The 121,896-nt window shown below is 44.8% G+C and overlaps 2 protein-coding genes across 2 annotated transcripts; one reads left to right on the forward strand and one right to left on the reverse strand.

Moving 5' to 3' along the window:
- The first annotated feature begins 890 nt into the window (after nt 1-890).
- Nucleotides 891-4,424, forward strand: LOC127571301 (toll-like receptor 7). The gene is made up of 3 exons (XM_052017573.1): nt 891-905; nt 1,516-1,623; nt 2,721-4,424. Exons 1-3 carry the CDS (start codon nt 891-893, stop codon nt 4,422-4,424), a joined length of 1,827 nt encoding a protein of 608 aa, XP_051873533.1.
- A 14,341-nt stretch (nt 4,425-18,765) lies between these two features.
- LOC127571710 (ETS domain-containing protein Elk-1-like) lies at nt 18,766-102,510 on the reverse strand. The gene is made up of 5 exons (XM_052018328.1): nt 102,319-102,510; nt 36,554-36,764; nt 31,116-31,841; nt 20,971-21,072; nt 18,766-19,134 (listed from the first exon to the last, which is right to left on the reverse strand). The coding sequence occupies exons 2-5, from the start codon at nt 36,755-36,757 to the stop codon at nt 19,036-19,038; spliced, it is 1,131 nt and encodes a 376-aa protein (XP_051874288.1). The 5' UTR covers nt 36,758-36,764; nt 102,319-102,510; the 3' UTR covers nt 18,766-19,035.
- Nucleotides 102,511-121,896: the final 19,386 nt, after the last annotated feature.

The following is a 121,896-nucleotide window of genomic DNA, read 5'->3' on the forward strand; positions in this document are numbered from 1 at the left end:
ACTCATTTGTTGTTTCTAAATTAGATGGGGGAGGGTGGGGAAAGAGGTTCTTTAAATGATGGTCAGTTACATAGACCTTCTCTCTAGTTTTATAAATGGCTTCTCCATCACTCAGGGTTTCACTGAAAGCTGGTGAACTGAGGATCCTCAAGGTATTGTGTGGAATGTCAGGTTACAGGTAACAGCAACGATAGTTCTGGACTTTCTTCCAGAATTTGAAAAGCAGTAGAAAACTCCACCGATTATCTTCACAGGCACTTTTGATGCCCCTTGCACTGATCAGTGACCTACTTTGTTGGTTGAGAGACCAATACTGGCCAAGACATCAGGGCCTAATTGAAGGACAGCACCTCAAACAACACAGCACTCCTACAGTACTTCACTGAAGAGCCAGACTAGATTATATATCCTAATTCAAAGGCTGAAGTGCCACACCTAATGTGCAGAAACACGCAGAGACTGAATAGGCTGGGATATTTTTCCCTTGGAGTGTAGCGGGCTGAGGGGTGACCTTATAGACGTTTATAAAATCATGAGGGGCATAGATAACTGAATGGTCACAATCTTTTTTCCCCAGGCTACAGGAGTCTAAAACTAGAGGGCATAGGTTTAAGGTGAGAGGGGAAAGATTTAAAGGAATATGATGGGCAATTTTTTCACATAGAGGGTGGGGTGGGTATGTGGAACGAGCTGCCAAAGGAAGTGGGAGCAGTGGCTATAATTACAATGTTTAAAAGACATTTGGACAGATACTTGGAAGGTTTAGAGGGATATGGGTTAACCATAGGGAAGTGGGACTCATTCAAGTAGCCAACTGGATGGCACGGACACATTGGGCCAAAGGGCCTGTTTCCATGCTGTCTAACTCTATGACTCTAAGCTAAAGAGAAATGGTGATTCACAAGGTAAAGAATAAATCATAGAATTGCTGCAGTATGGAAGGAGCTCATTCAGTTCGTCGAGGTCTCATACATTCTGTGCAAGGATGATCCAGTCACCCCCATCCCCCAGCTCTTTCTCCACAGCCTTTTCATTCTTCGCCCTCAAATATCTATCCAATTCCCTTTCGAAAGCCAAAAATGAATCTGAATCAACCATCCTCTTAGACGACGAATATCAAATAAGGCATACTCATTGAGTGATAAAATTCTTTTGCGAATCAACTTTAAGTTGTGTCCTCAGGTATCCACCTTTATTTACTTTGTTTTAAAGCTTTGATGTTTCTGATGAAGTATGATAATACTTTCATTTTTCTTTGTAATAGGCTGTTGGAAGAAATGCATGGGAGGAGCTATCCTTTTGCTGGTCCTTTTCAATCACTATCTTGCCTGGTGTCATTTTCCAGCCTTCCTACCTTGTGATGGAAGCAGGACATCCAAACAGATTGACTGCAGCAACAGGCGTTTAACCTCGGTGCCAATAATCAAGTCAGAAAATGTCATCACTCTACTACTGAATAGGAATTTGCTACAAGAAGTCGATGACCAAACTTTCTCTGGTGTCCCAAACCTCCAGGAGATTGACCTGAGTATGAATTGCTGCCCAGGGAAGCTTCGCTTACCTGGTCAGCAATGCAAGTTGACCATCAAGTCCAGAACCTTCCTCCATCTTCACAAGTTAAAAGTAGTTAACCTAACTGGAAATAGTTTAACTAGTATCCCACTGCTGCCGGCAAACCTTATCAGGTTGGATCTGACACTCAACAACATCATCAATTTGCAATTTACCAATGTCTCCAATCTGGTTAATCTAGAATTTCTCAGCTTTAGTAAGAACTGCTTTTACCAAAATCCATGCAATGCATCGTTTACCTTTGATGAGGACACCTTTATGAACATGCCACATCTGCAGTCATTGGACCTGAGTTTCAATAGCATAACAGTTGTGCCTAGGGGACTCCCGGGATCCTTGACAAAACTGATCCTGTCCGAGAATAAAATTCCGCAAATTTCTTCGGAGGATTTAAAAATCTCACTAATTTGGAATACCTTTCCCTGGCATGGAACTGCCAACGGTGTGATCATGCTGCCCAGCCCTGCTTCCCTTGTAAAGACAACAAACCCATGAGTTGTCTGCGGAAGCCTTCCTCCCTCTGAACAAACTGAAGCAGCTGGTGCTCAGGGGGTAACTCTATTAAGAACTTGAGTGACACCTTATTCAGACACTGGGAGGTTTAACCTCCTTAGATCTATCCGATAACTTTCTTGCCCGTGCAATTCAAAATGCCACATTTTTTGCCAATCTGACCAATCTACAAGATCTCAACTTAATGTACAACTATGAACGATTTTAAAACTTTTGAACGCCTTGTCCTGCCCCCTTCTTTAGCAAACCTGACATCTTTGAGAAAGTTTCAGATAGATGGATATTTCTTTCACACCTTGGATAAAAGTGGCATCCACTCATTGCTCAGAATTCCCAGCATCAGCTCTGTGAACTTCCGGATGAATTTCATAAAGAAGATTGACCTCAAGCTCTTTGCAAATATGAAGTCCTTGAAATATATTGGGCCTTTCGGAAAACAAGGTGTCATTTTCACTGCAAAATTCCTGCCCACATCAGGTGAAAATGGCAGAATCAATAAAGACCTTGTTCACACCAGCGATCAAGAGTACCGGATCCCTGGAAGAAGAGGTGACTATTATCAAAGCAAAGAAAGAATCGAAGCAAGAGGAGCATCTTCCTTCTTTTCCTTTAAGAGGTGCTCTTCTTTTGGGAAGGTCTTTGACTTGTCATTCAATAATATAGCAGATATAAAACCAGAAAATTTTGAAGGACTGGAAAACATCCAGTGCCTATTATTGTCTTGCAATTACATGACACAGGCATTGGATGGCAAACAATTCAACAGACTGAAAAGCCTGAAGTATTTGGACCTTGCTCACAATAGAATAGATTTCTATTTTAGGGAGGCATTTTCTGAGATCCCAACACTCGAAGTTTTAGATCTCAGTTACAATAGTTACACTTTTCAAATGAAAGGGATGGGCCATCGTTTCGAGTTCATCAACAACATGCCCTCTATTAGATGCTTAAGTCTAGCAAATAATCAAATAGCAAAACGGGTCTCCAGTGAACTCCACAGTAACACTTTGAATGTGTTGAACTTTAGTGGAAACTTGTTGAGTGTGATGTGGGAGAGTGGGACAAATAAATACTGGAATTTTTTCCGCAACCTTCACAACTTAACAGTCCTGGATATCTCGAGGAATATGTTGAAGACAGTACCTCCAGAAGCAATGGTTCGATTTCCACCAAGTCTGACAGAACTTTACATTAACAACAATCAAATTGACTTTTTCAATTGGGATAACCTAACGGAACTGATAAACCTTCAAATTCTAGACTTAAGTCAAAATTTACTTTGTGGTTTGCCCTCAAACCATGTTACTTTCCCGAAACATTCTCCAAGCTCATCTTGCAAAACAATAAAATATCCCATCCTTCCCAGTGAGTTTTTCTCCAAGGCCAAATCAATACGTTATCTTGACTTAAGTAAGAATTATATCAAAAAATTATATGCAAATAGTTTTCCCTCTGAACTTCTGCAAAGGTTAGATGTGCTGGCTCTTGGCAACAATCCTTTTAGCTGCACCTGTGATGCTGACTGGCTTAATCATTTCATCAAAGACACCAATATTTCACTGGTACATCTCACCACCAGTTGGAAGTGTGAGTTTCCAGAATCACAACAAGGCCAGAGCATTCTTTTGATAGATCCCCTGTCCTGTCAGAAAATCCATGGGAGTATAGGCTTTATTGTGTCTTTTCTGATAACTGTAATCTTCACAGCCCTGCCAATACTGAATAAACTATTTGGTTGGGATCTTTGGTACACTTTCCATATTTGTGCTGCCAAGTTAAAAGGCAGAACGATTATTCCCTCGGAAAATCTACAATATGATGCGTTTATAGTCTTCGACACCAGTCACAAAGCTGTGGCTGACTGGGTCTATCATGAGCTCGTAGTGAACCTTGAGAAAAAAGGACAGCATAATTTCAACCTCTGCCTTGAGGAGAGAGATTGGATTCCTGGGAAGTCGTCAATAGAGAACTTGTACGATGCCATCTACCAAAGTAGGAAAACGATCTTCATACTGACAAACACTTGCTTTGTGAGCGGACAGTTGAGGCAGGCCTTCTTCATCGCACACCAGCGGCTACTAGATGACAAGGTGGATGTCATAGTCTTGGTCCTTTTGGATCAGTCTTTGCGAAAGTCAAAGTATCTTCAGTTACGTAAGAGACTGTGCAAAGCCTCTGTCTTAAGTTGGCCCCACAATCCTCACGCAGAACGCTACTTCTGGCTTAAGATGCAGAAAGTATTGACTAGAGACAACCATTTGCAATATGATCCAAATTTCAGTGAGAGTTTTTTACCTTTTGAATACAACTTACAAGCATCTTGTGGCAGAAAACATTAACTAAAGAACAAGGGCAAATTACCCGAGTAATTCCAAATTATTCTTAAATTATACCCAGGTTAATAAATCCTCACCAAGCATAGGATAAATCAATACCACTCCCTGTACACTCAGCATGGCAACAAAATAATTCATTTTCCTGTCAACTCATCTTGCCCACATTCTTCTATTTGTTTGATCACGAGATGTTGACATTGCTTGAAATGCAGGAATTTAAGGTAAGATAAGATAAGATATCTTTACTAATCACGTGTGCATCGAAACACACAGTGAGTTGCATCTTTTGTATAGTGTGTTCTGGGGGCAGCCCGCAAGTGTCGCCACGCTTCTGGTGCCAACATAGCATGCCCACAACTTCCTAACCCGTACGTCTTTGGAATGTAGGAGGAAACCGGAACACCCGGAGGAAACCGACGCAGACACAGGGAGAACGTACAAACTCCTTACATACAGTGGAGGGAATTGAACCTGGGTCGATGGCGCTGTAATAGGGTTATGCTTACCGCTACACTACTGTACCTTCAGTATGCCCAAATTGATGATTCCATTAACCGTGTCTGCATGGGTTTCCTCTGGGTGCTCCGGTTTCCTCCCACATTCCAAAGACATACGGGTTAGAAAGTTGTGGGCATGCTACGTTGGTGCCGGAAGCGTGGCGACACTCGCGGGCTGCTCCCAGCACACTATGCAAAAGATGCATTTCACTGTGTGTTTCAATGTACATGTGACTAATAAAGAAATTTTATCTAATCATTTGTGGGTCTGGAGTTATATTGGGGGGTGGGGGGGAGGCGGTGCCAAACCAGACCAGGCAAGGATGCTGCATTTCCTTTACTGAAGTCCATTAGTGAAACAATATGTAGTTTTTAAACAACGATCCAGCAGGACCAACATTCTTTTAATTTATTACTTGAATTTAAATTTTCCCAGCTTTCATTGTGGGATTTGAACTCATGACTTTGGATCTGTAGTCTGGAAGTCTGGCTGCTGGTCTAGTAACTTAACCACAATGCTAGGTTTCCCCTGCTTTAACACATAGCCCACTGCACATGGGCCAATGGTTCAACAATTCACTCTCTCTAAAGCCCCAGTGGCAACACAGAACAAGTTATGAAAATGAGAAAATGAATTTTGTTAGAAATATAATCACAGCAACAAAACCAGAAGAGAGAATATATTGAAGAATGGAAAGGAGATTGAGAGAGAAGGCACATTTGCAAGTATACTATTCAAAATGCATTAGTTTTAAAATGATTTTCATGTTAATTTTGAATTGTAAATTCAATATTAAATTTTTGAAGTTACTATTTGTGAATCAATTTGCAATGCTTCAGTTTCCTACAAATAGTCAGATCTCGACAATAAGGTCTTCTCACCTACACACTGGAGTTCTATTGACATGGAGGCAATGATGCTGTCAGTAACTCAAATTATAAAAACAATAGTCTTACCAAGGTACAGTGAAAAACTTGTCTTGCATACCAATCGTACAGATCAATTCATTACACAATGCAGTTACATTGGGTTAGTACAGAGTGCATTGAGGTAGTATGGATTGCATTGATATAGTACAGGTAAAAATAATAACAGTACAGAGTAAAGAGTCACAGCTAAAACTGCACTGTGTAATGAATTGACCTGTACGATTGGTATGCAAGACAAGTTTTTCACTGTACCTCGGTACAAGTGACAATAATAAACCAATACCAACATTAATTCCAACTCATTTCTTGAAACTATGACAGGAAGAATATCACCCACCCAACCCAGGCAGATACTTATCCAGGAGAGCTTTGGCTTACAGTAGCATAGCTAATGAAGTTGCTGCCCCAAAGCTCCAGGTTCAATCCCGACCTCTGGTGCCATCCTTGTGGAGTTTGCACATTCTCCCTGTGACAGCCAGGGTTTTCCCTGGGTGGTCCAGTTTCCTCACACATCCCAAAGACGTGTCATAGAAACATCGACTTGTAAAGCACAGAAAAAGGCCCTTCGGCCCATTATGTCCATGTCAACCTTTTTGCCCATCTACGCTAATCCTATTTACTCACATTAGGACCATATCCTCCTACACTTTGCCTAGTTAAGCGTCTGTTGAAATGTCGTGAGTGTATCTGATTCCTCCACCTCCTCTGGCAGTGTATTCCAGATGTCAACCCTTCCTTGTACAAGAAATTTATCCCCAAGATCCCCTTTCAAACTCCTTCCGCTCACCTTAAAACTACGGCCTCTTGTTTTGGATACTCCTACCACAGGAAAAAGATTTTTACTACCTACCCCATCTATGCCTCTCACAATCTTGGATTCTTCTATCAGGTCACCCCTCAGCCTCCCTCGCTCCATGGTAAACAAGCCCAGCCTATCCAATCTCTTCCCATAACTAACGTCCTCCAATCCAGGCAACATCCTGGTGAATCTCCTCTGCACTCTTTCCTACTCAATCACATCCTTCCTATAGTGCAGCTACCAGAACTGTACACAATACCTTACGTGCACCCACACCAGCATTTTGCAAAGCTGGAACATAATACCTTCATAAATCAGGGCACTGAGTACAGGAGTTGGGATGTTATGTTGAAGTTGTATAAGACATTGGTGAGGCCGAACTTGAAGTGTGCAATTCTGGTCACTTACCTACAGGAAAATTATCAATAAAGAAAAGTGCGGAGAAAATTTACACAGATGTTACCGGGACCTAAGTTATAGGGAAAGGTTGAATAGGTGAGGACTTCATTCCCTGGAGTGCAGGAGAATGAGGGGAGATCTTATAGAAGTATACAAAATTGAGGGGTATAGATAAGGTGAATGCATGCAAGCTTTTTCCCCTTAGGTTGGGTGAGACTAGAACTAGGGGTCATAGGTTTAAGGTGAAAGGTGAAATGTTTAAGGGGAACTTCTTCGCTCAGAGGGTGGTGCGAGTGTGGAACGAGCTGCCAGCGAAAGTGGTGGATGTGGGTTCAATTGTAACATTTAAGAGAAGTTTGGATAGGTGCATGGATGGGAGGGGTTTGGAGGGATATGGTCCAGGTGCAGGTCAATGGGACTAGGCAAAGAACCAGGCTGGCATGGACTAGATGGGCCAAAGGGCCTGTTTCTGTGCTGTAGTGCTCTAGGACTCTGTTACCAATGTAGCAGATAATGTCCTGACTAAATCAATGGCATTTAAATTTGAATAGCCCTCACCCCATTATCAATTCTATACCTTGGCTCCTTGAAGCCTACATGGAACAGACAAGGAGTAAGCATTCTCAAGTACTCTTCCCTGAGTAAATATATTTGATTAACTATTTCTCCATGCCCCTTAAAATGTATATACTTACAGCACAATCGCCACAGCAAAGGAGAGTCCACATTGATTTCATGGTAATTGTGGATTATTTTTAGTCAGATTGATTTTGGATTGCAAAATTAGTTTGCCTGCTTTGCAGAGTTCATATTCACTTGTTTTTATCCTTCTTCGCACATCACTGTTATCAGATACTGAATCAAGCAGAGATCTTAATGGACGAAAATAAAAATAAACTGCAGAGGAGGCTGTGGGGTGACTTGATAATGGTATATAAAATTATATGAGGCATAGATAGGCGGCCAGAATTTTTTTCCCTTGGTACAGGTACCAAAAAGCAAGAGGGGCATAGGGTTAAGGTGAGAGGAGAGAGTTTTAACAGAGATCTGAGGGGACAGTTTCCTTTCCTCACATGGAGCGTGGTTGATACTGGAACTCATTGCCAGAGGAGGTGATGAAATCAGAGTCACATTTAGACGGGTGCTTTAATAGGCAAGGCATAGAAGGATATGGTCCTAATGTAGGCCTATTGAATTAGTGTCAATGGGCAAAAAGGTCAGTATAGATGTGGTGGGCTGAAGGGCCCATTTCTGTGCTGTACAATTCTATGATACAGTTTATATTTAAGACACAGTGTAGCGACTCACCGTCCGGGCAAGCGAACCAGCTCAGCAGTCGGGTCGCACGGCGTCAGGGCGACGAGGCCCAAGATGGCGGCGGGCCTTCGTCTTCCCCGAGCAACGGGGAGAACCCGCGCACGGGAAGGACTTGATGACGTAGCATATACATCATTGCCGGTTGCATTGGGCGGGAACAGTCTCCCTTAAAAGGCCCGCGCAAGGCGGGAAAATAAACCAGTTCTTGTTTGGCAATCCTTCGACTAGTCTCTTGTTTTATTTCGCGGTAGCAACCGCTACAACAGTTAGATAGGTTTTTGTGTAGTAGGGGAATTAAGAGTTACCGGGAAAAGGCAGGTGAGTGGATCTGAGTCCATGGCCAGATCAGCTATGATCTCATTGAATGGCGGAGCAGGCTCGACGGGCCGGATGGCCTCCTCCTGCTCCCATCTCTTATGTTCTTATGACTCTATGTTGCAAGTCTGAAATAAAAGCAGAAAATTCTGGAAAGACTCAGCAAATCAGGCATCTGTGGAAAGAGAAACAAGAGTTAACACTTATGGAAAACTGGTTGGCGGATAGGAAACAAAGGGTAGGGGTGAATGGATGTTTCTCGGAATGGCAGGCCGTGACTAGTGGGGTGCCACAGGGCTCGGTGCTGGGACCTCAGCTGTTTATGATCTATGTTGATGATTTAGATGAAGGCATTGTGAATAACATTAGCAAGTTTGCTGATGATACAAAGTTGGGTGGCAGTGCGACATGTGTAGAGGAAGTTAGGAGAATTCAAGGTGATTTGGATAGGTTGGGTAAGTGGGCAGATACTTGGCAGATGAAGTTTAATGTGGATAAGTGTGAGGTTATCCACTTTGGGAGCAGGAACAGGAAGGCAGATTATTATCTGAATGGTGTGGAGTTAGGGAAGGGGGAAATACAAAGGGATCTAGGAGTCCTTGTTCATCAGTCACTGAAAGTGAATGAGCAAGTGCAGCAGGCAGTGATGAAGGCTAATGGAATGTTGGCCTGTATTACAAGGGGAATTGAGTACAAAAGCAAAGAGATTCTTTTGCATTTGTACAGGGCCCTGGTGAGACCACTCCTGGAGTATTGTGTACAGTTTTGGTCTCCAGGGTTAAGGAAGGATATCCTGGCTATAGAGGGCGTGCAGCGTAGGTTTACGAGGTTAATTCCGGGGATGTCGGGACTGTCTTATGCTGAGAGGTTGGAGAGACTAGGATTGTACACGCTGGAATTGAGAAGATTGAGAGGGGATCTGATTGAAACATACAGGATTATTAAGGGATTGGACAAGATAGAGACAGGAAATATGTTCCAGATGTTGGGGAAGTCCAGGACCAGGGGGCATGATTTAAGAATAAGGGCTAGGCCATTTAGGACAGAGGTGAGGAAAAACTTCTTCTCCCAGAGGGTTGTGAATTTGTGGAATGCACTGCCTCAGAGGGCAGTGGAGGCCAATTCTCCGGGCACTTTCAAGAAGGAACTAGATAGGTTTCTTATAGATAGGGGAATCAAGGGATATGGGGACAAGGCAGGAACAGGATATTGATTGTTGAGGATCAGCCATGAGCTCAACATGGCGGTGCAGACTCAAAGGGCCGAATGGTCTACTTTTGCTCCTATTGTCTATTGTCTATTATCTCTGACAGAGGTGAAAGTCAGAAGTGGTGTACCTAGGGGAGGCTGACTCAAGACCACCCACTAAAGGTCGTCAACCTGAAACATTAATCCTGTTTCTCTTTCCACAGGTGCTGCTTGACCTGCTGAGTATTTCCAACCATTCTGTATGTATATTAAAGAAATCTTAGGGCAGGTGGCAATTATAGCATGTTCCAAGGAGAAAGTCAAAGTCAAGTTTATTGTCATATGCACAAGCGCAATGAAAAACTTACTTGCAGCAGCATCACAAGCACATAGCATCAGATACACAACATTCACAAGAAAGACATAAACTAATCATCAATTATATGCAATTTTTACAAGAAGGAACACAATTAGAACAAAAAAAAACAAAGTCCATTATAACGCAAAGTGCTCATAGTGTTGCTATACTGAGGTAGTGATTAGGGTCGTGCAGGTTATTTCGAGAACTGACTAGTCGAAGAGAAACTTAGAGGCAGAAAGAGAGGGTGGAGTTTTAGAAAGAAAAACGCAAAGCTTGAGGTCTTGGCAGGTGAAAGCACAGGCAGCAATGCGGGAACAAAAGTGACCAATACCAAAAATGGATGGGTGCACAGTTACTAATGTGCAGCAGAAACTCTGTGGAAACTTAGCCATGTGGTTCTGTGTTTCCTTTTTTATGACATCGATGGTTAAAATCGTGGAGATTGAAAATCCTTCCAGCACAAGTCAATACTCAGCCCTCCCTACTGAAACCAGCACCAGAATAGAACCGTGAAAACAATAAGGTAGCAAAAAATACACTTTATTTTGGTTGTGAATAGAGGCCAAAGGCAAAACAAAATCACACTTCAAAAACAGACAACTAATTCGGAGGATTCTTCCCTCCAAGATACTGTATTCCTAACATATCAAACAAGTACAAGACATACAAGATTTCCTTTTTTAAAAAAATACAGTCAGATATGCAAATCAGTGCCTGATTTATATCTTGAAGCAATTAAACTGGTTCCAGAGGATCCATTAAACACCATGCATAAATTTAGTAGAAATTCTATGTTCTGTCAGGCAGGTCAAAGACAATATTTTCGAACAGACTGACCCTAAAACTATTCCAGGAATAGAATCTGCCTCAAAGCCCTTTGACATCCTTTTCAGAACATTCCAAATGCTTTGCAGCCGATGAAGTACTTTTGTAATGTAGGAAATGCAGTGGTGAATTTGCTTACATCAAAGCTTGCATAGAACAGCAATGCAATAATGGTTGTTAACGAATCAGATTGTGCTAACAGCTAGCCAGCAATGGCCCAGAGAAGGGCCAGGTAGCTGGAGTGCATTTGTCAGCACATTCTGAACTTCTGCACACTGCAGCAGGGAGGTACAGAATGTGCTGGAGGCTCGGTTGCGGCAAATCTGGTCTCCTGCAACCACTTGCCGGGCTCCACACAAGGGCCAGTTCAGTCACATACTGACCTGAGGGACTGTGTGGGAAGTATTTACACCAGCCCTAACTGATGCATCTAGCTGAGCTCCATTCATTTGAAAAGATAAGGGGACTGTTTCCTTTCACTTTATTTTTAATTATTTTTAATGTTTTTAGTTCATTTACATGAACATTAGAATTTTTAATGTTTCTCTATTTACATAGATGTTCCTTAACTGTATTCAAATGTTTTGATTATCAAGACATTAAAAACTGTAGAAAGAGCCTTCTTTGTTCCACGTTGTATCAGATGAGAGGTTAGATTGGCATCATGGTCAGCACAGACATGGTGGGCTGAATGGCCTGTCCCTGTGTTGTACTATGATCTATGATTGTGCAAGCTGTTAGAAGGCCCCCAGGACAGACTGGGGCAGGACTTTAGTTACCATCACCTCAGGTCAGGTCACAATCCACAGATGCCTCTGCCTTGAGGAACTACTGTGGGAGTGAGGCCAGTGGGACATTGGGAGCCACAAAGGTAAGTGCTATCGTAACCGACCCATGAGAGGCAAACACAAGACAGCCCAGCCCTGTGTGATCCAGCCCAGTGCCGTTCAGAAATAGTGATTGAGAGGTTAAATATTCACCAGGCCACCCAGGACATTCCACTGCCCCTTACCGAGGCACCTTGGGATTGCGGAGACCAGGAGAATAGACAGGGCTTCGATTTAACATCTCATTCATTAGGAAAAGCAAAGGTGCAGCCCTCCCAACGCACTGTGCTTGGAACACCAGCCTAGATTGTTGTAGCTGAGGGGAATGGGACTTGAACTTGGATCCTTCTTATCCACTGGTCCAAGACTGACTGCTTTTACTGTAGAACTACCACCTTTAAAGAACTTGTGTTCATCAGTTACACTGTTGCCCAGAGACTTAAACGTCTGTCAAAAAAATTGCCAACTCTTTTTATTAATGGACCAGCTAATCCACTTAAAACTAATGGGTTGATGCTCCTTCTAAATTGAAGGGTGCAGGAATTTGACCTGAAAGTGCCAATGGCCAACTCTTTGACTCTGCCTCGAGTAATTTCTAAAGTTCAGATTTCACTCCAAAGGTTGACAGAAAATCCCTTTATTCTCTGCATCTGACAGTCATTTTTTTTACATGGTAAATACTTATCCAACAATACGAGAGTATTGCCAAAGGAGTCACTGGTATATCCATCTAATGGCCTCCCCCAGCTTACTTCAGAGTACATTGTCACAATTAGACCAGACCCAAAGAACATAGAATTAGCATCTCCTCCGATGCCAAGTTACTTCTGCATTGAAGTGGAACTGACTGATGTGAGCAGGTGGGTAGTGTGTTGGCGCAGTGATACACATGGGCATCACAGAGAATACTAGACTCTCAAGGTCAATTAGTTCAGATACTACAATCCTTGTGGACACAAGGGCATGATGATATAGTTGACTATCCAAAGCAATCAATCTTATCAATTAAGTTACAACAGAACCCAGTGAGAACCTTGGGTCTAAGGTCACCAGTTCCTCCCAAGCACTCTACACTTCACACGTGCTTCATGTTACAGATTTACCATGTCCATGGAATGTCTGGATGTATCCACATGCACAACTCCTCACAGAGGAATTCCTGATCTCCTATTATGAGTGGAGGTGGTGACGCCTAGGGAGAAATGGAATGGACCAGACTCCATGCGGCACCCTCTCAGCGCCGGGTACTTGCATGGGTGGAACTCTGGGAACCAAGAAGTGACACGAGTACTAGCAAAGGGGAAACACAACAACAATCACAATAGCGACACAGTGTAGATCAAGAAGAAAAATACTCCAGTTTCTCCCCCAGTAGAGAGCACTGCAATGTGAGGCTCAAGAAGTGCCCATCTCATGGGAATGACCAGGAGTCAAACACCGGCATCAGAACATAGGACCAGGAGGAAACCGTTCATCCCCTCAAACCCATTCTACCATTCAGTTACATTATAACTAATCTAATCGTTTTTTTACGCAGGATGTTTACAGGATTCAACATTGCACAATTACAAAAATACATCTCATTGGCACTTAAAAAAAGTAAGCCACTGTAACAAGTCAGCATGTGTACAGGAATAAGTCAGGTGAACACAAATAATCAATTAACAAAGGTAGCAGCTTGTATTCTATTAGAATCTATTCATTCCATCTGATTACAGGAACATACACAACATTGTAAAAAATATATTTATAAAGGCTATTTTTTGTTAATAATATACATGTGTTATAAAAGATATATTTATATAGCAGAATAGTATCATAACTTTAGTCACCAATTTACAATGTATCAGATTTATTAGAGGAACATAAAGGAGGAGGCCATTCAGCCCCTGAAGCCAGTGCTATCATTCAGTTAAATCATGGCTGATCTCAAAATGGGAACCAACAGTGTTACAGAATGGTACACTTCCTATTTCAGAATGTTAGTTTCAATAACTACCAGGTCAGGAAGAGCACGACTCATTGAGGAAAGTTGCTTCAATTTTGTTTGAACAATATATTTCAGTCCTGTCTTCTGGGGGCAGTCTTGCACATACAACCACCCACAGTAAATGCTCCAAGTGAGATCCCAATGTAGTGAAAAAAAAATCAGGAGGTGAGATCATCTCAGTTAGAAGCATTCTGTAGTTTGAGAACTGGAGACTGGGTCTCAAGGTTCAAGTGAGTGAGCAGAGCACAGAGACAGTGCTATACTTGACATGCTCACTCACCTTTTGGGGATCTCTTTAAAAAAAAGTCAATAAATCTACTTCCTGGTTATTTAAAAAGAGATGGAGGGAGCTGGTGACTTATACACCAGTGTATTCCTCTAAGAAAAGTAACTTTGGTAGAATTCAGCCAAAACAGTACTTGATGTCTATACTCTCATCTTTCTTTACATTTTACTAAACTTTGCTTGAAGCAATGAGATTGTAAAGCAGAATTACTAATGGAATGACTTGAATCAATTTTCCTTTTACTATAATTGACTAAAAACCCATAGGGGAAATGCCAATGTATTTCAAACTCAACCATGGTATTTTCCTAAAGTTTATGTCCCCTGGCATTGAGGAGTGATTTGTGCACAGGTGCAACATATACTGAATTTTACCTCTGTCCTGCTTATTCTGGTGAGTAGTGAAGGCATTCACTGCCTGATGCGAAGGGCGAGGAGTTCTCCATCTATTTTCGGGCCAGTATCCCTCCCCTACACCCACTATCACCTTCACACACACACCATTCCCTCAATATATCAAACGAGAAAATAGGTTATTTTATCATTCAACTTCCAACTGCTTATGGGATCTTGCTAGTCTGTCTGCTAAGATAATTGCATTTCAGGGTAATTAATCCTGATTAACCTGGCCAAACCAGCAACAGCAAGAGTGCAGTTTGCCACCCTATTAGCACTGTTGCTCCAGATTCCATTACCTTCAAGGGATCTCCTTCCTGGGTGAGGTAATGGAGCATTTGGCAGGCCAATAGGGACTCCATGCTGTTCATGGGAGCTCAGAACAGAACATAGGGCAACTCGGGAACTGTGCCAGGTTCTGACCAGTCAAGAGAGTCCCCTTCTTAAAACAACACAGTTGGAATTATGTCTGTAAGGATCAGGAGGAGAAGTCTCCTTCCAGGTCCCACAAACATAAGGTCAACTTCCACAATTGTAACCACACAGCTGAGTGCACCACCCTGAATTTGTGCTGTCTGGGAACAGCCCTCTGACGTCAACACCTCCTGAGTTCCATCTTAATGAGACTCGGACCCAGTTTAGGCTTCTGCCTCTTCACTCCTTCCACGGGCAGGAGGTGCCTGCCTTCTGACCAGAGGTGACAGGATCTCCCACCACCTGATGCACCTTTGAGATATTCCAGTTTCCAGGATAAAGGCGCCATGTAAAAGCAAACATTTTGAGATACACTTTTCACAATAGGCAAGGAGAACCAGGAATTCACAGGAGCTGAAGGAAGAAATTCAGCCCCTTGAACCGATTCACTTGAACCATTCAACTCCTTGAACCATTGCAATGGTTCATGATGGTAGCAATGAGATCATGGCAGATCTGGACCTTAGCTCCATTGGCTTCATAGCTCTCAATTAACAAAAATCCAAGGTACTTAAATTTTAAGTTATTTGGCCCAATTTCTAGGATAACCCTTTTTTTATATAAAAAAAAGAGAATTATTTCCAAGTATTTCTTTTTCTGTTACCCTATCAGGACCTAAATATTCTGAACTTTGAAGCCATTAAAGCTTTCCTTACATAATTCCAAAGATTGCACCCTCATGTTCTGGATCACAAACAAACTAAACAAATGTCTTACCTTATTTGGAAGCTCTGGACCCTGCTCACAATGGAGTTCTGCTTCCCCTGGGTCTGCCTTCAAGTTAAAATGGCAGATCAGGCCCCAATGATGTCATCAGAGCCTGTTTTCCCAAAGGATTTCCACCATCAATAAAGCACAAGTCAGAAGTATAATGGAACACTGTTTACTTGCCTAGAAGGTTGAAAGCCAAGACTCAAGAAGCACAACACCAGTAAGGAAAAATCAGCTCATTTGACTGGTTCCTAATCCACCTAAAACCTTCATTCCCTCCACCACTAGGACACTGCAGCTGTAGTGTGGACCATTAACTAAATGCACTGCAGCAATTCACCTGGGCTACTTTCCCAAGCCAGCAACCTCTACCACCCAGATGGGCAAGGGTGCAAACTACTCAAGAATACCACCACCTGCAGTTTCCTCTCCAGATCGTACACCATTCTGACTTGGAAATATATCATTGCTCCTTCATTATTGCTGGGTCTAAGTCCTGGAGCTGCCTCCCCATAGTACTGCGGACACATCTACACCAGTAGGACTGCAATGGTTCATGACGGTAGCTTTGGGGACGGGCAACAAATGCTGGCCTTGTCATCCAATGTTAATTTTTTTAAAATATGGACCCTGTTGATTTACAGCAGGCATCCTGCTGAGCAGGTTAAAACTGGAATCAATACCGCTATGTTCAAGTTATTAATGTGTGCCTTGGGGATCAGCCTACTATAGTCTAAAAGGTGTAAGGTTAAATGAGTGCTTCACGAGGGCACAAGCAAAACATTGTGTAGACGAGATGATACTAAAAATTAATGGCAAAAAAACCCTAAAGGGCCATGTTATAAAATTATGAGACTTAAGTTACAGCTTTTAAGACAAGGACTTGAATCACTTAGGCATGGACGACTGAGGGCCAAGTGTTGGAAGATGGCATTAATACGGATGGGTGCCCACTGGTCTGTTTTCATGCTGTACGGTTCTATGACTCTCAGTCCATGGATAAAGAGCCAAGAGATGGGATTAGTCTGAATAGCTCTTTTAAGACAAGCACAATGGACAGAATTGTCTCCTGCAACATAAATTTCTATGATGCAGTGATTTAAAGTAAATAAATATTGGAAAAAAAAGACCTTTCCTCAAGTCTGAAGTCACCTGCCAGGCAATATAGTTGAATGAAAAACTCAGTATGCCATTGGATACCAAGCCAGGTAATTTCGATCGGCTCATTTAACCTTACCCGAGGCACAGGCTCAGTATAAAGGGACGTCCCTTTAGAACTGAGGAGGAATATCTGCAGCCAGAGGGTGGTGAATCTGTGGAATTCGTTGCCACAGAGGGCTGTGGAGACCGGGTCATTGGGTGTATTTAAGGCAGAGATCGATAGGTTCTTGACTGGAAAGGGGAGTTAAGGGTTATGGAGGAAAAGGCAGGAGAATGGGGTTGAAAAAAAAAATCAGCCATGATTGAATGGTGGAAATTCGATGGGCCAAATGGCCTAATTTTGCTCCTATATCAAATGCAATTTAAACTTTAGAGGGCTGATCCTAACCACTCAATAATAACTGGAACATACCTTCATTGATTCCAATTTTAACCTGTTCATTGAAGAGGTTCCAATGGCCTGAATTACTTTTCCTATCCCTGACTTTTCTTCCCGTTGTTATGTTGCTGGCTGTTTTTACAAAACCTCAGGCACCATTGGAGCCAACTCTGTGCTGTGGTGTGTGTTACTGCTGCCACTCACTGCTGGTAAACCACCATTATATAAATAGACACATCTTCCGCACACATTGTCTAACAATATTACTCACGCTTACTAACAAAGTCACGAAGCGTTAGAAAACTAATGCAGTCTAACTTTGACTCACAGAGCAGATGGAACACAGCAGGGGACCATTCACCCAGTCAGACCTGCACCTGTGTTGTCTCCAAGTACCTTGCTCACAAATTCATGCTTTTAATATTTCTTATTCACAACTTTTTTCTTAAATCACTCGCAAACATTCTTGGTCACCATGCAGTGGCCATTCCTAACATTTAAGAGCCATATACAGTATATGTCTGAATTCATGTATGGTCCAAAATGTGAACCTATTAACTCCAAAAGATATCAATTCCAAACAATTCTTTAGTATTGATTCCAAATAATTCTGCAGTGCTGGGAGTCGGGGTGTAGGTTTGGAGAAAACACAAATTTAAGGTAATCACGAAAAGAGCTAAAGAATGAGAACCCCCATATCTGAAGGAGATTGGCAAGCCATGACAGGGTTTTTACAACATTCCTGATGTCATCATGGCCATTGCTAATTTATTTAATGACTTTAAATTCACTAACTACCACATGCTCTCTGAGTGATATTCCAACAATAGGCTGAAGAGCCTCCTTGTGTGCCAAACTCATTCGATGATCCTGGTTTACCTCGAGACACCAGCTCCAGTGCATTGGTAGATTGTGGTTTACAGCCTTAAAAGCTCATGACCTGGTACTAAAAAGAAGATTTGCATTTCTATAGCACCTCATGCATTCCTTCTGGGATATCCTGAAGCCCATAACATCCAAAGAAGCACTTTTCAAACTGTAGCCCCTCATGTGATTATGGAACGAGGCAGCCAATTGGTGCACATCAAGCTCCCATAAACAGCAAAGTGAAGATCCCAGATAATATGATTTGAGGGGTAAATACCGGCTCAGCACAACAGGAAGAACTCCCCTGCTCTCCTTCCCTCTTAGCAAGCAAGTGGTGCTCAAGCTAACACCTAACCCAGCAGACAGCACTTCCAACAGTGCAGCACGCCCTCAGCACTGCCCTGCAGTGACAGACTGTTTTATTGTTCCTCTGGTCGCTGGAGCGGGACTTGAACCCACAAACTTCTACCTCAGAGTAGGGCTACTGTCAGTGAGGTGTCACAATTACACCGTGCGCACTCTAATAGTGCCTATCCATCCGTATTATTGGAGTGCCAACATTGGATTCAGGCAATTTTCCTCCTCACCCCTTCCCCACCCCACCCCCACCCCCATTGGTTTGAACCAGCAACACAAGGGTTCAGGCACACCGTATGAGCAATAGAAGTTTATGTCGAGAATGGCCCTTTTCTCCCTCTCCATCCCAGAGCTTTAACCTTCCTTGCTGACGGGAAGGGTAACTATCCTCTACATCAGTCCGGCCTGAAGAGGACGAAGGATTTGATTCTGTCTCTTCAATCCATTCTGACAACGCAACGACCTCGAGTCCCGTTTGACGAGAGAATATCAAGTCTGTCTGCTGCTCCATCAACTTCGAATTAAGCCAAGCTCTTTCAAGGTTTCTGAAGTGCCGGTGATGAGAGGACCGGTGTTGATAGTCCATCCATACTGGCAATGGGGATGTGTATCTGGGTATTCCCAGCTGAAGGAAACTGAAAGAGAGAAACCCAATCATTATGGAACAAGAGGAGGTCATTCAGTCCCTCAAGGCTGACCTGCAACCTAATCCCAAATTCTTCCACATCTTAGATAGAAACACATCTATCAATTTGAGATTTAAAATTATAAGCTTCCACCTATTATTATATTTAATGTCTGCTTTAACACATCAACTTTTTTTTCTCACTTCTCATGTTGTTACCACAATGGCTTTCAATTTGGATAAGTGTGAAGCATTGCTCCATCTTTGGAGAAGTCAGACTGGCGGAGGACTTATACAGTGAATGGTCAAACCCTGGGGAGTGTTATGGAACAGAGGAACCTAGGAGTACAAGTATATAGTTTGGTGAAAGCACTATCAAAGGCAGACAGGTTGGTGAAGGTGGTGTTTGGCACGATGGCCTTCATCAGTCAGGGCATTGAGATAAGGAGTTGGGATGTGATGTTGCAGTTGTACAAGACATCAGTGAGACTGCACTTGGGGTATTGTGTATGGTCTTGGTTGCCCTGTTATAGGAAAGACATCATTGAAATGGAAGGAGTGCAGAGAAGATTTACAAGAATGTTGCCAGGACTCGAGGGCCTGAATTATAGGGAGAGCTTGGGCAGACTAGGAATTTATTCCTTGGAATGTAGGGGATTGGGGGGGGGGGGGTGACCTTATAGAGGGTATAGATAGGATGAACAGGGAACGGGAACCAAAAACTAGAGGGCATAGGTTTAAGTTGAGAGGTGAAAGATTTAAAAGGGATCTGAGGGGCAACTTCTTCATGCAGAGGGTGGTGCGTATATGCATACAGGTACACGGATAGGAAAGGTTTAGAGGGATCTGGGCCAAGTGGGACTAGCTTGGGTGGACACCTTGGTTGGCACGGACGAGTTGGGCTGAAGGGCCTGTCTCCATGCTGAAATACTCTATGGCTCTATGACCCACAGGCACCAAGGAAGTGCCAGTACAAGACAGAGGCAGATATTTCACCCTGCTTTACCAGATTCTTACCCCAGGTTTCTTAACCCACAACCGCCTGAAGCAGATAAGTCAAAGTGTGTGCAATACATCATCAAACCCGTGAAGATGTGGATGTTCCAAATTTTATCCTACAAAAGTGTGAAAATTTCATACAATAGTTCAAACTTATGTGGGAAGAACTTCTTTTGATTTCCCAACTTTTATGGGAAGCAGAAAAAACCAAAGCAGAACCAGACTAGTCAGTCCCTCAAGTCTGCTCTACCACAAGGTCATGGCTGATCTTATCACTGCCTTCAACTCAACCTTCCCACTTAATTCCAATATCCCAGATTCCTCAGGTATCCAAAAACCTATCAGTTCCAGTTTTGGACACAACCCATGTTCCTCTGGTGTAAGAGAATTCCAAAATTTACAAATCTCTGAGTAAAGAAATTTCTCCAACTTAGCGCTAAATGGCCAACTGATTATCATGGGACTCTTTCCTCTGGATCCCTGCCCAAGAAAGTGTCTGCCTTCTTGGCATCTCAGCATCCACAGCTGAATTTGAAAAGACACCTGCACAGCTGCATGGATCGGGAAGTTTTAGAGGGATATGGGCCAAGCACAGGTAAATGGGACTAGCTCAGGTCGGCATGGATAAGTTGAGCTGAAGGGCCTGTTTCTATGCTGTATCTACATCTACCCTCTTGGTATCTCAGCCTCTCTGGATTTGTCTCTCAGTATCCGCTCTGTCAACCAAGGGGAATCAGCATGAACAGGATTAGGCACCATTTCTTTGACATTCCGCCAATCTTATGCTGGAGATCCTCCCAACATCCTGAGCAAACTCTCCCCCATTCAGTGCAGCAATGACTCTTACCTGAAATGAGAGTTTTGCCGGGCTCATGGGAGCTATCGGGCTAAGTGTGCTCCAAAAGTGAATGGCAGACGGCAGGGTATTTGGTGTCAGTATTATCGGAGTCTGCAGTAAAAGAAAAGGGGAGAGTAAGAATTTAGAGGACAATCACCATATTTTGGAACCTGTGTATTCATCAAACATTCCTGGCTTAGGTTTGAGCTAAGTCACAGAGATTTCAAAAAAAATTTCCGTCCCAACAAGATTCCTTAACACCAGGTTTGGGAGAAGGTCTTTGCCACATCGTTGCAACACTTACATCCCCCAAACCAGCCGCTCCCATGCAATTGCAGATTGACCATGTTAATTGGCAAGGCTCCAGTGGCCCAGATATCTCCTGGCGAAATATTTCCCTTCTGCAATTGGGAGGAAATCCGCTTTTACTGAATAACCCATCCAGAAAATTCCAGGCATTAATGATGGGAAACTATTTCTTAACTAGTGGCAAAAAATAACAAGTTTTAAAGATCCCCTGATGATCTTTAACTGTTTATTTGTGTACATTTTCATTAATATAGCTTTATCCCCACCTTGTGGCCAAAATAATAACTACAGTCAACTGCTTATTAAAGGACCCTGGCTGCATTGATTTTTACCCTGAAACAATTTAATAGAATCATGGTTTACAACAGGCAGTCCTTCATGTCACCATGTCTATGACATGTTGAACTATTCAATGGTTCTTATCTACATCTACCCTCTTGGTATCTCAGCCTCTCTGGATCTGTCTGTCAAGTATCTGCTCTGTCAACCAAGGGGAATCAGCATGAACAGGATTAGACACCATTTCTCTGATATTCCGCCAATCTTATGCTGGAGATCCTCCTAACATCTTGAGCAAACTCTCCCCCATTCAGTGCAGTGAAATGAGAGTTTTGCCGGGCTCATGGGAGCTATCGGGCTAAGTGTGCTCCAAAAGTGAAGTGATTGGGTGCAGAGGAGTTTTACTAGGATGCTGCCTGGATCAGAGGGCATGTGCTATCAAGAGAGGGTGGACCAACCTGGGCCCTTTTCTCTGAAGCGGCGGAGGCTGAAGGGTGATCTGCTAGAAGCAATATCTTCCAACAGACAAGCAATATCTTTTTCCCATTATTGAGCAATCCAATACCAGAGGGCATGCATTTAAGGTGAGGGGGGTAGGTTCAGAACAGACGCGAGGGGTACATTTTTTTACTCAGAGAATGGTGGATGCCTGGAATGCGTTGCCTGATAGAGTGGTGGAGGCAAATTCTTTGGGGGCTTTAAAGAGGGGCTTGGATGGGCACATGAATGAGAGGAAAATGGAGGGATATGGGTGTTCTGTAGGTAGGAGGGATTAGCTGTGTCAGCACAACATTGTGGGCCGAAGGGCCTGTTCTGTGCTGCACTGTGCTATGTTCTATGATTCCAGTTCCTCTTGTTATTTTTCCAAGGCCCTGTAATACTTTCTATTTGTTTATACATTCAGTCCTGTTTTAAGAGGTACTATTCAATGTGCTTCCACTGCATTCTAGGTCATACAAACTCATTTCTTCACCTTCACCCTGGTTCTTCTGATATTTTATTTTACTGCACCAGATTCATACCCCACGTTTCAACCAGAAGGGTCTGCGTACATACATGGTGTGTGCAATGCATTATCAAGCTCGCAGAGTTGTGGATGTTCCAAATTTTATCTTAAAAGGGTGAGACCCAACTCTGATTGGGTGGCTGTTTCATCGAGCACCTTCACTCCGTATGCCCGCAAGAGCAAGGATCTCCCGGTGGCCAGCCACTTCAATTCCACAACCCACTCCCATACTGACATGTCTATCCACGGTCTCCTCCACTGCCACGTTGAGGCCAGACGTAGGTTGGAGGAACAATACCTCCTATTCTGCCTTGGGAGTCTCCAACCTGACGGCCTCAACATCGATTTCTCCAACTTCTGGTAACCCGTCCCCTCTTCCCCCCCCTCCTTTCTTCCCTCATTCCTGTGGCCCCCCTCCCCCCTTCTCTTTCCCCTTCCCCACCCTCATGACCTGACCATTTATTCCCCACCTCCTTCCCTTTATTCCATGGTCCACTGCCCTCTCCTAACAGATACCTTCTTCTTCAGCCCTTTGCCTCTCCTACCTATCACCTCTCAGCTTCTTACATCTCCCCCCTCCCCCACCCTCCTACCTTTCCCCTCTCACCTGGACACACCTATCACCTGAACTCACCTACCACCTGCCTGCGTGTGCTCCTCCCCCTCCCCCCACCTTCTTATTTTGGCTTCTGCCCTCTTCCTTTCCAGTCCTGATGAAGGGTCTCAACCCGAAACATCAACCATTTATTTCCCTTCATAGATGCTGCCTGACCTGCTGAGTTCCTCCAGCATTTTGTGTGTGTTGCTCCAGATTCAGCATCTGCAGAAATTCTTGTGTGAAAATTTAGTGCAATAGTTCAAAATTGTGTGGGTAGAATTCCCACAGTAACTTCGATAGGAAGCATCAGGATTAGAAAAAGGACCAGACCATTCAGCCTTCGAGTCTGCTCAGAAAAATTCTCCCAGCTCAGGAGAAAGTCATTACCTCATCTCTTCATCTTCACCCTGGTTCTTTTGGCAAGTAACTTACAATCTGGATTCTCTGGTTAACCACCCTCTGGTTACCAACTCTACTCTGAGTGGAGACAGTTTCTCCTCATTTTTATTTAGTCATTCACAGGATGTAGACATTAAAGCAGTGGAGGTATACCACCATCGCTGCTCTGCAAATCCACTAAACAAACTAACATCAGTGTCCTCTGCCAAGCCAACATCTCCAGCATGGAGGCACCAATTACGCTCAGTCAGCTCCTGAAACAGACACCCTGTTCCGAGTTCTGTCATGAGGAGAGATTACCAGGCAGACAGAGGTAAAGATTCAAGGATGAAGATTCTTTGGAGAGAAGGAGGATTAAAGGTGACCTGATAGAGGTGTACAAGATGATAAGAGGCATAGATCAAGTGGACAGTCAGAGACTTTTTCCCAGGGTGATAATGGCTAACACGAGGAGGCATAATTTTAAGGTGATTGGAGGAAAGTATAAGGGGGTTATCAGAGGTACGTTTTTTACACAGGGTGGTGGGTGCGTGGAACACACTGCCGGCAGAGGTTGTGGGGGCAGATACATTAGGGACATTTAAGATACTCGTAGATAGCCACATGAATGATAGAGAAATGGAGGGCTATGTGGGAGGGAAGGGTCAGATAGATATTAGAGCAGGGTAAAATGTCGGCACAACATTGTGGGCCAAAGGGCCTGTACTGTAATGTTCTATGTTCTATGATGTATTTGAAACCTGCTTGAAAAACTGACTCCTGCAAGTCCCTGGCCCTTCACCACTCAAAATGGAGGATTATTTGGTAAAGGCTGCCACTTATCATCCATTACCTGAATTTAGGAGGCAGTAATGATGTCAGTTAGTCTGGAGGTCTATGTCGACCAGATTAGCTAAGAACATCAGATGTCCTTCTCTGAAGGACAGGAGTGAACTAATTGGGATTTTATAACAAAACAGTAGTTTCACAGTTATCGTCACTGAAACTAGATCTTTTTGTTTAAATTCCGGATCTATTTAACCATGAATTTGAATTCCTCAGTTTCTTTGATGGGATGAACTCATGTCTCTGGATCAAAGATCCAAAACTCTGGCTGCTAGTCCAATAATATGAAAAACTGACTCCAGTCTCTGGCCCTTCACCACAAGCCATTAGCACTTGCAACAACTTGAATAAGTTTCCATTTAACCATCTCTGCCTTAAGGAAAACAACACCAGCTTCTCCAGTGTCTCCACATGACTTCAGACCCTCTGCACCTCTCAAATGCCATGACCTCCTTGCAAACTGGGGATTGCATTCTAGCTGAGGTTAGCCTGTGATGGTATATATAAAGCCAAGAATCCTGTGTGGATCTCACCATCTTCTGTCACTTCTAAATGTGTGTGAACTCTAGGTCCTCAGTTTCTGTAACTCTTAAAATTATTGAGCACCTCTGGTGTACATTACTCAGTGTAAAATGGGTCATTCATTAACTGCAAATGTTGGTGAAGTCTAGGCCAATAGACTTTAGGGCACATTCTGTGGTGTGGATATTGTTGCAAAATGTAGGAAACACACCAACGAATTTGTCCACAGCATGTTGTCATAAACAGTGATGCATTAACAGCCTGAGCAGTATCAGTTGAAGAAATCCTCCTAGTCAGCTTCAAAAAGTAGTGCAGAGTGATCTGTTGCATTCATCTGAGGGAGCAGTCAGTGCAGCTCCCCTAGTAGTGCAGCATTCCCTCAGTAACTACACAAATAGTGTCATGAAGCAAGTGTTAAGGTGAAGACAAATGTCTGCGGGCAGCTAAATTTGAGGACTGATGGAATCAAAGGCTTTAGTGAACATATAGTGGTTGGTGCTGCTCCCTGCATTTCCCTTGGGAAGTGTTCCCCAGTGAGCAGCATGTCCAATGTGCCTTTAGATTGGTAAAATCCACACTGCAATTTATGGAGCAACTCTTCTAAAACTGGCACAGCTATTATAGAGCTACTGCTTCCCAGCCCCAGTGACCCGGGTTCGGTCCTGACCTCGGGCACTGTCTGTGCGGAGTTTGAACGTTCTCCCTGTGACTGCATGTGTTTCCCCCGGGTACTCCAGGTTCCTCCCACATCACAAAGGCAGGTAGGTTAATTTGCTGCTATAAATTGCCCCTAGTGCATAGTGAGTGGTAGAATCTGGTGGAGTTTATGGGAACGTGGGGAGAATAAAGTGGGATTAGTGTAAAATTAATATAAAGGGGTGTTTGACAGTCAGCATGGACTCAATGGACCAAAGAGTCTGTTCCAGATGAGGTAATGGATAGAATTGATGAGGATAATGTAGTAAATATGGTGTGTATGGACTTCTAGAATGTTTTTGGTAAGCTGTGATGCATCCAGTATGGCAACTGCTCTGCCCGGGACCGCAAGAAACTGCAAAGAGTTGTGGACACAGCCCAGTACATCACGGAAACCAGCCTCCCCTCAATGGACTCTGTCTATACCTCTTGCTGCCTTGGTGAAGCAGCCGGCATAATCAAAGACCCCACCCACCTGGGTCATTCTCTCATCTCCCCTCTCCCATCAGGCAGAAGATACAGGAGCCTGAGGGCACGTACCACCAGGCTCAAGGATAGCTTCTATCCCACTGTGATAAGACTATTGAACGGTTCCCTTATACGATGAGATGGACTCTTGACCTCACGATCTACCTTGTTATGACCTTGCACCTTATTGTCTACCTGCAACGCATTTCCCTGTAGCTGTGACACTTTACTCTGCATTCTGTTATTGTTTTTACCCTGTACTACCTCAAGGCACTGTGTAATGAATTGACCTGTACGATCGGTATGCAAGACAAGTTCTTCACTGTACCTCGGTACAAGTGACAATAATAAACCAATTCCAATACTGCATACCTGGCTTTTCATCAAAGTTGAAACACGTGGTATAAAAGGAACACTGACAGCATGGATACCAGGTCAGCCAAGGACAGTGGTGAATGGTTGTTTTTCAGACTGCTGGAAGGTAGGGGTGGCGCTTCCAGGGACTGACGTTAAGGCCATGTTTTTTTTTAAATCTATATTTATGACAACTCAATGTCTTGCACTGTACTGCTGCCACAAAACAACAAATTTCACGACATACGTCAGTGATAATAAACCTGATTCTGGTTCTGACTTGGAGGTGCAAGGCACAGTTTCTAAAATCGTGGATAACACAAAACTTGGGAGTGCTGTGAACTGCAGCACAATACAAACAGGCTGGTAGAATGGGGAGATACAAGGAAGGTGAAGTTTAATGCAGAGATATGTGAGGCGATGCATTTTTGTAGGAAGAATGAGGAGGTAATATAGAGTTATGGATACTGTCCTATCGGGGCAGAGGGATCGGGGAGTATCAGCGCACAAATCATTGAAAGTGGCAGGGCAAGTTGAGAAAGCAGTTAATAAGGCAAACACAATTCTGGGCTTCATTAACAGGGGCACAGAGTATAAAATAAGGGGAGCTGGACTGATCTTCATAAAACATTGGTCCTGCCTCAAATGGAATATTGTGTTCAATTCTGGTTGTCTCGTTATAAGTATGTGAAAGCATCAGACAGGATCCAGAGGGGATATACGAGAATGATTCCTGGGATATGGGACTACTTACTGGGATAGGGGTTAGAGGGGCTGGAAGTTTGAAGGTGCCTGGGAGATTTGTTAGAAGTATATAAAATGATTTGTGGTATCATAAAGAGATATCACCAAAGTGGTCTCCACAAAATCCTCCAAATCCACTGACAGGATATGTGAATCAATGTCAGTATCTTCTCCCTGGCTAACCTCCTGACTGTTGAGGTACTCAGTCAGCTACGTTGGGCAGGCCACGTCTTTTGCATGCCTGACACCAGACTCCTGAAGCATTCTGAGTTTTGTCACGGGACAAAGGGGAAGATCTAAGGATGTGCTTAAAACCTCCTTGAAAAATACAACATCCCAACCTGGGAATCTCTGACCCATGACCACTCAAAATGGAGAAGGAACATTTAACACAGGAGCTTCACAATGCATCAGGAAAGCCAAGCAGAGACAGCGCGCCAACACAGCCACCTGCCCTGCCCAGCGCCTCCTGCCCCAGGGGTAACAGGATCTGCAGTACTCACATTGGCTTCATCAGTCACCTCAGAGCCCTTGGAAGTGGAACGGAAAGAAGTCACCCTCAATGGAAAAGCACGCTGTGGTGTCAGGCTGGATTCTATCTCTGGGGTGGGATTTGAACCCAGACATGGGATCAAGAGAGTGCAACCTTTGAGAGAAGGCTAATGCAAAATATTCGACTAATACCTTGTAGATTAATTTAAGATCCAGTTATGTGGCAGGGTAAAGGGATTGTAACAACTTTTTACAGGATGGGAGAATGGGAATTGAATTGGGCAGTAAGTGCAAACTTTTAAAAATCCCTCATCTGTATTGTTCTGTGAGTTCAAGTTTAAGGTTATTGTTCTCATAGGCACACATACCCAGGGTGCAACTGCCATGAAAATTAGCTTTTTGCAGCAGCAGCACAGCACGTTACGAGGACAAACATAAGTTAACATTAAAATTAAATTAACGTAAATTATATGCAATTTATTGAATGGATTACTGATTGTGTCAGGTGTGCCTCAGGTATTAACCCTGCCTCTGGATTTAAAGGCAGGACCAACCGGAAACAACCATCAGGTTCTTGAACCAACCTGCACAACCCTAACCCTACCTCAGCAATGGAGCACTACGGACCACCTCTTGCACTGCCATGAGCTTGTTTATGATTGTGGGATTTCTTGCGCTAATGTCTTGCTTTGCACAGTCTTTTTTCTCTTCACTGTCTTGTATAATTTATGTCTTGTGTGTTGTCCGAGCCTACGTGCCTGTGATGCTTGCAAGGTTTTCATTGTACCTGTACCTCATGACAATAAACTCAACTTGAACACAGCAGACTGAGGGAGAGCTACACTGTTGCAGGACATTAAACAGAAGGCCCTTCAGATGGATACAAGAGATCAGGTGGGTCCTCCCTGGCATTCACATTTCAACCAATATATTGCTAAAAATTGACTCAGAGAGATACAGCAATGGAAACAGACCCTTCAGCTTTTCGAGTCCATGCCCACAATTAACCACGCATTTATACTAATAGAACATAGAACACTACAGCACAGTACAGGCCCTTTGGCCCACAATGTTGTGCCAACATTTTATCCTGCTCTAATATCTATCTAATCCTTCCCTCCCACATAGCCTTCCATTTCTTTATCATTCATGTGTCTAAGAGTCTCTTAAGTGTCCCTAATGTATCTGCCACCACAACCTCTGCCGTCAGTGCATTCCACGCACCCACCACTCTCTGTGTAAAAAAACTTACCCCTGACATCCCCCTTATACCTTCCTCCAATCACCTAAAAATTATGCCCCCTCCTGTTAGCCATTTTCACCTTGGGAAAAAGTCTCTGACTGTCCGCTCGATCTATGCCTCTTATCATCTTGTACACCTCTATCGTCACCTCTTATCATTAATAAATTTATGGGATTAATCCTACATTAATCCCATTAATTTATTCTCCACACGTTCCCATCAACTCCCCCCAGATTCTACCACTCACCTACACATTACAGTGGCCAATTAACCTACCAACCTGCGTGTCTTTGAGATGTGGGAGGAAACTGGAGCACCCGGAGGAAACCCATGCGGTCACAGGGAGAACTCCACACAGAGAGCACCAGAGGTCAGGATTGAACCTGGGTCTCAGGCGCAGTGAGACAGTGGCTCCACTGTGGAGTCCTTGATTTGGTCAGTAACACATTGCTGTCTGTGGGAGCTCATTGCCTGTAAAATGGAGTCACTACAAATATGTGTCAATGGCTGTAAAGTGTTTGGGGCATTGTGAGGCTATAATCTGTGCTATATATCTGCATCTCTCTTTATAGGATGCGGCAGCACAGTGGCACAGCTGCCTCACAGCTCCAGTGACCCAGGTTCAATCCTGACCCCGGTTCTGTCGGTGTGGAGTTTGCACATTCTCCCTGTGACTGTCTGGGTTTCCTCCCATATCCCAAAGGCATGCAGGTTGGTGGGTTAATTGGCCACTGTAAATTTCCCCTGGTGTGTGGGTGAGTGGTAGAATCCGTGCTGAGTTGATGAAGGAATACAAAATGGGATCAGAGGAGGATGAGTGTAAATGGGCGTCTGGTGGTTGGTACAGACTCGCTGGTCCAAAAGGATCTGTTTCCACATTGTATGACTTTATGAAATTATGATAATGCAATCAGAGTATAAAATATTGCAGATGCTGGAAACCTGAAACAAAAACAGGAAGTGCAGGAAATACTCAGCAGGTCAGGCAGCACTTGTGAGGAAGGAGAAACGGAATCCACATTTCAGAATGACCTTCCGCTTTAAAGATGCAGCGAGAGGAGGGAGGGGTGCAGAGTTCAAAGGGAAACGTCTGAGATTGGGTGGGAGCCCAGGGAGAAGACGCGAGGCAGAAGAGTGGTGATGGGGTAAGTAAGGATTCAGCCTGGTGTGAGTGCAGAATAATGATCTGACATCACCAGAAGGTAGAGGATGACTGTATGGCCAAGCACACCTCCAACGCCAGATACAAATTCACCGACAACACCACTGTTGTTGGACCAATCACAGGTGGCAATGAGTCCGCTTACCAGAGGTTCCGCAACAACAACCTCTCGCTCGACATCAGTTCAACTAAAGAGCTGATTGTTGCCTTCAGGAAGGGGAAGGAGGGCGAACATGCGCCAGTCTACATTAGGGGATTGACGGTGGAGAGAATCAGCAGCTTTAAATTCCTGGGCGTTAACATATCGGATGACCTGTCCTGGGCCCAGCACATGGATGCAATGACAAGGAAGGCGCGCCAGCATCTTTACTTTCTTAGGAGGTAGAGGAGGTTTGGCTTGTCACCAAACACTCTAACAAACTTCTACAGATCTACTGTTGAAGGTATCCTGACTGGTTTCATCATGGTCTGGTACAGCAATTTGAATGCGCAGAAACATAAGAAGATGAGAGGAGCAGTGGACTCTGCCCAATACATCACAGACACATCCCTCCCCACCATCGGTAGTATCTACAGGAGGCACTGCCTCAAAAAGGCAGCATCCATCAAAGATCCCCACCACCCGGGCCATGCCCTCTTCTCGCAGATACCATCAGGGTAGGAGGTACAGAAGCCTGAGGTCCCACACCACCAGGTTCTGGAACAGCTACTTCCCTTCAACCATTCGGTTCTTGAACCAACCAACACAACCCTAATCACTACAGTTTACCAACACTGTGACCACTTTGCACTAAAGTGGACTTTGTTCTAATTGTGTGTAATTTATGTTTAATTCATGTTTTTCTTGTGAATGCTGCTTATATGATGCTATGTGCCTGTGATGCTGCCGCAAGTAAGTTTTTCATTGCACTTTTGTGCTTACATGTGCTTGTGCATATGACAATAAACTTGACTTTGACTGAGGAGATCCTGGAAAGCTGAGGTAAAAGTGCTGGAAATGCTGATGATCTGAATCTGTGTGGTATTCAGGTTGTACCACCCAATACTACAAGCATACCTGAACGTGTTGGGTGATCAGTGTTGGCGTGACCGCACTAGAAGCAGGGAAGACCACCGTGTTCAGAAGACCAGGGTTACTTTTATCCGGAGGAGGGCTATTCTGGGCCGTGAGGAGTGTGGTAGGCAGCTCCAGGTCCTTTGGCTTCTTGGGCTTTGGTGGTTGAAGGTTACTGTTGTTTTCTAACTGTTCCTGATTGGGGCTCGGTGCCCGAGGTAACTCGTCGGCAGCTGGTATGGCATCCAGGATGATACAATCCAATTCATCCATCACCTCCATCTTCACTTTGAGGTCTCCCTGGTGGGAAATATCACTCGAGGTTTCCATTGGGGAGTCACCGTCGGCCTGAGCCTGTGGTTCCTCCTCTTCCTGCAGCTTTAGATCAGGTTCTCCCGCAAGATTCTCGAGCACCTGGGTTTTGCTCTCCTGCTCAGGCAGCTCCATGCTTTTGGGAGGGTTGTTGGCCTCCCTGGGTCGGTGGTTGCTGCTTTGCAGTGACTGGATGGTAAACGTGGAATAGAGCCCCGAGCGCATGTACTCGTTCCTCGATGAGATCCTGGTGGTGGCCTTCAGTTGCCGTTGTAAGGCAAGGCCCTTGTCCCTGGGCCTGCCGATCGCCCACTCGCTCTCACCACCATCGTACTTGTCCGATTCCATCGCCAGGCTGTCCGGCAACGACACAAACTTGTAGACAAACTTCTGCCCGTTGACTTTCTTGATGATGTTCTGCAAAACAAAAAGGTTTTGTCACGGAATAGAAGCAGAGTGCAGAGGTAAATGGATCCCGCACTTCACATCTTTATTTATGTGGGCAGGCACGGTAGAGTAGCAGTTAGCACAACGCTATTACAGCGCCAGCGACCCGGGCTCAATTCCGGCCACTGTCTGTAAGGGAGTTTGTATGTTCTCCCCTTGTCTGTGTGGGTTTCCTCTGGGTGCTCCGGTTTCCTCTCACATTCCAAAGACGTACAGGTTAGGAAGTTGTGGGCGTGCTATGTTGGCGCCAGAAGCATGGCAACACTTGCGGGCTGCCCCCAGCACAGTCTCAGTAATGCAAAAAGATGCATTTCACTGTGTGTTTTGATGTACACGTGACTAATAAATAAATATCTTATCTTATTTAGTATATAAAACACAGGAAAACAAGAAGAGGCAGCCTTGGGTTCTATGCTGCTATTCAACAACATCCATATGGCATAGAAAGAGGCCACTCAGCCCATCGAGTCTATGCCAGTTCTCAATGCAACCCCCATCAATCCCATTCCCCCATTCATTTCCTTTCTCATTCTCTCTCACACACCTATCCCCTGGTTCTCCTGCCACTCACCTACACTTGGGGCAACTTACAGCAGCCAATTAACCCACTGACCAGCAGGTCTTTGAGATATGGGAGAAACCGAAGCAATCAGTTCACAACTGACCTATCTCTCCAAACCTGCTTTTTCTCCTTCGTACCTTCAGTATTAACAAATATCTATTAAAACTGCCTGACGACTAATCATTGCTTTTTTTTAAAGCACAATTGCATGGCGTGAATTTTTCTAAAAACACTTAACATTTTTCTTCCCAGGTTCTCAAGCCCTGAAGTGGGACTGCTCAGTAAAGCAACCAACATAATCAAAGACCCCCACCCACCCCGGACATTCTCTCTTCTCCCCTCTCCCATCGGGTAGAAGATACAAAAGCCTGAAAGCACGTACCACCAGGCTCAAGGACAGCTTCTATCCCGCTGTTATTAGACTATTGAACGGTCCCCTAGTACGATAAGGTGGACTCTTAACCTCACAATCTACCTCATTATGACCTTGCACCTTATTGTCTATCTGCTCTGCACTTTCTCTGTAACTGTAACACTTTATTCTGCATTCTGTTATTGTTTTCCCTTGTACTACCTCAATGCACGGATGTAATGAAATCATCTGTATGAACTGTATGCAAGTTTTTCACTGTACACGTGACATAATAAACCAATTTACCAATACATGTCGACAGCCCTCTGCTCTCTCACTAGATGGCCCTCCTGACCTTTATGGGGCTATACAGTCTGACACAGCCACAACCAGTCTTGTCCTGTGTGTTCACCCATCTTTCCCTGAATTTCACACCAGCAGAGGTCACTGTTAAATGGCTAGGAGTAGTACCCTCTTCAACTATAATATTCTCCTGCTTAATAACCCTCACAGATATCCGGGCTTTTCCTGGTCTCTTGCACATCCTCAAACTGTCTTATGAGGATAGGTTGAGCGAGCTAGGGCTTTTCTCTTTGGAGAGGAGGAGGATGAGAGGTGACTTGATAGAGGTGTACAAGATGATAAGAGGCATAGATCGAATGGACAGTCAGAGACTTTTTCCCCAGGGCAACAATGGCTAACACGAGGGGACATAATTTTAAGGTGATTGGAGGAAGGTATAAGGGGGATGTCAGAGGTAAGTTTTTTTTTTACACAGAGAGTGGTGGGTGCGTGGAACGCACTGCCTGCAGAGGTTGTGGGGGCAGATACATTAGGGACATTTAACAGACTCTTAGACACATGAATGATAGAAAAATAGGGGGCTATGTGGGAGGGAAGGGTTAGATAGATCTTACAGCAGGATAAAATGTCAGCACAATATTGTGGGCCGAAGGGCCTGTACTGTGCTGTAGTGTTCTATGTTCTATGAATCACACAGCCATTAGCAGCTTATCATTTACTCCTGGAAGTGGAATTTGTTTATTGTTGTCACATGTACCAAGGTACAGTGAAAAACTTTGTTTTGCATGCCATCTATATAAATCATTTCAAAACATAAGTACCTCTTGGTAGTACAAGGGAAATACAATAACAGAATGTAGAGCATAGTGTTACAGTTACAGAGAAAGTGCAATAAAGGTCGACAAATAAGTTGCAAGGGCCATGACGAGGTAGACTGTGAGGTCAAGAGTTCATCTTTAACGTACAAGAGGTCCGTTCAAGAGTGTCATAACAGCAGGATGGAAGGTGTCCTTGAGCCTGGTGGTGTGTGTTTTCAGGCTTTTGTATGTTGCCTGAGGGGAGGGGAGAGAAGAGAGAATGTCCGGGGTGGGAGGGGTCTTTGATTACGTTGGATGCTTTTCCAAGGCAGCAAGAAGTGTAGACAGAGTCCACGGAGGGGAGGCTGGTTTCTGTGATGTGCTGAGCTGTGTCCGCAACTCTTCTGCAATTTCTTGTGGTCTTAGGCAGAGCAGTAGCCATACCAAGCAGTGATACATCTCTCTAACTTCCAATCACCCTTCACTTCTGTGCTTGCTGACCAGCATTGTGAAACAATCCATCAAATATAAAATCCTTGTTCCATGGTCTCCTCCCAATTCCCCCATCCCTGTAACTCCTCCAGCACTCCAAGATCCAAGATCCTGGCCTTCTTCCAATACTGCCCTCCAGAGCATCTTTGATATTAATTAATCCAACATAGGTGGCCGTGCCTTCAGCTGCTAAGACTCTTTCAGCTCCAGAATTCCCACTCACAGCCCCTCTCTCTCAAAATTTCTCTCCACATTTAAGGTGGTATCTCTTTGATCAAGTTATCTGCCCAGCAGCCAATATAATCAAGGACCTTTCCCACCCCAGTCATTCTCTCTTCTCCCCCCTCCCATCGGGCAGAAGAAACAAAAGTTTGAGAACACGTCCCACCAGACAGAAGGACAGCTTCTATTAAGCTGTTATAAGACTATTGAATGGATATCTTATACGATAAAGATGAACTCTTGATCTCTCGCTCTACCTCGTCATGGCCCTTGCACTTTATTTGTCTACCTGTGCTGTACTTTCTCTGTAACCGTAACCGTAACACTATTTTTCTGAATGTTGTTTTTTTCCCCTTTTGTTGTACCTGGATGTACATGTATGGAATGATCTGTCTGGATGGCATGCAAACAAAAGCTTTTCATTGTATCTCAGTACATGTGACAATAATAAAACAATTACCAAGGTATCTTGCATTGAAGGCACAGTATAATGGAAGTTGTTAAAGCTTTGTTCCTCCCACTCCTCTGCTTGCTACCCAAGGCACTCAGGAACCTTCTAAAATCAAAACCAGCTGCCTCAACCAAGATCAACCAATTCCCTACATCCACATTTCAGGACTCAAATCTTTGGATCTTCCTGTGCAGCCACACTCTACTTCAAGCTGGGTGGCACATCAGAGCAGAGGAGGAGTCCATGTCCCAGTACTGCAGATGGAGGGAAATGGGCAGTCGACGTTTCAGGTCGAGCCCCTTCATCTGGACTGAAAGAGTAGAGGGGAGATCGCCAGTGCAAAAAAGCAAAAGGAAGGGGTGGAGCAAGAGCTGGCAAGTGATAGGTGAGGAGGGGTAATAGGCAGACGGAGGAGGGAAGAGTGGGAATAGGGACAGAGGATGGGAGGTGAGAAGTGGAGGCAACAAAGGGCTGCAGATTACGAGGAAAATCCAGATGACGGGTCTCGACCCAAAAAATTGACTCTCCATTTCTCTCCACAGATGCTATCTGGCCCGCTGAGCTCCCCCAGCATCTTGTTTGTTGCTCAGTATCTATCCTGTCTTAGGATCTTACATAGTTCAACAATATTCCAGTGCTTGTTTACCCTCCCTCATACTCCCCTGGATTTAATTCAATTGCCCCTTTTCTGTAAACTCCACCCATCCATTGATACTTTTCTGCACCGGGGTTAAGGTTAGGTGATTTTGATTATAAAAGTGGACATATGAATTCAGAATGAAAATGTGACCACACAGCCAACTTCTGTATCATCTGCCAACTCAAGGACTTACAGATGGATAATAAATCCTTGCTAGCAATGCCTCTGTCAATATTGAGAAAATCTCATGCAAAATAAATGCACTGAACAATCATCTATCATTCTTTAATGCCTGCATTGGTTGTGTCTGGATTACGTTCTGGTATCCTTATTTGAGGAAAGATATACTAGCTTTGGAGGCAGTGCAGAGGAGGTTCACCAGGTTGATTCTGGAGATGAGAGGGTTAGCCTATGAGGAGAGATTGAGTCACCTGGGACTATACTCGCTGGAATTCCGAAGAATGAGAAGGGATCTTATAGAAACATATAAAATTATGAAAGGGATAAGATAGAGGCAGGAAGGTTGTTTCCACTGGTAGGTGAGACTAGAACTAGGGGACACTGCCTCAAGGTTCAGGGGAATAGATTTAGGATGGAGATGCTTTTCCCAGAGAGTAGTAAATCTGTGGAGTTCTCTGCCCAGGGAAGCAGTAGACGCTTCCTCATTAAATATATTTAAGACACAGATAGATTTTTGCATAGTAGGGGAATTAAGGGTTATGGGGAAAAGGCAGGTAGATGGATCTGAGTCCACTGCCAGGTCAGCCATGGTCTTATTGAATGGCGGAGCAGGCTCGACGAGCCAGATGACCTACTCCTGCTCCTATTTCTCATGTTCTTATGTATTTGCTGATTACCCTCACCTTGTCGTAGTAATACCTAAGAGCTCGGCTCAACTTGTCATAATTCATGTTGGTTTTATTCTTGCGCATGCCCCAAAGCCGCGCCACCTCTTCTGCATTCCGTAGCTTGAACTCCCCATCCTTGGACGTCCAGCAGATGAGATCATTCTTGTTCTCATCCAGGAGTTGCCGTAGGAACTGCCACAGAGTTATCGAGTTGTCCATCACTGAGCTGAAGGGAAAAACAATCAGTGATATCAATTTCCACGTGAAACATCAATAAGTCAACAATCATAACAAAAATTACATCTGCAAGCACCAAAACTTAATTCCAGTTGGTTACACTTGGATCAACCTTCATAATGAATTACTATGTCCACACATTTACAACAGAAATGGGCAGACATGGTAGTGTAGCGGTTAAAGCAATGCTATTACAGCGCCAGCGACCCGGGTTCAATTCCAGCCGCTGTCTGTAAGGAGTTTGTATGTTCTTCCCGTGTCTGCGTGGGTTTCCTCCGGGTGCTCCGGTTTCCTCCCACATTCCAAAGACATACGGGCTAGGAAGTTGTGGGCATGCTATGTTGGCGCCGGAAGCGTGGCGACACTTGCGGGCTGCCCCCAAAACACTCTATGCAAAAAAGATGCATTTATTTCACTGTGTGTTTTGATGTACATGTGACTAATAAAGATATCTTTTCTTTAAAAATCAGCTGTATAAACACGTCACATTCCTCCCAACTGACTTCAGAAAGAATATTGATTCAATTCTACTGCTCCTAGTAACATACCATCTGTAAAATTAACAAATTTGCCTTGAGATTCAGAATGTAATCCCTGGGACACCTCCACACTCAGTACTTGCCCCAACATAAAACAGTTAGCAAAATAACTCCAATACATTGGCCCAGTTCTTTCCCATTTTCAGATTTTACTTGGTTAGTTTCTACAAATTTAATAATAAACAGTGGCATTTTCTTCAGACTTTTGTGAAATAGGTTATGGAGGTAGATCAGACTTTGCAATAAAAGTCATTTCTTCAGAGATGAGGAGGGTCAGAGAGCTTGAAACCTTCATCCATGCCAACTTCTTATCATATGGACAATACCCAATTTGCCCATGACAACCCAATGCACTATTTAACTTGGTATTGTTGTAAGACTGTTGGAAGCAGAAATATTATGCTTGGTCTCTTCTGCTAAACATGCGATGTTATAGTTACGTTGCGTTGCACTCCACATCAAAATTTGCTTACACTGACATCAATAACTTTAGGGAACAGAATTCAATGCACAACCCTTACCATCTCCCAAATAACTGAGCTCAAAATTTTACTTCACATAGTTTTATTCCCGAAAACCTTTGTCAGTCATTTTGAAAATGAACATTGCAATAGGCTGTTGCCTGTTTATCAAAGACTTCCCAGCATCTATTTACTCCCTCATATTCTCCCTGTCTCCCGACACTCACAGGATGCAGGCAAGGCCAACAATTATTGCCCATCCTAATTGGCCTTGAGAAGGTAGTGATGAGCTGGCTTCTTGACCCCCTGAATTCTTTCTGGTGAAGGTGTTTCACAGTGCTTTTGTGTAGCAGTTAGCTTAATGCTATTACAGCATCAGCGACCCAGGTTCAATTCCGGCCACTGTCTGTAAGGAGTTTGTACGTTCTCCCAGTGACTGTGTGGGTTTCCTCCAGGTGCTCCGGTTTCCTCCCACATTCCAAAGATGTACGGGTTAGGAAGTTGTGGGCATGCTATGTTGGCACCAGAAGCGCGGCGACACTTGTGGGCTGCCCCCAGAACACTCTATGCAAAAGATGCATTTCACTGTGAGTTCCGATGTACACGTGACTCATAAAAGGTACATCTTATCTTATTTAGACCAAATGATGATGTTGGAACTGCGATGTGTTTTCAAGTCAGGACAGAATGTTGCAGAGGATGCAATATTTCCATCTGCCTGCTGCCTATAACTTTTTAGATGGTTAAGATTCTGGGATTGGGAAATCCACAGAGAAACCACAGCCACATTGCATCAGTAGTGGAAGGAGCTAATGCTTAAGGCATGATGAGATAAATAATAATTAATGACAGTGTTCATAATTCAAGAGACCATTTAGTCCAGAGACACACGAGACTGCAGATGCTGGAATCTGGAGCAACAAACAATCTGCTGGAGGAGCTCAGCAGATCGAACAGCATCTGTGGGGGACAAGGAACTGTTGACGTTTCAGGTCAAAACCCTGCATCAGATTGTTGGTTGCACCATTTAATCCAGGTCTGTCATTATTTACTCCGCAGGTAAACTATAATGCTTGCAGAAAACTTTTACCAAGGCAACAATGCTGTTCCCACGACAATGAGCTAAAAGCCTAACCTCCTTCATGTCATCATAAAGACATAAGAAACAGAAGCAATAATAGCCATTTGGTCCATCATGCCTACTCACCCATTCAATAAGATCATGGCTGGTCTCTTATCTCAGCACCACCCAACTGCACAAATTTCTCTTCATTCCCTTAATATCCAAAAATCTTTATCTCCATCTTGAATATACTCAGCGACTGAACTGCCACAACTCCCTTGGGTGGAAAACGTCAAAGATGGTGTTCAGTTCTGGTCGCCCCATTACAGGAAGGATGTGGAGGCTTCGGAGAGGGTGCAGAAGAGGTTTACCAGGATGCTGCCTGGATTAGAGGGCATGAGCTATAAGGAGCAGTTGGACAAACTTGGGTTGCTTTCTCTAGAGCGTCGGTGGCCGAGAGGAGACCTGATAGAAGTTTATAACATTATGAAAGGCATAGATAGGGTAGACAGTCAGACTCTTTTTCCCAGGGTAGAAATGTCAAATACTAGAGAGTATGCACTTAAGGTGAGGGGGGAAAGTTTAAATGAGATGGGCAGAGCAAGTTTTGTTTTTACACAGAGATTGGTAGGTGCCTGGAAAAGCTGCCAGGGGGAGTGGTGGAAGCAGATACAATAGTGACATTTAAGAGGCTGTTAGATAGACACATGAGTGTGCAGGGATTGGAGGGATATGGATCATGTGCAAGTTGAAGAGAATTAATTTAAATCGGCATCATGTTTGGCACAGACACCATGGGCCAAAGGGCCTGCTTCTGTGCTGTACTGTTCTATGTTCTAGTCACCACCCACTTCTCATCTCAGACATAAATCGCTGACCCCTTACTTTGAGACTGTAGCTCCTGGTTCTGGACACCAGAGGCAGAGGAAACAACAGCTCCATGCTTTCCCTGTTAAGTCCCATTAGAACTTCGTGCATCATAATGAGATTACCTTCCATTCATTGGTTGGTACTAAGCAGACACCTTGCACTTTGGACTGAACTGGGATGCTGCCTAATTCCTCAAAGTAGCCTCTTGGCTGAGTGAAGCTGTATAGCAGAGGTGCAAAGAATCAGCAAATAAAAAAAGATTGAATATCAGAGCAAATAATTGCTTCACAGTCATCCAGAGCACTATGGCAATGTGCGTCAACCAATCAATGGGTGACACCCTTGGCTCTGAGTCAGAAGATTGCAGATTCAACTCCCACTCCAGAGACTTTGAGCACTGGAACTTGTGAGGTAATGCTGCACTGTGCAGGTTCTGAATGACAGAGTCCTGACTGATCTCGCAAGTAAATAGTTAGCATCTGGAAATCCAACAAATATTATCTGGTTTTGAAATTAGTGTGGCACAGAGCATCAGAGACAAAGTTCTGGGCTGTCAGCCCTGTGCTGGATGGAGATGTCCAATTAGCCCCACAAACTCTTCCTTCTCAAGTATAAACTCTAGTGGGGGGGGGGGACAGTGGGGACACTTCAATGCAGTGCTGAGGGACAGCAGGTCCATCATGGGGAAGAGCTGAGGGAGTGTTGCACTGTCAGAGGAGAGTGGTGAGGGAGTGCTTTAATGTTGGAGGGGCACTGCTGATGGAGTAATGTAATGTCGGGGGGGGGAATGTTGAGGGAGCATTGCACTGGAAAAGGGACAACGCTGAGGGAGTCTTGCACTGTCAGAGGGGAGTGCAGAGGGAGCTTCGTGCCACGGGTGGGATGTGCTAAAGGTGGGGAGAATGGTGAGGGGCCAGTGCTGAGAAAGTAAAGAACTGTTAGGCAGTGCTGGCCGAGTGTCCTAATGTCAGAGGGACAGTGCACTGTACTGTGAGGGACGCAATGCTGAGGGAGTGCTGCAGTGTCAAGGGAACAGTGCACTATCAGAGAGGCAGACCATACCGTCCGAGGGGCAGTGACACAGATGCAGTTCACTGTTGAAGGGGTAGTGACAAGGGAGCACCACACAAGCAGAGGTTAGTACCAAGAAAAGGCCACACTATCGGAAGAGTATCACTGAGATCTTGCTGCACTGTCAGGGGGCAGTAACAAGGAGTCAATCCAGAATGCAGGTGAATGCAAAGTGTTGTCTCTCATTAAACCTCTCTGGGGTGTGTGTAAAAGATCTCTTGGTTCTACTCTGAAGAGCAGCAGAGCACTCCCTGGCCTGCGAGCCAATATTTATCCTTCACTCAGCATCTCTGAAACAGGTAGTCTAGTCATTACTATGTTGCCCTTGGTTGAAGCTTGTTGAGCAGGAAGTGGTCACTGTGTTTCCGACATTACAACACGAGGTACTTCACTGGATTTAAAGGACATTGGGACAGCCTGAAGTCATGAAGGAACCCAAAGAAATACAAGTCTTTCCCATCATTCAATTCCCCTTTGGTGCCAACCATTACAAGGGTAGTGTGTGCAGGGAAATAACTGCTGTTTCCCAGGGTTCTGCCACTGTATATCCTATTCCGTACAATGTCATCTTATACAGCGGGCAACTCTTAAACGCACAGAATCACCACAGAGCAGCGAAGGTCAGGGTCCAGTTCATGGATCAAGCAGAGCATAAAGGTGAGAGGGCCAGAGGGGGTGGAGGTTTGGGACAGGACATTGGTGGCAGGAGGCAGAGATCACAGCCTGGGACCTGGCTCCCTTTAACTTCAACTGACAGAGACCTCACATGTCTTGTGAAGATCTGCTTTTTCATGAGGAGTCTGGGCTCCTCCCCATGCATTAGCACACCCCACAACAGAGGACGCAGAAGGAAGATCCTGGACTTGGGGACGTCTACAGTAACTCCCAGTCTGGGTTTTGCAAATGGTTTTCTGAAGAAACAATATCACATGACGCATATGAACAAGGCACTATGTGATGGAATTTCTAGGCTACTTTTACCATTTTGATCAAATTTGTTAGCTAAACCTAGACTTCGTAGTTGGTGAGTTATTCAAAGGGCTGGGAGAAACATCACCCTTCTGATGACTCAATATTCCCATTTTTAAGAACATGTACAATGTCGTCATCAAGTGACAGGCTGGTTAAGGGAGAGTGAAGGCTTTCAAGGCACTTAAGCAACTACAAGATAGCTCAAGTCACCCTTTGAATGCCAAAGTTAATCAGAGATCAGTCTCATTGCGAAATGGGTAGTACTTGAGCAACCTCGCTTCTGAGTCAGAAGGTTGTGGATTTGAAACCTTTCCAGAGACTTGAGCAAAATAAAAAATCTACTTTCAGCAGAGTTCTGAAATGGTCTTCCAGGACCCATAATGAAGTATTTTTTATTAGTTTCATTTCCTGGGATGCATGTATCACTAAACAGGCCCCAGCATTTATTGCCCATCCATTACTGCCCTCAGTGGTGGGTCACCCTCTTCGATTGCTGGAGTCCTTCCGGTGAAGATATACCCACGGTGCTGTTGGGCAGGGAGTTCCAGGATTTGAACCCAGGTGTGGCGAAGGACCAGGAAAATATTCCCAAGTCAGGATAGTGTCCGACTTGAAGGAGAATCTGCTGGTGGCAGTGTTCCCACATCTTCTGCCCTTGTCCTCCTTGGTGGCAGGTGGTGCGGGAACAGCGGGTGTTGTTGGGAGCAGCCTGGAGTAACCTCAGTGCATTTTCTCAAAGGCAAACAGTGCCGTCTGAGCCACTGCTCCCCTGCACTCTGTCTGCCATGGCCACCTGGAGCTCCCAGTTGCCAGTCATTTTAATTCCCCTCCCCATTCCCACACCAACATGCCTGTCCTCTGCCTCCTCCACTGCCAGGGTGAGGCTCAACGCAAACTACGTAGCGGTTAGGTAATGCTATTACAGCACCAGTGACCCAGGTTCAATTCCCACCACTGTCTGTAAGGAGTTTGTACGTTCTCCCCGTGTGCCTGCGAGGGTTTCCTCCGGGTGCTCCAGTTTCCTCCCACATTCCAAAGACGTACGGGTTAGGAAGTTGTGGGCATGCTATGTTGGCGCTGGAAGTATGGCGACACTTACGGGCTGCCCCCAGCACATTCTCAGTAACGCAAAAAGATGCATTTTACTGTGCGTTTCGATGTACATGTGACTAATAAATAAATATCTTATCATATTCTGCCTGGGTAGTCTACAACCCAATGGCATGAGCATTAAATTCTACATTTTCAGGTAACCCTGCTCCCCCTCTGTCCCTTTTCTCTCTCTCCTGATCCACTCAGTTCCTTCTACACCCACCCCAGCCCCCCATCACCCTGTCTCTTTCCCCATCTCCACCCACTCTATCTGCCCATCACCCACACACTCCTCCCACTAGGAATCCTCCCTCACTGTTCCCATCTGCCCTCCCCACCTCCTTTATTTGGTTCCATGCTCCACCTTCCTCTCCTATTATCTGCAGCCCTTTGTTGCCTCCACCTACCACCTCCCAGCCCCCTGTCGCTATTCCCAATCTCCCCTCCTCCATCTGCCTATTACCAATGCTTACCTGGATCCACCTATCACTTGCCAGCTCTTGCTGCACCCATTCCTCTCTTCATCTTTTGACTGGCTATCTCCCCTCTATCTTTCAGTCCAGATGAAGGTTCCTGAGCCTCCACAGATACTGCCTGACCTGCCGAGTTCCTTTAGCAGTTTGCATTTTGCCCCACTACTCCCTCATCCTAACAAATGAAACACAAAGCCTCATAAATTTTCAAGCCAAGTCTTAACCCACTCCTCATTCCCCAGCCCGTTCTGTCTTCGTTGACTCAAAACATGGATAGGAAAGGTTTAGAGGGATATTGGTCAAACATGGGCAAATGGGACTAGCTTGGTGGGCACCGTGGTCGGCATGGACCAGTTGGGCCTAAGGTTCGATTTCCATATTGTATATCTCTATGACTCGATGAGATAAGATGTCTTTATCAGTCACATGTACATCAAAACACACAGTAAAATGCATCTTTTGTGTGCCACGCTTCCGGTGTCAACATAGCATGCCCACAACTTCCTAACCCGTATGTCTTTGGAATGTGGGAGGAAACTGGAGCACCCAGAGGAAACCCACGCAGACACAGGGAGAAGGAGTTTGTATGTTCTCCCAACGATCCCAGCCTTCCCACTGTTGCCCCAGTGGTTTGCCACAAGGAGGTACAAAACCCCTTGGCATGAGTGGAACTAAATTTCAAAACTAATGGGAAACCGTTCAACCTCCAATGAATACATTGCAGAACCAAGGTTCCCTGATCCTCAGTGGTTGAGCTGCTGTGTACATACAACAATTGCATTTGCAAGCACTTTAAGAGCCCGGACTCGAAGCCATCATGAACTCATTCACTGAGGACATGCAAGGAAGAGCCTTACACTCGACATCCGCAAGACAAAAATCTACCGGCCTGCCCCCATTGTACAACACTGTCCTTCGACAAGAAGGATCCATGGAGAGACCTTGGAAAATATGAACTTCCCATATCTCAGGAGTCATCTCTCAACAAAGATGATAACCCCCACCCCCTTCAATGCACCAGCACAGTCTTTGGTCGATCGAGGAAGAGGTGTTTACATAGAACCTAGAACAGTACAGCACAGGAACAGGACCTCCAGCCCACAATGTCTATGCCAAGCACGATGCCAAATTAAAACTCATTCTCTTCTGCCTGAACCTCACAAGCTACCCACTAAGGCACCTTCTGCCCAACTGTGGTAGAATCACATTAACTTCATCAGTCAGCTCAGAATCCACAAACCCAGAGTGGAGGCGAATCATCCTCAATCCCGAGGGGACTGCCTAACAAGAAAAAGTTTAGAGAGACACACACGAGACTGCAGACGCTGGAACCTAGAGCAACAAACAATCTACTGGAGGAACGCAGCGGGTCGAGCAGCAACTGTGGAAGGAGAGGAATTGTCGACGTTTCAGGTCGAGACCCTGCATCAGGACTGAGAGCGGAGAGGGGAGAAGGCCAGTGACAGGAATGTCAGTATTTTCCTCACGCAATTGTTCCTAGAATTTGATGGCCGGGAATATGACCGTTTGCTTCAGTAAATTGTTCCAGAGATGGAAGCCTTGCTTTCTCTCTTCCTCACTATTGATATTCAGATCAGTACCCTTAGTCAATCATTGTTTTCTTTCCCCTTGTCCTCTCTTGTTATGAAGGCACTGACTCTTGGGAGGGTTTGCTCCTGAGAACACTGGTATCTCAACCAGTCACTTGTTCTCCATATGATTAACTTAAGCAGCAAGGTCCACCTTTGGGAACACCAGTCTCGATCCCATCCAACGTCCATTCTGCAGCAACACTGAGGACAGCAGTCAGGAACGGGAACGGAACAGAGAGTCATAGAGTTGTACAGCACAGAAATGGGCCCTTCAGCCCATCGTGTCCATGTTGCCCTCTGACAGGAGGAGGCCATTCAGCCCAACCAACCTATTCAGATAGATTGTGGCGATCTGTACTGTAACACCATTTACTGACTTTTCTCCATGATCATTGAAATCCTAATCTAACAAAAATCATTTTTAAATTTTTCAACTGACCTCTCCTTCCTTAGCATCTTTTTATGGAAGATGTTCCTGGATTTCCATAAACCTTTGTGTGAAGCAGTGCTTTCTGATGTACCACTTGAACAGATCAGCTCTCCTCCTAAAGGTAAGACCCACCAGATCTGGACTCTCCCACCAGGTTATATAGTTTCACTCTATCTTGCCAATGCCTTTAATCATTCCAAGCACCACAAATGGATCACGCTTTTAACCTTCTATGTTCAAGTTGATATCTTCATAATTTAACTGTTTTAGCCCATATCATTCTGGCTGAATCATGCAATGTTCATAGAGTGATACAGCACGGAAACAGGACCTTTGGCCCGACTGGTCCATGACAACCAAGATGCCCCATCCAAGCTAGTCCCATTTGCCAGCATTTGGCCCATAACCTTCTAAACCTTTCCTATCCATGTACCTGTTTAACTGTCTTTTAAAAGTTGTTATTGTACCTGCCTCAACCACTCCCTCTGGCAGCTCACTCCCCATACATATCACCCTTTGTGTAAAAAAAGTTGCCTCCAAGCTCCTATTAAATCTTTCTGCTTTCACCTTAAGCCTATGCCCTCTAGTTCTCAATTCCCCAACCCTGGGAAAAAGGCTGAGTGCATTCACCCTATCTATGCCCCTCATGATTTTATACATCCCTATAAGATCACCTCTTATTAATTCACTTATATATTCTCTTATTAATTTCTGCTTCTTATCATGCCATGCCAATACTCAAATTCTTCATAAAATAAAATTATTTGGCCATTCTCACGCCACCTTTGAGGAAGTTTGCTGTATGCAAATTGGTTGCTACATTTCCCACGTTAAAGCAGAGATTATACCTCAAAAGTATTTTATTGGCCGCATAATGTGTTTGTAAGATTTGAAAGAGACATGAAGAATACCCTACAAATTCAAGTCTTTCCTTAATTCTCTCCCTCTTACCTTCTTACCACTCCCCCAACTAAACGGATAACCCAAGACTTGTAGTTCAGCAGGCAAATCTATCTTACCTCCTGTGACTGGGCCCAGAGCGGAGTGCGGCTCGAAGTCTGAAGCTCACTCTGCGCTGTCACAGGCAGTGCCCTTGTTTCACAAGCCAACAGGAGGTCCCCTGTGCCCCTACTAGACAAGGCAACACCAGAAATAAAAAAAAGCAAAAGGTCCCTGTCAAGTGGGCCCAAGCTCCAAGGCCCCTTTGCAAATACTGCAACGGCAAATGTGGACTGCTAATCTCTGAAGGTCTTGAAAAGGAGCAGAATGATTTCCTTTGCCCAGCTCTGCATCAACAGCCATCAGCTTGTGAATGACGCGCATAATTGCACAAAAGCAGCACAAATAAAGCTTTATTAACCGTTCCTACAGCAGGATGTCCTTGAAGTGAAGTGGCTTTTTACACCTTTATTCTGACCATGTTTAAAACACTGTGCCTTCAATAGCTGCTGCTTCAACTGTCCCTGAAAGGAAAATTTTGCCTTTTGTATATAGCTAAAATGGACCTCAGGTTTGTGGGTTCCTCGATATTTATTTCTGTGTTATTTCCGCAGTAAGCCTGCAGCAACAACACTCACTGTCTTGAGTGATGGTCACTGCGAATCAAGTGGTACATTTATACAAAAAGCTGTGTTCAGGTTGCACTATCTCACATTATGAGAGCTCCCTCTTTTTAGGACATTAATGATTTTATAATTGGACAAAGACCCTGAATTGCAATGCAGATTCTGTCCATCTCCTGATGTAGTGGACATGATCTCCACCGCCCGACAAATTCAAATGAAATCCGGGGAGCTGCAACGGCCATTCCACTTGCCTTTTCATGCTCACTTGGTCAGTTGGGAGGAACAGTAGAGTAGCTGCTCAAACGTGGCTGCCTGCAGGAAGTTGTCTCTGTCTCATGACAGCATGCAAGAGGTAATACCAACCGATGGGTGCACAACAGAGCCAATCCCATTTCAGGGTAATTTCAATCTTTTATCAATATTTCACACCAAAATACTCATCTCCAGCAAGTTTCCCACTGGATGGACACTGATCTACAGAAGTAATAGAACCATACAGCACCGAAACAGAACCTTCAGCCCTGTCCATCCATGCCAACCATCAAGTACTGTTCCTACACTGATCCAGTTCACCAGCACTTGGTCCATAGCATTGGTGATTCAAGTGTTCATCTAGATGTTTCTTAAATGTTGCAAGAGTCTCAATCACATCCAACATCCATTCTGTAGCAACACTTGAGGACAGCAATCAGGAGTGGGAGTCTCTGCCTCCACCACCCACTCAGACAGTACATTGGTAAATTGGTTTATTATTGTCACATGTACCGAGGTACAGTGAAAAACTTGTCTTGTATACAGTCCATACAGATCAATTCATCACATCAGTGCATTGAGGTAGTACAAGATAAAACAATAACCGAATGCAGAATAAAGTGTTACAGTTACAGAGAAAGTGCAGTGCAGGCAGACAGTAAAGCGCAAGGTCATAATGAGGTAGATTTACATCCCAATCCCATCCTCTGGATGAAAAAAATTCTCCCATATATCCCCTCTAAACCTTTCACTCTTCACCTTCACCCTCTGGAAAGCTGTTCAGCATATTTCACTACCATTCCAGAACCAGAGGTCACCCCCAACCTCTGCAGTCAAGCAGCAGTGTTTACATCCATTCAAAAGACAAGCTCCAATTCATAATTAACTCATCCACTGAAGCACGGAAAAGGATGGGCCTTACACTCAACATCTACAAAACAAAGTCTTCTACCAAACTGCCCTCACCCTTTGACATTAAAGATCCACAGTGAGACTCTGGAAAATGTGGACCTCTTTCTATATTGCAGAAACCACGAAATCTGTATTTCAAGAGCCGCAAGGTAATGTCGCAGTTCTATAAAACTCTGATTAGACCACACTTAGAGTATTGTGTTCAGTTCTGGTCGCCTCGTTATAGGAAGGATGTGGAAGCTTTAGAGAGGGTGCAGAGGAGATTTACCAGAATGCTGCCTGGATTGGAGAGCATGTCTTATGAGGATAGGTTGAGTGAGCTAAGGCTTTTCTCTTTGGAGAGGAGGAGGATGAGAGGTGACTTGATAGAGGTGTACAAGATGATAAGAGGCATAGATCAAATGGACAGTCAGAGACTTTCTCCCAGAGCAAAAATGGCTAACAGGAGGGGGCATAATTTTACAGTGATAGGAGGAAGGTATAAGGGGGATGTCAGGGGTAAGTTTTTTTTACACAGGGAGTGGTGGGTGCGTGGAACACACTGCTGGCAGAGGTTGTGGGGCCAGCTACATTAGGGACATTTAAGAGACTCTTAAATAGGCACATGAATGATAGAAAAATGGAGGGCTATGTGGGAGGGAAGGGTTAGATAGATCTTAGAGCAGGATAAAATGTTGGCACAACATCATGGGCCGAAGGGCCTGTACTGTGCTGTAGTGTTCTATGTTCTGTGTTCTAAACCAAGTAAAGGCAGGTACTGATGGTGAGATTCACCATTGTCTTCAATGCACCAGCAGAGTCTCTGGTAGCTGAAGAAAGGGCTGCTTAAAATAATGATCTCAGACCTGACAGAGAATACATGGTCTACCAAGCTGCAGCAACCCCTGCTCTCCTGTATGCTTCTGAGACCAAGACCACTAATACCAGACACCTCACAGTACTGGAAAGATACCACCAATGCTGCGCCTACAAAATCCTCCAAATTCACTGGACGGACAAGCAACCAAAAGTCAGTGTCCTTTCCCAGACCAACATCCCCCGCACTGAAGCCCTCGTTGCTCTTAACATTAACATTATTGGGCAGACCCCTTCATTTGCACATCCAACATCAGACTCCTAAAACAGACACTCTATTCCAAGCTCTGTCATGGGAAGAGATTACACGGCAAGGAGAGAAAAGCCTCCTGAGAAACCAAGTGGCTTCATTAACAGCTTCATCAACACCAATGACAACTCAACAACTTGTTCTGGTTCAGCCACATAGACACTATAGCCAAAAAAGCACACCAACGCCTCTACATCCTCAAAAAGCTAAGGAAATTTGGCATGAGCCTCACCAATTTTTATAGATGGAGCATAGAAAGCATCCTACCCAGATGAATCACAGCTTGATATGGCAGCTGCTCTGCCCAAGACTGCAGGAAATTGCAAAGAGTCGTGAACACAGCCCAGGCTATCACGAAAACCAACCTCCCCTCCACTGACCCTGTCTACGCTTCCCGCTGCCTCGGGAAAGCAGACAACATAACCAAAGGCCCCTCCCACCTCAGTCATTCTCTCTTCTCCTCCCTTCCATTGGGCAGAAGATTGAGAACACATACCACCAGGCTCAAGGACAGCTTCTATCCTGCTGTTAGAAGATTCTTGAATGGACATCTTACATGATAAAGATGATCTCTCAATCTACCTCGTCATGGCCCTTGCACCTTATTTGACTACCTGCACCGTACTTTCTCTGTAACTGTAACACCGTATTCTGCATCCTGTTACTGTTTTCCTTTTGTCCTACCTCAACGTACTTGTGTATGGAATGATCTTTCTGGATGGCATGCAAACAAAAGCTTTTCACTGCACCTTGGTACAAGTGACAATAATAAACCAATTGCCAGCTACCCTATCAGAAATATTTCCTTTGGCCTTCCCTCCTGTATCCTCTCTGCGACTTAACACCAACTTGTTTTCTCTCTTTCGCAGTTCTGATGAAACATTGATTCTGTTTCTCTTTCCACAGATGCTGCCTGACCTGTTGGGTGTTCCAGGTGTTTCAGGATTTATTTCAAATTTTCAGCATCTGCAGTTTTTGCTTTGACTTTCATTGGCTCCTGGGAATCCTTGGCCCATTACCACTCAAAGTGGGGAAGAGCATTCAGGATGGCACAGAGCACCTCAAGTCTAGGTGGAAGCCCTGTGTCAGCAGCTGTAGGTGTGCACCACCTCAAACTACGAACCATTCCCACTTTCTGCCCCACGTAGAACATTACAGCACAGTACAGGCCCTTCGGCCCACAGTGTAGTGCCGACATCCTTTCCTATCCATGTACCTGCCCAAATATCTTATAAACATTGTAATTGTATCCATCTCTATCACCTTCTCTGGCAGCTCGTTCCACATAGCCACCACCCTGTGTGAAAATCTTGCCCCTCAGGTCTCCTTTAAATATTTCCCCTCTCACCTTAAACCCATGCCCTTGAGTTTTAGACTCCCCTACCCTGGGAAAAAGACTGTAACCATCCATCTTATCCAAGCCCCTCATGATTTTATGTACCTCTCAAAGGTCACCTTTCAGCCTCCTACATGCTAAGGAAAACAGTCCCAGCCTATCCAGTCTCTCCTCACAACTCAAGCCCTCCAGTCCCCCAGCAACATCCTTGAAAACCTTTTCTGCACCCCCTCTAGCTTAATCACTTCCTTCCTATAGTATGGTGACCAGAACTACACATGATACTTCAGGTGCAGTCTCACCAACATCTGGTACAGCTGTAACATGGTGTCCTAGCTCTTGTACTCAATGCCCCAACTGATGAAGGCAAGTATGCTAATATGCCATGTTGCAGCAGAGTCTGCAAGTTCAACGTTAGCATCATCAGTCATCTGAGAGCTGGAGTTGGAAGCAAGTCAATCTCGATCGCAAGATATCAGCTAAATAGAAGTAGCAAATGATACCAGGAGATAAAGGATCATATGGGAATTGAAGGTGAGAGGAATGTTGGCTTGGGTTCCACTCTCTGCACAGTGTGGGGGAGTTTCTAAGTGAAGCAGTTAAATTGAAATGCCTCCAACAATGCTGACACTCCCACAAAGCTGCATCCAGAATAGAATCACACACCCATCTTCTGTTTCAAAAGGCACGACTTGTACACCTGGTGTTTCTTATTCATTTCACTCAGGGGATGCTGGCACTTGCTGCCCTAGATATAAGTGGCTTACTCAACCGCATCACTGTGGGCCTAGAGTCACGTAGAATAGACCATGTATGGGCAGTGGGCTTCCTTCCGTGATGGGAGCCTGACTGATTCTTGTTCAAAATGGATGGCTTCCTAACCATTATGCTGTTGTACCCCTGAGAAGCTGATTGCCCTAAGATCAGGGCCCATCCCAAGAACGTTCTCTGCACTTCAGCCAATCCACTATGTTTAACATCTTGCAATTAGCTCACACTGGGGGATGTCATGGTTATAACAACCCAGTAGGCCACTTAGCCCAAGTCCATGCCAGCTCCTGCTAGCATCACTACCCCCTCCCCTTTATTTCCCTGTACCCTAGTGATTTATTCTCTCTCATACTCAACCCCCTTTGATTCCTTTCACGATTAACCTACACTAAGGAGTAACTTGATTGACCAGCATGTTTTTGGGATGTGGGAGGCAACGAGAGCATCCTGTCACTGAGAGGTTGAGGCATTTCCACAGAGAGAGCACCTGTGGTCAGGATTGAACCCAGGTCCCAGGAACTGTGAGGCTGAGCCACTGTGTCGCCTTAGCATGGAAGAGTAATGGTTATTCACTGGACCAATATCAAAAGTTAACGCTTCTTGAGTGTGCAGGTTGAGGGTGTAGAAGTTGGAGTCAGAGAGTCATAGAGTCATACAGCATGGAAACAGGCCCTTCAGCCCAACTCGTCCATGACAACCATGGTGCCCACCAAGCTCCCACCATGGTCCCATTTGCCCACGTTTGGCTCATATCCCTCTAAACCTTGCCTATCCATGTACTTATCCAAATGTCTTGAAATGCTATTATTGTACCTGCCTCTACCACTTCCTCTGGCAGCTCATTCCATAAATGCACCACCCTCTGCATGAAGTTGCCCCTCAGGTCCCTTTTAAATCTCTCCCCTCCCACCTTAAACCTATGCCCTCTACTTTTTGATTCCCCAACCCTGGGAAAAGGACTGTGTGCATTCACCCTATCCATGCCGCTCATGATTTTATACACCTCTATAAGGTCACCCCTCAGTCTCCTATGCTCCAAGGAATAAAGTCCTATCCTGCTGAACCTCCCTCTAACTCAGGCCCTTGAGTCCTGGCAACGTTCTCGTGAATCTTTTCTGCACTCTTTCCAGATTAAAGGTGTCTTTCCTATGACAGGGTGACTAGAAGTTCTATGGCTTGGAGCCCTGTGTCTGGAACCATCTGCAGCTAGATGCCCCTGAAGGTTTGTACTTGCCCCTTGGTGTGGATCACCCTTTAGCCGCCCATCACTAAACTCAGGCCCAGTTATAACACCACAACATCACATTCTCCCCACAACCAATCACAGCCTCAATGACCCTCCACAGCAGATCATTGCAATCCCCACCCTCCTGATACACAAGGCCTGACCTGATCCTTGAGGTCTTTATTGCCCCCTCCCTGCCCCAACGATAGACTGACACCCTGATCCTCCTCCACCAGGACCCCGGGAATGAAAGGGTTAACATATGAGAAGCATTTGAGGGCTCTGGGCCTGTACTCGCTGGAGTTTAGAAGAATGAGGGGGGGATCTCATTGAAACCTACTGAATATTGAAAGGCCTGGATAGAGTGGACGTGGAGAGGATGTTTCCAGTCGTGGGAGAGTCTAGGACCAGAGGGCACAGCCTCAGAGTAAAAGGACATCCCTTTAGAACAGAGATGAGGAGGAATTTCTTTAGCCAGAGGGTGGTGAATCTGTGGAATTCATTGCCTCAGACAGCTGTGGAGGCCAACTCATTGGGTATATTTAAAGTGGAGGTTGATAGGTTCTCGATTAGTGAGGGCATCAAAGGTTATGGGGAGAAGGCAGGAGAATGGCGTTGAGAAGGAATAATAAATCAGCCATGATCGAATGGTGGAGCAGACTCGATGGGCCGAATGGTCTAATTCTGCTATGTCTTATGGTCTTATATCCCACCACTCTCACAACCCACCAGCCACAACCTGTGCAACCTGTGACCCACTGCTCCCTCATCACTCCCTCCTCCACTGCTGATATGCGATGGCCTTTGCTCATACTGCTTTAATGCCTCTTTCCTGCCACTGGAGAATTTCCAAGCCCCTGTATTCTTATACAGTTCCCCGTAAAAAATAAAGCCATGATTTATTCAAACCTACTTACAGTCCTGCTCCTGAGAGGCAGAGACCAGCTATTCTGCCTGAGCCCAACATGAGCTGACCAAGCACGGCAGATCAGGCCCATACTCTGCTAAAACATCCGCATTCAGCTCGTGCCGTGCCCAGCTGCTACACCACTTTACCCAGGTTGGGATGATTAGTTTAGTCCTGCCGCACGCGTCCCTCTGTTCTGGACCAATAGCACTGCAGGCTCTGCAAAGAGCATCTGTTTTCCTGCTCTCCTGCAAGTACCTCCAGGATGGGTCAGATCAGGAACGGAAAAAATTACAAATCCTTGGGCTTGGATCAGTTTCAAATTGGCCAAGGTTGGGGCAAGATTGAGTCTGGTTTTAATTTTACACCCAAGCAGACGTCTCCTGTGACCTGCCTTCTGATGTTCTACTATGTTAAAGTTCTGAGGTAAATACAACTCAATGGGATTAATTTTTATTATTTACTTATCCATGATAAGTGAATGTACAGTTGCTCTGTAGTCTGACTCCATGCACCTTCCTTTTCCCCCTGTCTCAATACCTTCCATTAACAAATGGCCACCAGCATCGGATTTGAAGGGATTAATTAACTCATAATCAATTGTTCGCAACGACCTCTCTTAACGAGAGGTAGCATAGATCTGTTGAAAGCAAATATTTTCTGCTGAGGTAACAGAGGAGGTTGAAGAAGATGGAGATACCCCTTCTCCCCACCCCTTTACCCCGGCTACCTCCCTTCTATTTTCCAATCCAGGTGAAGGGTCTCAACCCGAACCGTCAACTGTCCATTTCCCTCTATAGATACCGCCTGACCCGCTGAGTTCCTCCAGCATCTTGTGTGTTGATGAAGGTGATGTCTTTACATTTGCGTAGTAGGCATTTTACAAGAGACCCATGTAAAAGGCGGGTTAGTGCAGTCATGCCCAAAGGGTGAAGGGGTCAGTGGCAGCAGGGACACAAAATGCAAGGACGATTGTGGTGGTACACAATGGATTTTCAGATGGGAGACAGTGGTGTTCTCCGGGGTTAGTGCTGGGACAACTGATTCCCAATATACGTTCATGGCTCGCGTATGGATTAAGTTTCTAAATTTATAAACAACACCAAGCTTGGAGATGTGGTAAACATGGAGATGGATGGCTATAGACTGCAAGGGGACACAGAGAGGCCGGGAAAATGGGCAGAGATGACAGATGAAAAGTAATATAGAGCAGAATGAGGTGACGCATTCTGCCCCAAGAGGTACACTGTTTGAAGCTTTGGGCTTAGACCAGACCCCGCAACCTCTGCTGGGAAACCTCAGGAGAACCTTCAGCTGTGTAGCTGGTGCTGCCAAATCCTCACTCAATATACAATCGACTGCCCATTTCTCTCCGTAGATGCTGCCTGACGTGCTGAGTTCCTCCAGCGTTTTGTGTGTTGCTCCAGATTCCAGCATCTGCAGTCTCGTGTCTACAATGACACTAAACCCACAGGGCCTCCATCTTCCGCACTGCCTGTAATTAAACGAGGCCTCTATCTCCTGCGCATTCCTTAAACACAGGAGTACAGTGACTGCCTTGCAGCCCTAAAGGGGGAAATAGAGAGGGACAGGGATGAGTGAAGTGGGAGGGAGTGGAGGAGGACAAAACAAGGAGTGGTGCAAGGAAGGGAGGTGCAAGCGAGGAGGGAGGGGCAGGGAAGTGGCGTGGGTAAGGTCATGTGTGTTCATACGTGCAGCTAGAGTGCACATGTGTGCTAAGTCAGTGCTGCAGAGCCTGCTCTCCAATTCCTTGGAATCCCTTTCCATTAGACCAAGAGCTCACTCTGTCCACAAGGTACAGTAGCTGTTGTGCAACAGCCAAGCCATGTTAAAATAATTCTTCTGCAGATCTGCAGTGAATACATGGAATAAACCTGATAATAAACCCGATTCTGATCATCACCCCCGGAGACGAGGAGGGCAGGCACGGTAGTGTAGCAGTTAGAGCAACGCCATTGCAGCACCAGCGACCCGGGTTCAATTCTGGCCGCTGTCTGTAAGGAGTTTGTATGTTCTCCCCGTGTCTGCGTGGGTTTCCTCCGGGTGCTCCGGTTTCCTCCCACATTCCTAAGACGTATGGGTTAGGAAGTTGTGGGCATGCTATGTTGGCGCCTGACGCATGGCGACACTTGCAGGCTGCCCCCAGAATGCTCCATGCAAAAGATGTATTTCACTGTGTGTTTCGATGTATATGTGACTAATAAAGCTATCTTATCTTATCTACTTCAGCAGGACGTGAAGCAAGACAATCTGGAGTCATATACAGCACCAAAACAGGCCCTTCGGCCCATCTCATCCATGCTGACTGAGTTGCCTACCTGAGACACAGTTTTAAAGGGTGCACAAGAATGCAGCTACTGAATGGTAAATGGCTCCAGGTTTCTGGGCAAAAAGGAAAATTTGCTTTAGCAGTTCTGAAGGCTGCAATTGTTTGAAAGGTATTTGGATGAGAAGTTCAACCAGGCTGCGTGGATTTCTGTGGCCAGGTTCAGACAGTTCCATCACTTTGCCAGCTCATTCCCCGGCAAACCTTCGTTCATCTTGTGCCCTCCTTGACCAGAACTATCTCTCACCCAAAACCCATCAAAAAGGTTCCGATTTAACTTGTTGCCAGTTTACTCTCCAGGAGCAAATAATTCCAGGAATTCTGGAATAACAACTTCTACAACGCAAAGGGTAGATGGAATGTGGAACTCCTTACCACATGGGAGAGTTCAAGCAAACTGCTCAGCTGGTATTTCAGAGAAGGAGCTCAAGCACTTAAAGGAGAAAGGGACAGAAAGTTGGGGTTTGAGTGGATGAGACAGCAAGAGTTCTGACGAACGGTCATGAACCTGAAACTTCATCTCCATTTCTCTCTGACCTGTTGAGTCCTTCCAGCCAGTCATGCTTTTATTTTGGGTGAGAAGAAGCTCAGGTGGAGCACAATGGCTAGTACAGACCAGCAGAGCTGAATAGCCTCAACTGTAAATTCCATGAAACCTCAGCAGCCCTAAAACCACACCAGATGAGCAGAAGCAGGCAGAACAGAAAGCAGAAGACATTTGGCTGCATTTAGATGTTCTAAAGGTTTTGTACTAATAAAATATTACAAAATATTCCTTTAAAATAAATGAGTTTCAACACATTTTCTACCAGATCAGTGCATGAAAGTTTGAAAGCCCCAACTGGAGATGGCTCTTGCCTTAAAAGTCACATGAATCAGATTTTCCTGTCCTCCAGCATCTGTTCCACTCCCAGGTCATTGACATAGTGACTGATAATGCCAAGCCCCACAAGCATACCCAGAGAATTCTAATGCGGGTTAGCTCAGTGGCTCAAAACTTCTACATTAGCGGTGGATGAGGTTTCAATGATATTCTGTCAACAGACTGTAAGCAAAACACTGTGCCGTTGGGTTTTCAGGTATGCATTAGGCTAAGATCTGGAAATACCCTGTGAAAGTCCCCACCTCCTCCTCCTCAAGTCAACTGTTAACCTTTAGACTAGGCCAGGCCAAACTTGTAAGTTGTGATTCATTTGTACACTGTACATTTACCTCAAAAACAGTAAAATCTTGATGAACTTTGACCAACTCTCTGGCCGCTTTTCTCCCCACCTCAAGAGAGTCAAGCAATGGAGAAGTATCCCTTCTAGACTAAAAACTTTAACCTAAGATTGAAACACTTGTTATCAGAATGATAACGTCAGAAACACATCTCAGCCACATGTAATGAGCTATCATTAACCCAAACTCTGTGGTCAATGATAACTAGCCAGTATTCCATCGCCGCCATCTGACCACAACAGCCTTATCTCCACTAATGTGCCGCTGTCAGTTAAGGGAAAATACTATCTTGAGGTGAAGATTCAATCAGTAGCACGCTCCACTTTCAGACAGAAAGTTGCAAGACCAAGTCCAAGCAGAGGACGTCATAAAAACCTAGACTGATGTTTTGTGGCAGTAACACCTCAGACGAGATGGTAAATTGGGACCTTTCCTCAGATGGATATAAAATATCCCATAGCACTATTCTGAAGAGCAAAGGAGTCATTCCCATGGCTTGATATTTTTCTCCCTCAATGAATATCAATAAACAGATTATCTGGTTATTGTCACCCTGCTATCTGCCGGAGCTTTTGATAGTCCAAAATCTTTCAATTATCTAAGTGCAGCCCAATTTGCACACAGATTGGGAGTCTGGATTACAACAGTCTCTACACATCCAAAGGTGCGTTATGGCAAATTGAAAGGTTCAATGGAAGCCTTTTGTGACATACATTGCATTGGATATAAAAGAGTAGACATGGCTATAAAGTTGTTACAGCTTTAAGGTTGTTACTGCTTTAAGAAAGTGTTGGGAGGGAGGGACAGAGCAAACAGGAAACTGAGGACCAGTCAAATTAACATTTGCAGTGGGGAAAATGCTAGAGGCCGTTATAAAGGTTGAGATAACAGAACACACAGAAAATATCAAAAGGGTTACGCAAATCCTGGCAGGGAAACTGTGTCCGACAAATCTACCAGAGGATGTTGTTGGTGAGGTAGATAAGGGAAAGCAATGGACATGGTGCACTTGGACTTCCAGAAAGCTTTTGATAAAATCCTTAAAGTGCATGGAGTTGGGATTAACATATGAGCATGGATTGAAAATTGATTGACAGACAGAGAGTTGGAATAAATGGGCAGGCACAGTAGTGTAGCGGTTAGCGTAACGCTATTACAGCGCCAGCAACCCGGGTTCAATTCCGGCCACTGTCTGCAAGGAGTTTGTACGTTCTCCCCGTGTCTGCGTGGGTTTCCTCCGGGTGCTCCGGTTTCCTCCCACATTCCAAAAGATATACGGGTTAGGAAGTTGTGGGCATGCTGTGTTGGCACCGGAAGTGTGGCAACACTTGCGGGCTGCCCCCAGAACACTCTATGCAAAAAATGCATTTCACTGTGTGTTTTGATGTACATGCGACTAATAAAGATATCTTATCTTTTTCAGGGTGGCAGACAGTGACAAGTGGGGTACTGTAAAGGTCAGTGCTTGGGCCTCAGCTATTCATAATGTAATCAATGATGGAGGTAAATTGAGAGTGGTAGGTGCCTGGAACGGGCTGCCAGCGGTTGTAGTGGAAGCAGGTCCAGTAGTTGGGTTTATGAGGCTTTTAGATAAGAATATGGAGGGAATAGAGGGATATGGATCATGTGTAGGCAGAAGACATTTAGGTTAATTTGGCCATGTTTGGCACAGACATCATGGGCCGAAGGGCCTGTTCCTGTGCTGTACTGTTCTATGTTCTGTGATGTGGATGAGAAAACACATGCAAAATTTCAAAATCTGTCAACAACACTAAACCGGGTTTGATTGTGAACTGTGAGGAGGATGCAAAGAGGCTTTGATGCGATGTAGACAGAATGATTGAATGGGTGAATACAAAGCAGATGCAAAGTAATGTGGCTAAATGAGAAGTTTGGAAAAACAGAAAAAAATATTATTTAAATAGCAATAGGTTGGGAAAGGTTGATGTACAGAGGTTGAAAGTAAGTATGCAAATGCAGCAAGAGGTTAAGAAGACAATATTATATTGGCCTTCATTGCAAGGGGTTTTGAGTGCAGGAGCAAGGATGTCTTCCCACAGCAGGAGAGACCACACCTGAAGTATTGTGTGAGGTTTTGTCAGAAAAGATATACTTCCCACAGAGAAATGAAGGTTCTTCAGACAAATTCATGGAACAACAGGACTGCCATGCAAGAAAGATTAGAAACCTGCCCTCACTAGTATGGCAACAATGCACCCTAACCATTCACTGCATAAGCAGGATTTGTCTCCTGTCACTTTTGGTCCTTTTGCCAATCACCTTTATTTCATATCCTTTTGTCCTTTATCCTTCTGCCAGTATCTCTCCGCCTACTCTGAGTATATGCTTCACGATTTTAATCCTCTCACAACCTCTCTGTTTCAAGGTAAGTAGCCCTAACTTCCCCAGTCCATTCATGTGAATAAAGTCGCTCATCCCTGGAATCATTTCAAGAAATCTGTTCTGGGTCCTCTCTAAGGCCTTCCCATCTTTTCGAAAGTATGGCCTGCAAAACTGGGCACATCACTCTATTTGTGGCCAAACCAGTGTTTTATAAAGGTTCACCATGACTTCCTTGCTCTTGTATTTTATGCTTATTTGTTTCAAACCTGGGATACATTATCTTCTTTTTCTCCCCCAAGCACCCTCTACCATTCTTTTAATAGATTTCAGCATTTCCCCTACTCCTGATGTCAAGCTAGCCGATCCGTAATTCCCAGTTGTCTCTCTCCCTCCTTTTTTTGCTTCCTTCCAGTCTGTGAGAACTGTTCTAGATTCCATGGAATTTTGTTTGATGACAAACAGACCATCCACTACATCCACAGCCCTCTGTTTCAAAGTCTTGGGATGCAGGACATCACGTTGTGGGGATTCACAGACTTTCAATTCCATTAATGGGAGAAATTTGCATTTATGTAGGAGTAGGACAATATCTAAAGTGCAGGGAGATGGGTGTGTGACGGCGTTGTTGTTCTCAAGGAACTCTGTGCCAAAGAACTTTGCTACCACATCAGCTGACCGGTCTTCCTCCCAGATTTGTGCACAGGGTAGCTTTGCATTAATATAATTTGCATTGTCGACTGTAACACTACACCACAATGAGGTCACCCTTAACTCTTACCTTGCTAAAGTGAAGTTTTTACCTTTATAGCTTTGGAGCAGCCCTGCCTGAAAAACAGTACAAAAAGTTTGCAACAGCAGCCCTGTGACTGTAAACTGTTGTTGATGTACCCTTCAATGACTGTAGAGCACATCCATAATGATGTTCTATAATTCGAGGCCAACTGTTCATAAAAATTGCACACGACAAAGGCCCATTTAAAAAGTTGTGTGGGATATGTGTTCTCTGTGGATTCCATTTGCAGAATATGCAGGCATAACTACACCCGACACAATGAGCTGGAAACAAGATGTTTCCTCTTTATGCAAGGGGTCCTCACAACTCCCTCCCTAGACCTTCCTATGAAGGTTGTTCCAGCCCAGAGAGCAAAAGGGAGGGATTGTATCACCTGACAGAACCCTTTTAAAAATAGTATCAGCCTGAAAGCACCAATTGTTGTTCACAACCATCTGATATACACCAAAAAACCCAAGGGACTACTGGGTCAGTGGCAACATGGATAAGAAATCGTTTTTTTTTATTCCAAAATAAACTTTATTCCTCATAAAAAAACCAACTATATACAACAATAAAACAGTGCAAACCTTTACATTCGTGCACAGATCAATCATTAGAGTTACCTTTTCATTTATAAAAAACAGCACCGATGCCACACCGTGTGGCTCCCTGGGGTGCTACCCCAATCCCATATTTACAATATTTAAGGGGCTTCCTCACCTGACCCTGCCCCTCTGGATAAGAAATTGTCCAAGAACCAAAAACAGAGAGAAGGGGTAAACAGTTGTTTTTCAGACTGGAGCACAGCCATTGTCTCTCTTTTTAGTTGAGGTGGATATGCATGCGCAGGGTAAAATTTCAAACTGTGCAGATGACACAAAAGCTGGAGGTGTGGTAAGCAGTGGGGATAGTGCTGGACTGCCAGGGAACGTGGATTAGTACGATGAGGGGGCACCTCATTGAAACCCACTGAATATTGAAAGGCCTGGATAGAGTGGACGTAGAGAGGATGTTTCCAGTAGTGGGAGAGTCTAGGACCAAAGGGCACGGCATCAGAATAGGACGTCACTTTATAACAGAGATGAAGAAGAATTTCTTTAGCCAAAGGGTGGTGAATCTGTGGAATTCATTGCCACAGACGGCTGTGAAGCCCAAGTCATTGAGTGTACTTAAAACAGAGGTTGATAGGTTCTTGATTAGTGAGGGCGTTAAAGGTTACAAGAAGAAGGCAGGAGAATGGGGTTGAGAGGGAAAAATAAAATCAGCCATGATCGAGTGCTGGAGCAGACTCAATGGGCCGAATGGCCTAATTCTGCTCCTACGTCTTATGGTCTTAAGGTTAAGAGAATGGACAAACGAGTGGCAGGTGCAAATTAGTACAGGACATACAAGCCTGTAAACATTGGAATTAGGACAAGTATTGGCCACTCACCACTCAAGTCTACTCCGCCATGTAATAAGCTTGTGGCCAATCCAACTGTAACCTCAGGTCTGCAATTCCCGCCCACCTCTGTAACCTCTCACCCCCCTTATCAAGAATCTATCTCTGCCTTAAAATTATTTAAATTCTCTGCTTCCAATGCCCACTGAGGAAGAGTTCCAAAGATTCATGACCGTTTAAGAGAAAAGAAATTATCTCCTCTGTTTTAAATGGACGGCCCCTATTCTTAAATGATGACCCCTAGCTCTAGATTTTCCCACAACAGGAAACATCCTCTCCACGTCCACCCTGATAAGACCCTTCAGGATCTTATATATTTCAATCAAGTCCTCCTTTGCTCTTCTAACTCCAGCAGGTACTAACCTAGCTTGTCTGACCTTTCCTCATAAAGCAACCCACCCAATCCAGATATTAGTCCAGTAAATCTCTTCCAATGAACTAGCATACCTCCTTAAATAAGGGGGTCAATACTGCACACAATACTCCAGAAAAGTGATATATTTTGTCAAAAAGAATCAGGAGAGACACTAAAGATTAAATGATGCAGTTCTGAAAGGCAAGGAAGAACAGCAGGACCTGGATACATCTGTGTAAAAGTGGCAGGTCATCTTGAGAGAGCAATGAGTAATGCATATGGGATTCAGAAACAGAAGTATATAGTACAAAAGCAGACAGTTTATACTGAACCTTAATGAAACACTAGCTGGGTCACAACTGGAGTATTGCATCCAGTTCTGATCACCACATTGTAAGAAAGGCCTAGAGTCAGTGCAGCAATGGAGGACTCAATCACAGTTGTAGATTGGAGACCATAGGATTGTTCTCCTTCGAGCAATGGGATTGGGAGGAGATTTGATTAAAGTGCACAAGACTATGCCAAGTTTTGTAAAGGATAAATAGCGAGAAGCTGTTCCCATTGGCAGATGGTTCAAAGACCAGGCGAAACAGAAATAATGCGGTGGGCAAAGGAAGAATTAAAATGAGAGGAAGAACTTTTACCATACACACAGTAGCTATGATCTAGAACTTTCTGCTTGTAAAGGTGATGGAACCAGGGTTAATCAGGGTTTTCAGAAAGGAATTAGGCAAGTACTTGAGAAGAACTAATTTGCATCCCCTCCATGGACTCTACACTTCCCACTGCCTCGGGAAAGCAGCCAACATAATCAAAGACCTCACCCACCCCTGTCATTCTCTCATCTACCCCCTCCCATCGGGCAGAAGGTATAAAGGCTTGAGAACGAGTACTGCCAGCCTCAAGGACGGCTTCTCTCCTGCTGTTACAAGGTTTTTAAATTGACCTCTTATATGATAAAGATGAACTCTTGAACTCATAATCTACCTCGTCGTGACCCTTGCACCTTATTTGTCTACCTGCACTGCACCTTCTCCGTAACTGTAACACTATATTCTGCATTCTGCTTTCCTCTTTAGCTACCTCCATGTACTTATGTATGGAATGCTCTGTCTGGATGGCATGCAAACAAACGCTTTTCACTGTATCTCAGTGGATGTGACAATAATAAACCAATTACCTGAGTGAGCAAATGGGACTGGCTGGATTTCTCTACGAAGAGCTAGAATGTACACAACAGACCAAGTAACCTTCTCCTGCATAGTAACAATTCTTTGATTTAACGATTCCAAGAGCAAATGGGACAGATTTAATGGATCAGCCTGCCTTTTACAGTCTCTCTCTTTGTAAGTTTGATTCAGACTGGAAGAGGGAACATAAGCGGAGTCAAAAGGCGTAACAGAAAATAGGGAAGTATCATGCCAAGTCAAACCAGTGCTGGCATTGACCTACTGAGGATTAATGTGCAGTGCATCCTGGAACAAAAATATTACTTGCCAAGCACACATGTAAGAAGCCATCAATTAAAGCAGCCTTTGTTTCCAAGTCCCTCTGAGGAAATCAAAACGTTTTAAAGGTTTGTTTTTGAGAAATGTTTCGGTATGTTTGGCCCTGCTCTCTTCACATATTGACTTGCATGGTTTGTTCTCATCAGCGCCAACCACCATCCCACATACCCCATCCGCCACACACACACACACACACACACACACACACACACACACACACACACACACACACACACACACACACACACACACACACACACAGGCATGCCACTCAAGCCTACCGGCTGACGACAATCCAGGGAAGGATTTTGGTCCAGACGCAAAGTGCCCTTTTCTCAGCTGGCAGTAACCACACTAACTGAACCTCTGAGCACTGTGGTCTGAACCCCCTTGCAGATATCCCTCTTGTGCAGACTGCACACAGCAGGGGTATGCACCCTTGGTACAGATCTTAGTATAGACAGGTGCAGTGGACAATGCAGTCATGATGGGCCGAAGGGCCTGTTTCTGCACTGTAATTACTCTATGACTTTATGGCCCTGCAGCTGTGATGTTTATGTACTTTGACCCAGCAAGATTCAGTGCCCTGATTGCAGGAGGACTCTAATTTGAACAGCCCACTCAGAGTCTTGTCAGTGCTCACATGATGAAAGAAAGGGGCCTTCACCCTCCCTGTGCCCTTGTGGTGGAGGCATACAAATAAATCAGTAGCCTCCAATGAAACCAAGACCCCCATCTCTTCACAACTGCCAAAGGCAAACAGGTAAATGGAAGAAAAACTTCCCTGAGAAATGTTTCATCGAATTGTCCATTGTGTCTATGAGAAAGTTAACCAGTAATCCCTTTCCCCAAAGCAATTTTCTTCCTGCTTTAAGTACGTATACAACTCCATTGATGCTTTTTCTCCTTCCTGGACAGTACACCTCAAATAACTGCCACTCACCTGGTTAAAAAAATTCACCTCAATATTTCTTTTGCCAATTATCGGAAATCCGAGTTAACCGATCCTGTAGTTAAAACCTTTTCTCCTTCATTGTTCTGCGAAAAACCTGAATTTTTAGAATTTCTATTACATTCAGAATTAAGATTAAAAAAATGTATTTAAAATAAAATGGACCAATAGAATAACACCACATATGGGAGTCTTGCAAAGAGTTTACTGAGCAGAGACAGGCCATTTGATCCATTTGGACTGTAACAATGTCTATACCCCACTGTTATGGCGACTATGTCACTACAGACACTATAGTGGTATAGACACAATATCACCCACCCCTCTCCATTCCATCCACTTCACAATAACTTATTTCTTGCTGCCTGCTAAATCTACTATCCTGTTAAATGTGTCCATTTTCTTCACTCCCTGACATACAACTAGAGAATTCCACATTCTAACCACTCTCAGCATTTTCTTGAATTCCCATAGGAATTCATTGGGTATCCCAGACACGTTCACTGTTTAAACTATGGGCCGGAGATTCCGAGGTTCCACTGCCTGGGGACGCAGAAGCCACAGAATTCCATTGCTGACCCACATCACATCTGACAAACCCTGCAGTGGTAAGGAAGTCTCATACCTTCTGCCCTTGTAAGTACAGACTCAAAGCCTGAGGAAATCTCATCAGTGCTCACCTTCTTAGTTAGACAGTACATGCAGCAGCCTCCTCGGTCATTTATATGATAAAGTCTTGGTAGGGAGGGATGGGGTGGGAAATAAAGGCTTGGAGCCTGTATCAGGGGAAAAAAATTTTAGGAAATTCTGCTATAGACAATCAAGCAAAGCCAGAACAGAAATGAGTATATAAAGAGAGTCTTGGTAGCACAGAACAAGTCGGAGCCAAGGATGAATGTGAGTCCGATATACCGCAAATAAGAATAGAGTGACTTCATCACACCACAAAAGGTATGACGCCATCTCAAGCCAATATAAAGTATCAGTGTCATTGCTACATTCACAAGTTCAAACAATAACAACAATATGCCTCTGCGTAGTTGCTTGCAGGATAACATTGTTCAAGGTCCCTCACATAGACTGAACCACAATCCAGCAACACAGCAATGTGAAGAGCTGGCTGAGTACACAGTCCAGAATATGGGTGTTTTAATAACATGGAGGGAAATAGCAGAGGTACCGGGAGCAATGGGAGCAGGTACTCCAGAGAGTGGAAAAGCCCAGCGAAGAGATGGGAGGTTTGGATAGGAGACAAGTGTCAGTGCAAAGCAACACAGTAGCTGGTTTATGCAGTTGGAGGATGTCACTGAGGGTGAAGGAAGAGTGTGGAAGGAATCTGAAATCCGTTATTGAACCGCCAGTGTGGGGGAACACTGCAGGTCAGGAAGGATAGGTCAAGAAGGGGGAAAACAAAAGGCGATTTTATTTATTGGTTCATTGTTAACAAGGCTGCCGTTTATTGACCGTCCCCAATAGCCCTTTGACTTTGCAGCTTGCTGGGCTATTTCAGCCAACAAAATTGGTCGGTCTGGAGTCACATACCAGATAGAAAAGAACAGATCATAAGACCATAAGACAAAGGAGCAGAAGTTGGCCATTCAGCCCATCGAGTCTGCTCCACCATGCTATCATGAGTTGATCCATTCTCCCATTTAGCCCCACTCCCCCGCCTTCCCACCATAACCTTTGATGCCCTGGCTACTCAGATACCTATCAATCTCTGCCTTAAATACACCCAATGACTTTGCCTCCACAGCCGTCTGTGGCCACAAATTCCACAGATTCACCACTCTCTAGCTAAAGAAATTTCTCCGCATCTCTGATTTGAATGGGCACCCTTCAATCCTGAAGTCGTGCCCTCTTGTACTAGAGTCCCCTACCATGGGAGACAACTTTGCCACATCTACTCTGTCCAGGCCTTTTAACATTCAAAATGTTTCTATGAGGTTCCCCCTCATTCTTCTGAACTCCAAGGAGTACAGCCCAAGAGCCATCAAACGTTCCTCAGAGAACATGTCCTTCTCTGAAGGGCATCAGCAAACCACATGGGTTTTTAGGACAATCTGGTTGTAACACAGTTGCTGATACTAGATCTAATTCATTGCATGAAATCAAATTCCACATCTGCCATGGTATGATGTCTCTAGAATTTTGATCCAGGCTGCAGGAAACTAGTCCAGTAATTTTACCACTGTACCCTTAGCTCAAGCTTACTCAATCAGTAAATCAACAGGTAACCATGCAGTGCAAAGGAATAATCAAGCCATTTCTTATGTAGGGGTTTCAATGGAAGAGAAAATTTTTTAAAAGTAAGGCTTTCTTTCTGAACAACTTTGCAAAAGCTCGGGGTGTTTTGGAAAGGGCTGCTGTTGTATGAAGTAAAACAGGAGCAGGGGCAGATTATTGCAGGAACAGCAATTTACAGCCTTAAACCTAGTGAATTTGAAACCCAGTGTTCCTGTGGCACTGTGAGGCGAGTGGAGCTGCTGCCTCACAGCTCCAGTGACCCGGGTTCAATCCTGACGTTGGGTGCTCTCTGTGTCGAGTTTGCACATTCTCCCTATGACCATGTGGGTTTCCCCTGGGTGCTCTGGGTTCCTCCACATCCCACAGACGTGCAGGTCAGTGAGTTCATTGGCCACTGTAAACTGTCTCAATGTGTAGGCCATGCCGTCTTCTCACAGCTACCATCGGGCAGGAGGTACAGAAGTCTGAAGTCCCACACCACCAGGTTCAAGAACAGCTACTTCTCTTCAACCATTCAGTTCTTGAACCAACCTGCACAACCCTAATCACTACCTCAGTATAGCAACACTATGACCACATTGCACTATGATGGACTTTGTTTTTCTTGTTCTAAATGTGTTTTCTTGTATAATTTAGGTTGTTAATTTGTTTTATTTTGTGAATATTGTGTACCTGACGCTATGCGCCTGTGATGCTGTTGCAAGTAAGTTTTTCATTGCACCTGTGCACACGTGTACTGGTGCATATGGCAATAAACTCAACTTTGACTTTAAGTGCTGGAATATGGGGGCAATGGAGGAGAATGTGGGGAGAATAAAATGGGTTATGTTGGGTTAATGTAAAATGGGTGCTTGATGGTCAGTACAGACTCTGTGGTTGAATGGCCCGGTTCAATGCTGTATTTCTCTATGACTCTATCATCTGTATCGACAAAGCAGAGACAACTAAAGACAGGGAAAGGTCTACAACAACTGAAATTGCTTCAAACCTGCGGTGCAAATTCTAGCCCAGAGCAAATTCACAGCTTGTCCCAGATCACATCGGTTTCACATTACCAGTGAAGTCAGTGGATAAGCCAACTGGGCAAGGAGTATGAAAAATTAACCAATGCCAATGAGCCAATTTCTGGCGTGGACCAATAGCGACCTCATTCAGCTTTATCTTATGTGTCATGCAGAAGATTCCAATTCATTCATAACCTGAGGTCAGATAATCTGAATGAAAGAACAAAAAAAAAATCAATGGGTGCTGATAGCATTTAGAACTCTTTTATGAGAACTCTGAAGGTGAAGGACATTTGGTAAACGTGAGAACAGTTTGAGAAGGTGGTGGCCAGAAATTGGATTAATTAGCACCTTTCACTGGGCACTCAGCACACAAAAAAACACCCCTGACTGTGCTTCAGTAGGAATCCGAAATAAATTAGAAAATGCTGGAAACACACACCAAATCTTCACCACCCTCTCTCAACCGACATTATGTCATCTTTCAGCTTGTCCTGTTCTCCACTCAAACACAGACATCCCCTTTACTCTTCCCCAACCCTTCTTTGCAACTGCAGTGGCACAGTGATGTATCTAAGTCGAGCTGCTGCCTCACAGCTCCAGGGACCCAGGTTCCATCCTGACCTCCAGAGCTGACTGCGTGGAGTTTGTATGTTCTCCCTGTGACCGTGTGGATTTCCTCCGGGTGCTTCCGTTTCCTCACAGGTCCAACAAAATGCAGCAGTTGGTAGGTAAATTGGCCACAGTAAATTGCCCAGAATGTGTGGTAGAGTGGTAGATGAGGGGGAGCTGACGGGAATGTGAGGTGAATAAAATGGGTTAGGATCAGATTGGTGTAAAAATTAGTGCGTTATGGTCAGTCCATGGTCAGCTTCAGTCCTGACCCGAAACGTTAACCGCCTTCTTTTCTCCACCAGTGCTGCCTGGCCTGCTGAGTTCCTCCAGCATCATCGTGTTTTTCCTCTAGATATCCCAGCATCTGCAGTCCTTTGTTTCTCCTGCTTTATGGTCAGTACAGGTTTGATGAGCCAAAGGGTCCTTTTCCCACTGTATCTCTCTAGGACTATCTGATAAAACATGCTCGTTTTTTGACGTTTCCTAGTTCTGATGAAAAAGTCTATCACTCCGAAACATTCTGTTTCTCTCTCCACGGGTCTTATTTGAGATTGCGCCAGTGATCATTTCTGCATGAAATCACAACCAGTGCAAAATTGGATTAGGTACTCCTGACCAGGATCTATGCTAGCACACTTGACCCAACGTTAAATCCGTGACAGCTTTAAAAAGGAAAATGGATTAAAGAAACAACTTTCAAATAGGTAAGAGGAATAGGCAGAGAAATGGGATGAATTACTGCTGGTTTGTCCTGCCAGAGGCAAACTGAAGGGAAAAAGGGCCACCTATCCAGTTCTAATGAGAGTAACTAGGGTCACAAGGCTGTTGGCCTTGGCTGTTAGCTTTGTCCAAAAAATTTCAATGGAAATAATGATTAGGAGATATCCAAAACAGGATTTCAACATATTGGTATTGGTTTATTATTGTCACTTTTACCGAGGTACAGTGAAAAACTTGTCTTGCGTACCAATCGTACAGGTCAATTCATTACACAGTGCAGTTACATTGAGTTAGTACGGAGTGCATTGATGTAGTACAGGTAAAAACAATAACAGTACAAAGTGTCACACTACAGAGAAAGTGCAGTGCAATAAGGTGCAAGGTCACAACAAGGTAGATCGTGAGGTCATAGTCCAACTCATCGTATAAGGGAACCGTTCAATAGTCTTATCACAGTGGTGTAGAAGCTATCCTTAAGTCTGTTGGTACGTGCCCTCAGGCTCTTGTATCTTCTACCTGATGGAAGAGGAGAGAAGAGAGAATGACCCGGGTGGGTGGGGTCTTTGATTAACCTGGCTGCTTCACCAAGGCAGCGAGAGGTAAAGACAGAGTCTAAGGAGGGGAGGCTGGTGCCTGTGATACGCTGGGCTGTGTCCGCAACTCTCTGCAGTTTCTTGCAGTCCTGAGCAGAGCAGTTGCTGCACCAAGCCGTGATGCAGCCAGTTAGGATGCTTTCTATGGTGCATCGATAAAGGTTGGTGAGAGTCAATATGCTCTTGCCTGCATGCAAAATCATTCACCTGGAGCAGTAATTCAGTTTTTCTCTCTCCACAGATGCTCCCTGACCTGCTGAGCATTTCCAGCATTCCCTTTTATTTTAGATTTCTAGCTACTGTTCTGTTCTAGATCTCACTCTTCCAGGATGTTTTTTTCCCCTTTTCCCTTCCCTTCATCCACCTTCCTCTATTGCATTCCTTTGTCCTCTTCACCCCTCCCCATCTCTGCAACTTAAAACACGTTTGTTTTTCCACTTTTCCAAGTTCTGGTGAGAGTAACTCGGGTCTCAATGCTGGGGGTGTTGGCGTGGCAGAGGATTGATTGGATTAGATTAGATTATTGTCATATACACCAGAGTGCAATGAGATTTCTTGTTCACATGAACTCACAGAGTGAACAGTGTGCACAGTGATAATAAATACAACAGTAAATACAATGATGAGCACAAAACAGCAGACTGGTACAAAGACTGTAGTGCAGTCTGAAGTAGTGCAGAAAGAAATGTTTAAGTGACAATAATGAAATAATGGAATGACACGTAGAGTTACGAGTCTGAGAACATGACGGCATCACCGGGAAGGGGATGTGAAAGGGGAGATTGGTTCAGAAGTCTGACAGCAGTGGGAAAGAAGCTGTTCTCAAGTCTGGACATCCAGGCTTTCAAGCTCCTGCATCTTCTCCCAGAAGGTAGGAGAGAGAAAAGGGAATGGTCATGGTGGCAGGCATCCTTGACGATACCACCAGCCTCCCTGAAGCAACGCACCGTGAACGTGGACTAGATGGAAGGAAGTGATGGACTTGGCTGTGTTTACCATTTTCTGCAGGTTCACTACCCTTCCAGTGAATTGGAGGATTTTGCAGAGACAACATCATTGTCTGAGGCAGTATTAATATTCTGTAACTAAAAGGTAGTGGTCCCAGTACTCAACCCTGGAGAACACCACTATTTACACTTCGGTACAAAAATATAACAGAACCAAATTGAACTGGCTGATGTCAAAGAAAACACCTGGCTATTACCTCCTCGCGCCGTGGGACGTCTGGGACTTCTGCCCCCGTACAATCAAAGGCAGGAGTCAGATTGCCCACTCAGTCGGTGGACCAACCACTGAAACCAGCAGCAGAGCCATGACTCACTGAAGAGAGGAACCTGATGCGTCAAGGTGAGGGTGTACAGACCCCAAACCCATTCATTTGAAGGGGGTCACTGATCCCATGAGATAAGTGTTTTCCTATTTTGTGTCATCTTGTTTTAATTTTTAATATTTTAACATGTGTTGAAGTAAATGTATTTATTCAATAATTTTAAATGTTTTCAACTCTGAATCTTAAAACAAAGCTTTACAAAGAGCCAGCTGTTCTGGGGAGGGAGGGGGCGATGCCTCAGAATACAACACTTCAGTAATCGCCTGTCCGCTGTAGGGGAAAGGGAACGCAAGTCAGCTCCTCTGCCTTCACACATCCAGGAAAAGAGTGGCTGGAAGTGGAAGACAACCTGCTCCAAATATTCAGCACAACTCTAACACTACAGTCATGATACTTCTGCCTCCTCTTATCCCAAGGTCTTCAGTTTAAACATTTGCTATTTGATTTTACATTGCCAGCCTGCGCTACACAAGCGCAGCCCATATGATGGTTGAGATAGGGCTGATAAACCTCACATAGAACAGGATATGACGTAGAGTACGATAAGGAGCTCAGATCAAGCCTGAAACCACGTAAGTTTTATCAGTGTTATCTTAACCTCGACACACGTTTATATCCTTACAACAAAGGTAGAACCTCCCATAAACGTAACCAAACAGAAATTCTGAAACCATTCTTTGTTATTGACTAGATGTTTTTTGGACTGAACCTTCAAAAGGTAGACACAATTTTTCCAGAAATGATGAGAAAGCAGGAGAATCCTCTCAAAAGTTAACCCTCATGCATCATGTCAGTGGGCATCAGATGGTAGATTCTCCAAACAAATCCTCCGACTTGTAGGATGGGCAAATGAGGCCAAGTGAGGTTTAGTTTGAGTGTGTGTTAGGTGCCGCAATCACTTGGCTCACTTTGTATCAGAAGTTAGATGCACAATTACAGCTGGCATCTTCAATGGATGCTGTAGACAAACTGTATAGAGAAATTTCCCAGTAAACAATGACTTAACTTTGGACGAGAATTGGCCATTTTCCAGGACATCAAGAGTCCATCATTTCATTTAAGAACCTGGCCTCAACTTCAAAGGCTGTGCCAGTGACCAATGTTCTTCACCAGTCCTGGGTCCCAGAATGGTTTCCATCCCCGTTTCCTCAGGCAAATGGGACTGGATGATTTCAGCACCTTGCTCACATGGTGGGGCCAGAAGGCTGTTTCCGAGCTTTATAAATCTACGACTCTATTACTGGGCGAGGACTGGACTGGATTTGGTTGCATCAAATTAATATTCTTCTCCTTGGAGTCATAGAATGATGCAGCACAGAGACAGGCCCTTTGGCCCATCATGTCCATGCTAACCACCAAACACCCAATGATACCAATCCCATTTACCAACACCTGGTCCATGGCCTTCTGAGCCTTGCTGATTCAAGTGCTCCTCTACATACATCTTGAATGATGGGAGAGCCGCTGCCTCCACCACACACTCAGGTAGCGTGCTCCAGAATCCAATCACATCCTGGAGAAAAAAGCTCTTCCTCAGATTCCCTCTAACCACTTACGCCTTATCCTAGAAATATGCCCTCTGCTTTAAAGACTTCTTCTATTGGGTATCCACTTCTCGTGTCCATCCACCTGTAACAGATTTTTCCATTGGCCAGACAGCACAGTTTGTGAACTGGGCTCAGCAAGATCCCAAACCATGTGTGGCCCAGCCCTGAGCAGAGGGAAGACCAAATGGTGTCACATGGTATCCCTCTAACCCTTGTCACAAGCCTCCGGTATCATAGTACAAGTCCATTTCACCATCTTGGCTTTTTGACCAGCCATCTTGAGTGCAATGCAGCTTTGGGCCTTCCCAATGGTCTCTTCCCCCTCAGGAAGCTGCTCGGTGACCTTAATGAGCCTTAAAAGGTCTGTGAGTTGTCCCTGCCACATCTCCTCACGGGTGGTCATACCTCCGGCTACCTGTGCCACCCTGAGGTAGCTCCTGCACGACTTCAGGCAGTTGCCTGCAGTGCTGTGCCCACAAGAGGTATGTCTGGCGTCCTCTGTTAGCAAAGAAGTGGGCTGTCAGTAAAAACTGAGCTTCAAGGCAGAAAGCAGCGAAGTACAAATGGGAAACTTGATCTGTGCCCGAGGGAAAAGAAAATCAGAAGCTCATCTGATTGACTTCAAACTGGCCGGGGCAGCAGATGTACTCATCTTCAAGCACATGCACCTATAACCTCCCATCCCTTCCAGATGATCTTACCACTTGTCTACACACCAGAGGCAATTTACAGTGACCATTTAACATTGCGGCACATCTTTGGGATGTGGGAGGAAACCAAAGAAACCAGAAGAAATCCACGCAACAGGGAGAACGTGTAAACTCCATATAGACAGCACTGGAGGTCAGGATTCAACCTGGGACTTTGACGGTGTGGGGCGATGTGGTGGGGATGGGGAAGAGAGAAACCAGAGGCCCTGTGATCACCCGGTATCTCTGCCCCTGGGTGAGGAAGGGTGGGAAGGTTGGCTCAGTCAGCTTCTGTACTGTTAATTCTACATAATGTGTCTCTCACTTAATGTACACTTGGAACTTTACCCTGGAAGGAATCCACACGGTACAGTGGTGCAGCGGGTAGGGCCACTGTCTCACACCACCAGAGACCTGGGTTCAATCCTGACCTCCAGTGCTGTCTGCGTGGAGATTGCACGTTCTCCCTGTCACCGCGCAGATTTCTTCCAGGTTCTCTGGTTTCCTACGCGCTGCTATGTTAATTAGTCACTGTAAATTGCCTCTGGTGTGTAGGTAAGTGGTAGAATCAGGGGGTAGTCAATGACCGTGCGGGGACAATGAGAAAAAGGGATTAACGTAAGATTAATGCAAATGGATGTTTGATGGTTGGCACGGACTCGGTGGGCCGAAGGGCCTGTTTCCATGCTGTATCTATGACTCTAATACTCTCTGGCATCAAGAACTGAAACCCAAGGGTTAAAAAACGACTTTGCCATCGGTTAAGTGACCTTGAGTCAATTGCTGGTCTTCCTCTGAACATTTCGATATCGCTCCACAGGGCCTTGGCAGAAGGGCACGTCAACATCAGCGTCGCAAACCACTAATGAGGTAAATAGAGGATGTGGTCGCCTGCGACGGAAAATGATGCCGACCATCTCCTTGCACCCCGACCACAAATTCCATTCAAATGCAGGCAGGGCGAGAGAGTGTTGGAAACAAACGGCACCTGCAGCAGGGCCGTGCGTTTGAAGTGCACACTCCTGCAGCTGTAGTGTTTGCAGACTTAATGGGTTTGGTCTACTGCACAGCTGCTCTGAGCCCTTCCTGCACCCTCCCTCCGCTTAATGCAACATCTGAGTCGCTATTAAAAATACCGGCATAAAAATAACACTGTTCCACTTTCCTGTTCGCAAAAACCATAACAAAGAAAATATTACTAAAAAAAACAGAAAATGGTGGAAATACTCAGCAGATCAGGAAACATCTGTGGAAAGAGAAAGAGTTAATGTTTCAGGTCAAAAAACCTTCATCAGAGCTGTCTTGGACCCGAAATGTTAACGACTTCTTTTTCCACAGGTGCTGTCTGACCTGATGAGTATTTCCAGCATTTTCTGATTTTATTTCAGATTTCCCATCTGCAGATTTTTTGTGTTTCAAAATATTATTGAATAAGTTCCGACGGTCTGAAAGTTTCACTTTCCACAGAAGGTGCCTGACCTGCTGAGTGTCTCCAGCAGTTTTTGTATTTATTTAATAAATAGTTTCCACCCCATGCTAGTGACGGCTTGACTCTGCTTTACCGTAGCTGACTATGCTTCACAAGTGCACTATTGGGACATTCCAAACTCATGAAAAACATAAGAGATGGACACATTATGCCAGGTTACAGAGCTTTGAAATGCAGAGGAACACAAGTGTGTAAGTGCATGATTTGCAAAAGTGAGTACGTTGACACATCACGTAGTGAGAAAAACTAACAGAAAGTTATTATTTATTGCCAGGGAAATTGAATACAAAAGTAGGATGTTTATACTTCAGTTAAATAGGGTATTGGTAAGATCACATCTGGAGGACTGTGCACAGTTTTGGTTTCTTTTCAATTAACGTGTTGGAAGGAGTTCAGAGAAGTTTCATCGGACTAGACCCTGGAATGGGAAGGATGCCTTACAAGGAGAGATTGGACAAGCTGGGCTAGTGCACCCCTGGAGTTTAGAGGAGTGAGAGGGTCTGGATTGAACATATCAGGTCCTGAGAGGTCTTGACAGGTGGGATGTGGACAGGGTGTTTTCTCTTGTGGGAGAATCTAAAAGTTGGAGGCACTGTTTAAAAATTGGATAGAAGTGAAACTGTTCTTTTCTTCTCAGAGTTCCATGAGACTTTGGAATTCTCTTCTTCAAAGGAGTGTGGGAAGGGGAGCCCTTGAATAATTTTTAAGGCAAGAACAAAGAGGTGCTTGATAAATATGGGGATGAAAGGTTACCGTGGGGATAGACAAATGTGGAGTTGAAGCTACAGTAAGTTCAGCCAAGATCTTATTCAATGGTAGACCAGGCTAGAGGGGACGAGTGGACCTACTCCTGCCTCCTAATTTGTACGTTAATAAGTCTAATTTTATTTATTGAAAATGTTAAATTAATTTCATAGAAACACAATGCTAAATCTGTGCAACAAGATCGTCACTTTCATTCTTTTAGAAAGGATAGTTCTTTTGATATTTAGATTTTAAGATAGCACATATCTATTTTCCAAGGAGACACATTGATACATTTCTTCACCTGCAGAATAAAGGCAGTGTGGGCTCCTTTTAACCGGACCTACACATCAATGAAACTGTGCCAGACACTGGGTCCAATCAGCTTGTTCTGGAACTCACTCCCTGAAAGGGACATGGACATAGGAAGTCCAGATGAAGGGTCTCGACCCGAGACGTTGACTGTCCCATTTCCCGCCACAGATGCTGCCTGACCCCAAGTTCCTCTAGCGCTTTCTGTGTTGCTCCAGATTCCAGTGCCTGCAGTCTCCTGTGTCTGGATGAGTGCTTAAACAGCCATGACAATAAGACCATAAGACCAAGGAGCAGAAGTCAGCCATTCAGCCCATCGAGTCTGCTCTGCCATTCTCTCATGAAATGAATCCATTCTCCCATTTAGCCCCACTTCCCTGTCTTCTCACCATAACCTTTGATGCCTGGCTACTCAGATCAATCTCTGCCTTAAATACACCCAATGACTTTGCCTCCACAGCCACTCGTGGCAACAAATTCCACAGATTCACCACTCTCTGGCTAAAGAAATTTCTCCACATCTCTGTTCCGAATGGGTGCCCTTCAATCTTGAAGTCGTGCCCTCTTGACCTTCAGGGTCAAAGGACCAAGAGCCGGGAGGTGCGATTTACCCAAAGCCCATCTTTGGTCAATATGGTCTCCTTCTGTGTATAAATTTCTTGGATTCTACAGAGATAAAATTACAAAGTGGGTGGAAGTTCCACAGATACAAAGTATCATACAGCCCAGAGCAGGACATTTAGCCCATTGAGATTGTAGTGGTTCTCTGAGGGTTTCCAATGAATCCCACACCCCCTGCACTTTGCCCAGAGCCCTGCAATCCTTCTTGACCTGAATTTATTTTGTCTCAACCGCAAAATGTATGAAAACTATACTGACATTTCCAATTACTGTTTAAATAATGAAAGCTAGACTTAAGTAACATACGAATTAGGAGGAGAGATAGGCCACTAAGCTTGGTCCATAAGATCCTGGCTGAACTGACTAATCTGAACTCTGCACCTTTACCCTCCCGCAGTAACAAGGTAGTGTAGGGGTTAGCGTGACACTATTACAGCGCCAGCGACCCGGGTTCGATTCTGGCTGCTGTCTGTAAGGAGTTTGTATGTTCTCCCTGCGTCTGTGTGGGTTTCCTCCGGGTGCTCCGGTTTCCTCCCACATTCCAAAGACATATGGGTTAGGAAGTTGTAGGCATGCTATGTTGGCGCCAGAAGCGTGGCGCCACTTGTAGGCTGCTCCCAGAACACTCTATGCAAAAAGATGCATTTCACTGTGTGTTTCGATGTACATGTGATTAATAAAGATATTTTATAAAAAAAAAGATCTCTCTTCAAAGCAAAGAAACTCTACATTGTTTAATTGGGTGATTTACAACTCCAGGCTGGCTATCCTTTCCCTCCAAGATTTCTAATAAGTAATAAAGAGTTCAAAGAAATTACAAAACTATATTTTTTCCCCTCATGGTCTTCAGCACTAACTATAATATGTGCAGAATATCAAATGGGGCATCCTATGAACTTCTCAGTTTCTGCTTTTGAAAGTTAGATTCCGCCTGTTTTCTCTAGCAAGCTCGAGTCTTTGCCCCGGTTACGAATCCACCCTGCCACATTTTGTTTCTCCCTGATCGCATGAAAGGCTATAAACTTCCATTGTGGGGTGTTTCCTTGCAAAGAATAGTTTGCAGTATCTGTCTGCAGCTGCTGTAAGACAACTGACCCATTCTCAGCACTGTGTCAACCCCACCTCAAACCCTTCACCTACATGTTTTGTGCAAAGTCCTAGTTCCTTCAAGTCTATGGAAAGGAAAGTGCATTAGCCTTGGATCATGTCCCTGGACTGATACATCAAGTTGGAAGTTGTGTTTCCTGTAAATATCATCAGACTTTAGCTGATGCTCAATCATTGAGAATTATTTCTTTAAAAAATCAGGTCAAGTGAGCCTTGTGCTGATTTAGTGGACATGAGCAAGGATTAGTAGAATGGGCTGGACTGACAAAACTTTCCCTGTATTTCACACTAGTGAAAGAAAAGACAATTGTTTTACAAAACCAATAGGTTTTGTTCTCCCCTGCACACAGTACAGCCTTTATGTGAGAACAAAGCAAGGAAGAGTAAAAGGAGTTGAAATGGTTTTGTGCCACAGCTTTGAACCCATTGCCCCCACATCTCAGCACCATCCCTAACACACACCCCCACCCCCATTCAATTGTCGTTTCAGAGGGAGAGTCGACATTACACAGGAAAGCCAGTACACGTTACTGGGAATTCCGATGTGGGGGAAGATCCAGCAAGTCCCCTGGATATTCCTTCCACGCCAAGGAATCGAGCCTAAATGGAAAATATTGAAATGTTGTGCCAAGAGGGGAAAACAGGAGGATGTCTCACTATTGGGAACAAATTTGTGGTGGTGTGGGTACGGGGTGGTGTGTGGTTTGGTGACGAGGTGTCGTGTGGTGTGGGTACGGGGTGGCGTGTGGTGTGGGTACGGGGTGGTGTGTGGGGTGGGTATGGGTGGTGTGGGTAAGGGGTACAGGGTGGTGTGGCGACGGGGTCATGTGGGTACGGGGTGGTGACGGTGTGTGGTGTGGTGCCGGGGTGGCGACGGGTTTGTATAACTGGTCTGTGCGATAAAGAGGTGGTATAATAATTGGGTTGTGTGTTGATGGAACCAAACACCCAAGTAGAAACATCCTGAAGAACTGAGAATTTTACCGGATGCCCCATTTGATATTCTGCAAATATTACAATTGGTTCTAAAGATTCATGAGAGAAAAACATCTATATTTTTGTAATTTTCATTGAAAACTTTTTTTTATTATGGAAAATCTAAGAGAAAGGATAGCTAAGCTAGAATCACAAGTCACCCAGTTAAACAATGAAGAGTTTGGTTGCTTTCCAGTTGGCCATGAGAAGGCAGGGCAGATCAAAGGGTGGTGTTGGGTAACCAATGAAGAAGTTGTGTGGGAGGAGGAGGAGGGGTAGTTGCTGCATACAGTAGGGTCATGAGATAATGCTATCGAGAATATGTCCATGAATTGGGAATCCTTGTTGCAAATGAGATAATTCTTAAGCACCAACATCCCATGGCATAACAAATGGGAGGGGAGACATATTCTTCCCATCTAATACAACGAACAAATGTATAAGTTTACCGGAAACTTATCAACCTGCCTAATGGTCTTGAACAAAAATAGAAAATGCTGGAAATGCTCAGCAGGTCAGGCAGCATCTGTGGAGAGAGAAACTGAGTGAATGTTTCAGGTCAAAGACCCTTCATCAGAACTGGGAAAGAGAGAAAACAGTTTCAAGTTGCAGAGGTGGGAAGAGGGATGGATAGGAGAAAGGGAATATCTGTGGTAGGGTGAGACCACATTGTTGTGGGAATAAACTGCTAATGGGGAAGTTAAAGGATAACAAGGAAACGTGATGTGTCACAAATGGCAGGTCAGGGTGTGCTAAGGGAGAGGGGAAAATCTGAACTAATATCACAGACAAGTGACTTACAGCAGAAAGGGCCAGTTTGATATAGACAGAGAAAGCAAGTTACTGGAAGTTGCAGAACTCAACACTGAGTCCGGAAGGCTGCAATGTCCAGGCAGAAGGTGAGGTGCTGTTCCGCAACCTTAAACTGAACAGCGTTAGAACAGTGCAGGAGGCCACAGACAGAAAGGTCAGAGTAGGAATGGGATTAAAGTTAAAGTGCACTCCCATTCTAACCGATATGTCTGTGGCTTCCTCCACTATTTTAACAAGGCCCAAAGCAAGCCTGAGGAACAGCATCTCTTTGTGATATTGGCTCATTTTCCTCCTCTCTTCACTTGCACACCCTGACCAGATATTTGCAACACATCACCCTTCCTTGTCACCTTCTACCTGCCCCAGTAACAGCCCACCTACTCAGCAATCCTGGCACCAACCTTATTCTCTCCATCCCTCTCCTCACCTTCTCTGCCACGTGAAACGTGCTTTGCTTTCTCTTGGAGACACAAGAGACTGCAGATACTGGAATCTGGAGCAACACACAAAGCGCTGGAGGAACTCAGCAGGTCAGGCAGCATCTGTGGAGGGAAATGGACAGTCCAGGTGAAGGGTCCCGACCCAAAACATCGACTGACCATTTCACTCCGCGGATGCTGCCTGACCTGCTGAGTTCCTCCAGCGCTTTGCATGTTGCTCCTTTATTCTCTCTTCCCCAGTTCTGATGAAAGGTCTCCAACCTGAAACGTTAACTGTTTCTCTTTCCACAGATGCTGCCTGACCTGCTGAGTATTTCCTTCTTCCAGATTCCCAGCATCTGCAGCTTTTCTTTTTGATTTTGATATGGCCTTGTTGCAAATGATGCAACTACGCAGACAGAACCTGTATGATCTTGATACACCACTTTAGATTTTTAGATGCAGAAAATATGACAATTGCTGGTTCAGAAAGCTATCCCTAATTTGCCAATTTAAATCACGTCAATCAGACTGGACAAGATCGAAGAACGCAGGGTTTTGACCTGAAACGTTGACAATTCCTTTCCTCCCACAGATGCTGCTTGACCCACTGAGTTCTTTTTTTATTCCAAAATAAACTTTATTCATCATTAAAAATCAAACCATATACAACAATAAAACAGTGCAAACCTTTACTGTTGGGTACGGATCAATCATTAGTGTTACCTCTTCATATAAAAAACACAGCACCGATGCCACTCGTGTGGCTCCCTGGGGTGCTACCCCAATCCCGTATTTACAATATTTAAGGTGCTTTCTCGCCTGACCCCGCCTCTCCCTCTCCAGTGGTAGAAGAACCCTACACTGTAGTCCTTCCCCACCGAGACCTTGCGTTGGCTGCACCCAGCTTCAGTGCGTCCCTCAGCACGTACTCCTGCAGCCTGGAATGTGCCAGCTGGCAGCATTCCCCTACAGACATCTCGCAGTGCTGGGAGACCAACAAGCTTCGGGCAGACCAAAGGGTGTCTTTCACTGAGTTGATGACCTTCCAGCAGCAGTTGATGTCCGTCTCAAATTCTCCAGCTGCTGTGATGGGATTTGAACCCTTGTCTCTATGTGATCAGATCACCACCCTGGCTGCCAGTCCCGAAACTTAACCACCATGCTACCATACCAGCACCTGAGTTCTTCCAGCAGATTGTTTGTTGCTCCAGATTCCAGCATTGTATCTCCAGAAGAATATCACATTGGGTCATCATCAGGCATACTCCATATGTTGAGGGTGACTCACCTTGTTGGAAGCTGAACACGAAGAGCCTTTCTCTGCCTCTTCTTGTGCTTGTGCCAAACCTTGGAACGTTTAGCATTTTAGTACGTTGAGTGTCACGGGTGGCACAGACAGTAGAGCTGCTGCCTCACAGCGCCAGAGACCTGGGTTCAATCCTGACCTCGGGTGCTGTGTGTGTGGAGGTTTGACATTCTCCCTGTGACTGTGTGAGCTCCCCCCTCTCCCAGGTACTCAGGTTTCCTTCCACACCCCAAAGACATGCAGGTTGGTTAATTGGCCACTGTAAATTGCTCCTTTTGCGTGGGTGAGTGGTAGAATCTGGGATTGCTGATGGGAATGTGGGGAGAATAAAAAATGGGCTTAACGTAGGATTAGTGTAAATAGGTACTTGATAGTCAGTAAGGAACTCAGTGGGCCAAAGGGCATGTTTCCTTGCTGTATCTCCCTCTGTCTCTAAGACTCTACTTCCAATATTTTTTGTTATTTTCTCTTGGAACATTCGGTACTGACAATGAAAGCCCAAAACGTTTCAATCAAAAAACACTGGCATTTTGATGCTTACAGCTACTGCATTAAAATAAGAGCTGAACCATTGTAAAAATAAATATATTTTTCTCCTGAGTAGTGTGTGTAATAGATGAATAGAGATTTGACCTATTAGTAAGAACAAGAATACGAGTGTGGGTTGAGGTCAATGAGTAAAAAGGAGAAAGAGTGTTAATTTGCATACAGGTTTCCAAGTTAACAACACCAGGTTCATGAAGTAGTGATGAAACAGTACTATCTGTTTGAGGGAGAAGTCACAAATACAGTGGGCTGCCTGACATCTTTGCCACAACCTCTGGGTAACCTCAGGGGCTTACAAGGTCATATTTCTGCCTGCCACTGTAATTAATCACTTTTCAGTAAATATTTTTGTTGCTGTGCACTAGAGTTGTCCAAAGCCCATCGCCCAGGACTGGGTACAATTCCCAACCTTGGCAACTGAAGCTTTGAGGCTTAGTCAAGATACTGCTTGTGCTGATACTTCTTACTCACTAGTTGGTCATTGCTAAGGCCACATTTGGAGTGCTGTGTACAGTTCTGGTCGCTCTGCTATACTAAGGATGTCATTAAACTGGAGAGGGTGCAGAAAGGATTTAAGGAGATGTTACCAGGACTGGAGGGCTTGGGTTATAAGAGAAGGCTGGATAGGCTAGGACTATTTTCCCTAGAGCAGAGGTGACCATATAGATGGTTACAAAACCATGAGGGGCATAGATAAGCTGAATAGCCAAAGTCTTTTCCATAGGGTAGGAGAGTCCAAAAACTAGAGGGCATAAGTTTAAAGTGAGAGGGGAAAGATTTAAGAGGGACCTAAGAGGAACCTTTGTCACAGAGGAGGGTGGTGAGTATATGGAATGAGCTGCCAGGGACAGGTACAATTATGACATTTTAAAGACATTTGGACAGGTACGTGGATAGGAAAGGTTTACAGGGATATGGGCCAAACAGGTGTTGTGGATAGTATGGAGGGCTGTCACAGTGGGACATCGATAGGATGCAAAACTGGGCTGAGAAGTGGCAGATGGAGTTCAACCCAAGATAAGTGTGAAGTGGTTCATTTTGGTAGGTCAAATATGATGGCAGAGTATAATATTAATGGTAAGACTCTTGGCAGTGTGGAAGATCAGAGGGATCTTGGGTTCTGAGTCCATAGGACGTTCAAAGCAGCTGTACAGGTTGACTCTGTGGTTAAGAAGGCACATGGTGTATTGTCCTTCAGCAATCGTGGAATTGAATTTAGGAGCCGAGAGGTCATGTTGCAGCTGTATAGGACCCTGGTCAGACCCCACTTGGAGTACTGTGCTCAGTTCTAGTTGCCTCACTACAGGAAGGATGTGGAAGCCATTGAAAGGGTGCAGAGGAGATTTACAAGGATGCTGCCTGGAACGCAAGAGCATGCCTCATGAAAGCAGGTTGAGGGAACTCGGCCTTTTCTCCTTGGAGTGACGGAAGGATGAGGGGGGACCTGATAGAGGTATATAAGAGATGAGAGGCATTGATCGTGTAGATCATCAGAGGCTTTGTCCCAGGGCTGAAATGGTTGCCACAAGAGGACATAGGTTTTAAGGTGCTGGGGAGTAGGTACAGAGGGATGTCAGGGGTAAGTTTTTTACTCAGAGAGTTGTGAGTGTGTGGAATGGGCTGCCGGCAACACTGGTGGGGGCAGATACGATAGGGTCTTTTAAGAGCCTTTTCGATAGGTACATGGAACTGAGAAAAATAGAGGGCTATGGGTAAGCCTAGTGATTTCTAAGGTAGGGACATGTTCAGCACAGCTTTGTGGGCCGAAGGGCCCAAATTGTGCTGTAGGTTTTCTATGTTTCTAAACAGGAAATGGGATCAGCTCAGTTAGGCAACTTTTTGACCCTGTTTCCCTGCAGTAGAGCTCTATGACTCTTATGGTCCTATTTGAATTAGGTGGGCCAGGGACCAGTAGAGCTGCTGCCTCACAGATCCAGTGACCCAGGATCAATCCTGACCTGTGGAGCAACCTGTGAGAGTTTGCACATTCTCCTTGTGACCCATGTGAATTTCTTCTAGATGCTCTGGTTTCCTCCCATATACCAAAAACGTGCGGGTTGGCAGATTAACAGCCACTGTAAATTGCCCCTAGTATGTAGGCAAGTGGTGGAAATGGGGTGGGGTAGGTGGTGGGAGTTGAGGGCAATGTGGGCAGAATAAAATGAATTGGGGTACGATTAAATGTGCTAAAGGGCCTGATTCTGTGCCATCTCGCTCTATGTCTCTATGACTCTATTTAGAAAGGGTTGGACTTATCGGTACCCAACTCCAAAAGCACAGCACCGACATCTGTTTGTGAATGGGCTCTGGCCTTATTGTTTTACCACTGGCGGCCAGTACTACAGCTAAACACTAAACATCTCCACTTAACTCTCTCAGAAAACCAACCACTTTGACAAAACCTTTGGTTACCGGTCCTCACATGGATCAGTGTCAATTGCTTTTTCTAATATTATACCTTGAGACGTTTAACTGCATTATAAGGTACTGTGCAAATTCAAGCTGTAATTATTGAATCAGCATGGTAAGTTAATATGCACAGAGTAATTAGAACAGGGGTTAACTTGATTCTGGCTTCTATGATACATGCCTTTACAACCCACAAAGGAAAAAAAAACTTGGACATCAATTGTATGCACCAATATAACTGCTTTCCAAAATGACTGTTTCCTTGTGGAGTTCTGATACTATCTGTCAAAAACTGGGACATGAAATTCCCCAGAGTTTCCCAATATTTGATAGAATGTTCCATAAACCAGCATCATTAATTCATTCCCATCCATCTTGTTGGATTAAAAGCAGATGTTGCATTCTAAATATCACAGACAAGAAAGTGCCAAAACCCACCAACTCGTGGAGTTGTGTTCATGTCCATACTGCCCTCCAATTGATGCCATAGTCATAGCCTACTGAATCAGGCCCTTCAGCCCACTATGTCTGTGCCAACCCATCTATACTAATTCCATTTACCAACACCTAGTTCAGAGCCTTCAATGCATTGGAGATTCAAGTGCTTGCTCAATTCTTCTTCAATGTTGTGAGAGTATCTGCCTCCATTATCCACTCAGGCAGTATGTTCCAGATACCAGGAAAATGTTCTTCCTCAGATTCCCTCTAAACCTCTTCCCCCTTTACACTACACCCGTGCCCTCTAGCTTTAGATAGCTCCGCTATGGGGAAAGGTTTCCCACTCTCTCTTCTATCTATGCACCTCATAACTTTGTATATTACTACAAGGTCCCCTTCACCCTCTCCTCCTCCAAGGCAAACACCAATCTCTCCTCGTAACTGTAACACTCCATCCCAGGCAATATGCTGTGAATCTCCTCTGCATCCTCTCCAGTGCAAGCATGTCCTTCTTGTAGTGGCAACCAGAACTGTACAGTATTCCAGCTGGAATTATACAAAGTTGTACTATAACCTCCCTGCTCTTCAACTATATGCCCTGGTTAATGAAGGCTGGTATCCCATATAGATTCTTCACCACTTTATCTACCTGTGCTGCCACCTTCAAGGATCTTTGGACTTTTACACCAAGGTCCCTCTGTTCCTCAATACTCCCCAAGGTGCTAACATACATTGTATATTTCCTACCATTATTAGTCCTCCCAAAATACATCACTTCACAATTATCGAGATTAAATTTCATCTGCCATTGCCCTACCCACCTTTCTAACTGATCAATATCAACCTGTAGCCTACAATTATCCCATCAACAACACTATCAATCTTCATATCATCTGCAAACTTACTAATCATACCTCCTGCATTCAGAGGGAGTGGTGGAAGCAGATACAATAGCAATGCTTAAGAGGCAATTAGTCAGAAACGTGGGCAGGCAGGAATTGAGGGATATAGACCATGTGCAGGCAGATACCAGTTGCAGTTTGAATTGGCATCACGATCAACACAGACGTCATGGGCCGAAGGGCCTGTTCCTATGCTGTAGTGTTCTATGTTGTATTCGTACCCAGACTATTAATGTATCTAATAAACAGTAAGGGTCCCACTGGTTACAGGCATCCAATCACAAAAACAGCCCTCCGTCGTCACTCTCTGCCTCCTATTGATCCCCTCACCAATGTTTGTCCTCACCCCAATGGCAACCTTGTCGGCTGCTGCATTGAGGTTGCCATGGAGGAAGTTCTTTACTAGGAGAGAGAGTTCTAAATCAAGAGTTCTTGATTTTGGATCCAACTTGCTCTGGATGCATTGGCTCCAATCTTTTCGACCAGTCTCCCATGTGGGACCTTGTAGATCAAGTGTCACTAAACACCTAATAGAGTGGTTATATCTCATTCAACTGCAGTACTAGGATAAGAACAGGGGGCTTCTCTTAATGTCCAGTCCAATATTCAGCCATCAACCAAATGCCTCCAGAAAACAGATCAGATATGGAGACACAAGAGACTACAGATGCTGGGATCTGGAGCAAAAAAACAAGCAGCTGTTTGTGTGGCCCTGTACATGTTAATGCTCTGTACACCTATGCTTGCAACGTAGGTGACATCCAAGCCATAACAAGATGCCACAAAAATACAATGCCTGGAGAATGGAGTTCACTTTTATTTGATGCACTAAATGGGGGGGAAGTGTTTAGTGCCAACACCTAATCTGGGGACCCCCAAAGAAACATGAAACTGGCAAAAAAAAACCTTTAAAAAAAAATCATTATGGGAAGGTTTCACCCCAGTTGCTGTGGTAAAGGTGACCCATACGGTTCTCCATGGTAGCTGCTTTCAGAGGCTGCAGCTGCTGTGATCTTGCAGCTAGAAACCATGGGAAGCTGGTCTCAGCATTAAAGAACTCTCTCCATGGCAACCATAACACAGCAGCTGAGAAGGTTACCATTGGGGTGAGGGAAAACATGGCCGAGGGGGTCGTGTGTCGACTGCTGGCACAGATCAAGCCCTGTGACATGAGTGACCCTTCCCCACGATAGGGCATGGAAGCAAGCAATAGTGAAACTTGAAGCTGACTCAAGTGGACAGTGACCTATCATTGTTCCAATGGGGGGGGGGCCCTTTAATTCACATCTCTTCTCTGACTTGCTGCAGGGTTTATTGTCGTTTTACTGAGAGTTAAAAATAAGGGTTGCAGTATGCAGATTATTACTCCACTTAATGTCAGTAAGGCAGAAATGAGGATTATACGTGTTGATGATGTCATCATGCACATAAATCAGGCTGCGCTAAATGATTGGAGCCCAAAAATGTCCTGTCCAAATTTCCCAAAGGAAAAGACTTCCCAATGCATTATAGAGTCATACAGCATGGAAACAAGACCCTTCAGCCCGACTGGACCATGCTGACCAAGATTCCCATCTAAGCTAGTCCCACTTGCCCACATTTCGCCCATATCCCTCTAAACCTTTCCTATCCATGTACCTTTCCAAGTGTCTTTTCAATGTTGTTAATGTACCTGCCTCAACCAGTTCCTCTGGCAGCTCATTCCAAATACAGACCACCCTGTGGGTGAAAAGGTTCACCCCTTCATGTTCCTATTAAATCTCTCCCCTCTCACCTTAAACCTATGCCCTCTAGTTCTTGATTCCCCAACCCTGGGAAAAAGTGTGTGCATTCACCCTATCTGTTCCTCTCATGATTTTATACACCTCAATAATATCACCTCTCTCCAATGAATAAAGTCCCAACTTGCTCAACCTCTCTCCATAACATAGTCCCAAGTCCTGGCAGTATCCTCCTAAATCCCCTCTGCACTCCTTCCAGCTTAATGGCATCTTTCCCGTAGCTGGGCGTTCTATCCTGCTGAAACACACATAAGCCACTTCCCCTGTTTCTTGGCTTGTATCGGTCTTTCTATAAAACAAGTGGAAGAACAAACTCTGGTGTGACATCAAAAGTACGAGAGAAAGGCCAAAATGGCTTCCTTCACGTAAATATGGAAGTTGTAGTTCACATTAGTAAGTAGTAACTTTAGCCATTAACACACTGGCCAACATTAACAGACCGGTGTGCTGTATATAGTATCACCCATTCCTCCTTGACCATATGTAAACAGTGGGAAAGCTAACAGTCCGTGTCAAGCAGCAGAGAAACTGGTAGGTCTTTCATTTCAAAATAGTGGAAGATTCATCAAAATGTCAAGAACAAATACTTCAGCAAGTCTATGCCTCCCCTCCCCTGAAAAGAAATTACACTGTACTTGCCCCCTTTAAAATATGTCCATCTATTACTCCCGTGGAATGTTTCACATACTCTTATATTTTTCAGAATAAGTTATGGTAAGTCCATACTCTTTGTCTTTCAATATCTTTAATGGCCTCAAACAGGGAACCCTTCACACAGCAAGCTCTCAGAAATGGAAAAATATTCTAATCTCCCACGCTAACATCTTGGACTGAAAATTCACCAAAAAAATATACACCAGCAGTCAAAGATGCCTTTCATAAAATTATATAAGGATTGTGCATGGATCAGAGTTCAGAATACATGCAGTTACAGTAGATGTTCAATTAATAGTAATGTGATTTATCTATGGAGAGGCAAACAGAGTTAACCCTTGAATCACGGGCCCTATATCAGAACTGAAACTTTAACTTTGTTTCTCTCTCCACAGATGCTGCCTACTCTGCTGAGTACTTCGAGCACTTTCTCTTTTTATTTCAGATTTCTAGTATCTGCAGTGTTTTGATTTTCAACATCTTTTATTTGTTGGCAAAATTTTAGAAAGTGGATGGGTTTAGAAAATGATAAGTTATAGAGGAATTCAGCAAGAACATTGGTCAATAGAATGGACACTTCATCATCCACAACCTTTCCTTTTGTGTTTGACAGACTGTGGTTTGTACTGAATCACTGCAGGTGACATAAGGGAGAGAGACCTAGGATCATCTCAACCTTGAAACAGTCCAAAAAGCTTCAGAACAATTTTTTTTAAGAAGTCTGGTCACTGTAATAATGTATGAAATTATGCACAGCAAGCTCCCACAATCAGCAACATAATAATAATCAGATAATCAACATTACTGATGTTGATTAAATAATAAATACTAATCAGGACACCAGAGATAATTTGGCTACTTGTGTCATGGGCTGCCTTATGCCCATGGAAGAGAGTAGGTTTAACATCTCATCCACTCCCATCAGTACTGCATTGATAAAACAGCCTGGATTAAGCAGATATACTTTAATCAACATAATTTCCCACATAAACCTCTTTTTCCACAGTTTGGCCCGAGAAGGATTTACAAATTAATATCTGGGTTCCACAGCCAGCACTTTGCACCATCGACGAGCTAGTGTGTGGTCCTTGGAACCCCAGTTGGAGGAGAAAGAGGGCATTCAGAGGTGATTAATAAAAAAAAAACAAATTGCTGGAGGAACTCAGTGGGTCAGCCAACATCTGTGGGGACAGAGGGATGTACCTCCAGCTGTTTGTTTTTTTGCTCACAATTCCAGCATCTACAGTCTCTTGTTTCTCCATGCAGAGGTGATGTTCTCCAGAGTTTGTACAGGATCACCACAGTCACACACAGGTTTTTGCCTCGTCTTTCATTTGGAGAGGGTTTGTCTGCCCCTTCCCAAGGATGCCTTGATGCAATTTAGCCAGCACCAGTCTTTCTGAGACAGACCGAAACCCATTAGTTCCAAAATGTTTGTTTCCAATAATCCTCACAAGACCCTACATTGCACTTCACTATTGTAAATGGGAGTGGTGGTCTTGACCTGGCGCCACACAGACAGTGGGATTCAGGGATTTCTTCAAGTCATTGTGTAATGGAATCTTAGTGGTCTGCCTCACCCTGGTAGAGGAAATCTATCAGGAGGCGCTTCTGATAATATTTCAGCTCTCTCAGCTGATATGCAGTGTTTAGATGTACAGCCACCAGAACCAGTCACGGGAATAGATATGACTGTCGCCAGCACTTTGCCTGGTTTGAGAATTTTAGTGCGACTGCAGCAAGAACCGCACTCAGCTCCAGAACATCCCAAGGATACTGCTGCAGTGTGGAGAATCCATGGAAGAGTGCCCCATGATATTCCAACCAGTTTAGTGATTAGGGACATTAAATGGTTCAGAATAGATAGATATTATCCTTCCTCTATCTTACTGAGCTGGATGAACCTAAAGGTCTCAAACAGAGGTGCCACAAGTGGGTCGATCATATCTGGACGAGGGAGAAAGTACTTAGCAGATTTTCTCATCTCGGAATGTCACCCACCAACTCATTCAGCAACCACATGTGACAGGAGCTATGGAGCGTGAATAATTGGATAGCGCTTTCAAAAAGATAGTACAGGCATGATGGGCTGAATGGCCTCCTTCTGTGCCACATTGCTTTATCCAGAATCAAAAAGGGGGAACTCTGCATTATAACTTTTTTTAATATTACTTTATGTAAGCACAGTAACATGAATTAAAGATTGGCTGCAATGTAGCTGTGCCTTTCTACTGCCCTCTCAGATGGATGGGATGTATCCCATGGAACTATCTCACTGCAGAGAAAGGGAAGAAATGCCTGATGCCAGTTGTGGAGGTTCCTGTCTGCAAATCAGTTAGAGTCATAGAGTTATCGTCATAAAGGCATACAGCGCAGAAACAGGCCCTTTGGCCCCACTGGTCCCTGCTAACCAAGATTCCCATCTAAGCTAGTCCCATTTGCCCAAGTTTGGCCTGTATCCCTCTGAACCTTTCCTGTCAATGTACCTGTACAAGTACCCATTAAATGTTGTTAATGTACCTGCCTCAACCACTTCCTCTGGCAGCTCATTCCATATACGGACCACCCTCTGGGTGAAAAAGTTGCCCTACCAGGTTCTGATTAAATCTCTCCCCTCTCACCTTAAACTGATGCCCTCCAGTTCTTGATTCCCCAACCCTAGGGAAAAAAAACTGTGCATATTCACCCTACCTATCTATGCCCCCTCACAATTTTATACACCTCCATATGATCACCCCTCATTCTCCTGCGCTCCAATGAAAAAAGTCCCAACCTGCTCAACCTCTCTCCATAACTCAGTCCCTCGAGTCCCAGCAACATCTTTGTAAATCTCCTCTGCACTCTTTCCAGCTTAATTGCATCTTTCCTATAGCAGGGCGATCAAAACGGACCACAATACTCCGAGTGCGGCCTCACCGACGTCTTGTACAACTGTTGCAGCATAAATTACAACTGCATCCACACATCCAAAACTAATTAAATTGGCAACAAATTGGAACCTTCTGTGAGGTGCTGAATTAAAGCACATCTTTCTTTCTTTTGACTGAGAGAATTTCAGGGGAGTGGCCATTACACAGCACTCTGCTGGTTCAACTTCATTTCAATTAAGACTTATCAGTCCCTGATGGTCTTCATCACTTATATTACTTCCTCTGGTCCATAATGAATGATGCCAGGACCTATCATAAGACGTGAGGCATCACTTCCTGAGTGTTAATCAATCCAAGTCTGCAGACAAGTCCAATGTGAGTCGTATCCAACTCAAATGGCTGCAGCAGGAAGGACAAAACAGTGCAAAGCAGATGAATTGTACACCACACCCTGAGTTTTGCTTTCAATAAAAATCTATTGAAGAGAAAGCAGTGTTTCTGATTAAAAACGTAATTAGTACAGCTTGCTACCTAATCCAAAGAGCCACATTTGTGTTTTGTGACTACGCAGGTCCATTTGAGCCAGACGTCGAGCTGACAGAGAGATCTCGCAAGGCAGGGAAGGTCACAAGTAATGGCTTGACCACAAGCAGAAGATCCTGAGGTCCAGTTTTGTGCCTGGCAAGAAGCCTCACTGTGTGCCCTCTCCCTGTGTACTGATGTTCACAGATGGATAGTGTTAAGTGAAAGCCACAGAGCAGACATGAGCCTACACTGCCAGCTGTTTATGACACATTTGAATGACTAGAATAAATACCAAGAACAAGCTCACGTATGTTATGCATGGTGACTCCAAGCATCATAGCCAAGAACAGCACATAACCTTTGGAACCAAAAAATATTATGAACAAAGGAGGAAAAAACAAACTGCTGGAGGAACTCAGCGGGTCGAGCAGCATCTGTGGGGGGAAAGGAATTGTCAATGTTTCGGGTCAAGACCATATCCTGATGCAGGGTCCCAATCCCAAAGGTAGGGTTTCGACCCGAACCAGCGACAATTCCTTCCGTCCCCTCCCCCCCCCCAAGATGCTGCTCGACCTGCTGAGTTCCTCCAGCAATTTTTTGCTCCAGATTCCAGCATCTGCAGTCTCTTGTGTCTCTCTTAGACCACACTTGGAGTATTGTGTTCAGTTCTGGTCACCTCATTATAGGAAGGATGTGGAAGCTTTAGAGAGGGTGCAGAGGAGATTTACCAGGATGCTGCCTAGATTGGAGACCGTGTCTTATGATGGTAGGTTGAGCAAGCAAGGGCTTTTTGGAGTGAAGGAGGATGAGAGGTGACTTGATAGAGGTGTACAAGATGATAAGAGGCATAGATCGAGTAGACAGTCAGAGACTTTTTCCCAGGGTGAAAATGGCTCACATGAGGGGGCATAATTTTACGGTGATTGGAGGAAGGTATCGGGGGGATGTCAGAGACAATTTTTTTTTACACAGAGAGTGGTGGGTGCATGGAACGCACTGCCGGCAGAGGTGGTGAAGGCAGAAACATTAGGGACATTTAAGAGACTCTTGGATGGCTGATGTGGAAGGACAACACAAACCAAGGCAAATGACCCATGGGTTCTACTTCAAACCCCAAATTTACATATCGATAAATATCCATCGAAGAGAAAGGTGTGCTTCCAATTAAAGACACAAAGGTCTAGATCTGGATTGGGACTGACCTGTCCAGCTGTCTCCACCAATCCCATGGTCATACTTGCATCATGCAGCCCTGCTGGTCTGATTGGCTGCCAATGCCATCCTGTGAGGCAGAACAGTCACAAGAGGCGACTAGACCTCAGTTTGCAGATCTTAAGGTCCTGCCCCAGCCATTCTGATGGCCTTTTAATATAGAACAGTACAGCACAATACAGGCCCTTCAGCCCACAATGTTGTGCCAACCTTTAAACCTCGCAGAAAACTATCTAACCCCTTCCTCCCACATACCCCTCTATTTTAAATTCCTCCATATGCTTATCTAGTAACCTCTTGAATTTGACCAATGTACCTGCCTCCACCACCACCCCAGGCAGCGCATTCCATGCCCCAATCACCCTCTAGGTAAAAAACCTTCCTCTGATATCTCCCTTGAACTACCCACCCATTACTTCAAAGCCATGCCCTCTTGTATTGAGCGTTGGTGCCCTGGGAAAGAGGCACTGGCTGTCCACTCTATCTATTCCTCTTAATTTTGACACCTTTTGATACCTCATGCTGTCAAAGGCCTTTGAACTGCTTTCAAATGACTGTGTGATTTAAGAACATACGAGTTGGAAGTAGAACTAGGCCATTCAGCTCGTCAAGCCAGCTCCACTCTTTAACAAGACCATGGCTGAATTGATTACAACCCCATTTCAACTGCTGGTGATCTTTTATCTCCTTACTCAAAAAATATCCGTCTGCCCCACAAAAATATTCAAAGACTCTGCTTCTTTTGCCCTTTGAGCAAGAGCGTTCCAAAGTCTCATTCTCCACTGAGTGAAAAACACTTGCTTCATCACTGTCTTAAATGGGCAAGATGGCCCCTAATTGCAAATTCTCCCAAAAAATGAAACATTCTCTCCACACCCACTCTGTCAAGACCCCTCAGGATTTTATATGTTTCAATCAAGTCCCCTCTTATTCATGCTAACAGTTCAATGAAGTTTAAATAATTAAAAAGATACTAAAAACTATATTTTAAAAATGAAATAATAACTCTACTTAAAAATTCTTCACATACTATAAATTAATTAAAACCATTAAGGTTAAATTGGTGAAAAAATAAACCATTTACCTTTATTTACCTGTCAATCTCGTTTGGTAAACTCATTCAAAAGGGGCTGAACAAATGCGGGCATTAAGACAGGCACTTAAATAGGCAAGGCATAGAAGAATCGGGTTCTTATGCGGGCAAAGGGGATTGGCATAGATGGGCAAAAAGGTTAGCACGGATATGGTGGGCTGAAGGGCCTGATTTTGTGCTGTACATCTCTGTGACTCTATGTACCCCAGTCATGGCTTAAAGCTGAGAGACTAGAAATGAAGTACGTAATGGCCAACAGCTCAGGACCTGTGTGCTCCACCTTTGGACCCAGGAGGTTGGATGCACCAGCAGTTGGACTCCTGCCCCCTTCATTACAATACACAAGGACAGATTCAAAAATGAGTTACTGTTAGCTGGTGGTTTTCCATGGAACTGACAACTAAAAATCAGTGCATCTTTATCCCAAGACACTTGGGGCAGATGGTTTAAGCACTCAGAGAACTTCCCCACCCCCTTACATACATACTGAACTTTTTGGTTTATAATGTGGCTATAGTGACTGTTGTCATGCAGGCGAAACCAGCAGTCATCCTGCAAACATAGGAAGGTCCCACAAACAAATTGAACATATAACCAGCTTATCCATTCTGGTTCTGCCGTGGGAGTTATAAATCCTGCTCACTCCCTGATTCGTAGACAGCAGACCACATACTGGTGAATGAGATTAGTATAGATAGGCAATTGAATGTCAGCTTAGGCATGGTCCTGTTTCTGTGCTTCATGACTACAACTCGTCACAAAGTAGCTACCATCTGAGCGAAGTTGCCCCTCAGTTGCATGTGCTATTTAATTAGTGATGTTAGTGGTTAAAGCTGGTTTAGATTTATCATTACTTCTAGCTGTGCAGTAACAGAACCATGAGGCAAGAGTTCTCACTGTCAGGATGTGCAGGAGGCAAGAGAGTGTGTAAGATCAAAACATGGACTGGCTTTAGTATTTGCTCATAGTGTTACTATTTGTGTGTCTCAATCATTGGCATGTTTGCATGACCACTTGGCTTGAGTTTTTGCCATCTTTGAGGAGCCCTGATTCATTATGATACATCGTCAATGCACATCTGTTCTCATGTGGTTGCTGGCAGAGTGCACACTGCTGACTAGAATGGGAACGGAAGCTTTACACAATGCCTACTGCTTCCTGCTTAGAGTAGGGTGCTGCTGGCTTGCTGAGATCAAAACCATAGCAATTATGGGAAGCTAACAGCCCACATTCATAAAAATGCTCTTTTAATCCCATAAACACTTTTGAAGGACACACCTCACATGGATCTGCATCGTCCAAACCCTCAAGCATGGTGCCATATATAACTACAGGGAGATACACTAGTATGGACCCTGTCAGCCTCAATATGAACATGAGGAACAGGAGCAGGAGTGGGCCAGCAGACCAGCCAGTCTGCTCTGCCATTGAATCATACAGCATGGAGCAAGGCCATTCAAGCCCAACTGGTCCACAAAATATGCTGCCGTTCAATAAGATCATGCTGACCCAATCTGGACCTCAACACCACTTTCCCCATCCACTCCCCATTCCCCTTGGACTCCCTTGTAATTTAAATATCTGTCATTCCCTGCCTTGAATATAGGCAGTGACTCTACCTCCACTGCTCCCTGTGGCAGAGAATTCCAAAGATTGGTATTGGTATTGGTTTTATTATTGTCACTTGCACCGAGGTACAGTGAAAACTTGTCTCGCATACCCATTGTACAGGTCCAATTCATTACACAGTTGCAGTTACATTGAGTTAGTACAGAGTGCATTGAGGTAGTACAGGTTAAAAACAATAACAGTACAGAGTAAAGTGTCACAGCTACAGAGAAAGTGCAGTGCAATAAGGTAGATCGTGAGGTCATAGTCCATCTCATGGTATAAGGGAACCATTCAATAGTCTTATCACAGTGGGGTAGAAGCTGTCTTTAAGCCTGGTGGGTACGTACCCTCAGGCTCCTGTATCTTCAACCTAATGGAAGAGGAGAGAAGAGAGAATGATCCAAGTGGGTGGGGTCTTTGATTATACTGGCTGCTTCACCAAGGCAGCAAGTGGTAAAGACAGAGTCCAAGGAGGGGAGGCTGGTTTCCGTGAGTCCAAGGAGGGGAGGCTGGTTTCCGTTGTGACCATCTGACTGAAGAAATAACTCCTCAACTCAATTGGGCAACCCCTTGTTCTGAAACTATGCCTCCTAATTCTAGACACCCCCATTGAGGGAAACATCCTGTCAATGTCCAGTGTTAATTCCCCTCAGAATGTTGTGTGTTTCATAAAATCACCTCTCATTCTTCTAACTCCAATGAGCTTAGGCCCAGTGAACATATGCCCTTAAAACTGTACACAGTACTCCAAGTGTGGTCTCACCAGTGCCTTGAAAAGTTGCACCAAAACTTCACCCCCTTGCAATAAAGACCAAATTAGCCATTAGCCTTCCTAATTACTCATAGCATCTGCATGTTAACCCTTTGCGTTTCATACATGAGGACCCCAGATCCCTTTGCACCACAATATTTTGAAGTCCTACTCCATTTAGATAATGCCTTGCTTTTCCATTCTTCTTTCCAAAGTGGATACTCTCACACTTTCCCACATTATACACCATCACCCAACTCTTTGCCCATTCACTTAACCTATCTATATTCCTTTTCCAGACTCTCTTCATCCTCTTCACAACTTGTTCACCTATCATCATCAAATTTGGCTGCAGTACATTTGGTCCCTTCATCCATGACATTAATATAGTTTATAAATAGCTGAGGCCCCAGCACTGATCCCTGTAGCACCCAACTAGTTACAGACTGTCATATGAAGGAGAGCTTCATCATATAATAAAAACAGAAAATGCTAGAAAAACTCAGCAGCTCAGGCAGCATCTGTCGAAAGGAAAATAATCTGACTGCCTGATCTGCTGAGATTTTCCCCTGAATTTTTTGTTTTTATTTCAGAATCTCAGCATCTGCAGTTTATTTTGATTTATACCATATTTTTCACAAACCCAGGACAAGCGAAACCACCTTACAGCCTATTAAATATATTTTGAGGTATGGTCATTTTGGTCATGTGGTGTAGCAAGCACAGTTGCGTAGCAGTTAGCGTAACGCTTTACAGCGCCAGTGACCCGGGTTCAATTCCGGCCGCTGTCTGTAAGGAGTTTGTACGTTCTCCCCATGTCTGCGTGGGTTTCCTCCGGGTGCTCCGGTTTCCTCCCACATTCCAAAGACGTACGGGCTAGGAAGTTGTGGGCATGCTGTGTTGGCGCCGGAAGCGTGGCGACTCTTGCGGGCTGCCCCCAGAACACTCTATGCAAAAGGTGCATTTCACTGTGTTTCGATGTACATGTGACTAATAAAGATAGCTCATCTTATCCTAAAGCAAGCTCCCACAAACAGCAATGTGATAATGACCAGATAATCTGTTTGTAGGGGAATTTGTTGAGGGATAAAACATTATAGAAATGCAAGTCTACCTCTTTTTTTTAACCTTTCAAAGCACCAAAAGTGAATAATTATGGGACTGTAAGTGCACAGCTTTGGGTTTGGCTACAGGGAAACCCTGTTGTGAGCCGTCTCCCAGCAACAGATGGGCCGTGTTAAGTGAAAGCCACAGAACAACTGTGTGCCCCATTGCCTCAAACCTTCAGGAATTTGTGACATATTTGAATGACTGGAATAAATGTAAAAGGTAATTGAAGTATTAATTCACTAAATTAGTGCCTCCATGTGTAAGATCAGACTAATGTTACACATGGAGGCACTAACTTAGTGAACTAATGCAATGTAGGCAAGAACAGCAGGTAAATCTTAGAACCAAAAAAGATATCTCAAATAAACAACTTTGCCTCCACATGAAACTTTTAAGGGAAAGGTCAAGGGGCACTTTACAATTGGATTTAAATTGAGTTCATTTAATTTAACAATAATAATGGTGACTAACTGATTGTTGTAAACATCTATCTGGTTCTCTAATACTCTGTTGTCTAATTTAGTCTACAAGTGACCGCAGAGAGGCAGCTATCTGGTTTGACTAAGATCTGTAATGGCCCAAAAATCCACTTAGTCCTGGGGTAATAAAATAAAGGATCTATATGTGTGGCTGTATCAAACTGGTCGTGCAAACATCAAGTGTCACTGTGTGCTCAGGTATTGCTTGCCCTAGTGTTGCAGAGACTGGGGCTAGCCACGTTGCCACAAGATGTTCCATTCAGTAGGGAGGTTGTACAGCAAGACAACTTTGACCTCAAGTCAATCCAGCAATGGTCTGCAAGGAATGCCCTTTGAGGCCATGTGGGAAAAAGATATGGTAGATCATGTTGGATGGTTGCCCGAGCAGATTGTCCAATTCATTTGGCAGGATGGCTCATCCCCAGAACTTTCAAACAAGCACCATGACCTTCTTGGATGGTGGTGAGAAGGACCCTCCATATCAAATCCTTCATGTGCAGCTGGGGTCTCACTCCCATGTGGCCACCTGGGGGATGAGGTGGACAATCATCTCCTTCAGGAGTGTGTGTTGGCCGAGGAGGTCAGGAAAGAGATTAAGTGGCCTTTTTTTTAAATATAAATATTTATTAACTAAAAGCACTACAAAAGGACAACCAGTGCCAAAACACTACAACTAATACAGAAAAATAAACTAAGCATCTACATAACTACATCAAAATAACGCTAACTAAACCTGCTAAATGCACATACAACACAGCAGAGACAAACACTCGCTAAACACACCACGCAATACTTCAGAGAAGAATCGTATTCTCACCGTCCATGACACATGCAATCCCCTGAGGGGCCCACTGATTCAGTGGTCTTTACCAAGGTTCACCCCAAGCAACTATGTAATACACGAACATACAAGCTGTTCCCAGGGACACAAACATTGACAGCTGCTGGAAGATCATCAACTCGGGAAAAAGATGCTAGGCTCTGCCCAAAACATGCTAGTCCTCTGGTGTAAGGAGTCATCCACATCCGAACACTACTGACTGACACATACCAAGGTGCAGGACTACAGGCGGGGGGGCCCACTTAAGCTTGGAGCAGCCACTGCAAAGGCCCCCCAAGGGGAAAGGTCACTGTTTATGGTCCTCCTGCCACAGTACACTGAAGGATCAGGCCCTGTATTATAATCTGTGAGCCTAGTCAAGGAGAGTGTAGTGCCCACCGAAAATCGAGGTTTTTCATGACTGGTGGGTACTGCTGGGAATTAGAATGATTTAGAGGCACTTTGATGGCATCCTCATTTAGTTTGTGTTTTTCCTTCAGTTCAGAAGTTGCGGTGCATTTCCCCATCTATTTGTTCAATTGGCTTTGAAGGTGGTTTTAATGATTTGCATTTGACTGAATTGGGAGTCAACACAATGGGCACATTCGCATAATAAATGAGTACAGATTTCCCTCTGTTACTGATCTATCAGCATTAAAGTGGATGTGATGGGCAGTCTATGGGAACAGTCTCATGACTACACTTCAGCCCTGGCCTGTTGGCTTAATTCCCCTTGCCCTCTTGTTTCTACCTGGTGTAACTTTAACTACAAACACAGGAGCATTTAAATTGGGAGCAGAAGTAGGCCATTCAGCCCATCAAGCCTGCTCCACCATTTAATTAGATCCTGGCTGATCTGACTCTAAACTCAACTCCCCATCCCTGTCTCTCTGTCACCACCACCAACTCTGTTCCTGTCACCAAACTCCGAGACCTAGGACTCAACACCTCCCTCTGTAAATGGACCCTTGACTTTCTAACAAACAGACCACAATCAGTGAGGATAGGCAGCAATACCTCCGACACGATTATTCTCAACACTGGTGCCCCACAAGGCTGTGTCCTCAACCCTCCACTCTACTCCCTATACACTCATGACTGTGTGGCCAGATTCTGTTCTAACTCCATCTACAAGGTTGCAGATGATACCACCGTTGTAGGCCGTATCTCAAACAGCAATGAGTCGGAGTACAGGAAGGAGATAGAAAGCTTAGTGGAATGGTGTCATGACAACAACCTTTCCCTCAATGTCAACAAAACAAAAGAGCTGGTCATTGACTTCAGGAAAGGGGGTGGTGTACATGCACCTGTCTACATCAATGGTGCTGAGGTCGAGAGGGTTGAGAGCTTCAAGTTCCTGGGAGTGAACATCACCAACAGCCTGTCCTGGTCAAATCATGTAGATGCCATGGCCAAGAAAGCTCACCAGTGCCTCTACTTCCTCAGGAGGCTAAAGAAATTTGGTCTGTCCCCTTTGACTCTCACGAACTTTTACCAATGCACCATAGAAAGCATCCTATCTGGATGTATCATGGCTTGGTATGGCAACTACTCTGCCCAGGACCGCAAGAATCTGCAGAGAGTTTGTGGCACAGCCCAGCGCATCACAGATACCAGCCTCTCCTCCTCGGACTCTGTCTTTACCTCTCGTTGCCTTGGCAAAGCAGCCCGCATAATCATAAGACCCCACCCACCCGGGACATTCTCTCTTCTCTCCTCTTCCATCGGATAGAAGATACAGGAGCCTGAGGGCATGTACCACCAGACTTTAGGACAGCTTCTACCCCACTGTGATAAGACTATTGAACAGTTCCCTTATACAATGAGATGGACTATGACTTCACGATCTACCTTGTTGTGACCTTGCACCTTATTGGACTGCACTTTCTCGGTAGCTGTGACACTTTACTCTGTACTGTTATTGCTTTTACCTGTACTACATCAATGCACTCTGTACTAACTCAATGTAACTGAACTGTGTAATGAATTGACCTGTACGATCGGCATGCAAGACAAGTTTTTCACTGTACCTCGGTACAAGTGACAATAATAAACCAATACCAATACCTTCATTAAATTTATGTTCGTACAGCCCACTTGATCCAACTGACCTGAGCTGGAGTTTGTGTTCACGGGAACATTCCCTCCTCGCCTAACATGTCAAGCTGTTCATTTCTCTTGTGTACGTCACTGCTTTCCCTTTGATTGCATCAACACTATTTATCCTCTACTCTCTCTGTACCTTTCTGTACTTTCTTCGGATCCCCTCCCCAACTGCCTCCTTTCAAAGCTCTAGCCTTTTATTCTTTTATTTCAGGCCCCCTGACCTGGAGAAGCCAGACAACAAGAGCTAAGATGGTGTGTATAAATCCCTGGGCTTGAGAGAGAAAGATTAATGTTTAATTGTTTGCAGTTCCGGTCGCCCCATTACAGGAAGGATGTGGAGGCTTTGGAGAGGGTGCAGAAGAGGTTCACCAGGGTGCTGCCTGGATTAGAGGGCGTTAGCTATAAGGAGAGGTTGGACAAACTTGGATTGTTTTCTCTGATGTGTCAAAAGCTGGGGGGAGACCTGATAGAAGTTTATAACATTATGAAAGGCATAGGTAGGGTAGACGGTCAGAGTCATTTTCTCAGGGTAGAAATGTCAAACACTAGAGGACATTGCTTTTAGGCAAGAGGGAGAAAGTTTAAAGGAAATGTGCAGGGCAAGTTTTTTTTTTACACACGAGCAGTGGGTGCATGGACCATGCTGCCAGGAGTGGTGATGGAGGCAAACATGATAGTGGCATAGTGTAGCGGTTAGCGTAATGCTATTACAGCGCCAGTGGCCCGGGTTCAATCCTGGCCACTGTCTGTAAGGAGTTTGTACATTCTCTCCATGTGTCTGCGTGGGTTTCCTCCGGGTGCTCCGGTTTCCTCCCACATTCCAAAGACATACGGGTTAGGAAGTTGTGGGCATGCTATGTTGGCGCCGGAAACATGGTGACACTTGCAGGCTGCCCCCAGAGCACTCTATGCAAATGATGTGTTTCACTATGTGTTTTGATGTACATGTGACTAATAAAGATATCTGATCTGACAGGCACATGAACATGCAGGGAATGGAGGACATGGACCATGTGCAGGCAGATAGGGTTGGTATAATTTGGCATGATGGTTGGCACAACATTGTGGGCCGAAGGGCCTGTTCCTGTGCTGGAACACATTCTATGTTCCTTTGGCACGTTTTGGATTTTGTAGTGCTCTTGCCTCCAAATCAAATGGTTTAAGACCCAGCCTGAGAGCAAAATATGAAAATCTACTCTAAAACTTCAGAGGGAGTAATTTTTGGATGAGATGTTTCATTTAGGAACCCCTCTGGGACGTAGGTTAGAAAAAAACGCTCTCCTATTCCACAGGAGAATTTGGACACCTGCCTAATATTTAACCCCCACTCAACATGAGTAAAAGCAAATTATTTCTTTTTTTTAATCGTCTGTGGGGATTTATTATGCACAAATTGGCTGCTTTGCTTCCCATATTACAATATTGACCGCACTTCAAAAGTATTTCGTTAGCTACAAGGCAGCCGGGACTCGCTGAAAGAGAACTGAAAGGCACTACATAAAAGTCTTTCCAAATTGAGGGTGAACGAAATAAGCTTCCGCAGGGCATGTCATTGCGTCCAATCCTTCTTTATTAGACTGTAGCCTCCCGGACACGACGGGGGAAATATGTACCGTCCTCGCCCGGGATGAAGAGGTGACACTGACAGCAAAATGTCAGTGTTACAGAAAGAGTATTCAGCTGATGAAATGTGCGCGCACACACACGCACACACACACACAGAGAAATACAAGCAAACTCCGGGAATTAATGCAAGGGCAAAGCAAGCATAGAAACATGAGCCAAAGACGGAAGCGTTTAGAAAACAGCCCTGGCCTCGGCGTCTCTTCCCGTCACGTTAAAAGGACAAGCTAAAACAAAAGGCAGTTCATATAATCTTTCTCCAGAACTTTAGCGCTTTTTACCCCAACCAGACATCTGGACCCACCCTGATCTCCCACAACTTCCAAAGACTGTTAATTAAAACCCGCTGATTTGCGAGGGGAATCCAAACCTAAACCTGCAGTCAAAATATTAGCGCAATTCCATCACAACAGACAACAATGTTTCAACAAATAAACTTGTCCGACGTCTCGAAGGAATACAGTGGGTGTCAATCGTTTTACAGTGCAGTCTGTGTGTTACCTCGGCAATGCTGGCGGATGGAGCCTTCGCCTCTCCCCTACGGGAACATGACAAGAAGTCGAACCGATTGCCCTTCTCCTCCTCTCCAACCTTCACCTCGGCGCCGACCCTGAGAAAGTTGGCGAGCGGCGACTTTTTACCGCATGCAGTAAGACGCCGGCGAGAATCAGACCTGGTGTTTGTTTCAAACGACCGCACAATCACCCCCCCTCACCGACAGCTCCGCCCCCTCCCCGCTTATCATTCCTAACGTGTGAGATGTCGCCAGCGACACCCTATACCCCGCACCCCCACCCCCGGCACAGGCAAGAAACAAATCGGCCTCAATCCTGTTGAGAGGGGCAGCTATTTAAAGAAACATCGCCCCGTCTGCACTGTAACAGACAGGAACAAGCACTTTCACTCCAGGAGGGAAATTTCCCAAAGTGTAATTTCCAAGCTTAAATTGTACGCCATTCTCAGGAACTTTGGGTCTATTTTATGCAAAGTGTGTTATTCCTTACGTGTGTGTGTGTGTGTGTGTGAGCGGAAGTGGATAAAATCATAAATGGCATATTACAAAATGTGTACCTGATGGGGCTGAGGCGGGTTCGGACCTCTTGCCGTGGACACCATCTCAGTTAATAAATTAGTGGAATTGGTTTAATATTGTCACTTGTACCGAGGTGCAGTGAAAAACTTGTCTTGCATACCGTTCGTACAGATCAATTCATTACACGGTGCACTGAGGTAGTACAGGGTAACACGATAGCAGAATGTAGAATAAAGTGTTACAGTTACAGAGAAAGTGCAGTGCAGGCAGACAATAAGGTGCAAGGTCATAACGAGGTAGACTGTGAGGTCAAGATAAGATAAGCTATTTATTAGTCACGTGTACATCGAAACACACAGTGAAATGCATCTTTTTTGCATTACTGAGAATGTTCTGGGAACAGCCCACAAGTGTTGTCACGCTTCCGGCTCCAACATAGCATACCCACACCTCCTAACCCGTACGTCTTTGAAATGTGGGAGGAAACCGGAGCACCCGGAGGAAACCCACACAGACACAGGGAGAGAACGTACAAACTCTTTACAGACAGCGGCGGGAATTGAACCCGGGTCGCTGGCGCTCTAATAGCGTTACGCTAACTGCTACACTATGGTGCTGTACATCTTATCGTACTAGGGAACCATTCAATAATCTTACAACAACAGGATAGAAGCTGTCCTTGAGCCTGGTGCTATGAGCTTTCAGGCTTTTGTATCTTCTGCCCAATGGGTGGGGGGAGAAGAGAGAATGTTAGGGGTGAGTGGGGTCTTTGATTATGCTGGCTGCTTTACCAAGGCAGCGAGAAGTATAGACAGAGTCCAAGGAGGGGAGGCTGGTTTCCGTGATGTGCTGGGCTGTGTTCGCAACTCTCTGCAGTTTCTTGTGGTCCCTGGCAGAGCAGTTGCCGTACCAAGCTGTGATGCATCCCGATGGGATGCTTTCTATGGTGCATTGATAAAAGTTGGTGAGTGTCAAAGGGGACATGCCAAACTTCTTTAGCCTCCTGAAGGAGTAGACGCACTGATGAGCTTTCTTGGTGGCTTCATCCTCCAGTTTGTGCCATGATGTGTCTGGAATGTATTCTGGGAAAGTTTGGAATAAATTGAGAAGAAGGGACAGGAAGGTTTTTTTTGGGGGGAGTGGGGAAGCCAGTTATTTGGTGTCCAATTACAAAATTACTCTGAATTGCGACTACGCAGGATATTTGTCTGAATTTCCTGACAGGGAGGAAATTTGGGGTGAATGTTCATCATAGGCATCTGCCTGGGGGTCAAGGTGGATGGATGGATGAATAGATAGATAGATAGATAGATAGATAGATAGATAGATAGATAGATAGATAGATAGATAGATAGATAGATAGATAGATAGATAGATAGATAGATAGATAGATAGATAGATAGATAGATAGATAGATATCTGCAGATCTATGTTCCAGTTGTCAATTGGATCTGATGGAACCCCTACCGGGGTCTTGTCCAGCGTGAAGACTCCAGTGCACATCATTCAGGTCTACACAATCCTCAGTGGCCGGGTTCAGTGGACCATCACAATTGAGGCCACTTCCCCCATTGCAACCGTCTTCCACCTTCACAGCTGTAGACCTGCAGCCTTTCACTGCCTGCTCTGCCACTGAAGAATTTTTGGATCATTCTCTGCGAACGTCCCCCCCCCCCCCCCCCCAAGGAGAGAAACGGGAGGGAATCTCAGGCAAAACTTTGGGGTGGATGCAATGACTGCATTTCTTGGCATGGCACCTGCCTGGTGGTCCTTACTGGCACTTGTAATCTTCAGGGCTGTATCGGGTTACTTGTCTTGAGCTCCTTGCCACTCGCCATTTACTTGCAGCCTGACTCTCAAAGGAAGATGTGGGGCGCGTTCCTCTTTGCCACCTGAATTGGTGGCCCAACCAAACAGCTGAAATTTGAAAGCAAAATACCACAGATGATAGAAATCTGAAATGAAACAGAAAATGCTGGAAACACTCAGCAGGTCAGGCAGCATCTGTGGAGAGAGGAACAGTTTACATTTCAGGTTGATGATCTTTGATCAGAACTGATAGCCCCATCAGATGTAAAGAACAACTGCCAGTCTCCCACAGTATATAGGAGATACAAGAGACTGCAGATGCTGAAATCTAGAGCAACAAACAATCTGCTGGAGGAACTCAACGGGTCGAGCAGCATCTGTGGGGGAGAAGGAATTGCTGACTTTTCAGGTCAAAATCCTGCATCAGGACTCACGGTCTACAATTTGAAAAAACTCCACACAAATTCCAAGCACGCATGTCTTTTTCAACAAGAGTAAGAGAGAAAGGAAAGAGGGAAAATGAGTGCACACACAGACAATGAGAGTGAGAAACCACAATGTGATCAAACAGAGAGTCCAAGTAATACAGAGAAGCAGGGCGAATAGCAAACAGGCAGTGAATGTAAACCGGTGCTGGTTTTTCCTGACATTTACATACAAATAACCACACAATATAACAACACTGCATCTGCTTTAAGTGACATCTGTAGATTATTAACTGGTTTCCATGATTAGCTTCATTTTGACTTTGCTTTACCCCCTGTATCAGTATTTGTCATTGCTATTAATTTAACTAATTTCCTGCGTTGTCATTCTCCACAGTCTCTCTCTGTTTATTTGCGTATTATTAACACTATCCTAGAAATTGGGTCCATTAAAGCCTATTTTTAAGCCCAAATAGTACATAAAAGTGGTTTTAGATGAGGCCAGTAACAATTTATAGGTAACATCAAGTCTATTGGGAAACGACTGCGTACTGAATAGCTAGCAGTGCTGGTTTATTGTACTTAAAGGGACCCTGCTAAAATTGAGACACCTGAAAGGACAGCTCCAGAATTGACTACAAACCTGTCCAATCACGTTCTAAAGTCCAAGGGGTATGCCACAAGTAGGAGGAGGTAATTTTCTCGGCATTTAGCTACTGATACTGCTGCTGGTTGCACTGCATTACTGGAGGGGCCAGTGTTGCCCATGACTGACCACTCAGAGTGGTTTGGCGACCTCGAAGCAGGAGGCAAAGAGGCTTCTCTCGCAGTGTCTCCAAGGACACTATGTCCAACGCAGACGTCTTTGATGATCAACGTGTTCACAGGATCAGGTTTTCCAAGGCCATCATCCCAGGAATATGAGAAATGCTGTAGGAAGACTTTTAGCCACACTCTGCAGAATGGATTGCTTCTACGGTTAAGGTTAAGGTGTCTTTGGCTTTTAATTTAATTGGTTAAGCAACATCTGTGGAAAAATAAACCAGTAAATCTTCCGGGTCAGGGATCCTTCGTCAGAACTGGTTTCTCGTTCCACAGATACTGCTCGGCTGGCTCAGTTCTTCCAGCATTTTCGACTTTGTTTTAGATTCCAGCATCCACAGTTTTATTTCCCTTGACTTTTAATTTCCTGGCCAAAGGATCTTTCCAAGCAGCCACTGCAAATCTCTGTAATGTCTCACAGTTTGCTTCTCACCACAACATCAGAGAGGTCCCCAAGCCACAGAAGGATTAATTCAATAGCCCTTGATTTCGGAGGTGACCAGCTGACATCTTGGGCACTTGGATTTGCCACAAGTGCGGGCAGCCATTGACTGCTCCCGTAAGACCCCCCCATCAGTCACCAGAACCTCTTCATCTCAGGAGTGTTTTACACCTCAATGATCAGGTAGTTGATTATCCTCAGAGGAACACAGAACGTAGAACAGTACAGCACAGGAACAGGCCCTTCGGCCCATGATGTTGTAACAAACTGATTAAACTAGTAATTAAACGCCTACCTAAACTAATCCCTTCTAAGATAAGATACCTTTATTAGTCACATGTATATCAAAACACACAGTGAAATGCATCTTTTGCGTAGAGTGTTCTGGGGGCAGCCTGCAAGTGTTGCCACGCTTCCAGCGCCAACATGGCATGCCCACAATTTCCTAGCCCGTACATCTTTGGAATGTGGGAGGAATCCAGAGCACCCAGAGGAAACCGATGCAGACACGGGGAAAACATACAAACTCCTTTCAGACAGTGGCCGGAATTGAACCTGGGTCGCTGATGCGGTAATAGTGTTACGCTAACCGCTACACTACCATGCCTGCCCCCACCAGTTACATATCCCTCCGTTCTCTGCCTATTCATGTGCCTATCTAAGACCCTCTTAAACACCTCTATCGTGTCTGCCTCCACCACCACCCCTGGCAGTGCATTCCAGGCACCCACCACTGTGTAAAAAAACTTGCCCTGCACATCTCCTTTGAACTTCCCCCTTAAGTGCATGTCCTCCAGTGTTAGACATTTCTACCCTGAGGAAAAAGATACCAGCTGTCTATTCTGTCTACGCTTCTGATAATCTTATAAACTTCTATCAGATCTCCCCTCAGCTTCTGCCATTCCAGAGAAAACAACCCAAGTTTGTCCAACCTCTCCTTGTAGGACATGCCCTCTAATCCAGGCAGCATCCTGGTAAACCTCTTCTCCACCCTCTCCAAATCATCCACATCCTTCCTGTGATGGGATGGAATACTAAAAATGCGGCAAGTGATCCAGATACTCCAATAGAGTCCCCGATGGTCACAACATGTTTCTGGGAAGTGAACATGGCATCTTCATCCTCAGGATGATACAAGGAACCACCTGGAGGGATTGTTCCTGAGGGACAAGGGCTACGCTCCACAGCCACTGAGCGCCATCACAACAAGAGACACGCAAGTGCCAGAATCATGTGGAATATGATATCTGATCGCGAGGTCCTGAGGCTTGCATCGTTCTGAGGGAGCATCCTACAGTGGACACCGCACAGGTGCGGCATTGTGCGCTGCACCCTGTCCGCAGACGGTCGCTGGTGCCGGGGGAACAGCATCCAGGAGACCCAGAGCCTGAAGAACATGTGGCCCTGGCTGAAGAACAGCGGGAGTGAGAGGAGCAGGAAGACCACCAGGAGGAGACCCAGCAGAACACCAGCAGCCTCAGCTTCCAGCAGAGTAGAAGCAGTGGTGGGGAGAGGCTTGACTCGAGGGGCAATGAAGGACTCCCTCATAAAATGACGCTTCCTATAAATGTCCCCATTCCAGACCCTTTGACCTGAAACACTCTGTTTCTCTCTCCACAGATGCCGCCTGATCTGCTAAGTGTTTCCAGCATGTTCTGTCTTATTTGGGACCAATATAGGTCCTGTTTTAGCGAAAGATTTTAGGTGTACGCAACCAAGGGGATATTTTGAACATCCTTATGACCAACTTCATGTTTTCTTTTGCAGGCAATTTGCCTGGGCATTCTTGCTATGCACGACACATGTTCAGTGATTTGGTGAAATCCAATTTCTAGGCAACTGTGATTTTCTTCCATTGAACCTGTTTTTTAAAACCTAACAGGGTTTATGACTATTGTGCAATTAAGTTCCTGTGTTTACATTATCCAGGAACCCAGGAGCTGTTTTATTTGCTGTGTAGTTAAAGGAACTTATTAACAAATAAATTAGATTTTGAAATTTATCGCTGGTTCAGATATGTTTGAGGTTACCTGGCATCGCCCAAGCAGTTAATGATCAACAGATATTGTTTAAGGCAGATGCAATGTTGTTATATTTTGTGTTTTATTGTCAGGAAAATACAGCACTAATTGATATTCACCACCTGTTTGGAGCTCACCCTGCTGTTCTTTGTATTACACCTGCTCTGCACTTTCTCACTCTTGGTATCTGTGTGACACTTGTGATTTTCCTCATCCTGCCTCGCCTTCTAATGGTTCAAACACTCAGAATTTCCACGAAGCCTCTTCAAACTGCCCGTCGGTGGAAGGTTGTCAGAAACCCTGGAAAAATGGCATCACTTGCTCCTCCTACACCTCACATCACCCGTCCCTGTCACAGATGGTAGAGTGAAACACCATTTGGTTTCAGAAGCAGGCGGAGATATAGAGAAAGGCAGAAAGGAAGCAGGTTGACACATAAACACATTAATATTTTCCCAATGCCTCAACATCATCTGGTATTATGGAATTATACCAGGGAATTATGAGACCATTGTCCAATCTCAGGACAACTTTTCCAATCTCCAGCCATAGGGAGACAATTTACTGCAATACAATGAATCCCCATGACAGAGCTGGTATTTGTATGGGGAACTTGCAATGAATTGTCCTGTGCCAAGGAGGGAGAGGTGAGACAATGACTACCACTCCTGGTTACCATCACTCAGTGCTCCTTCCGCAGAATGTTGCCTCAGCTTTGAATGTGTATTGGCCTGGGGTTGGTGGTGATGCTCCCATGGTTAAGTAGCCAAATGCCGCTCAATGTCGTGGGGGTTAGCTTCGGAAGCAAGGTACCATAAGATCCAGAGTCGATAGTATGGATTCTCATATCTCGTATGACCTATGACGTAGATGGAGACCACCCAGCCCGTCAGGTCTATGCCGGCTCTCAGGGTGATTCCATTCCCCCATTTATTTCCCTCTAACCTATTCTCTCTCACACACACCCTATTAACAACCCCTGATTTTCCCACCAGTCACCTACACCAGAGGTAATTAACAGTAGCCAATGAACCTAACAGTCAGTGAGTTGTTGGGATCGTGGCCATTGTCCTGTTGCCTGGTTGGCCACAATGGAACTAACAACTTGTTTCACCAAACACCTCTAATAAAGTTAATCACTCCAAGACATTTCACTGCAGCATCAGGCCACATCAGGGCAAGTGAAGGAAGCAGAGAGGGAGAGAGATTTTAAGAAGGAATATTAGAGATTTTAGAAGATGTGATTAAGCGAGAGAGGATGCAGAAAAGGTTCACAAAGATGTTGTTGGGACTGGAGGGCTTGAGTTATGAGGAGAGACTGGACAGGCTGGGACTGTTCTCCCCGGAGTGAAGGAGGCTGAAGGGTAACTTTATAGAGGTTTATAAAATCATGAGGGGCACTGATAAGGTGGATGATCCCAGGGTAGGGGAGTCTGAAACAAGAGGGCACAGGTTTAAGGTGAGACGGGAAAGCTGAAGGGGACCTGACAGGCAGGTTTTTCACACAGAGGGTGGTGGGTATATGGAACAAGTTACCAGGGGAAGTAGTAGAGGTGGGGACAATTACAACATTTAGAAGACATTTAGACATGGATAGGAAAGGTTTTAGGAGGATATGGGCTAAATACAGGCAAATGGGACTAGCTCAGGAAGGTCAGCATGGACACATTGGGCCAAAGGGCCTGTTTCCCTACTGTATAACTCTATGATTATGAGTTCCAGAGTTTAGGATTTTGGCAGCTGAAAGCATTGTTGCCTGTCATGGAGAGATTAAAATCAGTGCTGCTGAAAATGCCAGAGTTGAAACAGTGACGGAGGATACCAGCTTGACTTGGATAAGAATGGTTCTGATTAAGTATCTTGGCCAGAAACCTAACTGGAGGGATTCCTGGGGCTCCAGGAAAGATGTGCACATGCTATGGAGACAACAGCACATTCAAAGGGAAAGGAGAGGACCAGGGGCCAGTGGGTAGAAGGCAAGGATAGAAAGTTCAAAGAGTGTTCTTTTTATTGAGGACAAGGCGTCATAGAGTCATAGAGTATTACAGCACAGAAACAGGCCCTTCTGCCCATCTAGATTTCTGAACAGTCCATGAACCCATGAACACTACCTTGTTATTTCTCTTTTGCACGATTTATTTACTTTTGTAACATATAGTAATGTTTATGACTTTATGTCTTGCACTGTACTGCTGCCTCAAAACAACAAATTTCACGACATATGTCAGTGATAATAAACCTCATTCTGATTCTAATTCTGATTCTAGTCTGTGCCGACCTGACCTTCTGCCTCGTCCCATCTACCTGCACCCGGACCATATCCCTCCAAACCCCTCCCATCCATGTCCCTATCCAAACCCCTCTTAAATATTACAATTGAACCCACATCCACCACTTCCGCTGGCAGCTCGTTCCACACTCGCACCACCCTCTGAGTGAAGAAGTCTCCCCTCAGATTTCCATTATATATCTCACCGTTCACCCTAAACCTATGTCTTCTAGTTTGAGTCTCACCCAACCTTCAGGGGAAAAGCCTGCATGCATTCACCCTATCTATACCCCTCATAATTTTGTATACCTCTATACGATCTCCCCTCATTCTCCTACACTTCAGGGAATAAAATCCTAACCTATTCAGCCTTTCCCTATCACTCAGGTCCTCAAGTCCCGGCAACATCCGTGTAAATTTTCTCTGCATTCTTTCAAGTTTATTGATATCTTTCCTGTAGGTAGGTGACCAGAACTGCACACAATACTCTAAATTTGGCCTCACCAATGTCTTGTACAACTTCAACATTACATCCCAACTCCTGTACTCAGTGCCCTGATTTATGAAGGCCAAAGTGCCAAAAGCTCTCTTCATGACCTTATCTACTTGTGACACCACTTTCAAGGAACTATGGATCTATCTTCCCAGGTCCCTTTGTTCTCATGCACACCTCAGAGCCCTACCATTCACTGTGTAAGTCTTACCCTGGTTTGTCCTCCCAAAGTGCAAACTCACACCTGTCTGCATTAAATTCCACCTGCCATTTTTCAGCCCATTTTCCAAGCTGGTCCAGATCACTTTGCAAGCTTTGATAGCCTTCCTCGCTGTCCACTATGCCCCCAGTCTTGGTGTCATCCTCAAGTATGCTGATCCAGTTTACCACATTATCATCTAAATCATTAATATAGATGATAAACAACAACAGACCCAGCACCGATCCCTGCGGCACACCACTAGGCAGCAGATGTAAAAGGGACGGGAGCGGTTGTAGCACCTGGATAGGGAGAACCATTAACCACATCAGCTAACGGCAGCTGGGGAAGATGTTTAGTGGGGAAAAGGTTAAGGGAGCAAGAGGCAGGTCCATGGGATGGCACGATGGTACAGCAGTTAGTGCTGCTACTTCACAGGTCCCGAGACCTGGGTTTATTCCTGGTCAGTATGGAGTTTGCATGTTCTCCCTGTGACCTTGTCAACCCCTTTAAATCTTTCTCCCTATGGGCTTCCTCCAGGTGCTCTGGTTTCCTCCCACATCCAAAAGATATGTCGGCTAGTAGTTTAATTGGCTGCTCTAAATTGCCCTCAGTGGGTAGGTTGGTGGCAGGATAATTGGGGGGTGGGAAGGGGTTGTTTGATGGGCATGTGAGAGATGTTACCAGGTTACTGACAGGAATGTTCTGAAATCTAGCATAGACTTAATGGGCTGCAAGGCCTCGTTCTCTGTCATGAGAGACATGAAATGTGAGGATATAAGGTCAGCAATCAGAGGCCATGAGAGTAATTATCAGATAAAATAGAGAGAGGTTTAAATTCACAGCCAGTAATGGGGCACTCTTGAAGAAGATTGGCTGGTGGGGGTTGATAGAGAGTAGAAACCATTTGTTCATTTGGATTTGAACTCATTGACAACAGAGTTGCTCGTACACATTGGAGAAACTGAGTCTAGAAGAGATAAAGAGGTGGGGTTTAAGAAATGGTTTACACTCAAGAAACAAAGCTATGGGGTTTCTATGCATTTCAGGCTGATCCAGGAATACCCGGGGCAGCAAGCAGGTATGCAAATGCAGAACAAGGTCCAATATTGCTTTATATTGCCCAACTAAATATGTCAGACTAAACTCCTTGGAATTAAGGGGGAAGTGAAATGAGGCTGTAGCTAGATACAGAGTAAACAGAAGTACTAATGGGGACGTGAAAACCAGTGCAAGTGTGGGTGTAGTTCGGAAATTTGTGGTGACTGGACGGCCAAAGGCTAAACCAATGGAATCTTAGGGCAGGGTTTTCTTCTATGGGTGGAGACGGAGACAGAAGGAAAAGAGGAAGGGGATGAGCAAAGAGTGATACAAGGAGGTGGCCCCATTTGTGATTATGATGGTAGGAGTGGTGAAGGCACATGGGGGGGGGGGGGGGGGCGGCACAACTAGTAGGGTCACTGCCTCGCAGTGCCAGAGACCCAGGTTCAATCCTGACCTCGGATGCTGTCTGAGTGGAGTTTGCATGTTCTCCCCATCACTGTGTAGGTTTCCTCCCACATCCCAAAGACACGTGGGTTGGTAGGTTAATTGGCTGCTGTAAATTGCCCCCATTGTGTAGGTGAATGCAGGGAGTTGATGAAAATGTAGGAAGAATAAAAATTGGGATTAGGATAGGATTAGTGTAAATGGGTGGTTGATAGTGTGGGCTCAGTGGGCCACAGGGCTTGTTTCTGTGCTGTATTTCTCTATGACTCAATGAGATGTAAAGATTAAGGGACTGACTCTGAATATGGGTTGGGATATTGATATGGAGGGAGAGATTAATAGAGTTTATGGGAGTACCAAACTCAGCCCAGGAAGCCTAGTGAATTGAGACAGAGGTTGAAATCAGAGAGGATGGGTAGTCACTCAGTTCAAATAAAAAAAGAAAGCTTCAAAGTTGGGTTTGTGAGGAGGTGATTAGAATTGGAAATGAAATTGGTTTATCATTGTCACCTGTACCGAGATACAGTGAAAAGCTTTTGTTTGTGTGCCATCCAGACATCATTTCATACGTAAGTCTAGTACAAGAGGGCACGACTTCAGGATTGAAGGGCGTCCATTCAGAACAGAGATGCAAAGAAATTTCTTTAGCCAGAGAGTGGTGAATCTGTGGAATTTGTTGCCACGGGCGGCTGTGGAGGCAAAGTCTTTGCATGTATTTAAGGCAGAGATTGATAGGTATCTGAGTAGCCAGGGCATCAAAGGTTATGGGGAGGCGGGGGAGTGGGGCTAAATGGGAGAATGGATCAGCTCATGATAGAATGGCGGAGCAGACTCGATGGGCCAAATGGCCGACTTCTGCTCCTTTGTCTTATGGTCTTATAAGTATATCGAGGTAGTAAAAAGGAAAACGGGAGTACAGAATAAAGTGCTGGCTGGGTGGGGAGAAGAGAACGAGGATTCTGGATGAGAGGTTGGAGGCGTGCTACAAGGGCTTGTTCTCAGGGGATGACAGAGTGCTGAGGTGTGGGAGGCTGTGATTTGGTGATGAGTGCAACATTGCCACCACAATGGTCAGTGTGGAGCAAGTGGTCCAGCTTAGTGGGAAGGCTTTGCTTACAGGGAACAGTATCACCGCCCCTCAGCCAGAGATCTGTCCAGGCCCCATTATCCATGGTCAGCAAGGTGGTGCAGTAGTTAGTGCTGCTGTCTCACTGCCACAGGGACCTGAATTTGATGCTGACCTCTGGTGTTGTCTGTGTTCTGCTCGTGACCACGTAAGTTTCCACCAGGTGCCCTGGTTTCCTCCCATGTCCCCAAGATTTGCTGGTGGTTTCATCACCCATTGTAAGGTGCCACTTAGTCTAGGCATGCGACTGAAGAAGCAAAGGGAGTTGGTGGACGTGGTGGACAGAATAATGGCAGGGTCACAGGGGAGAACGGAAGAGGAGTAGCACTGAACTGCTGGGACCCAGCATAGATCAGATCCTGCAGTGCTAAGTAAGGGCTTTGTTCACACCGACAGATATTCCAGAGAGAGCTATGGAGATGAGACATCATACAATGGCAAGATCCACAGGATCAGAGGTTTGGAAGGAGAAGAGATTGGCAAGGTCTTCCTTGCTGAGTAGGAATGTTCACCTTTCCCATTGTTTCCCGTCACCTTTCCCCGTTCCCTTTCCCACTGCCTCTGTTGGGCTCTATTCCATGTCAACCCCCACCAGCCAATCTTCTTCAAGAGTTCCCCACCCATCCCATAAGGTGTCCATTCAGTGCTCAGCTTTGATCCTCGTATTTCATATCCCTCATGACAGAGAAGGAGGCTTTGCACCCATCAAGAAGCAGCAACAATAGGTGTCCCAAGGATGCAGAGGATACCAAGAAAAGGATAGAGAGAGGTTTCAGGTTTGTCCATACCTGTGTGAGGAAAAGTAAGACAAACATTAAAGAGTTAAACAGTTTGGGGAGAGAATTTAGGAAGATACTCAAGAAAGGAGATTGGCATTAAACAATGCAAGGAAGATAAACTAGGCGGAATTCTATGGTTTGGTTATAGCATGGTTGCAAGTTGTTATATTAAACGTGTAATTGTTTGCTTCTTGCCACAGTTAATGCTCATTGCTCTTGCTCTTTCTGGATTGGAAGCATAATGCAACGTTATTTTAATGACCATATTTTATTGGTAATTGAGGAAAATTAAGTGGGTGGCTGCGTCATTGTGTGAGAGTGATGGCTGACTCTGGCTCCACTGAGAGACTACTTTTTTAACCCTTTGCATCTTGATCTTTGTGCAATTATGCTTCTGGAACCTTTCCCCCACCCCCTCCTCAACCCCCACCCCATCATCACTCCGCATCAAGTGCTGCATCTGTTGCTATAGTAAATGAAATATTCTTATACTTGGATCAGCCACTATCAGGCAGGAAGCACAGCTCAGTAAGGCAGAATGCATATTGAAGGCAGGATTTATCTCGACCCAACATTGCAACAACCCCCATCTCACTTCATCTTTGCAAAGCTCTACCATTGTATATTCCAGACGATTTTTCTCCTTTGTTGTCACCCAAGGCCCTGGGGCAAGTCAAAAATGTCAGTCTGACAGAAATCTCAGTGCTGATGAAAGGTCTCAGCCCGAAATGCCGACTGTTCATTTCCATCCAATAGATGGTGCCTGACCTGCTGAGTTCCTCCAGCACTTTTTGTGTGTTGCTCAAAAATCAAAATGTTGTGGGTTCAGGCCCCACTGAGGATTTATTGAGTTCTTAATCCATGCTGACACTTCAGTGCAGTGAAGGTTCCATGGCATTATTCTGGAAAAGAGCTGGGGAGCAACCCTTGGTATCCTGGTCAATTCTTCAACCAGCACAACCTAAATAGATTCATCAGACCATCTCTGTTTGTGGGATCTTGCTATGTACCCACATAGCTGCTGCATCTCCTCCATTACAACGGCAACTGCACTTCATGACTCTCAAACACATTGAGGCATCCTGATTTGGTGAAAAGTGCTTTCTTTGTACAAAGACTCTTCCTTGCCAGCCTTGAAAAGCTGGGTGCCTCACTTCAAGCTTACTGCAACTTCTTTGTACTTTCTGCATACAGTGAAAAGTAAGTACTTGCATCTCTTCGCAGTAAGGACACTTAGCAACCTTAGGATACCTTGACGCACACTTCATGGCCAGTAAAATACCTTTGAAGAGTAGTCACTGTTGTGGAGAGCTCACTGATCTCAAAATGTCTCAAAGTGATCTCAAGGCACCTTGGCTCAAGCATTGTAGGTAACTCACGGCTAAAGTCAAAGTGCCATTTACAACTGCTGGACAAGAAAGTTGCCCCAAAGTGTGACAGAATTCAAAACTCTGATAAACGAGTAAGATTTGGAGTGAGAAATGGTAGGTGCTCGAAGACAAAAGGGACTTGCAGATGCAGGAATCTAGAACAAAGAAACAGAACGATGGAAGAACTCAGCAGGTCAAGCAGCATCTGTGGAGGTAAAATGTGTAAGTCAACATTTCAGGTCAAGACCCTGATCGGGACTGGTATTGGTACTGGTATTGGTATTGGTTTATTATTGTCACTTGTACCGAGGTACAGTGAAAAACTTGTCTTACAAACCGAACTTACAGGTCAATTCATTACACAGTGCGGTTACATTGAGTTAGTACAGAGTGCATTGAGGTAGTACAGGTAAAAACAATAACAGTACAGAGTAAAGTGCAACAGCTACAGAGAAAGTGCAGTGCAATAAGGTGCAAGGTCACAACAAGGTAGATCATGAGGTCATGAGGTCATAGGTCATGGTCCATCTCATTGTATAAAGGAACTGTTTAATAGTCTTATCACTGTGGGGTAGAAACTGTCCTTAAGTCTGGTGGTAGGTGCCCTCAGGCTCCTGTACCTTCTACCCGATGGAAGAGGAGAGAAGAGAGAATGTCCCGGGTGGGTGGGGTCTTTGATTATGCTGGCTGCTTCACCAAGACAACGAGAGGTAAAGACAGAGTCCAAGGAGGGGAGACTGGTGTCTGTAATGTGCTGGGCTGTGTCCACAACTCTGAGAGTTGGGACTGAGGAGAGTTGGGACTGAGAGGAAAGAGAAAAGATTGCCAGTATATAGCAGAACGGGGAGGGGTTGTGGGATAGAGGCTGGTGGATGATAGGTGGAACCAGATAGGGAGGGAAGGATGGGGGAGGGGGAGGGGATGGGAACAGTGAACAGAGGGAGTAGAAAACTAGGTGGACTAGGTACTCGTCAAGTGAAATCTCTCTCTTGGTTGTGCATGCAAAATTTTAGCACCTATTATTCAGTAGTATCACCATAGCAACAGGATGGTCAACGATTTCTATTAGACAATAGTGTGATAAGCAAAGCCCTTCTGAAGTTGAGAGTACGTGGCTGAGACCCACATTAAGGAGAGTTTGCTTGCATCAAATCAAATTATAAATCTTCATACCTTTTACCACCATCTATTGCTGATGCAGGGTTTCGACACAAAATTGACAGCTCCTTTCCCCCGCCACAGATGCTGCCCGACCCACTGAGTTCCTCCAGCAGATTGTTTGTTGCTCCAGATTCCAGCGTCTGCAATCTCTTGTGTCCCCATCATCTACAGCCCATCACTAATCCCCCAGAACTGTCAAAGTCAACCACATCACTGCACTGGATGGACCAGGAAAAGACGGCAGATTTCCTTCCCTGAAGTCAGATGGGTTTTTGCAACAAACCAGTAGATTCATAGCCATCATCACTGACTTACTTTCCAAATTCCAGATTTACTTAATTACCAGAATTTAAGTTCCCCAGCTGTTACAGTGGATTTGAACCCATGTCTCCAGAACAATAGCACAACTCTCTGGTCATTAGTCCAGTCACTTAACCACCTCACTTACTATTTCTGTCAGTTAGTTTTTGACAGCTCTAATACTCAGGTGTCAGGTTGACTTAAATTGCTTCAATGAGATGACTGACTGGGAACAATTAATCTGGCAGCAGCTGTATTTTGTAGCCACTTTGCTGTGATTGCTGGGTTGATTTTCTTCAGGGCATACAACTTAAATGGAATATCTTATTGTGAATCTGAATGAGGTCAGTTATTAACAATGGAACAAGGTGAATTACCCCCTCCCCCCACTCCACTTTGTCTGATGTACATTTGCTTGACATGAGTCATTGCGAGCTAAAAAAACATGCTCGTTTTGAATGAAGGCAACCTCCTGAGTGCCAATCAAGATAAAATGAGAGAGAATAAGATGCAAATGCTGGAACTGATTGCAAAAAATGCTGGAAATACACAGCCATCTCAGCTACTGAAAAGAACAAAGACGGGTTAACAATCCAGGGACAAGCAAATCCTTCATTGAATCGTGGAATTGAGAGGGCACAGAATGCCATTCATTCCATTGAGGCTGCACTAGCTCCTAGTACAGCAATCTCATTGGTCTCGTCCAATCTTTCCCCAGTTATTCTCTCCCAAGTGCCTATCCAATTAGCTTTTGAAGGGATAATGCATGTGGGCTCCACAAGGTCCCTCTGTCTCTGTGCATCTTCAGAACTGTGCCATTGAGTCCTATTGTCTCACTTCGTGCTGCAAAAACAAGATGCTGGAGGAACTCAGCAGGCCATGCAGCATCTGTAGAGAAAACCAGATGGTCAACGTTTCATCTGCAGTCTGTTTCTCTCTTCATACTTTCTGCCTAAACATATCACATCACACTTCTCTGTATTAAATTCCAGCAGCCCATTCTCCTCGTCCATTTATATCTTCTTGCTGTCTATTACTATCCTCCTCACTGACCTTGGGCACAATTGTAAGGCTGAAATTTTACTTCTATATAGTCAAAGAAATACATACGGACCCTGTTCTTCTAAGAAGGCCCCATCCTATGTGGTCCCTCCAACACATGCAAAGCCTCAGTCTTCCCTCAAGGCTGTGGTGGAGGAGAGTCTGCCAACCCACCTCCTGCTGGCTTGCTCCCTAGCATGGAAGGTCGGGGGACACACAAGCTGGCATTGGTCCTGGTTCAGCAGCCCGACACCAGGAGCACAAACCAAGGCCAACTACACGATGGTCTGCCTGAAACCTCCTGGTTTTCCAGCAGTCGGAATCATCCCTCATTGAGCGTTCCCCATTAGCAAACTCCAAGGTCCAGAAGTATGTGTTGTGGATGAAATCAGGTAAGGGTACGATCTACTTAAAGGAACTATGGAACACTATCCCAACCAAACCTCTTGTACACACACTGTGTGAGGTAACAAAACCTAGCTGGTGTGTTGTTAATAATACAAATGAGATTGCTCAATGCAGATAGTAACAATTATAATGCATCAACCTGTTGATTACAAATATTGCTGTCGTTTATGTGAACTCTGTATCCACACTTTACGGACATATTTTCCACGTATTTAAGTTTGTTAAATAAAAGGCTCTTGAGCATTTCAATGTTTGCCATTTGAAGGCACGGATTAGTTACAGCTCAGGAACTTTTATCAGCCAAAGGAAAGGGACAGCTTGTAAAAGTAAAAAAAAACATGTTTATCTTATCTTCATTATGATATTCCTTATAAATTTATATTAACTTTGTAATCTGCAGGTTTACTGCGTTTGTTAACTCTTTATTATACTAAAGGCATGTTGTATCAACGGAGAACAGTACAGCATAGTTCTTTGCTTTGGCCCACCATATCTGCACTGACCAAGAATTCATGTCATCTGCAAATGGTCCATATCCTTCTATTCCCTGCCTGTTCGTAAATCCGATGGCGGAGGGGAAGCTGTTCTTGAATCATTGAGTGTGGGTCTTCAGGCTCCTGTACCACCTTCCTGGTGGTAATAACGAGAAGATGGTATGTCCCGGACGGTGAGAGTCCTTAGTGACGGATAACGCCTTCTTGAGGCACCGCCTCTTGAAGATATCCTCAATGGTGAAGAGGGTTGTGCCCGTGATGGAGCTGGCTGAGTCTACAACCCTCTGCAGCCTCTTGTGATCCTGTGCATTGGAGGCTCCATACCAAGTGGTGATGCAACCAGTCAGAATGCTCTCCACTGTACATCTGTAGAAACTTGTAAGAGTCTTTGGTGACAGACCAAATCTCCTCAAACTCGTAACAAAGTAGAGCCACTGGTGTGCCTTCCTCGTGAATGTGTTGGGCCCAGGATAGATCATCTGAGATGTTGATGCCCAGAAAGTTGAAGCTGCTCACTCTTTCCACCGCTGGCCCCTCAGCGAGGACTGGTGTGTGTTCTCCCAAAATCCCCTTTCTGAAGTCCACAATCAAGTCCTTGGTCTTGCTGATGTTGAGTGCAAGGTTGTTGTTGCGACACCACCCAACCAGCAGATCTATCTCATTCCTGTACGCCTCCTCATTGCCATCTGAGATTCTACCAATCGTGGTGTCATGGGTGAACTTATAGATGGCGCTTGAGCTGTGCTTAGCCACACAGTCATGAGTGTAGAGAGAATAGAGCAGTGGGCTAAACATGCATCCTTGAGCTGCACCTGTGTTGATAGTCAGAGAGGAGGAGATGTTATTACCGATCCGCACTGACTGTGGTCTCCCTGTAAGGAAGCCGAGGATCCAGTTGCAGAGGGAAGTACAGAGGCCCAGGTTTTGAAGCTTGGTTGCTAGTACTGAGGGAATTGACTTTAATGGAAATTGGTATTGGTATTGTTCTATTATTGTCACTTGTACCGAGGTCAATTCATTACACAGTGCAGTTACGTTGAGGTAGTACGGAGTACATTGAGGTAGTACAGGGTAAAAACAATAACAGAATACAGAGTAAAGTGTCACAGCTTCATAGGAAGTGCAGTGCAGGTAGACAATAAGGTGCAAGGTCATAACAAGGTAGTTTGTGAGGTCAAGAGTCCATCTTATGGTATAAGGGAACTGTTCAATAGTCTTATCACCGTGGGGTAGAAGCTGTCCTTGAGCCTGGTGATATGTGCCCTCAGGCTTCTGTATCTTCTACCTGATGGGAGAGGCGAGAAGAGAGAATGTCCTGGGTGAGTGGGATCTTTGATTATGCTGGCTGCTTCACTGAGGCAGCGAGAGGTATAGACAGAGCCCATAGAGGGGAAGCTGATTTCCGTGTTGTGCAGGGCTGTGTCCACAACTCTCTGCGGTTTCTTGTGGTCCCAGGCAGAGCAGTTGCCATATCACGCCGTGCTGCATCCAGATAGGATGCTTTCTATGGTGCATCAATAAAAGTTGGTGAGTGTCAAAGGGGACATACCAAATTTCTTTAGCCTCCTGAGGAAGTTGAGGAGCTGGTGAGCTTTCTTGGTCATGACGTCTACATGGTTGGACCAGGACAGGCTGTTGGTGATGTTCACTCCTAGGAACTTGAAGCTCTCAACCCTCTCAACCTCAGCACCATTGATGTAGACAGGTGCGTGTGCACTGCCACCCTTCCTGAAGTCAATGACCAGCTCTTTTGTTTTGCTGATATTGAGGGAAAGATTGTTGTCATGACACCATGTCACTAAGCTCTCTATCTCCTTTCTGTACTCTGACTCATTATTTGAGATGCTGCCCACTACAGTGGTATCATCCACAAACGTAGATGGAGTTAGAGCAGAATCTGGCCACGCAGTCATGAGTAAATAGGGAGTAGAGTAGGGAGCTGAGGACACAGCCTTGTGGGGCACCAGTGTTGAGAATAATTGTGCTGGAGGTGTTGCTGCCTATCCTCTCTGATTGTGGTCTGTTGGTCAGGAAGTCAAGGATCCAGTTGCAGAGGGAGGTGTTGAGTCCCAGGTCTCAGAGTTTGCTGACAAGTTTGCTTGGAATTATAGTATTGAAGGCGGAGCTGTAGTCAATAAACAACAGTCTAACGTATGTGTCTTTACTGTCCACATGCTCCAGAGATAAGTGTAGGGCCAAGGAGATGGCATCCACTGTAGGCCTGTTTCAGCGGTAGGTGAATTGCATTGGGTTGAGGTTTTCCGGGAGGCTGGAGTTAACAAGATAAGATATCTTTATTGGTCACATGTACACCGAAACACACAGTGAAATGCATCTTTTGCGTAGAGTGTTCTGGGGGCAGCCCGCAAGTGTTGCCACACTTCCAGCGCCAACGTAGC

This window comes from Pristis pectinata, chromosome 6, assembly GCF_009764475.1.
Source record: "Pristis pectinata isolate sPriPec2 chromosome 6, sPriPec2.1.pri, whole genome shotgun sequence".
Taxonomy (NCBI): Eukaryota; Metazoa; Chordata; class Chondrichthyes; order Rhinopristiformes; family Pristidae; genus Pristis; species Pristis pectinata.

Excerpts from the sequence above, each read along its gene's own strand:
- LOC127571301 (XM_052017573.1), top strand. Across the intron at positions 1,624-2,720 it reads TCCATCTTCACAAGTTAAAA|GTCTTTGACTTGTCATTCAA; the intron begins GTAGTTAACCTA and ends TCTTTTGGGAAG.
- LOC127571710 (XM_052018328.1), bottom strand. The coding sequence starts at position 36,757 with ATGGACAACTCGATAACTCTGTGGCAGTTCCTACGGCAACTCCTGGAT. Across the intron at positions 31,842-36,553 it reads TTAGGTATTACTACGACAAG|AACATCATCAAGAAAGTCAA; the intron begins GTGAGGGTAATC and ends TTTGTTTTGCAG. Across the intron at positions 21,073-31,115 it reads TGATCACCCAACACGTTCAG|ACTCCGATAATACTGACACC; the intron begins GTATGCTTGTAG and ends CTTTTACTGCAG.